This window comes from Lepisma saccharinum, chromosome 2 (genome assembly GCF_977018435.1).
Source record: "Lepisma saccharinum chromosome 2, izLepSacc3.1, whole genome shotgun sequence".
NCBI lineage: Eukaryota > Metazoa > Arthropoda > Insecta > Zygentoma > Lepismatidae > Lepisma > Lepisma saccharinum.
In genome coordinates this window covers 165,324,018-165,468,196 of record NC_139230.1, presented here as the reverse complement: position 1 = coordinate 165,468,196, position 144,179 = coordinate 165,324,018, and the positions used below count along the sequence as shown (strand labels likewise).

The following is a 144,179-nucleotide window of genomic DNA, read 5'->3' as shown; positions in this document are numbered from 1 at the left end:
CGAAATATTACAAAAATCAGGGAGGGGTCCTGTATTGTAAATTCGCTCCTTCATTAATTGTGGAAGCACCGAGCAGAAAGATTTGGTAAGTAAATGTGTATATTTTATCTTCTGTTTTGCATGCTCATGAGGTGTTGTTTTTTTTAGTCGCTTTACTTGGCGTAGGGACATTTGGTCAGTTGTAGGGACATTGCCGAAAAATGGTTAGCAACACTGTCGGCTACCAGACGTAGTGAGTGTACCGTACCCTCATGCACACTTCTGTTTGCGTTTATCAGTACGCGTGTTTTTTATACGGTTTTATTCATTTATTCAGTGCTAGTGCTTTATTGTGTGTTAATTGTTATTCATTCATTAGTTATGCCGCTAAACAAATATAGTCTTGAACAAAGAGTTTTTATGTACGATAATTACGTGAAAACGAATTCTTGCAGAAAAGTGGTCAGGCAATTACGAGAGACAGGATCTCTTGAACCTAAGAAACGTGTTGTATTGCTGTTGAAACATCTCTTATAACACAGGAGGTTAGTGATCATCATTATTATTACTTTTAAATATCATTTTACGCTTTCGGTTTGCTTTATTTGCCGGGATGCTCTCTTCCATTTCTGTCATACTGAGGATAAAATAGCGATGTCTAATCCAAGATTAGATGTCAGAAATAAGGTGCCAGGAATATTTGTATTTGGGAATACACCTTTTCCAGCATCCTTGCGACAAGGTACGTGCTTATTTCAATTGTAATTGTAACTGTAATTGTGAAAAGTGGAAACATTACAAAGCAAGCGGTTTCTGTTACGGGCTTCCTGTAAGTCAATTTGCCGGGAACTGTTGCATGAAGGAGGCGCTCGACGGCCGACGGTCTGACGGTGAACGACTGAAATAACCTCCCTGTAGATGACATTTTTTTAAAAAAACTGCCGATACTGTGCGTAGATGCAGTGAGTACTTCTGCCACCAAAATGGCATGTTTACTGTTTTACCCAGAATTTTTGGTGCTAAGATAATGAGCCCACGAGATTTTACAATCCTAACGTCCTTTAACTTTTCCAAGCAATCATAGCTGAAAGATATAAAACGTTTCGATTATAATTCTGTTAAAGTAGAAGCATTTTTCGTAAGTAACGAAAGCGCTTTGCTCATATTCGAATAGCACCGTTCAGTAAACAAACGATTCATTGATTGAATTTGTCTTTTAAGTACACATTATGCACAGTATGGCTAATCGGGACTAGACCTACAGTTTAAACCCGAAACACTATATTCCTTTGCCTTCATCGGCTATCGAAACCGCGACCCCTTGATTAGAAGGCAACGACGTTACCACTACACCAACGGGGAGGTCCCAGTTAACAAACGAAACACAATACGAGTAGAAGGAAGAGTAACAGTGTAAATAATGCTTTCTTTTCTTCTACAACACACCCGATATTAACAAACTTTCAAACAACATTGCTAATTTTGGTTACCGTCAATACTTTCTTCTACACATGAAGCAAATGAAAATTGATATGTGAGGGCATAGTCTTGCGCACGGGGGGCGCCAATGGTGCCTGACCACCCTCGAATGTGTCCTCAAAAAATAAAATATGTAGAAACAACCATTACAATAATGAAAGTTGTATCTCCCGTACTGCCTCCAAATTTGAATTTTAACAGTTTGGTCTTTCTCGAGTTCTAGCCAGATGGGAGAAGCGATGATTTGCAGCCAAAGCTGGGAACATCTGGAAAGACGGCCTCTCGTTGTCTCATTCTCATTCTACCTTTACTAACCAGATATCGGTGTTGAGAAGCATCGACATGGAGAAAAAGAATACAAAATTGATTTATGTAAGAGAGGTGGTCAGAATTGCAACAGCGTAGAGCTAGAATTTATGTTTGCATTCTTTAATATTTACATCGCTTTTCAGCCACTATTGGCGACGACGAAGATGAATTATGAGTTACACTTACAAAGGTAGACTCATGCAGGCCGGAACTTACTTGATTGGTTTATTTAAATTATGGACACGTCAGCACATTTAACACTCACTCTGGTCCCCCATTCTCCAGTTCTTCACTGCCTTTATTTGAAAATGTTGGTTTTCTTACAATTTCGGAGTGGACTGTAGCCTCTTCAAACATCCCCCCTCGGCCTAAGCCAGTGATTACATACAGTCGAGGCAAATACTAGAACTGGAAATGTTGATATTGGAGTGCCTTCTAACAGTTCACTCATTAGGTCCTTAGTTATGTTGTCATTTATATAGTGTGACCGTACGTCCCGTTTTGACCGAGACAGTCCCGTTTGAGAGGCGTGTCCCGGTCGTCCCTTCGATATTATTTTAGAACACTATTTGTACCCTTTTAGAAAAGTCTAGGGGTTAGCTTGAAAACCAAGTATAAAGTTGAGACATTTCATGCTAAAAAAAAAGTTGTATTGTTTTGCGTGTGTTCCGTTATTTGTAGAGAGTGCATAAGCATGCCCAAGAAGCGTACATGCAGTTTCAATATGAACTTGGGAGAAGACACAAACCACAAACTCAAATGGCAAATCTCGCGTCAGATGTGTGGGGTAAGGTTTTCGTGGAGATTTACAAACGGTTGGTGTAAAATAAAGCCGCTCTCAAGAAGATTGATTGTTCTGATACATACTTCTGGCACTCCCCAACTTCTGCGTAGGGCTAACATCAAAGGTTGATCAGAAGGAAAACTTGGTCTGTCCATCAGAGTGACGTTGCCTTCGGAGAAACAGGAGGCGTGTGACTCACCATCTTCTTCACAGGTAGAAGAACCAATATCGGGCTGCCAAATGTTGAAAAACCGCTGTTGTTGGTTAAATATTGTTTCAGTAAGGACGGACGGTCAGAAGAAAGAATAGATAAATGTGCATATTTGCTTTAATTGTGCTGCAGAATTTACAAAATATTATTAATAGTATCCGTGTACATTCCAATAAACTATGTGTATCACACTTAATAAAACAGTTCGCAGGATGTTTATACTAAATGAGATACTGCATACACTGGCGTACACAGAGGGAGGCTGATGGAGCTACAGACCCTTCCAAACGTTTTAGAAAATCAACATTTTTAAATGAAAGTAGTAGAGAACTCTGTAAAAACAATGTGGTAAATGCACACATCCATTAAAATGCGTCCCGATTGCCAGTTTTGAGAATGGAAACTTCTAAAAATACAAAATATATTGCGAATGCCGCGCCCCCTAGAAATCAGCTATGTGGTATATACCTGCAAAATTCCAGCCCCTACCGAAAAAAACCTTGTGTACGCCAGTGACTACATATATATTTGCGGGAAACCTAGAAAAACGACAACTTGTATTTGTGCAGAAAATTATGCACTTCTTCCCATGTATACAATGTAATCCCCAGTTCACATGGGGGTAATGAAATTTGGAAGTTTGTCTTTGCTTCTTAGACCTATAGATTCTACATGATCAAATAATCAGCGTGCTACTACGCCAGGGATTCCGGATTGGAATCACGGCATGGATATCCTTTATGAACATCTGGTCATCAATTTCATCATATTGTTATTCATCTTCATCTTTCTAATTTGCCAAAAGTGACAGAAATGTGAAGCAAAATATACCGAACCAAACATATTTTCTCCAATTGTTATAGTATCCCACATCAGTAGTTAAGTCTTTTCACCACATAATGAGACAATTTCAGTTTTGTTGTAGCATTCCCATCAAACTAGTTCACCTTCACCATGAATTCACGCACACATTAGTAATCGCTTAAACTAATAAATATTCCTCGTATTGTCAAACACAAATAGTACCTCGATATGAAGTTATACGAGTGTATAAATTTTCCTCAGAAGTCTACACACACTAATACCTTAATATGCATTCACGCCCATATTAGTAATAGCTTGAACATACACAGATATGACAAGCATTCCTCGTATTGTCAAACACAAAGAGTTCCTAGGTATGAAGTTATGCGAGTGTATGAATTTTCCTCGGAAGTTGATACACCACGTGAATACCTCACCATGCATTCACGCCCATAGTAGTAATTCCTTAAACATACACAGATATGACAAACATTCCTCGTATTGTTAAACACAAAAAGTACCTCTGTATGAAGTTATGCGAGTGTATGAATTTTCCTCGGAAGTTCTACACACATGAATACCTCAATATGCATTCACTCCCATATTAGTAATAGCTTGAACATACACAGATATGACAAACATTCCTCGTATTGTTAAACACAAAAAGTACCTCTGTATGAAGTTATGCGAGTGTATGAATTTTCCTCGGAAGTTCTACACACATGAATACCTCAATATGCATTCACGCCCATATTAGTAATAGCTTGAACATACACAGATATGACAAACATTCCTCGTATTGTCAAACACAAAAAGTACCTCTGTATGAAGTTATGCGAGTGTATAAATTCTCCTCGGAAGTTCTACACACATGAATACCTCAATATGCATTCACGACCATATTAGAAATAGCTTGAACATACACAAATATGACGAACATTCCTCGTATTGTCAAACACAAAAAAAGTACCTCGGTATGAAGTTATAGGAGTGTATGAAGGTTCCCACATAAATTTCAAGTCCATTTTCCGTGATATTTCCCCTAGTTTTCAGAAACGTTTTTTTTCAGAATGCCTGATACATTGTTCATTAATATTGTAAATTCATGTTATAAAGCCCTTTACATTTTGCCTTACAACCATAATACCCTCACCTCATCTTACATTACTAACATTAAGAGTGTTGCAGATTAATTAGTATCCTATCAGTATTAGCTGATATAGGTATACCCGTTTGATTGCTTGACTTGGTGTTTTAAGTCCACTTTATGTACAGTAAGGCTAATCGAGACTAGACCTACAGTTTAAAGTGGAATCCGAACCACTATGTGCCTCCACCGGGAATCGAAAACGGGACCACTGCGCCATAGGGGAGGCCCAATATAGGCATATCCGTTTATCACGAAAATTACAGATAATTTTATCAGTGATACACATTTATCAATGACCAGTAATTTAGTGAAAAATTAAAATATTTGTTAATATTTTCATGTGCCGTACCTTTGGAAAAAATTCTAAATACCTGTTTCCTTTTCAAAGACAAAACCCATTGGGGTCACCTGGTTATACACAATAACTAAGAGGTGTATGAACTGCTCATGTTCTTCAAGGAAAGTTTGCAATTTTACATTGGATCACTATAATATTGGTTATCAATATCAGTAAATTTATTTGTTTATCAAAATCAGTAAATTTTATGGTTTACTGATAGTAGCATAAACTTACATCGGATCATCCCTAATTATTACTTTCTCATACGACTCAAGAAACAAATTATAAAGCGACATATATTTGCATTTAATTAAAGACAAAGGTAGAAAAATTTATTGAAATAAAACATCTGTTCTAACTGTATTACAGTTCAAAAAATAAAATGTCAAACAAATCATATAGAAAAACTCTATATGATTTCAGTTTTTGACAAACAGAATTTTACAAATGTTCACGATGTTAAATAATGTGTAATGAGAAACTAAAGTCTATGTCCTCAAAGTAGCTTGTGTAAAGTAAGTTATTGCAGTTGAAATTATTAATGCTTATTAATTGTAATGAATATTACTTATTAGTCGTAGGAAGAATCATATTCTAGTGCCTCTGATGCGCTCAAATGGTATTACATTTATCAATTAGAAGATTTTTCAGGATATTTGCACGAGATTTGTAATTTATTCAAATTGCTTGAAATTCCAGATTCTCCCGAGTTTTTAGGTTTCTGTGTTGGAATCCTAAACATGATACCTTATCATAAAGAAGTCTTCAAACGGGTGGGGAAGGGGGGGGGGGTTCAACGCCCTTCCTCTCCTCTGGAGCCAGTAATACCCAGTTTCTTGTATTGCCATATGTACAAATGGAAATTCCTCGGAAGTCGATACACAGGTGAATACCTCGATGTGCATACACAACGACAATAATTTGAAATTTTCCTCGAAGTTCCATAAACAATTTGAAAATTCAAATTTTACCACGAAATTCCATACACGCAAGAATTACCTCTTAAAGTAGGTGTAACAAACCCCATACACATTCTATACACAATTCAAATTTTTCCTCTGAATGCAGATTTTAGGTTTGTAAAATACCTCGGTTCTAAATTTCTATTTTTGGGGTTTAAGATAAGCCTGACACGCCAAAGTCAGATTTTTTCTAGTAAACCACATCAAAAACTATCATTTAAGACATGTCAGATTGCAATCGGAGAGGTACCTCGGAACGCCTGTGAAAAGTTGATTTTCCTCGGATCTACATCTCACAAACGGGGGTGTGTGTGTGTGTGTGTGTGTGTGTGTGTGTGTGCATGCTCGAATAATTTAAGGTTCCGAGTTCAAGTCCCGGCCTGCACAAGAGTGTTCTTTTCTGAGTACTGCTTCATCAAATCATCATTCATTCTCGTCGCCATTAGCATAAAATGTCAGAATGAGACGTAAGAATAAGACAACTACATAAAGTACAGAAAATCTAACACTTCCTATGAGCATCCAAAAAGCTCGTAAGAAATTACGAAGATGCATAGGGCTGCAAAGGACTAAACTGGCCCAGGATAAATCAGGTATAATTCAAGGAAGTTATAATATTAAGTTTCTGTTCCACATAAACCCAGACCTAAAACTATTCTTTACATTATTCAGTAATCAGTGAAATGAGCAGAAGCATTTTCACTCAAGAAAGTGCATTGCTGAATGTAAGGAAAGCCTTCTCTTCCTCAAGTTCACGATCTATTCAGTAATACCAGAAACCACAATAATCCAGCGACCAGTAGCCTAAATCCGTCGCTTTTACCCACTTTCCAAAACGGGTGTGGTTTTTCTTTGCTTCGCGCAAGAGCTGAATCGTTACAGCTTATGATCAGGAACTAAGCAATGCGGAATTTCCTCTCTTTTAATATTTATAGCCCATTCTCCCACATAATTCTTCGCAATGACTACCTCAGCGCTACCATCCTATTATTCCCTTGTACTTAAAGATGATGGTACTAAGTTCCCGGAGAGGGAGAGAAAAAGTTCCACCCAATGTACGTACAACAAACTTAATGCTAAGTAATAATGTATGCACAAAAAATAGAAAAAATATAGTTGTTGTATTTGTTTTACGTATATTTTATGACACTTTTGGCTAATCATGACGATGAGGATAAACGGTGATCACTGATTCGATGAAATGGATGAAGGGACAATCATTGACAACATTCGGAGGAACACAAGCCTCACAGGCTTGTAACTGTAGGTTGGGATGCCCGAGTCTCGGTTGCCTACACGAATACAGTTTTGCAGGGTGTACTGCGTTTGATTTTATTTCTTATTAGCGTTATTTTTCTGCCACGTATGTCAAATCACGACGACGAATATGAGTATAATATGATGAAATTAATGAATAATGCATTTCTGGTTGCCTAATTTGAATCTTTTAGTGCCCAAATGAATCAAAGTAAGGGGGAAAATGGTAGTCGACCGAACAGCGACACTAACCCTGGACCGTTAGGTTAAAATCCTAACGCTCTACCAGCTGAGATATCCGGGAACATATCCAGCCTACCTGGAAAACTTAGTCACCCACTTTTTACTATCATTTTTGAACTTTATTATTTCGAAATAAAATGATGTAATTATTAGTGATAAGCTTATGTAGTGTCTAGGTATAATTTAACAATATAGGGAATGTATCCAATTTGTTTGAAATTTGGGATACTTACTAACTTGGGCCTCGTAATCACTAATCTGCACTTAAAATTTGGCGCTCACGTATAAATTTGGCGCTTATTTGGGGGCAGGTGAATCCGGCCAATTTCTAACAAGCCTTTAACACGGACTCTATAGAGAAAGCCGGGGAGCCGGAGCGGAGCGGAGGCGGGGCTGCGTTAGCTGTTGGGGGCTGTAGGTCAATTACCTCAGGGGCGGAGCCCGGAATCGGAGGGAAATTTGGAAATCGAGGGTGTAGGAATAAGAACTTAATTTAGATTATTTTGTTATATACACGTGTCAGCACCAAATTTTAACTGCAGATTCGTGATTAGGAGGCCGAAATTAGTGAGTATGCCGAATTTCAAACAAAATGGAGAAATTCCCGGTATTGTAAAATCGCTCCAGTGTCTTGAATAGTGATCGATTTATTTCTGAATCTGAATGTGTGTATAGTAGGACACACGAAAAATTTGACATCGTCGTTCTGTGTAACTCTGAGTAATAGTCATACGCTGTATCATTCCCATTCACTCTAGTTTTACAAAGTGATTATCAGATACTAACGGATTGAAAATGTATTCTAGTTGTAAAATGATATGTGTGAACGTTTAATGAATAGAGACCGGATGCAAATTTATTCCTACAAATATCATAAAAACGACATAATATAAGCTCAATATGGGTATTAGTTGTTGGTGCACACAAGTTTATTTTGCCTATTTTCTAGATATAATGCATTTTCGTTTGCCTAATTTGAATAATTTAGTAGCCAAATGAATCAAAGTAAGGAAGAAAACGGTAACCGCCCGAACAGGGACTCGAACCCTGGACCGTTAGGTTAAAAGCCTAACGCTTTACCAGCTGAGCTATCCGGGCACACTTACTGCCTACATGGAAAAACTAGTCATATATCTCCCATATATATAATAAATTCAAGCGTTCTTTCTCTGAACACTGACAAAAATGGCGGAATGTGCTGGATATTTATGGAGGGCAGTCACTTTAATATCACATGAAATATGTTTTGAGAAGGCAGACTCCGATCTCTTACCGCTGGTGATGTCCTATACACATTGAATCAACGATTAATAAATCTTGTGGCCCAAATATATTCTTTGCAAATGTTTTGGGCAGAATTCAGGGCAGCAAGAGAAATCGTGACCCACTTTTTACTATCATTTTGAACTTTGTTATTTTGAAATAAAATGCTGCAATTATTAGTGATAAGCTTATGTCGTGTCTTGAATAGTGTTCGATTTATTTCTGAATTTGAATGTGTGTATAGTGGGACACACGAGAATTTGAATATCGTTGTTCTGGGTAACTCTGCGTAATAGACATACGCTGTATCATTCCCATTCCCTCTAGTTTTAAAAAGTGATTATCAGATACTAACGGATTGAAAATATATTCTAGTTGTAAAATGAAGATATGTGTGAAAGTTTAATGAATAGAGACCGGATGCTAACGTATTACTACAAATATCATAAAAATGACATAATATAAGTTCAATATGGGTATTAGTTGTTGGTGCACACAAGTTTATTTTGCCTATTTTCTAGATATAATGCATTTATGTTTGTCTAATTAGTAGTGTAAAATACAATACAACCAGCACCACTTACAAGTGTACAAATGATGAGCTCATATAATTAAACAGCCCGATTTGCCCACACTTAAAATTATGCCAAGATGCCCTTATTCCCCAATTCTTCAAGTGTGATATGCTCTTAATTCTAAGAATTTTGAATCCTAGTGTACAAATGATGAGCCCCCTCAGATTGATTTGCCTACACTTACAAAAGGCACTTCTGTGAGATTGTTGTCCATAAATTTGTTAAAAATATGCCCCTCTTGATATTTTTTTTGCCCACACCTAAAACTAAGCTAAGATACATCCACACACACACACACCCACACCCATATTTACTTCTGGTTTAAGTTCAATTGGATACCAGGTTCAATTTGTTTATCTAATATTAAAACAATGTAATTCTTCTAGAATTGTTCTGTGACTCTCTCATTTCTTACATCATAAACATATGATTTTTCACCTATGAGAATAACACTACATATGGTGTCATCGGGGAGTGTATCGTGGAATTCACAGATAATTTTAATGTTTGTCCTGTCATTAACCACAACTTGTTTCCTTTTTGAAGTGTTGATGACAAACATGGGCCTCTGTGCTTTGAATTCATCTGGTGTGTAATACATGTCAGTATTGCCAGTAGTGACCCTTTTGTATGCTGTAAATGCCTCATATAATTTGAGGAAATCATCCTTGGACATGTCTAAATTATAATTTTCTCTAGGAAATACCTCATTTCTGCCATTTTTAAGATATATGTTCTTGATGTTGCAGCTATCAAATTTACTTGAATTTTTTTCCTGATTATTGTGTCTTCCAGTCTGAAACAATACCACCACAAAATCCGGCATGTCATATTGTATACTGGAGAATGAATTTGTAGCATCAAACTCATAATAAGTACCAGCGGCAGGCTTCTGTACACATTGATATGTATAAAATTGTAAAGGAATCTGTGGATTTTTTTTATATCAGCTTTGTATTTAAGAGCATAACTGGCCTCATATTCAACAACAGGGATTCTTAGCTCCATAGTCTGAATAATGCATTTGCCTTCATCAGGTAGGGTATTGGGCAGAGCTTCCCCTGTAGAGTTTATTGCACTGTACCTCATCAAAGCATTATTATCATTGGCAGCTCTTCTAAATGTGATTCTTAAACCACCCTTCCACATAATATCTTTGTAATCTGAGAAGAATCCTGGCAACAGGCGCATGGGGAACAGCACTGTGTGGTTCTTAGATATAATTTTATCACCAGCCTCAAATCCACCTATTTTGTAGTAAGAAGCCTCGGTTTTGGATAATTTTAGTGTGGCCAAAGCTGTGGAGGTAATGCCGGGATAATCCACTCTGTTTATAACAACTCCATGCTTTCTGATCTCAATTTCAGAGAACAGATGCGGCACAAAATTGTCCACCAATCTTATATTTGAATTTGCCGGATAATCTGTTCCATCGAGCTTTACAACATCAAATTTGATGTATAGATCTGCTCTGTGGGGGTGTATAAAGCCATCCCCTACATCAAGATCAACCTCAATTTCGGTGTTGGGTTGATTTAAATTTGCAAATGTCCTCCTGTTTGGGGGGAATGATTGTAGCTCATAACTCTAAATATTTTCCATTTTTTTTGTATGTATTTTTATTTAAATATTAATCTCTATAATTGCAGTTGTTGTGGCTCCAGCAAAATCAACTAATTCTTCTTTTTCATTAGTGACCATCAATTCAATATTATCTATTCTATTATGGCACACAGGAAAATATAATGTTGGGGATGGAGTGTAGATGATTGGCTCCATAAATTCAGAATTAGGTTTGAATGTTGCAATGATGCCAGTTTGTTTGTGAGTGCCTATGCCATTTGATTTGGTGATCATACCCTCGGCCACATTACAGTGAATATTCAGAGTCTCTATGGCTAAGAATTTAGGTATATTAATAGCAGTGTGTTTGATGGCTGGTTAAAGTTTTGTGTTGTTCTCAAAGCCTAACAGCTCTCCTATAGTACCCAGATCCACTGTTTCTGTAGCAGATACAATCTCTACTCTGTGAGTGACAGAATTTTGAGTTAATACTACACCTCTGGGTAATTGAGCATTTAGAGTGGACAGATTATACTGCCCTGGAGTGATGACAATTTTTTGATCCCCTACTGCAATTGTGTTGTTGTGGTGTGTAATATTAGGGATCAAGTACATGCCATAAAATGCTCTGAGAGCTATTGTTTTGGGATATACTATATCATCATGTAATTTGAGTTTCAATATTGAATTTTGGCTGGTGAGATGGAATACCCCCATGATGTTTCAGATACCACAAGGGTTTTTGAAAATTTTCAATTGATGGTTTATTTATTTGAGACATATATCTGAGAACAGATAAACACAAATGTCCACAATTAACATCTTTGAAATTTTGAACACGGGCATTATTGTAATAAAGATTAGCTGAATTTAGATATTTTATTAAATTTTCAGGTGAAACACCTCCAAATGAATCAAACACAAATGCCTCATCTTTTAAATATTTAAGATAACAGATCCAGTGAGTGCCCTGATGTTTGTACTTATCCAAATTAACAATGCCACACTCTTTGTTGAGTGGTTGCTCTGGCAAAGAATCAGACATGTACACACCTCTAAAATTTTTGATGCCCAGTGGCTTGATTAAAGCTTCAATATCTTGCTTTGTAAGCGGCTCTTATTTTTTTTAAACTTATTCATGGCTCTCTTAACACCTTTGCCTTGTTTCTCAATGGCCAGGTTATGGCGCTTCAATTCATCTAATTCTGCCCTATTTTTCTTGGCATCTATTACTGTTTTTGCTATGGCAGCTGATCCCCCAGCCAAGCTCCCAACAGCCACAAGTGCTGCTAAGATGGCCGGGATAGTAAATATGAAACCCCCACACATGTGATTTTTTTCTGGATTGCTGTAATTTTTTTAATTGGGGGGTACTAAGCAACAATTTCATACCATGACCCTTGGCAATACAAGAGCTTTTTTTCTTGCGCTGCTTTTTGGTTAAAAGACTATCAATAGTTTTAAGAGATTTAAGACCTGCATAAGGTATTTGATACATAACACCCTTGGCCTTCATTGTAGGTTTATTATATACATATTCACAGCCCCCACCCCAGTTTTTGTTTGGTGTTCATAGCTATGGTGGTTCCCAATGCTGCTATTCTCTCACTTAAAGAAGCATCTTTGCTTACAAATCTACCAAATGCAGCCTCTTCTAATTTCTTGTCTGCAACATGTCTCTTGTCAAGATCAGAATGTGTGTTGTATGCTATGTCATGGTCTCTACAAGCAGCATCTAGGGGATTAACACCAGGATCCCCTCTGTTTAATCTATGGTCCAATTTTGTGCCTGGACCACAATACTGATAGCCTGGAAGGTGTAGTTCAAATGGCAGCTTGTTTATAATGTCATTAACCAACCCCCGACCCTCAGAAATATTCCAAAATTTAGGTGGTAGAGTATTAATAATTTTTATAAGATATCCAATCCCCTTAGTGCAATTCACTATAAAATTAGACAATTTGGTGCTTATCATGTCCATAATTCCAACCTTTTCATTGTAAAAATTGTGGTTGCCAGCATTTTCCTCCCCAGCTATCTCCAATAACCTATCTACAAGTTTCCTGACATCATCAACCCAGACAAATTCTTTAGGCAGGGTGTTGTATTGTTTGATTCCACTGCCTGTCTTAATTTGTGACCATATGGGCTTGATTAAATTATTGTATTTTGCTCCACTGCTAGACTTGACTCTTTTTTGTGTGGGATCATTGTTCTGGTATAGAGCATCTGATTTTATTAATATTTCTTTGTAGTGCTCATAATCTTGATCTGTATAGCTGCCAGGCCTTTTCCTAGTCATCAGTTCCTACAATCCAGGTGTGCCGGGATATTTAATAAAACCACCTCTTTGTCCAAGATGAGATTCTGAATATACAATTATATCATCTCCCATATATGTTACTCTGAAATTGCCAATTCTATGTATGATGCTACCATCACGCTCTGTGTCAGCATATAAGCCAAAAACCTCATCTTTGTTGTCTTTAGGTGTGCTTAAATATTTTTGAGCAAGAAGACCCAATTCAATAGGATCCAGAGTAGCTTCAATTCTTCGAGGAGCAACAGGACTAGGTGTATGAATACTGAAAAGTGGGGTGATTGGATAATCTAATATGTTCCTAGCAGCTACAGGTACAAGCTCTGTGATCAAATTTTGATTTTGCTCTGTAACAGTTTTGATATTTTTACCTAATTCACTAATAGCATCAATTATCGGCTGTTCTGTTTGTTTGTGTTGTTCATAAATTCCTCGGTTCTGTGATTTCCATCCCTTAAATCTTTTTACAAGATAATCTCTTAATTTAAGATCATCAATGATTGGCCTTTTCATGGTTATTTATATATGTTTCAATGTCTAGAAAATTGTTGATTTTATTTCTGTATTTGCCACTATTGGGTTTTCTTGTCATATCAATTGTGACAAACCCATAACTGTCTTGATTCCAGCACCTACTGCAAAACTTGGAAAAATCATTGTAGCTCAAGTCCCCACCTACATATTCATCATGTATGTGTTTGAGGTTGGTATGATCTTGATGAAACACACATAAAAAATTGCTGTTGTCTCGGATCAGCTGCTTCGGTATTTTTGAAAAAGTCTGTGCCAGGTAGAAGCAATCAATGTTTTTGTGTCGGCCCTGTGTAAAGAAATTTCTAACCTTGTTTTGATTATCCAGTATAATGTCATCAAACACAACAACAGAATTATCGAGACATTCATGGAGTGGCTTAACATCTGGTTCAAAAGTGGCTATATCCAATCCATCATATAGCTTCATCAGCTGCTGATATTTTAATTGTTCCAAGCTCTTAGAGAAAACATACAAGTGCCTGTTTTTCCAGTCTAACCAGTTGGGTGCCAATAAAAAATTATCAACCATTAGTGTAGTTTTACCACAAGCTGATGGCCCAACAATAAGACATCTAATATTTTCAGGCAGCAACTTGCCATTTCTCTTAATCTGCTGTTCAGGTTCTGGCAGCCTTTTTATAACATCCCAGGTGCTCATATTATCACTTTGTCTGCATCGATCCAGCTGTGTTCTGGAAGTCCTAGCCATTTAACAAATAACTTGCTGCCTTTTCTGCGGATGATTTTTTCTATGAGATATGTGTCAGGCTGTTTAGTTTTGCTGAGTTCTTCTTCATAGAATCTGCCTTTGAGAATTTCTCCTCGGTGGTCTTTTATTATATATGTGTTAAGGGTCCCAGGTTTAATTTGAACCACTGTAAATAATTCAGTGCTCCAGTTACTTGTAAAGCCTCTTTTGAATAAGTGCTTATATTTGCTGATTCTTACTTGATCACCCACCCTGTATTTGGCCTTTCTTGTTGTTGGCTGGTATCTAGGATAATAAACAGTCCTGATCAATTTTTGCTCATCAGATGGAGTTACTTCAGAGGGTTTCATGTTGATTGTGGAATGGACCGAGTTGTTATATTTATGTAGAAGTTCTGGAAGAATATTAATCCATTTATAATTACCTTGAAGTGTAAATTGTTTATACATAAGATTTTTTAGGGTTTTGTTGAATCTCTCTACAATTGAGGCTTTGAGATCACTGTAACTCGAGTAATGTTTTATTGACTGGCTTTTAATAAATTGTTGGAACACAGAATTATAAAATTCCTTGCCATTATCTGTTTGCAAATAGCGCGGTGATCTTCCACTCTGATTGATGATTGTCCTGATGGCTTCTGTAACACATTTTCCAGTCTTGGATTTGAGTGACACAGCCCAGGCAAATGTTGAAAATGTGTCTATGACAGTGAGTAGATACTTGTAGCCCTTGTTGATTTTGTCTAAGTTTTTCAGCTGTCCACTTGCCATTTCAATCAAGTCGCTGTGCCATAAATCATCTATGCCTTTTGTGACTACTGGCAGTCTCTTATAATTATGTCTGGCTTGTCTGTGTAATTCATCAACAATAATTTCTCTAAGCCCCGCGACAAGTTAAGTTTGCAGCAACTTTTCGCCCATGTAGACCCAAACGTGGGCGCAGAATATAGTTCAGCTGCAATACTGTCGATTTTCTCAATGTCTGTGATATGAACAGCTCGGCGGTCGAGGCAAGACTCGCACGGGAGATGCTGAGCGCCGTTCTCGAGTGGATTAATGCATTAAACCTGCTGCAAACTTAACCTGTCGCGGGGTATAGACATAATATGAAAACAAGAATATTGCAACTATAGGGTGTTCAGCAGCTGATACTACAGGATTTTCTAAATATAATTTGTCCCCTATTTGTATTTTAAATTCCAGAGATCCATCATCTTCAGCATAGGCTGTTTCTAATGTATTGGGGTCTGTAAAATCCTCTAACTCTACACTGGTGATTTTTGCTTTGTTATCAGCATTTGTTATTGATAAGGTGGGGTAGTGGTGTGCCTGTGGTTGAAGCCAATATTTGATCTTGATTGGTCTCAGTGTGCCCCCAACAAAAAACTGGTAATAAAATTGTGCAGGGGACAGCATATATATTTTGCCACCTGGTGTAAATGGTGAATCATATTCTTTGTTGGGGATGCTGTACAATTCAAGAATTACTGTATGTTTTGGATTCTCAATTATGCCAGTTATTTCTTTTTCTGCTGTAAGCAATCTGCTTGTTACAGATTCAAGGTGCTCATTGATGGTCCTAACAACATCATCATGGCCTGGCTTGATTTTTATGTCCACAACAAGTTTTTTGTATTGTTGCACAATTTCTTGTAGCTGGGTGGCAAAAACAGACAGAGCATTTGCTTGATTGGATTCCATGGTCCCTAGCTGTTGCTTGATATTAGCTACAATTTGTTGCAAATTTTCAATAACTGCCAATTTTGAATTTTGAGCAGTAAGATCATGGACCTGTCTTCTGATATCCTCAAACAGGGCATGCAGTTCATTAATATGTTGATTAGTTGGTAGAGTGGCCACTGTTTGAGTGAGTTGTTTGATCTCTGTCTGGATATTCTTGATATCTTCTGATTTCAATATGCGATTCACTGCCCTCTTTATATTTTTAAGTTCCTGTGATGTAGGCAGATTTGACACAGTATTTTGCAAAGATTCAAGTGCCAATTTCACATTGTTTAATTCAGAAGCATCAGCCACATTTTGCATAGCATTTTGGAGCAGGGCTATATCTGCCTGAGTGGGTGTTGATTGTTGTAAAATTTCAAGCTTTGTTTGGATATCATCAATCAAGTGATGAAAATGAGATAGCTCAGATTCAGTGTTGAGGTTTTCAAGCTTTGTGATCTGTTCCTGGACACTGACAAGTGTGTCTACAATACCGGGCAGGCGGGATTCTTGTACATTTGTCAAATCACTTTGCACTGCTGCTATTGTACCCTCAAGATGGGTTGTGGTACTTTGAATTTTTCCAAAATCTTCATATGTTTCAAGTTGCAGCTTAATATTGGCAACACTCCGAGTTATTACACTCAAAGCATCAGAAGATGGCAAGTTGTTCATAAAATTTTCAAGTGTCTCAATTTTTTCTTTAACCTCGGCTATGGCATTGTTCAGAGGGTCCAGATTAGGTATCTGTAATGATTGAATCTGTTCCTTTAGAGTGGAAATCACTAGATCAAAATCTTCTTGTGATTTTATGCTTTTGACAATTGCTTGGAGCTGTGTCTGGACATTATTTATCTGTTCCTCTAATTGTTGTTTCAATTGCTCAGAGTTGTTAGCCTGGGTCTTAAATTTGACTTGAAGAGCTGCTACAGCTTCTTCTAAACTTTGAAAATTATCTAATGTGGCCAGGTCAGTATATTTCTGAAGCAATAATTTAAGTTCAGAATCAATTTTAAGAAGAGGGTCCATGAATTGTGATTGTAAATTTGTAATTTCTAATTGAAGACTGGCATTGAGTGTGGTTTGTAAAGCTTGTAAATCACTTCTTAATTTCTTGACTCTGACATCAAGCATCAAAATCTCATCACTGTGATCTTCATGTCTTGTATGGCCAAATATATCATTAGGCATTTTTGTTTTAGTGGTTATTTATTATTGAATACCTGATTCTTAATTCTATAAAAAAAGGTATAAGCTTGTCATATGACCCAGGGACTTCAATATATAAGCAGTCACCAGCAGAAACAGTATATACAGTGCCAGAAATCATGTTTGAGTGCTTAATTCTATAAATATTTCTTCCCACTTAAATTTTGACATCACCCTCAGGGGTTGTAATAAATTGCAATTGACCACCTACAGGTAATTGGTAATGATTTAAATTATTGTTAAATATGTACAATGTTTTACCTGTTTCATCATCAACATCTGTAAGTATGCTGTTCAGATGAATAATTAACAAAGCACTTAGTTTAGATATCATATCAGAAGAGGGTTGTGGTGTTGGCAGATCCATAATAGCCTGTTTTTTGAACCCAAATAAGTTCAGAGGCATGTTTATTTATTTCAAATCATGCTCTGTAATTGGGCATTGATTGCCATTTTTCAAATCACAATGCCCCCATGGTAGAGTATGTATGCCACATGACAAAATGCATCTCTTATCATCATGTGGGTCCAGAGCCACTTTTCTTACAATATTTGTATTCAACAAGTGATCCACACTCTGAATTCTATTTTCTGATGTTCTGATTGTGCTACATGATTTGAGGCAATTTTTGTAATCTTCAAATTCAAGCTCTTTGTCCACAGTCACTCTGCCAATGCCCTTGGCTTTTTTGGCAACAACACCACTATATGCTTCAAAACTGTACATCTTGGCCCTTAACCCAGCAAATGCCACAATAACATCACCAAGTGTCTCATCTTTTAACTTGCCAGGCATCTTTTTGTTGTGGGGTTTAATTTTTGAATGTTCAGTGGTATCAAAATATTCAAACAATTCAGGCTGTGACATATCTTTATAAACATCTTCTGTTTGAATATCAAGAACAAAACTATCTGTGTCCATGTACATCAATTTTACACAATCACCATAAAAAGGTTTCAACACATCATAATACAATTTTAACATGTGTAATTTGGCCAATTCCAATATCACAGCCCCCACATAAATAGGCTTATCAAATTTGATCTTTGTTTTTTTCATGTTGAAAAGAGCCATATTTTCATCATAAATTCTTCTGTAATTGAAATTAGGCTTTGCAATCAATTTTTTGCTCCGGCTGGGGTCAGTAATTATTTTAACATCAATATGTTTTCTGACATTTTCAATTGTTTTGCCATACACTGAATTTACCATCAATTTAAACAAGGTCTTATCAAATTGGCTCATTGCAGATGTTCGAAGCTCTGTGTTTGTATCAATATATGGCTTCAACCATCTTGAGTGCCTGAACCTCAAAACTTTTCCAACTTTGGTCACTTGAACACCATGATTCATCAGGAACTGGAGGTTTTTGTAATATATGACATAATTCTGTTTCGGCTCCAGAGTCATCATCAATTTCTTCTGTTTAGAGCCAGGTGAACACTTAACCTCAGGAATTGGGGGCAGATCAGAAAATGTGTTGTGTAAATCATCTGGAATTGTCAGATCAACCTCTAAGAACAGGCCATAGTTACTGTCATCAAAATTCTTAAGATCTTCAATGTTAAAATCTTCAACCCACTCAAGCCCTGCATATGGCAGTTTTTGCATCATGGCATAACCATACAGGCTGTTTGCATCTACATACAGTATATAATTTGATGGCAGTGCTGGATCATAATCAGGAATATATTTGTTATTTGCTCTGGCATATCTCTGAGAACATTGCACCATGCCTCCTCTTATACATTGTTCCATAAACAGATACATATCTTGATCCTGGATCAGATCCAATTGCATTTTAGTGTTTAAAAACATTGCAGACCATGCTAGGCCCGGAGCACTGTAAAAATACATTGGATCCAGCTTATAATTTTGCATGGAAGATTTTCTGAATGCCTGCAATATATCAGCTAAGAGAGTAACATCAAGTTTTAAATATGCCTTGTGATAATCACCAAATGTCTTGCATTTTAAAATGTTCCACATCAATTGGGCATGGTGATAATCATCATCAGTGATTCCAGATGCTCTGATTTTGCTGTAAAACTCTTGTTGTGGTGGCAGAGAACACTCATCAAATTTAGAAAAATCTGTAACATAATCATATGGATATACACCCTTCCGCCTAATTAATTTCAGGTCCTGATTTGGAAACAAAGCACATGTGATTTTGAATTGATCATCAGATAATTGAGTGGCCAGTGTAGCCAGGCTAGCCGATAAAATTCTGTAGGAATCAAGAAATCTTAAGTGAATAGAAACACCATTAACTTTAATTATTTTGTTAATGGCAATATATTTCTCATCATTTTCAGCTAAAATATTTAAATTCTGCTTGTTAAACCCCTCGTACCTGATCAAATGATGAAAATCATAATTGGATGCACCATGGCAAAATATGGGGACAAATTTTGGTCTCTGGATCTGAATATTGCAGCTATTACACAGGGCCATTAAGAATTTACCATCTGTATGAGAATGGTGATGAACCTTGATATTTGCATCTGAAAATTCAGAATCACATACCGGGCATTTTTCTGCATTGTTGAAATCTTCAATCTGTTTCTCTGTTAAAGGCAACATGGGTTTTGATTTTAATAAGACATTAGATGCTATGTCATGGCACTCATTTTCTATTCTATCTGCAAATTCTTTGATGGCATCTGCTCCCATGTATAAATATTCTTTACTAACCACACCACCCTGTACAACCACATAATAAAAGCTGGAAGGTTCATGTAATTGATATGATGTAATTGAAGATTCCTCAGGGTCTGGGCTGCAGAATGCAAGGGGTTTGAGATTTGATTCAAAATCACAGACTATATATGCTGGGTGTTCCAACAAGGCCTCAAACTTTTTTAATTTTGCATTTTCACTTGGCATTGGCATCACCATATGAACAGGTTTATAATTGCCACAGTATTTAAGATGCTCAATTAACTTGTTTTTAGCAATTTCTGCATTCACTTCCCGAACCCCATTTATTATTTTTTGACCATCAAATACAGACAAACATCTTCTGCACAACTTAAATATTTTATGAGTTTTGTCTAGTTGTGTTCTGACTAAAGCTTCAAGACTGTGTATCAGAGTGTAATGATATGTGCCATCCTTTTCAATTAAGAGCAGATCAATCGGAATAGCAGATTCATCATCAAGTGTACTGATTCTGAGAGGATCTATCAAGCAATTGTCACGGCCAGTAGAACAAGTAAATACATTAATAGATAATTGTTTGCCATTGATATGCCTGGCCTTTTTTTCAAATTTATCAATATTCTGAACAGGCATTGGGTATTCTAAACCCTCCATTGCCTCGTCAAAATCATGTTCATGTTCCTTATAATAAGTTATTCTCTGAGGGTTCCTTGAAACTGGATACAAAGCAGCTAAAATACACCACAAAAAGCATTTCTGGTCATTATTTTTTATATTAACCACGGCTGTTTTGTTTTTGATATTGGCAGGTAATGGCAGATATGTAGATCCTTGTAATGGGCTGAATTCAGAAATATTAACATAGAGCTTGTGTGGAGATCCGCATAGGCTCCATCCAGACTCTTTTGCTGCAAATTCAGAGTGTTTAATATTCAATTGATCTATCAAACTGCTTATTATTTTGTCTAAATTTGCATTTGAATATACAGGTACAGTTTCTGTTATGTGGGGCTGTGTAAATTTTGTGCCATTTGGCTTCTAATATTGTGTAAACAATTTGAGGGACAGCTTATAAGAGCCATTTTGTGCATTTAGAATTGCCTGCACATCAGGATTTATACTGTTCAAAAAATTCTTAATGTCACATCTTGGCTCTGATTTAAAACAGTGATCTCTTAATTGGCCGTTAAAACTGCTATGGATGGGTTCATAGCGTGGCTGCTTTGCCGGTCCAGCATTAAGAGGTGTTTCATGCTTCCTTTTCAAACCAGATGTAGATGGTTGAGGGGGCAATGTTGATGACTGTACAGAACAAGAACCCACATGTCTATTGAAATATGCCTTGCTAAATATTTTATTGCATTTAGAACATATTTTAGTGGGAGTTCTGAATTTGCCTGGGTTACAATTCTTTTGGTGTCTGGCCCAATTGGGGCTGGATATATTTTTATTACACTGATTGCAATATTTTTGATTTGGCATTTTTGTTGTTGGTTTATTATATAAGATTTCCTGGGGTTCAATTCAAAATTTTGTACTTAATATATATATATATATATATATATTGTTCAGCTGTGTGCTTTGTTTATTTCTTGTGTATATTTAATATGTTAATATTATTAATTTTTATCCTCGGTTTATTATATAAATTTTTTTGGGTTTTAAACCAAAACTCTATGCTTATTATGACAGGTTGTAAAGCCAATAGCCTACAAGTAGAAAAAGAGAATAAATATTGATCTACACTGACCTTCCGCAAATGCCTGCACAGACATGCATGTCCTAGAAAGGCAATGACCTAGCGCTGAGTGTTATGTATTGATTTTTGTATAACAGGCTGGGACAAATATAAGCCTGACTCTAAATATGAGTGGATTACAACAAACAAGCTGGATGCAACAAATATCAGATTTTTTATACAAAATATAAGCCCTTTTGTTCAATATACCAGAAATATATTTAATATGAATAATAAGAATTAAACCAAACAGGCCTGTAAGTATGAGAAGCACTGTAACAACACATCTGTTCTCCTCAGCCACTCTCACAATACTGGCTGATATGCAATGCAAAATCTCTTTATATACCCTAAGCACGGACCGCATTGAAAACATCTGAAACAATAAGCCAATCAGAATATAACACATCAACACATTATGTCATAACCAACCAATCAGAAAACAACACATGTCTAATAATTTGTTGCAAAACATGATGCAATATAAATAAACCAGAAATAGGCCACAAGTGGACCGGAAGTAGGCAAACCGGAAGTGGACCGGAAGTGGACCGGAAGTGAACCGGAAGTGGACCGGAAGTGAACCGGAAGTAAATATGTGTGTGTGTGTGTGTGGGGGTGTAGGTGGGTGTGGGTGTATCTTAGCTTAGTTTTAGGTGTGGGCAAAAAAAATATCAAGAGGGGCATATTTTTAACAAATTTATGGACAACAATCTCACAGAAGTGCCTTTTGTAAGTGTAGGCAAATCAATCTGAGGGGGCTCATCATTTGTACACTAGGATTCAAAATTCTTAGAATTAAGAGCATATCACACTTGAAGAATTGGGGAATAAGAGCATCTTGGCATAATTTTAAGTGTGGGCAAATCGGGCTGTTTAATTATATGAGCTCATCATTTGTACACTTGTAAGTGGTGCTGGTTGTATTGTATTTTATACTACTCTAATTTGAATCATTTTGTGGCCAAATGAATCAAAGTAAGGAAGAAAACGGTAACCGCCCGAACAGGGACTCGAACCCTGGACCGTTAGGTTAAAAGCCTAACGCTCTACCAGCTGAGCTATCTTTTTTTTTATTTCTATATAATTTACATTATTATAATAATAATCCAATAGCGCAACAGCCCAATATCGAGCCAAGGCTTACCTACCGACTGCTGGCCTCCCTCCCACGCGAGCCACCAAGGGGGCGTGGATATCTGCAGCCATACTAGGGGGACGGGTGGTCAGCCCGACCGACCCTCAGCCGTTGTAGGACTTCGCGACCGGATTACGCTCACTCACTCGGAGCTCCCCAATTTCCTCACTATGGTGGGTTGCCACCAGGGAGGTGGTCTGGCGTTCGGAAAAGTTCGGAACCATTCGTAAACCTCCACGGATGACGTCAGCCACGGGACATGTCAAAGACGAGCACCAGCAACGGTATAGGAATTCAGACTTCTTCCGTGTTTTCGGAAATAAATTTGTTATAAAATCGAATGAATGTTCTAGCGTGTGTGTATAAATAAATGTATATGTATAGAGCAGACTATATCTAGTAAACTGTGTCGCTGAAAGTTAACTATCAATAGAATTACATGTAATGAAAAGCTGGAAAGCCGGCTCGGAGGTGGAGCGGAGAGGTTTGTTCAGAATTTTCTATTTGAGTGGTGTAAATTCGTGTTTATGGGGGTGAAAAGTTATATTTAGAGCCAAAATTACCACAAAGTTGTAAAACATTGTGTGGGGTGTTAGGGCGAAGTTGTTGGATAAATCACTGAGACCGAGATATTACAACTTCATGTTTAAAATCCAAAAGTTACTTTTTTAGCTTTTTCATCCTGCAGTGTTTGCAGTTTCTTTATTTGTTCTTCAGTACATTTTAATTTCTTTCTCAGAGTTTCCAACACACTATCTTGTTGGAGATTGGGTATATTGGGTATATTTCCAGTACTCAAAGTCTCTGAATTATGTGCCCTGCAAATTCTTTTGCGAGGAGACAACCCTTCAAGTGTGTCCACAGCTCGCTTTCGAATCTGACGTTTATTGGCACGTAAGCTCCGATCAATTATGACATTTGGCTATTGAACACTACTACAATTCACCACACAACCACGCAAATTTAAACATGGTACAGCGTTTCTATTAAGCTGTGGTCTACAGGTAATAATACTCAGCAGTTCTGCTTTTAAGTTCCGTTCGTAATCGGCATACAGAAAATGCGATGAGCACACTGTCGCAGTTTTGGTGTTAACAGGATCTAATCTCTTCACTTTGAAACCCACATCTTGCACGTAATCGGATCCTTTAGGAACGAAAAATAGCTTACACCCAGGCACGTATCCAGGAATTCCTTTCGGCGAGCTGGGTGAACACCATTTTTTAAGGGGTATTGTATGTTTAAGGCCAGTGGTGGCAATTTGGTTCTAAAACTGGGGGGTTTGCAAGGGAAGTTTACTTTCTCTTGATAGACAAGGCTTAGCATTAAGAGGACATAGTGTGGAGGCAAGAAAATGGGGAGCAACTATCCCCTAAATCGTCTTCTAGAATACAGTTGGATCGCGAAACAATTAATGCACAGTGAAAACCCATCCGTTCCCAACACATCTAATGTTTCGTCTCCCAATATGGTTAAATGCTTACTTATTTATATCCAGTGATGTGCCCAAGGGAGGGTAGGTGGGGTGATAGCCCCATTTGAACGTCAAAGACAGGAAAAGATGGCTAAATGAGGACTGACCACCAAAAATAGTATATGTAACCATTTTCCCTTCCGAAAATTCTGGGAACGCCACTCGTTATTTTGAAATAAAATGCTGCAATTATTAGTGATAAGCTTATGTCGTGTCTTGAACAGTGTCCGATTTATTTCTGAATTTGAATGTGTGTATAGTGGGACACACGAAAAATTTGAATATCGTCGTTCTGGGTAACTCTGAGTAATAGTCATGCGCTGTATAATTCCCATTCTCTCAAGTTTTACAAAGTGATTATCAGATACTAACGGATTGAAAATGTATTCTAGTTGTAAAATGATGATATGTGTGAACGTTTTATGAATAGAGACCGGATGCAAACTTATTCCTACAAATATCATAAAATAAGTTCAATATGGGTATTAGTTGTTGCAGCACACAAGTTTATTTTGCCTATTTTCTAGATATAATGCATTTTCGTTTGCCTAATTTGAATCATTTAGTGGCCAAACGAATCAAAGTAAGGAAGAAAACGGTAACCGCCCGTTAGGTTAAAAGCCTAACGCTCTACCAGCTGAGCTATCCGGGCACACTTACTGCCTACCTGGAAAACCTAGTCATATATCTCCCATATATGTAATAAATTCAAGCGTTCTTTCTCTGAACACTGACAAAAATGGCGGAAAGTGCTGGATATTTTTTGGAGGGCAGTCACTTTAATATCACATGAAATATATTTTGAGAAGGCAGACTCCGATCTCTTACCCGCTGGTGATGTCCTATACACATTGTATCAACGATTAATACATTTTGTGGCAAAATATATATTCTTCGGAGATGTTTTGGGCAGAATTCAGGGCAGCAAGAGAAATCGTGATCCACTTTTTACTATCATTTTTGAACTTTGTTATTTTGTAACAAAATGCTGCAATTATTAGTGATAAGCTTATGTCGTGTCTTGAACATTGTTCGATTTATTTCTGAATCTGAATGTGTGTATAGTGGGGCGCACGAAAAATTTGAATATCGTCGTTCTGGGTAACTCTGAGTAATATACATACGCTGTATTATTCCCATTCTCTCTAGTTTTACAAAGTGATTATCAGATACTAACGGATTGAAAATATATTCTATGTTGTAAAATGATATGTGTAAACGTTTAATGAATAGAGACCGGATGCAAACTTATTCCTACAAATATCATAAAAATGACATAATATATGTTCAATATGGGTATTAGTTGTTGGTGCACACAAGTTTGTTTTCTAGATATAATGCATTTTCGTTTGCCCAATTTGAATCATTTAGTAGCCAAATGAATCAAAGTAAGGAAGAAAAGGATAACCGCCCGAACAGAGACTCGAACCCTGGACCCTTAGGTTAAAAGCCTTACGCTCTACCAGCTGAGCTATCCGGGCACACTTACTGCATACCTGGAAGACCTAGTCATATATCTACCATATACGAGGCGTATTTTTTAAGTAAGTACAGTTTTGATATGTACAAAAAACAAGTAAAATTTTTGTAACAATTTTACTGTTACATGAAAGACCTCACTTTTATCTACTTTTCCACATAATATTAAGGCACTTATCATATCGAACAACAAGCTTTTGTATTCCGTCGTCATAGAAGTTTGCCGCCTGAGTTGACAGCCACTGAAACACGGCCGTTTTGAGGCTATCGTCGTCATCGTGGCGCTGACCTCCGAGATGCTTCTTCAGTTGCAGAAACATGTGGTAGTCACTGGGTGCTAGATCGGGGCTGTATGGAGGATGATCAAATTGCTCTCAGCCAAATGATGCGATGAGATCTTTACAATAAAAGTCAAGGTGCTACCTTAACGTTTTGCTTTTGATTTTAAATTTTTTGGGGCGTCAGCACTTAGGCTATTTTGCACCCGTCACAGTATACGGGGTCCAGTCCCTTATTTTTACAAAGAACAACTCTAACGTTCCATAAGTAAAATCTTAAAAGCTTAAAATGTTCTGACTTTCGTTAAAAGCTGAGACTGTAAAGGGGCACTCAGCACACACAAGGACAAAAAAGAGGACAACACACACAAAATTATACTGGCCAGAGTACCAGTCGCCAGAGCCTCGTTCGTCTGCAAAACGCAGTCCAGGGTGTACTAACGTGGAAGTGAGGTTGACAGTTGGGTGTACTACGTGGAAAATCACCCCTTACACCCCACTTCTTCGTCGACTTTCTGCACCAAATCGACAGTGATCACAGAGGGTCGCCCACTCCATTCCTCGTCATGAACATTCTTTCGGCCATCTTTGGAAGCTCTTACCTATTTGCGTACCATTCCATCATTCAATGTTTTGTCCGTACACTTCACAAATCTGACGGTGAATTTCAACTGCTTTCACGCCTTTAGCACTAAGAAAACTAATAACAGCGCGTATTTCACAGTTGGCGGGATTCTCGATCGGCGGAGGCACTTTAAATATGCAAAAGCAAATGTATACAGGATCGATTGTTGCCGCAATGGCGTCTGTGGTTTGCCAACAGATGTAGGAACACAGTGCGCACGCACGGGACACCGACCGCAGCGCTGCAGCAGCGGAATTTCAAAACGGTACTTACTTTAGAAATACACCTCGTATGTAATAAATTCAAGCGTTTTTTCTCTGAACTTTGACAAAAATGGCGGAAATTGCTGGATATTTTTTTGAGGGCAGTCACTTTAATATCACATAAAATATGTTTTGAGAAGGCAGACTCCGATCTCTTACCCGCTGGTGATGTCCTATACACATTGTATCAAAGATTAATACATTTTGTGGCAAAATATATATTCTTTGGAGATGTTTTGGGCAGAATTCAGGGCAGCAAGAGAAATCGTGACCCACTTTTTACTATCATTTTTGAACTTTGTTATTTTGAAATAAAATGCTGCAATTATTAGTGATAAGCTTATGTCGTGTCTTGAACACTGTTCGATTTATTTCTGAATTTGAATGTGTGTATAGTGGGACACACGAGAAATTTGTATATTGTCGTTCTGGGTAACTCTGAGTAATAGAAATACGCTGTATCATACCCATTCTCTCTAGTTTTAAAAAGTGATTATCAGATACTAACGGATTGAAAGTGCATTCTAATTCTAATTCTAAATGATGATGTGTGAACGTTCAATGAATAGAGACCGGATGCAAACTTATTCCTACAAATATCATAAAAATGACAAATTATAAGTTCGATATCGGTATTAGTTGTTGGTGCACACAAGTTTATTTTGCCTATTTTCTAGATAAAATGCATTTTCGTTTGCCTAATTTGAATCATTTAGTGGCCAAACGAATCAAAGTAAGGAAGAAAACGGTAACCGCCCGTTAGGTTAAAAGCCTAACACTCTACCAGCTGAGCTATCCGGGCACACTTACTGCCTACCTGGAAAACCTAGTCATATATCTCCCATATATGTAATAAATTCAAGCGTTCTTTCTCTGAACACTGACAAAAATGGCGGAAAGTGCTGGATATTTTTTTGGAGGGCAGTCACTTTAATATCACATGAAATATATTTTTAGAAGGCAGACTCCGATCTCTTTCCCGCTGGTGATGTCCTATACACATTGTACCAACGATTAATACATTTTGTGGCCCAAATATATTCTTTGGAGATGTTTTGGGCAGAATTCAGGGCAGCAAGAGCAGCACTTTTTACTATCATTTTTGAACTTTGTTATTTTGAAATAAAATGCTGCAATTATTAGTGATAAGCTTATGTCGTGTCTTGAACAGTGTTCGATTTATTTCTGAATTTGAATGTGTGTATAGTGGGACACACGAGAAATTTGAATATAGTTGTTCTGGATGCAAACATATTCCTACAAATATCATAAAAATGACATAATATAAGTTCAATATGGGTATTAGTTGTTGGTGCACACAAGATTATTTTGCCTATTTTCTAGATATAATGCATTTTCATTTGCCTAATTTGAATCATTTAGTGGCCAAATGAATCAAAGTAAGGAAGAAAACGGTAACTGCCCGAACAGGGACTCGAACCCTGGACCGTTAGGTTAAAAGCCTAACGCTCTACCAGCTGAGCTATCCGGCCACACTTACTGCCTACCTGGAAAACCTAGTCATATATCTCCCATATACGAGGGGGGTATCCACAAGTTTTAATTATAATAAAGAAGTTATAGAGATATTTACATGAAACATTTTGTGCAGAATCAGTGTCATTGCCATGCATACTTGTGCAAATATCAAATCTTTGTCTAACGTAGTTTTCTTTCCACATGCTGTAGAAGACATCAACCTCCATGATGAACAAAATTGAAGCCCGAAGTGTCATAAAGTTCCACCATTTGAAGGGCAACAACGCACGCCAAATCCACGATGAAATGAAAGCTGTGTATGGGGATGAAAGCCCATCATATGACATGGTTGTGAGGATGAAGAGGAACTTTCAAAGTGGTCGCATGTCCCTGACAGTCGAACCACGAGCGGGTAGACCCTCAATCAAGGATGATCTTGCCGTGGGGAAGAAAGTGGATTCCGTTATCCTCGATGACAGAAGATCGACCATGGAAGGAGTGATAGCGGAGACTGGACTAAGTTACGGAAGTGCGTGGAGGATTATTCATGAGGAACTGCACATGAATAAGGTGTCTGCTCGCTGGGTACCTCGCTTGTTGACACGTCTTCAAAAGCAAACTCGCCACGACTTTTCCCAGCAGAATTTGAGTCTGTTGGAGCGGAATGAAGATGATTTTTTTGCTCGTCTCGTCACTATGGACGAGTAGTGCTGGGTATACCTCTACGATCCGGAGACCAAAGAAATGAGCAAGTAGTGGAAACATCCATCCTCCCCCCTCCCAAGAAGGCGAAGGTACAGAAATCTGCCTGGAAGATGCTGTCCGTTTTTTGGGATAGCCGTGGTATAATCTTAACTGATTACCTTCCGAAGGGCGAGACCCTCAACAGCGATTACTACTGCAACCTTCTGGAGAAACTGCGTGATGCATTGAAACAAAAGCGTCGTGGCATGATCAGCAAAGGCGTCCGTCTCCTGGCTGACAATGCACCCGTCCATACGGCCCAAGCATTTGTTGTCACCGCCCACCGGTTAGGCTATGAACTTTTGTAGCATCCACATTATTCGCCTGATCTTGCACCAAGCGACTTCTTCCTCTTTCCCGAGATGTACAAACCACTTCGTGGTCGGCGATTTGACGACAGAGAGGATGTCATTTTCGAAGTGGAACAGTGGTTTCCGAGCAAAGCGGAGTGCTTCCGCAAAGAGGGCTTGAAACAGGTGAAGAAACGCTGGCAAAAATGTGTGACTCTGCAGTGAGACTACGTGGAGAAGAACTAACTTTGAACACTGCAAGTGACTATTGTATGTTTTTTATTTCATGGTGATAATTAAAACTTTTGGATAACCCCTCGTATGTAATAAATTCAAGCGTTCTTTCTCTGAACACTGACAAAAACGGCGGAAAGTGCTGGATATTTTTTGGAGGGCAGTCACTTTAATATAACATGAAATTTATTTTGAGAAGGCAGACTCCGATCTCTTACCCGCTGGTGATTTCCTATACACATTGTATCAACGGTTAATACATTTTGTGGCAAAATATATATTCTTTGGAGATGTTTTGGGCAGAATTCAGGGCAGCAAGAGAAATCGTGACCCACTTTTTAATATCATTTTTGAACCTTGTTATTTTGAAATAAAATGCTGCAATTATTAGTGATAAGCGTATGTCGTGTCATGAACAGTGTTCGACCGGATGCAAACTTATTCCTACAAATATCATAAAATAAGTTCAATATGGGTATTAGTTGTTGCAGCACACAAGTTTATTTTGCCTATTTTCTAGATATAATGCATTTTCGTTTACCTAATTTGAATCATTTAGTGGCCAAATGAATCAAAGTAAGGAAGAAAACGGTAACCGCCCGAACAGGGACTCGAACCCTGGACCGTTAGGTTAAAAGCCTAACGCTCCACCAGCTGAGCTATCCGGGCACACTTACTGCCTACCTGGAAAACCTAGTCATATATCTCCCATATATGTAATAAATTCAAGCGTTCTTTCTCTGAACACTGACAAAAATGGCGGAAAGTGCTCGATATTTTTTGGAGGGCAGTCACTTTAATATCACATGAAATATGTTTTGTGGCCCAAATATATTCTTTGGAGTTGTTTTGGGCGGAATTCAGGGCAGCAAGAGAAATCGTGACCCACTTTTTACTATCTTTTTTGAACTTTGTTATTTTGAAATAAAATTCTGCAATTATTAGTGATAAGCGTATGTCGTGTCATGAACAGTGTTCGATTTATTTCTGAATTTGAATGTGTGTATAGTGGGACACACGAGAAATTTGAATATAGTCGTTCTGGATGCAAACATATTCCTACAAATATCATAAAAATGACATAATATAAGTTCAATATGGGTATTAGTTGTTGGTGCACACAAGATTATTTTGCCTATTTTCTAGATATCATGCATTTTCGTTTGCCTAATTTGAATCATTTAGTGGCCAAATGAATCAAAGTAAGGAAGAAAACGGTAACCCCCGAACAGGGACTCGAACCCTGGACCGTTAGATTAAAAGCCTAACGCTCTACCAGCTTTTTTTTTTTAAGTTTTATTTCACTATTCTGTTTACATCTATGGATTTTTTTCCCTACATGTATACATACAATTACATTACATCCAGATATTTACCAAAATATTGTGACAATCGGACATTTTGTATATTTGCTTGTTTCCATCTAGATCTTTTAAGATACATTGTATATAGGGTGATATTTGTTTCAAACTTTTTGCTATATATATAGTATACTGTACGTGCTATTAGCCACACAATGGCATTTTGTTTCTTCAGAGGGAAATATTTAAAGTCTGGTAATATACAAATTTTTGCTTGAAAGCATTGTGGCGATAGACGACATATTTTGGCAAGGCACATAATGAGAAAGGCCCAAATTTCTGAAATTCCTTTACATGTAGTGAGGCAATGTTCATTTGTATCCACCTCTCCACATTGTCTACACTCATTTGTTGGTAGTCTTTTTATTTCATTTAGTCGAACATTTGTTGGAACTAGATCATGCACCAGGGTATACCACAAACTTCGTATGTCCGTGTCAAGGAAAGGCTTGTGGAGATTTTGCCATACATTTGACCAAATAACATTAGGAAATTTTTTCTCTATTCGACTCTGCTGCAAAATAAGTTGTCGTTGAAAATGTTCATACAGATATTTTGACATAGTATTCTCCTTCACATCCATGGAAAACTCCACATAACTCCATTCTTGGACAAAGATTCGTACATACATAGGGTTCTTTTTAGTCGAGACAAGTTAGGTGGATTTTGCGGTGGAAACGTATCGGTAAATATACGCAACCACATTGATGTAATCGACCGTTCAATTAAGTACAATTTATAATTTCTAGCTAAAAATAGCGACCTGTCATTTGTGTTTGGCACATGATCGTTAAAGGTAAAAAAAAAAATGTCCGTACCACATGAAGCATCCCACAGCAGTAGTGTAATATACGGTATTATTGGGCCAAAACTTTTCTTGTATAAAATTAGGCTAAAATGCCTATAAAAGTTTATTATTCAAGTGTCCCCCTCTATCAAATTTAAGATTTTTGTCAATATTACTGGGATGAAGAGGGAAGAGATATTTTTGACTGAATAGAAATATTTAAAACTAAGGCAAAATATCTATAAAATCTTATTGCTACTGTGTATAACCTACGATTTTTGAGTTTCTGGGAAAGGATGACCTCTTTTTTAGATTAATTTGGATACAGCTGTATCTGTCAGATTGTTTTTCATAAGATTGTTAAAAATATGATTCTCTCGATACTATTTTAGCTTTACTTAAAACTAATCCAATAAGCTCATAAGAGTTTTTTGATTACACTGTAGTATACTGTAATATAATCTTAAATACTTGTTTAAAAATATTTTTCGTACTATTATGTTAATATGTTGACTTGTAATATTCTGAATTAGGACTAGGCTTAATTGATATATCTAATATTAAGATAATGTAATATGCAAAACTCTTCTAGAATAGCTCTGCTTGGCTTCGCGTGGCTATTCTCAATGAGTCTCGCTGCTTGGCTTCGCGTGGGTGAGTCTCGCTGCATGGCTTCGCGTGGCTATTCTTAATTTGTTGAGTCTCGCTGCTTGGTTTCGCGTTTGATAGATAGATACAGCAATATACAAGATCGAAACATAACACACGCTATTGGGGCACTGCCACCGACGTGCCTGTACTAACACGCAATTGAGGGAGATTAGTGAATCTGCATGCCAGTGTTACTGTCGTTCAATACTTATTCTACTTTTGTGCACGTAAGCCATTGGCATTACAACCAGTCATTTATTAAGTATAGAATTTTGATTTGAACCCCAAGAAATTGTATATAATAAACCTAGGATAAAAAATACATACACACTAAATATATACACTAAGTATACAAAACATATTGCTAAACTTAATTGAAATTTTATATTAAATATAGAGTTTTAATTTAAACCCCAAAAAATCTTATATAATAAATTAATAATAAAAATGCCAAATCAAAAATATTGTAATCAATGCAATAACAATATATCTAGCTCTAATTGGGCTAGGCACCAAAGAAATTGTAATAAACATAAAAATACTTATTATATACAACCATCTACATCTTCATCTGGTCTAAAAAGGAAACTTAAAACATCTAATAATACTAGATCAGCAAAGAAGCCACGCTATGCACCTATTCGTAGCAGTTTTAATGGTCAACTAAGTGATTACCGTTTTATATCAGACCCAAAATATGATATTAAGAATTTTTTGAATAATATCAATTCTGATGTGCAAGATATTCTAAATAAACAAAATAGCTCTTATAAATTATCTTTCAAATTATTTACACAATATAAGAAACCGAATGGAACTAAATTTACACACCCCCACATAACAGAAACTGTAGCTGTTTATTCAAATAGAAATTTAAACAAAATAATAAGTAGTTTGATAGAGCAATTAATTATTAAACATTCTGAATTTGCTGCAAAAGAATCAGGATGGAGTTTATGTGGAAGTCCACACAAGTTATATATTAATATTTCTAAATTTAAACCACTACAAAGTTCGACATATGTGCCATTACCTGCTAATATTAAAAACAAAAGAGCCGTGATTAACATAGAAAATAATGATGAAAAATGTTTTCTGTGGTGTATTTTAGCTGCTTTGTATCCAGTTTTAAATCATCCACAAAGAATAACTTATTATAAAAAATATGAACACGATTTTGATGATGCAACGGAGGGCTTAGAATATCCAATGTATGTTCAGAATATTGATAAATTTGAAAAAAAGGCCAGAGATATTAATGGTAAACCATTATCTATTAATGTATTTATTTGTTCTACTGGTGCTGGGAATTGCTTGATAGAACCTCTGAGAATTAGTGCACTTGATGACGATTTTGCTGTTCCAATTGATTTGCTTTTAATTGAAGGAGATGGCACATACCATTATACTTTAATACGCAATCTTGAAGCTTTAGTAAGAAAACAAATAAATAAATGTAATACAATATTCAAGTTGTGCCGAAGATGTTTAACTGTATTTGATGGTCAAAAAATAATAAATAGTGTTCGTAAAGAGAATGCAGAAATTGCTAAAAGCAAATTAGTTGAACATTTAAAATATTGTGGGAATCATAAACCTGTTCATATGGTAATGCCTATGCCAAGTGAAAATGCCAAATTCAAAAAATTTGAAGCCTTGTTGGAACACCCAGCATATATAGTTTGTGATTTTGAGTCAAACCTGAAACCTCTTGCATTCTGCAGCCCAGATCCTGATGAATCTTCAAGTACATCATACCAGTTACATGATCCTTCTAGTTTTTGTTATATAATTATACAGAATGGTGTTGCTAGTGAACCACACTTATATATGGGACCAAATGCTATCAAAGAATTTGCACATAGAATAGAAAATGAGTGCTATGACATAGCATCTAATATCTTATTAAAATCAAAACCTATGATGCTTTTAACAGAAGAACAAATTCAAAATTTCAATAATACAGAAAAATGCCCGATATGTGATTTTAAATTTTCAAATACAAATATCAAGGTAAAACACCATTCACATACAGATGGTAAATTCTTAATGGCTCTGTGTAATAGTTGTAATATTAAGATCCAGAGACCAAAATTTGTCCCGATATTTTGCCATGGTGCATCCAATTATGATTTTCATCATCTGATTAGGTACGAGGGGTTTGACAAGCAGAATTTAAATATTTTAGCAGAAAATGATGAGAAATATATAGCTATTAGCAAAATAATTAAAGTTAATGGTGTTTCTATTCACTTAAGATTTCTTGATTCATACAGAATTTTGTCGGCTAGCTTAGCTACTCTGGCCAGTCAATTATCTGATGATCAATTTAAAATTACTTGTGCCATGTTTCCAAATCAGGACTTGAAATTAATTAGGCGAAAAGGTGTATACCCATATGACCATGTTACTGATTTTTCTAAATTTGATGAGTGTTCTCTGCCACCACAAAAAGCATTCTATAGTAAACTCAGGGCATCCGAAATCACTGATGAAGATTATCACCATGCTCAGTTGATGTGGACAAATTTAAAATGGCAGACATTTGGTGATTATCACAAGGCATATTTAAAACTTGATGTAACTCTTTTAGCCGATATACTTCAGGCATTTAGAAAATCTTCAATAAAAAATTATAAGCTAGATCCAATTTATTTCTATAGTGCTCCAGGGCTAGCATGGTCTGCAATGTTTTTAAACACTAAAATGGAGTTAAATTTATTCCAAGATCAAGATATGTACTTGTTTATGGAGCAATGTATAAGAGGGGGCATGGTGCTTTGTTCTCAGAGATATGCCAGAGCTAATAATAAATATATTTCTAATTATGATCCAGAATTGCCATCAAATTATATACTTTATGTGGATGCAAATAATTTGTATGGGTATGCTATGATGGGTAAATTGCCATATGCAGGACTTGAGTGGGTTGAAAATTTTAGTATTGGGGATCTTCAGGATTTTGATGACAGTCACTATGGTCTATTCTTAGAGGTTGATCTGATAATTCCTGAAGATTTACACAATAAGTTTTCTGATTTGCCCCCAATTTCTGAATTTAAGTGTTCATCTAATTCTAAACAAAAAAGTTAATGATGACTTTGGAATCAAAACAGGATTATGTAATATATTACAAAAACCTGCAGTTTCTGTTGCGTCATGGTGTTAAAGTAACTAAGGTTGGCAAAGTTTTGAGATTCAGGCACTCAAGATGGTTGAAATCATATATTGATACGAACACCGAGCTTCGAACATCTGCAGTAAGCCAATTTGATAAAACTTTGTTTAAATTAATGGTAAATTCAGTATATGGCAAAACTATAGAAAATGTTAGAAAGCATAGTGATGTTAAATTAGTTACCGACCCCAGCAGGAGCAAAAAATTAGTGGCAAAGCCGAATTTTAATTATAGAAGAATTTATGATGACAATATGGCACTTTTTAACATGAAAAAAAAACAAAAATTAAGTTTGATAAACCTATTTATGTGGGGGCAGTGATATTAGAATTGGCGAAATTACATATGTTAAAACTATATTATGATGTGTTGAAACCTTTTTATGGTAATAGTATAAAATTAATGTACATGGACACAGATAGTTTTATTCTTAATATTCAAACAGAAGATGTTTATAAAGATATATCACATCCTGAATTATTTAAATATTTTGATACTAGTGAATTGCCAGGCCATCTGAATATTCAACCCCACAACAAAAAGGTGCCTGGCAAGTTAAAAGATGAGACACTTGGCGATGTTATTGTAGGATTTGCTGGGTTAAGAGCTAAAATGTATAGTTTTAAAACATGTAGTGGTGCTGTTGCCAAAAAAGCTAAGGCTATTGGTAGAGATACTGTAGATAAAGAGCTTGAATTTAAAGATTATAAAAATTGTCTCATGTCACAGAGGTTAATTAAAACATCAGAAAATAGAATTCAGAGTGTGGATCACTTGTTAACTAGTAATATTGTAAGAAAAGTAGCTCTAGACCCACATGACGATAAGAGATGTATTTTATCAAGTGGCATACATACTCTACCATGGGGATATTATGACTTGAGAAGTGGCAATCAATGCCCAATTACAGAGCATAATTTAAAATAAATAAAACATGCCAATGAATTTATTTGGATTTAAAAAAAAGCTATTATGGACCTGCCGACACCAGCACCCTCTCCTGATATAATATCTAAACTAACTGGTTTCTTAATTATTCATCTCAATAGCATACTTACAGATGTTGATGATAAAACAGGTAAAACATTATACATATTTAACAATAATTTAAATCATTACCAATTACCTGTAGGTGGTCAATTACAATTTATTACAACTCCCGAGGGTGATGTTAAAATTTCAGTAGGGAGAAATATTTATAGAATTAAGCACTCAAACATGATTTCTGGTACTGTATATACCGTCTCTGCCGGTGATTGTTTATATATTGAGGTCCCGGGATATTATGACAAACTTACACCTTTTTTTTATAGAATTAAGAATTAGATATTCAATAATAAATAACCACTAAAATAAAAATGCCTAATGATATATTTGGCCATACAAGACATGAAGATCACAGTGATGAGATTCTGATGCTTGATGTCAGAGTGAAAAAATTAAGAAGTGATTTACAAGTTTTACAAAGCACACTTAATGCCAGTCTTCAACTAGAAATTACAAATTTACAATCACAATGCATGGACCCTCTTCTTAAAATCGATTCAGAACTTAAATTATTGCTTCAAAAATATACTGATTTGGCAACATTGGATAATTTTCAAAGTTTAGAGGAAGCTGTAGCAACTCTTCAAGCTAAATTAAAAACTCAGAATACTAACTCTGAACAATTGAAACAACAACTAGAAGAGCAGATTAGTAGTGTCCAGGCACAGCTCCAAACAATTGTCAAAAGCATAAAATCACAAGAAGATTTTGATCTAGTAATTTCCACTCTAAAAGAACAAATTCAATCACTACAAATACCTAATCTCGACCCCTTGAACAATGCCATAGCCGAGGTTAAAGAAAAAATTGAGACACTTGAGAAATTTATGAACAACTTACCATCTTCTGATGCTCTGAATGCTATAACTCGTAATGTTGCCAACATCAAACTGCAACTTGAAACATATGAAGATTTTGGAAAAATTCAGAGTACCATAACCCACCTTGAAGGTACCATAGCAGCAGTACAAAGTGATCAGACAAATGTACAAGAAACACTAGAATCTCGCTTGCCTGGTATTGTAGACACTCTTGTCAGTGTTCAGCAACAGATCACCAAACTTGAAAACCTCAACAGCGAATCTGAGCTATCTCATTTTCATCACTTGACCGATGATATCCAAACAAAACTTGAAATTTTACAACAATCGACACCTACTCAGGCAGACATAACCCTGCTCCAAGATGCTATGCGTAGTGTGGCTGACGCTAGTGAATTAAACAGTGTGAAATTGGCACTTGAATCTTTGCAGAATACTGTAGCAAATCTGCCCACATCTCAGGAACTTAAAAATATTAAAAGAGCAGTAAATCGCATACTAATATCAGAAGATATCAAGAATATCCAGACAGAGATCAAACAGATTACTCAGACAGTGGCCACTCTACCAACCAATCAACATATTAATGAACTGCATGCTTTATTTGAGGATATTAGAAGACAACTCCAAGATCTTACTGCCCAAAATTATAAATTGGCAGTTGTTGAAAATCTACAGCAAATTGTAGCCAACATCAAGCAACAACTAGGGACCATGGAATCCAACCAAGCAAATACTCTATCTGTTTTTGCCACCCAGCTTCAAGAAATTGTGCAACAATACAAAAAACTTGCTGTAGACATAAGAATAAAACCAGGTCACGATGAAATTGTTAGGACTATCAACGAGCATCTTGAATCTGTAATAAATAGATTGCTTACAGCAGAAAAAGAAATAACTGGCCTAATCGAGAATCCTAAGCATACAGTAATTCTTGAATTAAACAGTATCCCTAACAATGAATATAATTCACCATTTACACCAGGTGGGAAACTGTATAAGCTGTCCCCTGCACAATTTTATTACCAGTTTTTTGTTGGAGGTACACTTAGACCAATCAAAATTAAATATTGGCTACAACCACAAGCACACCACTACCCTACTTTATCAATAACTAATGCTGACAACAAACCAAAGGTCACCAATATAGAGTTAGAGGATTTTACAGATCCCAATACATTAGAAACATCTTATGCTGAAGATGATGGATCTCTGGAATTTAAAATACAAATAGGAGACAAATTATATTTAGAAAATCCTGTAGTATCAGCTGCTGAACACCCTATAGTTGCAATATTCTTGTTTACATACTATGTCTAGACAAACTATTGTTAATGAACTACACAAACCAGCCAGACATAACTATAAGCGACTGCCAGTGGTTACAAAAGGCATAGATGATTTATGGCAGTCTGACTTGGTGGAAATGGCACCACATGGGGGACAGCTGAAAAATTTAGACAAGGTCTAAAAAGGATATAAGTATATACTTACTGTCATAGATACATTTTCAAAATTTGCCTGGGCATTGCCGCTCAAATCTAAGACTGGAAAATGTGTTACAGAAGCTTTTAGGACAATTATTAATCAGAGTGGAAGATTACTCCGCTATCTACAAACAGATAATGGCAAAGAATTCTATAATTTGGTGTTCCAACAATTTATTAAAAACCATTCAATAAAACATTACTCGAGTTACAGTGATCTCAAGGCTTCTATTGTAGAAAGATTCAACAGAACTCTAAAAAATCATATGTATAAACAATTTACCCTTCAAGGTAATTATAAATGACTTACTATCTTACCAAAACTTCTAGATAAATATAATAATTCAGTTCACACTACAATTAACATGAGACCCTCTGAGGTAACTTCATCTGATGAGCAAAAATTGATCAGTACTGTTTACTATCCTAAATACCAACCAACAACAAAAAAACCTAAATACAAAGTTGGTGATCAAGTAAGAATTAGCAAATATAAGCACTTATTTAAAAGAGGTTTTACAAGAAACTGGAGTACTGAATTATTTACAGTGGTTCAAGTTAAACCTGGGGCTCGTAATACATATATAATAAAAGATCACCGAGGAGAAATTCTCAAAGGCAGGTTTTATGAAGAAGAACTTCACAAAACTAAGCAGAGAGACACATATCTTATAGAGAAAGTTATTCGCAAAAAAGGCAACAAAATACTGGTCAAATGGCTAGGTCTCCCAGAACACAGCTGGATCGAGGCAGACAAAGTGATATTATGAACACCTGGGATGTTATAAAAAGACTACCAGATCCTGAACATCAGAATAAGAGAAATGGCCAGCTGTTGCCTGATAATATTAGATGTCTTATTGTTGGGCCATCGGCCTGTGGTAAAACTACACTAATGATTGATAATTTTTTATTGGCACCCAATTGGCTAGATTGGAAAAATAGGCATTTGTATGTCTTCTCTAAGAGTTTAGAACAATTAAAATATCAGCAGCTGATGAAGATATATGATGGACTGGATATAGCCACTTTTGAATCAGATGTTAAAGCACTTCATGAATGTCTCGATAACTCTGTTGTTGTATTTGATGATATTATATTGGAAAACCAAAACAAGGTTAGAAATTTTTTTACACAGGGCCGACACAAAAACATAGATTGCTTCTACCTAGCACAGACTTTTTCTAAAATACCAAAACAGCTGATAAGAGACAACAGCAATTTTATATGTGTGTTTCATCAAGACCATACCAACCTCAAACACATACATGATGAATATGTAGGTGGTGACTTGAGCTACAATAATTTTTCTAAATTTTGCAGTAGGTGCTGGAATCAGGATAGTTATGGGTTTGTCACAATTGATATGACAAGAAAACCTAATAGTGGTAAATATAGAAATAAAATTAACGATTTTCAAGATATTGAAACATATATAAATAACCATGAAAAGGCCAATCATTGATGATCTTAAATTAAGAGACTATCTTGTAAAAAGATTTAAGGGATGGAAAGTCGAGAACCGAGGTATCTATGAACAACACAAATGCACAGAACAACCGATTATTGATGCTATTAGTGAACTAGGTAAAAATATCAAAACTGTTACAGAGCAGAATCAAAATTTGATCACAGAGCTTGTACCTGTAGCTGCTAGGAACATATTAGATTATCCAATCACCCCACTTTCTAGTATTCATACACCTAGTCCTGTTGCTCCTCGAAGAATTGAAGCTACTCAGGATCCTATTGAATTGGGTCTTCTTGCTCAGAAATATTTAAGCACACCTAAAGACAACAAAGTTGAGGTTTTTGGTTTATATGCTGACACAGAGGTTGATGGTAGCATCATACATAGAATTGGCAATTTTAGAGTAACATTTATGGGAGATGATCTCATAGTATATTCAGAATCTCATCTTGGAGGAAGAGGTGGTTTTGTTAAGTATCCTGGCACACCTGGATTATGGGAACTGATGACTCGTAAGAGACCTGGTAACTATACAGATCAAGACTATGAACACTACAAAGAAATATTAATAAAATCAGATGCTCTATACCAGAACAATGATCCCACACAAAATAGAGTCAAGTCTAGCAGTGGAGCAAAATACAACAACTTAATCAAGCCCATATGGTCACAGATCAAGACAGGTAGTGGGATCAAACAGTATAACACATTGCCTAAAGAATTTGTCTGGGTTGACGATGTCAGGAAACTTGTAGATAGGTTGCTAGTGATAGCTGGTGAAGAAAATGCCTTTAACCACAATTTTTACAATGAAAAGGTTGGAATTATGGACATGATAAGCACCAAATTGTCTAATTTTATAGTTAATGACACTAAGGGGATTGGATATCTTATAAAAATTATTAATACTCTACCACCTAAATTTTGGAATATTTCTGAGGGTCGGGGGCTAGTTAATGACATCATAAACAAGTTGCCATTTGAACTACACATACCAGGCTATCAATATTGTGGTCCCGGTACCAAACTAGACCATAGATTAAACAGAGGGGACCCTGGTGTTAATCCCCTAGATGCTGCTTGTAGAGACCATGACATAGCATACAAGACACATACTGATCTTGATAGGCGACATGTGGCAGACAAAAAATTAGAAGAAACTGCTTTTGGTAGATTTGTAAGCAAAGATGCTTCTTTGGGTGAGAGAATAGCAACATTGGGGACTACCATAGCTATGAACACCAAACAAAAACTGGGGAGGGGGTTGTAATATATTAAGTAAATTAGTTACAATTTAATTGAACTAGTTAATCCCAGAATATGTATATAATAAACCAAAAAAATGAAGGCCACAGGTGTTATGTATCAGATACCTTATGCAGGTCTTAAATCTCTTAAAACTATTGATAGTCTTCTAACCAAAAAGCAGCGCAAGAAAAAAAGTTCTTGTCTTGCCAAAGGACATGGTATGAAATTATTACTTAGTACCCCACAATTAAAAAAAATACAGCAATCTAGAAAAAAATCACATAGAGGTGGATTCATATTTAGTATCCCAGCTATTTTAGCAGCATTGGGGGCCGTGGGGAGCTTGGCTGGGGGATCAGCTGCTATAGCAAAAACAGTAATAGATGCCAAGAAAAATAAGGCAGAATTAGATGAACAAAAGCGCCATAATTTGGCTATGGAAAAACAAGGCAAAGTGTTAAGAAAGTTATGAATAAGTTAAAAAAAACAGGAGCCGCTTACCAACCAAGATATTGAAGCTTTAATCAAACCACTCGGCATCAAAAATTTTAGAGGAGTATACATGTCTGATTCTTTACCAGAACAACCACTCAAAAAAGAGTGTGGCATAGTTAATTTGGATAAGTACAAAAATCAGGGCACTCACTGGATCTGTTATCTTAAATATTTAAACAATGAGGCATTTGTGTTTGATTCATTTGGAGGTGTTCCACCTGAGAATTTAGTAAAATATCTAAAATCAACTAATCTTTATTATAATAATACCCGTATTCCAAATTTCAAAGATATTAATTGTGGACATTTGTGTTTATCCGTTCTTAGATATCTGTCTCAAATAAATAAACCATCAATTGAAAATTTTCAAAAAGCTTTGTGGTATCTAAAACATCATGGGAGTATTCCATCTTACCAGCCAAAATTCAATATCGAAGCTCAAACTACATGATGATATAGTATATCCCAAAACAATAGCTCTTAGAGCATTCTATGGCATGTACTTGATACCTAATATTACACACCACAACAATACAATCACAGTTGGTGACCAAAAAATTGTTATTACTCCAGGCCAGTATAATTTGTCTACTTTAAATGCTCAGTTACCTAGAGGTATATTGTTAACTCAAAATTCTGTTACTCACAGAGTAGAAATTGTGTCTGCTACAGAAACAGTAGATCTGGGTACTATAGGAGAGCTATTGGGATTCGAGAACAACACAAAACTTGAACCAGCCATTAAACACACTGCTATTAATATACCTAAATTCCTAGCTATAGAAACTCTAAATATTCACTGTAATGTGGCTGAGGGTATGATCACCAAATCAAATGGCATAGGCACTCACAAACAAACTGGTATTATTGCAACATTTAAACCTAACTCTGAATTTATGGAACCAATCATCTATACTCCATCACCAACATTATATTTTCCTGTGTGCCATAATAGAATAGATTATATTGAATTGATGGTCACTAATGAAAAAGAAGAATTAGTTGATTTTGCTGGAGCCACAACAACTGCTATCATAGAAATTAATATTTAAATAAAAATACATACAAAAAAAATAATAAAATGGAAAATATTGAGAGTTATGAGTTACAATCATTCCCTCCAAACTGGAGGACTTTTGCAAATTTAAATCAACCCAACACAGAGATTGAGGTTGACCTTGATGTAGGAGATGGGTTTATACACCCTCACAGAGCAGACCTATACATTAAATTTGATGTTGTAAAACTCGATGGTACAGATTAACCAGCTAACTCAAATATAAGACTGGTAGACAATTTTGTGCCACATCTGTTCTCTGAAATTGAGATCAGAAAACATGGTGTTGTTATAAACAGAGTAGATTACCCTGGTATTACTTCAACAGCATTGGTCACACTAAAATTATCCAAAACCGAGGCTTCTTACTACAAAATAGGTGGATTTGAGGCTGGTGATAAAATAATATCTAAGAGTCACACAGTATTGTTTCCTATGCGCCTATTGCCAGGTTTCTTCTCAGATTACAAAGAAATTATGTGGAAAGGTGGTTTAAGAATTACATTTAGAAGAGCTGCCAATGATAATAATGCTTTGATGAGGTATAGTTCATTAAACTCTACTGGGACAGCTCTGTCTAATACCCTACCTGATGAAGGCAAATGCCTTATTCAGTCTATGGAGCTAAGAATTCCAGTAGTTGAATATGAAGCTAGTTATGCTCTTAAATACAAAGCAGATATACTAAAAAATCCACAGATACCTTTACAATTTTATACATATCAATGTGTGCAGAAGCCTGCCACTGGTAGGTATTATGAATTTGATGCTACAAACTCATTCTCCAGTATACAATATGACATGCCAGATTTTGTGGTGGTACTGTTTCAGACCGGAAGACACAATAATCAAGAAAAAAATTCAAGTAAATTTGATAACTGCAACATCAAGAACATATATCTTAAAAATGGCAGAAATGAGGTATTCCCTAGAGAAAGTTATAATTTAAACATGTCCAAGGATGATTTCCTCAAATTATATGAGGCATTTTCAGCATACAAAAGGGTTACAATTGGGAATACTGACATGTATTACTCACCAGATGAATTCAAAGCACAGAGACCCATGTTTGTCATCAACACCTCAAAAAGGAAACAAGTTGTGGTTAATGACAGGACAAACATTAAAATTATCTGTGAATTCCATGATACACTTCCTGATGACACCATATGCAGTGTTATTCTTATAGGTGAAAAATCATATGTTTATGATGTAAGAAATGAGAGAGTCACAGAGCAATTTTAGAAGAGTTTTGCATATTACATTGTCTTAGTATTAGATATATCAATTAAGCCTAGTCCTAATTCAGAATATTACAAGTCAACATATTAACATAATAGTACGAAAAATATTTTTAAACAAGTATTTAGATTATATTACAGTATACTACAGTGTAATCAAAAAACTCTTATGAGCTTATTGGATTAGTTTTAAGTAAAGCTAAAATAGTATCGAGAGAATCATATTTTTAACAATCTTATGAAAAACAATCTGACAGATACAGCTGTATCCAAATTAATCTAAAAAAGAGGTCATCCTTTCCCAGAAACTCAAAAATCGTAGGTTATACACAGTAGCAATAAGATTTTATAGATATTTTGCCTTAGTTTTAAATATTTCTATTCAGTCAAAAATATCTCTTCCCTCTTCATCCAAGTAATATTGACAAAAATCTTAAATTTGATAGAGGGGGACACTTGAATAATAAACTTTTATAGGCATTTTAGCCTAATTTTATACAAGAAAAGTTTTGGCCCAATAATACCGTATATTACACTACTCACAGCAGACTTTATTTGTCGGAGATATTGCTGTGTGATTGGCAACACTTGAGCGACATAATTTAAATTACTAAAAATAAAAGTGTGTAGGAACCAAACACGCTGAATTAAATTGAGTTGTCTTCCTCTCATTTGATAGCAGTGTAACCTGATTTCGCTTACAATTTTCGTCCAGTTTAGATCCAGCATTCTGGATTCGTTAGTATGAAAAGTAATGCCCAATATTTTGAGTTCGTTTACATATTTTATCCCTATGTCCGGATTGTCTTGCTTCCAGTTGCCAACAGGTAAAGCCTTTGATTTTGTCATGTTCACTTCCGCTCCACTGGCAGAACAATACAAACACATTGCATTTAGTATATTTTGGAGCTGGTTCGTTGTTGTTACACAAGCTGATAAATCGTCTGCGAATGTAAACAAACACTTGCGTTTCAAGGAAAGCACTCTCTGCCGGTGGGGCTCGGGTCCAAAGTCAAAGCGAAGAGAAGCATACTCAAGGGGCACCCCTGGCGAATGGATCTCGTCACGTGTATTGCAGGAGTCACGAATCCATTGATAAGAAGACGGGAGGTTGCCTTTCTATAGAAACTTTGCAAAACAGATATAAAGGCTTCACTGAAGGGATAGGCTCGAAGTACTTCAAACAAATATTGGTGAATTACAAGATCAAAAGCTTTTGTAAAATCAAAGGATAGTATACAAGCTGCGGTTTGTTGCATTTCATAATAATACATTATATCACGTATACCCGCCACCGTAGAAAATATATTTTGAGTTTTACTGACACATGTTTACCGTGAACTGAGTAATGAAGATAATATAGGTTTCAGTCTATTAGCCAAAACTTTGGCCATAATCTTATAGTCACAGTTTAACAAAGTAATGGGCCTAAAGTCAGTCACTGCACTCGGACGCGTTTTTTTGGCAATCAGTACAATTATACCTTCATTTTGAAGCACGCATTCGTTTCGAAATGCATCTTGTATTATCTTGACCAATTCATGTTTCATAATATCAAAAAAACGTATATAAAATTGGTAGCCTATGCCATCGTTGCCAGGAGTGCGCTTAACGTTGCAAGTACGCAGTGCTTCATACACCTCCTCGACAGTGACGTCACTGTCTAACAAAGTTCTGTCTTCGTCCGTCAAAAAATTATTTACCGAAGTGAGCAATTGTTGTACAGCCAATTGATCTACTTCTTTACCAGTATACAAATTATTATAATACGTGTATTATAATACCTGTGATATACCTTGTTGAGTTCTATGTGTATCTCCGTCGGAATCGACAATATTGTTTATCAAAAGAGCTCGCCTTTGTTTTTGTGTGTGTACATAGTGAAATAAAGAGGTTCGTTCATCTTGCAAGGATGACGCATGAGTAGTTCTTATCTTTATACCCTCCAAGTGATGCCGTTGCAACGTAAGGATTTGTGCTTTGTATTTTTGTATCTGTGGATAATGTTCGGTGACATCAGGTCGCATACATAACTCATGTAAACATTTGTAATAGAAGTTCAACATTAAGTTCCGGTCACGTGCACTCTCTTTCCCTAGCCATTGAAAATAGGATTTAATTCGAGGTTTTACGGATTTTACCCATCACGTATTGTAATCAGTATAGTGTTTTTGTTGCCGGCACCAATACTTCCATTTTTCTTGAAACATATCATTAACATTAGGCTGTTGAAGTAGGGCAAAGTTCATTTTCCAATAGGACGGACCCCAAACTAATTTAGATTCTTGTAGATTAATACTGATTCTGATTGCTATATGATCTGAAAAAGGTACCGGCAAAGCATCTATTGTCGTCACATATTTTATAGTCTGGTATGACCAAGTGTATAGAATCTGTCCAGTCTAGAACCTGCTTTGTTATTGAAATAGGTAAACACTATATCCTTTCGTTTTTCGGTCCAGATGTCCTTCAGCTGTAAATCGCTGATTAAGGTCGTTAATGCTAAACTATTTTGAAACTTGCCTATACAATCACATGATCGCAGCACTTGATTAAAATCACCACCTAGGATGATACACGAATCATTATTTGGAAGTAAGTATACTATCTCAGCCTGGTAAAATTGTTCTCTTTTCCATCTGTTTTGCTGTCCGGAGGGGGCGTAGATATTAACAAAAGTGTAACGTTGACTTTGAAAACTAATTCCCCTCCCATCGACTAATTTCTTTACATTTTTTATTTCTATACCACTTTTTGATTAAAATTGCCGTCCCTCTCCCGCTTGTCCCCAAGTTTACAATAGCCTCGTACCCATACAGGAAGTTAAAATCTACTATACAAACTTCCTGCAAGTATAAAATGTCAATCGAGTGGATTCGGACAAAGTCCGCAAGCAATTTGCATTTCACTGGCGTCAAGATCCCATTGATATTAAGGGTACAAAGACGAGTGCTGTAATTCATGCACAATAAGATATTATAAAAAACTGTATATAAGAATACCACGTAAATGTGCATTTTTGGAGCTCAATTACACTAAAGTAAGTATTAGTCCGTAGTGTTTTCAGAATGATGATAATCGTTCATGTGCATGACACAATTTACACTATTTTTTCTACCTGTTTTTATATCGATATTCATCTTGTAACTCTCTAACATGTAATATATAACATCACACAGTATACACTAGGAAAGTACACAAATTTATGTCGCGCACTACACCCGTAAATCACTCTCATATCAAAACATAAACAAACATTTCTCCTTACACTAACTACCTAATGGAGGTGGGGGAAAGGCGATCTGAACCCACATCTAATTAACATTTCACTTTTGTTGGGTCTTCCTGCTGTGTATGCCATTTCTTTTTCTTACCTTCTGTTACCGCTTTCAGTCGTGAACTGGTGCGTTCTTTTCTATTTCGTTGACCTTTGTCCATAACTTGCTTATCATCTGTGGATTCCTCTTCGGTTTGGGAGTCATCTCCTGATACCATTTCTTGCGATTGTGACGAGGAAAGGGGGGGGGGGAGCAATTTTAGGTTGGTCATGTTGTTCACTCACGTTTCCTTCGGCTAGTTTCAAGGTCGTTGTGGGCGAGGAAGCGCCTGGCAAGGGAAGCTCATCACCTGCCTGGCTCTTTTCACCTTCCGATACATAGCTGTTTGCGGGGAAGGGAGGGGCCATCTTATCGCTAATCGAGGCTTCAGGAGTGACCTGGTAGTTACTCGAAAGTTCCTCGCGTTCAACTTCTGCGACCCATGACGAAGTTTGACCTTCTGTTGTTAACAAATGGGAAGTTTCCTTTGCTGCTCTCTCTGATGAAATTTTGTTCGTCGGAGGATCCAGTGGCGTCTGTGCGGCACCTTTGGGTTCTTTTACATCTGGGTTCTTTGGGGATTCTTTCATTTCTATGTCCAGGGTTGTCTTGGGTATTTGAAAACTTGTAGGCTGGTATGGCAGTGGTTGTTCTGCTGCATCAATATTGATTGGTGAACGGTGGATTTCTTCCGCATATGTTGAGGCTGTCCATCTTCCTGGTTTTCTACGCTTATCACAACAATTTGAGAGATGTTCTGTAGATTCACATATCCTGCACGTAATCTTTTGACCATAGTACGTTACCCAATATCGATCACCTTTGATAGTGATGTACGATGGAATTGGTTTCTAAGCGTCATGCGAATTCGCTTTGTACCGGTACGCGTAGGGTATATATGTTCATCCGTGTACTTTTCATCATCAACATATTTCACATCACCATATGTTGTCAGTGTCTGTTGTAGAACGTCCATTGGAAGTTCCATAGGAACTACATGTACGTTCACAATTACACTATTTTGATCCGCCCATTCCAGTTTTACTTCATGCTCCCCATTGTCATCAGTGTATACTAATGTGCCTCCCGATCTTAATAATATCTGCTCGCCTAACACTCGCGATATTAACTTTATAAACACACACTTACGATATTGATCGATTTCAATACTAAGCACTTGATCTTCTGTTAGTGACAAATTCTGCTGAATCCACCGATGCAGTTGTATCGATGTCGGTTTTTGTCACACATTCGTGAAGACCAATTTCACAGTATTCACTCGCCGTACAGACATGGTTCAGAACACAGAAGGTAGACTTAACCGGAATTTCACTCGCTTACACGTAAATGCTCAACACGGACCGCACATAGAGACGATGCACCACGTGCCAGTGCTGGCAGCGAACTGTGCCAGCTGAGCTATCCGGGCACACTTATTGCCTACCTGGAAAACCTAGTCATATATCTCCCATATATGTAATAAATTCAAGCGTTCTTTCTCTGAACACTGACAAAAATGGCGGAAAGTGCTGGATATTTTTTGGAGGCCAGTCACTTTAATATCACATGAAATATATTTTGAGAAGGCAGACTCCGATCTCTTACCCGCTGGTGTTTTCCTATACACATTGTATCAACGATTAATACATTTTGTGGCAAAATATATATTCTTTGGAGATGTTTTGGGCAGAATTCAGGGCATCAAGAGAAATCGTGACTCACTTTTTACTATCATTTTTTAAATTTGTTATTTTGAAATAAAATGCTGCAATTATTAGTGGTAAGCTTATGTCGTGTCTTGAACAGTGTTCGATTTATTTCTGAATTTGAATGTGTGTATAGTGGGACACACGAGAAATTTGAATATCGTCGTTCTGGGTAACTCTGAGTAATAGACATACGCTGTATCATTCCCATTCTCTCTAGTTTAAAAAGTGATTAACAGATACTAACGGATTGAAATTGTATTCTAGTTGTAAAATGATGATGTGTGAACGTTCAATGAATAGAGACCGGATGCAAACTTATTCCTACAAATATCATAAAATAAGTTCAATATGGGTATTAGTTTTTGGAGCACACAAGTTTATTTTGCCTATTTTCTATATATAATGCATTTTCGTTTGCCTAATTTGAATCATTTAGTGGCCAAATGAATCAAAGTAAGGAAGAAAACAGAAACTGCCCGAACAGGGACCCGAACCCTGGACCGTTAGGTTAAAAGCCTAACGCTATACCTGCTTAGCTATCCGGGCACACTTACTGCCCACCTGGAAAACCTAGTTATATATCTCCCATATATGTAATAAATTCAAGCGTTCTTTCTCTGAACACTGACAAAAATGGCGGAAAGTGCTGGATATTTTTTTGGAGGGCAGTCACTTTAATATCACATGAAATATGTTTTGTGGCACAAATATATTCTTTGGAGTTGGTTTGGGCAGAATTCAGGACAGCAAGAGAAATCGTGACCCACTTTTTACTATCATTTTTGAACTTTGTTATTTTGAAATAAAATGCTGCAATTATTAGTGATAAGCTTATGTCGTGTCTTGAATAGTGTTCGATTTATTTCTGAATTTGAATGTGTGTATAGTGGGACACACGAGAAATTTGAATATCGTCGTTCTGGGTAACTCTGAGTAATAGTCATATGCTGTATTATTCCCATTCTCTCAAGTTTTACAAAGTGATTATCAGATACTAACGGATTGAAAATGTATTCTAGTTGTAAAATGATGATATGTGTGAACGTTTAATGAATAGAGACCGGATGCAAACTTATTCCTACAAATATCATAAAAAAATGGACAATAATATAAGTTCAATATGGTATTAGTTGTTGGTGCACACATATTTTATTTTGCCTATTTTCTAGATATAATGCATTTTCGTTTGCCTAATTTGAATCATTTAGTGGCCAAATGAATCAAAGTAAGGAAGAAAACAGTAACCCCCGAAGAGGGACTCGAACCCTGGACCATTAGATTAAAAGCCTAACGCTCTACCAGATTTTTTTTAAAAGTTTTATTTCACTATTCTGTTTACATCTATGGATTTTTTTTCCTACATTTATACATACAATTACATTACATCCAGATATTTACCAAAATATTGAGACAATCGGACATTTTGTTTATTTGATTCTTTCCATCTAGATCTTTTAAGATACATTGTATATAGGGTGATATTTGTTTCAAACTTTGTGCTATATATATAGTATACTGTACGTGCTATTAGCCACACAATGGCATTTTGTTTCTTCACAGGGAAATATTTCAAGTCTGGTAATATACAAATTTTTGCTTGAAAGCATTGTGGCGATATACGACATATTTTGGCAAGGCACATAATGAGAAAGGCCCAAATTTCTGAATTTCCTTTACATCTAGTGAGGCGATGTTCATTTGTATCCACCTCTCCACATTGTCTACACTCATTTGTTGGTAGTCTTTTTATTTCATTTAGTCGAACATTTGTTGGAACTAGATCATGCACCAGGGTATACCACAAACTTCGTATGTCCGTGTCAAGGAAAGGCTTGTGGAGATTTTGCCATACATTTGACCAAATACATTAGGAAATTTTTTCTCTATTCGACTCTGCTGCAAAATAAGTTGTCGTTGAAAATGTTCATACAAATATTTTGACAGAGTATTCTCCTTCAAATCCATGGGAAACTTCACATAACTCCATTCTTGTACAAAAATTCGTACATACATAGGGTTCTTTGTTAGTCGAGACAAGTTGGGTGGATTTTGCGGTGGAAACGTATCGGTAAATATACTCAACCACATTGATGTAATCGACCGTTCAATTAAGTACAATTTATAATTTCTAGCTAAAAATAGCGACTTACATTTATTTTCAATATTCCATAGTTCTAGACCACCTGTGTTTGGCACATGATCGGGAAAGGTACCCGAAAAAAATGTCCGTACCACATGAACCATCCCACAGCAGACTTTATTTGTCGGAGATATTGCTGTGTGATTGACAACACTTGATCGACATAATTTAATTTACTAAAAATAAAAGTGTGTATCAACCAAACACGCTGAATTAAATTGAGTTGTCTTCCTCTCATTTGATAGCAGTGTAACCTGATTTCGCTTACAATTTTCGTCCAGTTTAGATCCAGCATTCTGGATTCGTTAGTATGAAAAGTGATGCCCAATATTTTGAGTTCGTTTACATATTTTATCCCTATGTCCGGATTGTCTTGCTTCCAGTTGCCAACAGGTAACCTTTGATTTTGTCATGTTCACTTCCGCTCCACTGGCAGAACAATACAAACACATTGCATTTAGTATATTTTGGAGCTGGTTCGTTGTTGTTACACAAGCTGATAAATCGTCTGCGAATGTAAACAAACACTTGCGTTTCAAGGAAAGCACTCTCTGCCGGTGGGGCTCGGGTCCAAAGTCAAAGCGAAGAGAAGCATACTCAAGGGGCACCCCTGGCGAATGGATCTCGTCACGTGTATTGCAGGAGTCACGAATCCATTGATAAGAAGACGGAAGGTTGCCTTTCTATAGAAACTTTGCAAAACAGATATAAAGGCTTCACTGAAGGGATAGGCTCGAAGTACTTCAAACAAATATCGGTGAATTACAAGATCAAAAGCTTTTGTAAAATCAAAGGATAGTATACAAGCTGCGGTTTGTTGCATTTCATAATAATACATTATATCACGTATACCCGCCACCGTAGAAAATATATTTTGAGTTTTACTGACACATGTTTGCCGTGAACTGAGTAATGAAGATAATATAGGTTTCAGTCTATTAGCCAAAACTTTGGCCATAATCTTATAGTCACAGTTTAACAAAGTAATGGGCCTAAAGTCAGTCACTGCACTCGGACGCGTTTTTTTGGCAATCAGTACAATTATACCTTCATTTTGAAGCACGCATTCGTTTCGAAATGCATCTTGTATTATCTTGACCAATTCATGTTTCATAATATCAAAAAAACGTATATAAAATTGGTAGCCTATGCCATCGTTGCCAGGAGTGCGCTTAACGTTGCAAGTACGCAGTGCTTCATACACCTCCTCGACAGTGACGTCACTGTCTAACAAAGTTCTGTCTTCGTCCGTCAAAAAATTATTTACCGAAGTGAGCAATTGTTGTACAGCCAATTGATCTACTTCTTTACCAGTATACAAATTATTATAATACGTGTATTATAATACCTGTGATATACCTTGTTGAGTTCTATGTGTATCTCCGTCGGAATCGACAATATTGTTTATCAAAAGAGCTCGCCTTTGTTTTTGTGTGTGTACATAGTGAAATAAAGAGGTTCGTTCATCTTGCAAGGATGACGCATGAGTAGTTCTTATCTTTATACCCTCCAAGTGATGCCGTTGCAACGTAAGGATTTGTGCTTTGTATTTTTGTATCTGTGGATAATGTTCGGTGACATCAGGTCGCATACATAACTCATGTAAACATTTGTAATAGAAGTTCAACATTAAGTTCCGGTCACGTGCACTCTCTTTCCCTAGCCATTGAAAATAGGATTTAATTCGAGGTTTTACAGATTTTAACCACCACGTATTGTAATCAGTATAGTGTTTTTGTTGCCGGCACCAATACTTCCATTTTTCTTGAAACATATCATTAACATTAGGCTGTTGAAGTAGGGCAGAGTTCATTTTCCAATAGGACGGACCCCAAACTAATTTAGATTCTTGTAGATTAATACTGATTCTGATTGCTATATGATCTGAAAAAGGTACCGGCAAAGCATCTATTGTCGTCACATATTTTATAGTCTGGTATGACCAAGTGTATAGAATCTGTCCAGTCTAGAACCTGCTTTGTTATTGAAATAGGTAAACACTATATCCTTTCGTTTTTCGGTCCAGATGTCCTTCAGCTGTAAATCGCTGATTAAGGTCGTTAATGCTAAACTATTTTGAAACTTGCCTATACAATCACATGATCGCAGCACTTGATTAAAATCACCACCTAGGATGATACACGAATCATTATTTGGAAGTAAGTATACTATCTCAGCCTGGTAAAATTGTTCTCTTTTCCATCTGTTTTGCTGTCCGGAGGGGGCGTAGATATTAACAAAAGTATAACGTTGACTTTGAAAACTAATTCCCCTTCCATCGACTAATTTCTTTACATTTTTTATTTCTATACCACTTTTTGATTAAAATTGCCGTCCCTCTCCCGCTTGTCCCCAAGTTTACAATAGCCTCGTACCCATACAGGAAGTTAAAATCTACTATACAAACTTCCTGCAAGTATAAAATGTCAATCGAGTGGATTCGGACAAAGTCCGCAAGCAATTTGCATTTCACTGGCGTCAAGATCCCATTGATATTAAGGGTACAAAGACGAGTGCTGTAATTCATGCACAATAAGATATTATAAAAAACTGTATATAAGAATACCACGTAAATGTGCATTTTTGGAGCTCAATTACACTAAAGTAAGTATTAGTCCGTAGTGTTTTCAGAATGATGATAATCGTTCATGTGCATGACACAATTTACACTATTTTTTCTACCTGTTATTATATCGATATTCATCTTGTAACTCTCTAACATGTAATATATAACATCACACAGTATACACTAGGAAAGTACACAAATTTATGTCGCGCACTACACCCGTAAATCACTCTCGTATCAAAACATAAACAAACATTTCTCCTTACACTAACTACCTAATGGAGGGGGGGGAAGCGATCTGAACCCACATCTAATTAACATTTCACTTTTGTGCTGTGTATGACGGACTGCTGGCTTATAGACATCCTTGTACATTTCTTTTTCTTACCTTCTGTTACCGCTTTCAGTCGTGAACTGGTGCGTTTTTTTCTATTTCGTTGACCTTTGTCCATAACTTGCTTATCATCTGTGGATTCCTCTTCGGTTGGGGAGTCATCTCTTGATACCATTTCTTGCGATTGTGACGAGGGAAGGGAGGGAGCAATTTTAGGTTGGTCATGTTGTTCACTCACGTTTCCTTCTGCTAGTTTCAAGGTCGTTGTGGGCGAGGAAGCGCCTGGCAGGGAAAGCTCATCACCTGCTTGGCTCTTTTCACCTTCCGATACACAGCTGTTCGCGGGCGGGGAGGGGCCATCTTATCGCTAATCGAGGCTTCAGGAGTGACCTGGTAGTTACTAGAAAGTTCCTCGCATTCAACTTCTGCGACCCATGACGAAGTTTGACCTTCTGTTGTTAACAAATGGGAAGTTTCCTTTGCTGCTCTCTCTGATGAAACTTTGTTCGTCGGAGGATCCAGTGGCGTCTGTGCGGCACCTTCGGGTTCTTTTACATCTGGGTTCTTTGGGGATTCTTTCATTTCTATGTCCAGGGTTGTCTTGGGTACTTGAAAACTTGTAGGCTGGTATGGCAGTGGTTGTTCTGCTGCATCAATATTGATTGGTGAACGGTGGATGGCTTCCGCATATGTTGAGGCTGTCCTTCTTCCTGGTTTTCTACGCTTATCACAACAATTTGAGAGATGTTCTGTAGATTCACATATCCTGCACGTAATCTTTTGACCATAGTACGTTACCCAATATCGATCACCTTTGATAGTGATGTACGATGGAATTGGTTTTTTAAGCGTCATGCGAATTCGCTTTGTACCGGTACGCGTAGGGTATATATGTTCATCCGTGTACTTTTCATCATCAACATATTTCACATCACCATATGTTGTCAGTGTCTGTTGTAGAACGTCCATTGGAAGTTCCATAGGAACTACGTGTACATTCACAATTACACTATTTTGATCTGCCCATTCCAGTTTTACCTCATGCTCCCCATTGTCATCAGTGTATACTAATGTGCCTCCCGATCTTAATAATATCTGCTCGCCTAACACTCGCGATATTAACTTTATAAACACACACTTACGATATTGATCGATTTCAATACTAAGCACTTGATCTTCTGTTAGTGACAAATTCTGCTGAATCCACCGATGCAGTTGTATCGATGTCGGTTTTTGTCGCACATTCGTGAAGACCAATTTCACAGTATTCACTCGCCGTACAGACATGTTTCAGAACACAGAAGGTAGACTTAACCGGAATTTCACTCGCTTACACGTAAATGCTCAACACGGAACGCACGTAGAGACGATGCACCGCGTGCCAGTGCTGGCAGCGAACTCTCCAGCTGAGCTATCCGGGCACAGTTACTGTCTGCCTGGAAAACCTAGTCATACATCTCCATATATGTAATAAATTAAAGCGTTCTTTCTCTGAACACTGACAAAAATGGCGGAAAGTGCTCGATATTTTTTGGAGGGCAGTCACTTTAATATCACATGAGATATGTTTTGAGAAGACAGACTCCGATCTCTTACCCGCTGGTGATGTTCTATACACATTGTAAAAACGATTAATACATTTTGTGGCCCAAATATATTCTTTGGAGATGTTTTGGGCAGAATTCATGGCAGCAAGAGCAGCACTTTTTACTATCATTTTGAACTTTGTTATTTTGAAATAAAATGCTGCAATTATTAGTGATAAGCTTATGTCGTGTCTTGAACACTGTTCGATTTATTTCTGAATTTGAATGTGTGTATAGTGGGACACACGAGAAATTTGAATATAGTCGTTCTGGATGCAAACATATTCCTACAAATATCATAAAAATGACATAATATAAGTTCAATATGGGTATTAGTTGTTGGTGCACATAAGATTATTTTGCCGATTTTCTAGATATAATGCATTTCATTTGCCTAATTTGAATCATTTAATGGCCAAACGAATCAAAGTAAGGAAGAAAACGGTAACCGCCCGAACAGGGACTCGAACCTTGGACCGTTAGGTTAAAAGCCTAACGCTCTACCAGCTGAGCATTCCGGGCACACTTACTGCCTACCTGGAAAACCTAGTCATATATCTCCCATATATGTAATAAATTCAAGCGTTCTTTCTCTGAACACTGACAAAAATGGCGGAAAGTGCTGGATATTTTTTGGAGGGCAGTCACTTTAATATCACATGAAATATATTTTGAGAAGGCAGACTACGATCTCTTACCCGCTGGTGATGTCCTATACACAATTTATCAACGATTAATACATTTTTTGGCCCAAATATATTCTTTGGAGATGTTTTGGGAAGAATTCAGGGCAGCAAGAGAAATCGTGACCCACAATTTTCTATCATTTTTGAACTTTGTTATTTTGAAATAGAATGCTGCAATTAATAATGATAACCTTATGTCGTGTTTTGAACACTGTTCGATTTATTTCTGAATTTGAATGTGTGTATAGTGGGACACACGAGAAATTTGAATATAGTCGTTCTGGATGCAAACATATTCCTACAAATATCATAAAAATGACATAATATAAGTTCAATATGGGTATTATTTATTGGTGCACACAAGATTATTTTGCCCATTTTCTAGATATAATGCATTTTCGTTTGCCTAATTTGAGTAATTTAGTGGCCAAATGAATCGAAGTAAGGAAGAAAACGGTAAACGCCCGAACAGGGACTCGAACCCTGGACCGTTAGGTTAAAAGCTTAACGCTCTACCAGCTGAGGTATCCGGGCACACTTACTGTCTGCCTGGAAAACCTAGTCATATATCTCCCATATATGTAATAAATTAAAAGCGTTCTTTCTCTGAACACTGACAAAAATGGCAGAAAGTGCTGGATATTTTTTGGAGGGCAGTCACTTTAATATCACATGAAATATATTTTGAGAAGGCAGACTCCGATCTCTTACCCGCTGGTGATGTCCTATACACATTGTATCAACGATTAATACATTTTTTGGCCCAAATATATTCTTTGGAGTTGTTTTGGGCAGAATTCATGGCAGAAAGAGCAGCACTTTTTTTATTATTTGAACTTTGTTATTTTGAAACAAAATGCTGCAATTATTAGTGATAAGCTTATGTCGTGTCATATATCTCCCATATATGTAATAAATTCAAGCGTTCTTTCTCTGAACACTGACAAAAATGGCGGAAAGTGCTGGATATTTTTTGGAGGGCAGTCACTTTAGTATCACATGAAATATATTTTGAGAAGGAAGACTCCGATCTCTTACCCGCTGGTGATGTCCTATACACATTGTATCAACGATTAATACATTTTGTGGCAAAATATATATTCTTTGGAGATGTTTTGGGCAGAATTCAGGGCAGCAAGAGAAATCGTGACCCACTTTTTACTATCATTTTTGAACTTTGTTATTTTGAAATAAAATGCTGCAATTATTAGTGATAAGCTTATGTCGTGTCTTGAACAGTGCCCGATTAATTTCTGAATTTGAATGTGTGTATAGTGGGACACACTAGAAATTTGAATATAGTCGTTCTGGATGCAAACATATTCCTACAAATATCATAAAAACGACATAATATATGTTCAGTATAGGTATTAGTTGTTGGTGCACACAAGATTATTTTGCCTATTTTCTAGATATAATGCATTTCATTTGCTTAATTTGAATCATTTAGTGTCCAAACGAATCAAAGTAAGGAAGAAAACGGTAACCGCCCGAACAGGAACTCGAACCTTGGACCGTTAGGTTAAAAGCCTAACGCTCTACCAGCTGAGCATTCCGGGCACACTTACTGCCTACCTGGAAAACCTAGTCATATATCTCCCATATATGTAATAAATTCAAGCGTTCTTTCTCTGAACACTGACAAAAATGGCGGAAAGTGCTGGATATTTTTTGGAGGGCAGTCACTTTAATATCACATGAAATATATTTTGAGAAGACAGACTACGATCTCTTACCCGCTGGTGATGTCCTATACACATTGTATCAACGATTAATACATTTTGTGGCAAAATATATATTCTTTGGAGATGTTTTGGGCAGAATTCAGGGCAGCAAGAGAAATCGTGACCCACTTTTTACTATCATTTTTGAACTTTGTTATTTTGAAATAAAATGCTGCAATTATTAGTGATAAGCTTATGTCGTGTCTTGAACAGTGTTCGATTTATTTCTGAATTTGAATGTGTGTATAGTGGGATACACGAGAAATTTGAATATAGTCGTTCTGGATGCAAACATATTCCTACAAATATCATAAAAATGACATAATATAAGTTCAATATGGGTATTAGTTGTTGGTGCACATCAGATTATTTTGCCCGTTTTCTAGATGTAATGCATTTTCGTTTGCCTAATTTGAATGATTTAGTGGCCAAACGAATCAAAGTAAGGAAGAAAACGATAACCGCCCGAACAGGGACTCGAACCCTGGACCGTTAGGTTAAAAGCCTAACGCTCTACCAGCTGAGCTATCCGGGCACACTTACTGCCTACCTGGAAAACCTAGTCATATATCTCCCATATATGTAATAAATTCAAGCGTTCTTTCTCTGAACACTAACAAAAATGGCGGAAAGTGCTGGATATTTTTTGGAGGGCAGTCACTTTAATATCACATGAAATATATTTTGAGAAGGCAGACTCCGATCTCTTACCCGCTGGTGATGTCCTATACACATTGTATCAACGATTAATACATTTTTTGGCCCAAATATATTCTTTGGAGATGTTTTGGGAAGAATTCAGGGCAGCAAGAGAAATCGTGACCCACAATTTTCTATCATTTTTGAACTTTGTTATTTTGAAATAGAATGCTGCAATTAATAATGATAAGCTTATGTCGTGTTTTGAACACTGTTCGATTTATTTCTGAATTTGAATGTGTGTATAGTGGGACACACGAGAAATTTGAATATAGTAGTTCTGGATGCAAACATATTCCTACAAATATCATAAAAATGACATAATATAAGTTCAATATGGGTATTATTTATTGGTGCACACAAGATTATTTTGCCCATTTTCTAGATATAATGCATTTTCGTTTGCCTAATTTGAGTAATTTAGTGGCCAAATGAATCAAAGTAAGGAAGAAAACGGTAAACGCCCGAACAGGGACTCGAACCCTGGACCGTTAGGTTAAAAGCTTAACGCTCTACCAGCTGAGCTATCCGGGCACACTTCCTGCCTACCTGGAAAACCTAGTCATATATCTCCCATTTATGGAATAAATTCAAGCGTTCTTTCTCTGAACACTGACAAAAATCTAGGAAAGTGCTGCATATTTTTTGGAGGGCAGTCAATTTAATATCACAGTAATTATATTTTGAGAAGGAAGACTCCGATCTCTTACCCGCTGGTGATGTCCTATACACATTGTATCAACGATTAATACATTTTGTGGCAAAATATATATTCTTTGAAGTTGTTTTGGGCAGAATTCATGGCAGAAAGAGCAGCACTTTTTTTATTATTTGAACTTTGTTATTTTGAAACAAAATGCTGCAATTATTAGTGATAAGCTTATGTCGTGTCATATATCTCCCATATATGTAATAAAGTCAAGCGTTCTTTCTCTGAACACTGACAAAAATGGCGGAAAGTGCTGGATATTTTTTGGAGGGCAGTCACTTTAGTATCACATGAAATATATTTTTAGAAGGAAGACTCCGATCTCTTACCCGCTGGTGATGTCCTATACACATTGTATCAACGATTAATACATTTTGTGGCAAAATATATATTCTTCGGAGATATTTTGGGCAGAATTCAGGGCAGCAAGAGAAATCGTGACCCACTTTTTACTATCATTTTTGAACTTTGTTATTTTGAAATAAAATGCTGCAATTATTAGTGATAAGCTTATGTCGTGTCTTGAACAGTGTTCGATTTATTTCTGAATTTGAATGTGTGTATAGTGGGACACACGAGAAATTTGAATATAGTCGTTCTGGATGCAAACATATTCCTACAAATATCATAAAAACGACATAATATATGTTCAGTATAGGTATTAGTTGTTGGTGCACACAAGATTATTTTGCCTATTTTCTAGATATAATGCATTTCATTTGCCTAATTTGAATCATTTAGTGTCCAAACGAATCAAAGTAAGGAAGAAAACGGTAACCGCCCGAACAGGGACTCGAACCCTGGACCGTTAGGTTAAAAGCCTAACGCTCTACCAGCTGAGCATTCCGGGCACACTTACTGCCTACCTGGAAAACCTAGTCATATATCTCCCATGTATGTAATAAATTCAAGCGTTCTTTTTCTGAACACTGACAAAAATGGCGGAAAGTGCTGGATAATTTTTGGAGGGCAGTCACTTTAATATCACACCAAATATATTTTGAGAAGGCAGACTACGATCTCTTACCCGCTGGTGATGTCCTATACACATTGTATCAACGATTAATACATTTTGTGGCAAAATATATATTCTTTGGAGATGTTTTGGGCAGAATTCAGGGCAGCAAGAGAAATCGTGACCCACTTTTTACTATCATTTTTGAACTTTGTTATTTTGAAATAAAATGCTGCAATTATTAGTGATAAGCTTATGTCGTGTCTTGAACACTGTTCGATTTATTTCTGAATTTGAATGTGTGTATAGTGGGACACACGAGAAATTTGAATATAGTCGTTCTGGATGCAAACATATTCCTACAAATATCATAAAAATGACATAATATAAGTTCAATATGGGTATAAGTTGTTGGTGCACATAAGATTATTTTGCCCATTTTCTAGATATAATGCATTTTCGTTTGCCTAATTTGAATCATTTAGTGGCCAAACGAATCAAAGTAAGGAAGAAAACGGTAACCGCCCGAACAGGGACTCGAACCCTGGACCGTTAGGTTAAAAGCCTAACGCTCTACCAGCTCAGCTTTCCGGGCACAGTTACTCCAAACGTGGAAAACCTTGTCATATATCGCCATATATGTAATAAATTCAAGCGTTCTTTCTCTGAACACTGACAAAAATGGCGGAAAGTGCTGGATATTTAATTTAATATCACATGAAATATATTTTGAGAAGGCAGACTCCGATCTCTTACCCGCTGGTGATGTCCTATACACATTGTATCAACGATTAATACATTTTGTGGCCCAAATATATTCTTTGGAGATGTTTTGGGCAGAATTCAGGGCAGCAAGGGAAATCGTGACCCACTATTTTCTATCATTTTTGAACTTTGTTATTTTGAAATAGAATGCTGCAATTAATAATGATAAGCTTATGTCGTGGGCAGAATTCAGAACACTGCCTACCTGGAAAACCTAGTCATATATCTCCCATATATGTAATAAATTCAAGCGTTCTTTCTCTGAACACTGACAAAAATGGCGGAAAGTGCTGGATATTTTTTGGAGGGCAGTCACTTTAATATCACATGAAATATATTTTGAGAAGGCAGACTACGATCTCTTACCCGCTGGTGATGTCCTATACACATTGTATCAACGATTAATACATTTTGTGGCAAAATATATATTCTTTGGAGATGTTTTGGGCAGAATTCAGGGCAGCAAGAGAAATCGTGACCCACTTTTTACTATCATTTTTGAACTTTGTTATTTTGAAGTAAAATGCTGCAATTATTAGTGATAAGCGTATGTCGTGTCTTGAACACTGTTCGATTTATTTCTGAATTTGAATGTGTGTATAGTGGGACACACGAGAAATTTGAATATAGTCGTTCTGGATTCCTACAAATATCATAAAAATGACATAATATAAGTTCAATATGGGTATTATTTATTGGTGCACACAAGATTATTTTGCCCATTTTCTAGATATAATGCATTTTCGTTTGCCTAATTTGAGTAATCTAGTGGCCAAATGAATCAAAGTAAGGAAGAAAACGGTAACCGCCCGAACAGGGACTCGAACCCTGGACCGTTAGGTTAAAAGCCTAACGCTCTACCAGCTGAGGTATCCGGGCACACTTACTGTCTACCTGGAAAACCTAGTCATATATCTCCCATATATGTAATAAATTCAAGCGTTCTTTCTCTGAACACTAACAAAAATGGCGGAAAGTGCTGGATATTTATTTTAATATCACATGAAATATATTTTGAGAAGGCAGACTCCGATCTCTTACCCGCTGGTGATGTCCTATACACATTGTATCAACGATTAATACATTTTGTGGCCCAAATATATTCTTTGGAGATGTTTTGGGCAGAATTCAGGGCAGCAAGAGAAATCGTGACCCACTATTTTCTATCATTTTTGAACTTTGTTATTTTGAAATAGAATGCTGCAATTAATAATGATAAGCTTATGTCGTGGGCAGAATTCAGAACACTGCCTACCTAGAAAACCTAGTCATATATCTCCCATTTATGGAATAAATTCAAGCGTTCTTTCTCTGAACACTGACAAAAATGGAGGAAAGTGCTGCATATTTTTTGGAGGGCAGTCAATTTAATATCACAGTAATTATATTTTGAGAAGGAAGACTCCGATCTCTTACCCGCTGGTGATGTCCTATACACATTGTATCAACGATTAATACATTTTGTGGCAAAATATATATTCTTTAAAGTTGTTTTGGGCAGAATTCATGGCAGAAAGAGCAGCACTTTTTTTTATTATTTGAACTTTGTTATTTTGAAACAAAATGCTGCAATTATTAGTGATAAGCTTATGTCGTGTCATATATCTCCCATATATGTAATAAATTCAAGCGTTCTTTCTCTGAACACTGACAAAAATGGCGGAAAGTGCTGGATATTTTTTGGAGGGCAGTCACTTTAGTATCACATGAAATATATTTTGAGAAGGAAGACTCCGATCTCTTACCCGCTGGTGATGTCCTATACACATTGTATCAACGATTAATACATTTTGTGGCAAAATATATATTCTTCGGAGATATTTTGGGCAGAATTCAGGGCAGCAAGAGAAATCGTGACCCACTTTTTACTATCATTTTTGAACTTTGTTATTTTGAAATAAAATGCTGCAATTATTAGTGATAAGCTTATGTCGTGTCTTGAACAGTGTTCGATTTATTTCTGAATTTGAATGTGTGTATAGTGGGACACACGAGAAATTTGAATATAGTCGTTCTGGATGCAAACATATTCCTACAAATATCATAAAAACGACATAACATATGTTCAGTATAGGTATTAGTTGTTGGTGCACACAAGATTATTTTGCCTATTTTCTAGATATAATGCATTTCATTTGCCTAATTTGAATCATTTAGTGTCCAAACGAATCAAAGTAAGGAAGAAAACGGTAACCGCCCGAACAGGGACTCGAACCCTGGACCGTTAGGTTAAAAGCCAAACGCTCTACCAGCTGAGCATTCCGGGCACACTTACTGCCTACCTGGAAAACCTAGTCATATATCTCCCATGTATGTAATAAATTCAAGCGTTCTTTTTCTGAACACTGACAAAAATGGCGGAAAGTGCTGGATATTTTTTGGAGGGCAGTCACTTTAATATCACACCAAATATATTTTGAGAAGGCAGACTACGATCTCTTACCCGCTGGTGATGTCCTATACACATTGTATCAACGATTAATACATTTTGTGGCAAAATATATATTCTTTGGAGATGTTTTGGGCAGAATTCAGGGCAGCAAGAGAAATCGTGACCCACTTTTTACTATCATTTTTGAACTTTGTTATTTTGAAATAAAATGCTGCAATTATTAGTGATAAGCTTATGTTGTGTCTTGAACACTGTTCGATTTATTTCTGAATTTGTATGTGTATATGTTGGACACACGAGAAATTTGAATATAGTCGTTCTGGATGCAAACATATTCCTACAAATATCATAAAAATGACATAATATAAGTTCAATATGGGTATAAGTTGTTGGTGCACATAAGATTATTTTGCCCATTTTCTAGATATAATGCATTTTCGTTTGCCTAATTTGAATCATTTAGTGGCCAAACGAATCAAAGTAAGGAAGAAAACGGTAACCGCCCGAACAGGGACTCGAACCCTGGACCGTTAGGTTAAAAGCCTAACGCTCTACCAGCTCAGCTTTCCGGGCACAGTTACTCCAAACGTGGAAAACCTTGTCATATATCGCCATATATGTAATAAATTCAAGCGTTCTTTCTCTGAACACTGACAAAAATGGCGGAAAGTGCTGGATATTTAATTTAATATCACATGAAATATATTTTGAGAAGGCAGACTCCGATCTCTTACCCGCTGGTGATGTCCTATACACATTGTATCAACGATTAATACATTTTGTGGCAAAATATATATTCTTTGGAGATGTTTTGGGCAGAATTCAGGGCAGCAAGAGAAATCGTGACCCACTTTTTACTATCATTTTTGAACTTTGTTATTTTGAAATAAAATGCTGCAATTATTAGTGATAAGCGTATGTCGTGTCTTGAACACTGTTCGATTTATTTCTGAATTTGAATGTGTGTATAGTGGGACACACGAGAAATTTGAATATAGTCGTTCTGGATTCCTACAAATATCATAAAAATGACATAATATAAGTTCAATATGGGTATTATTTATTGGTGCACACAAGATTATTTTGCCCATTTTCTAGATATAATGCATTTTCGTTTGCCTAATTTGAGTAATCTAGTGGCCAAATGAATCAAAGTAAGGAAGAAAACGGTAACCGCCCGAACAGGGACTCGAACCCTGGACCGTTAGGTTAAAAGCCTAACGCTCTACCAGCTGAGCTATCCGGGCACACTTACTGTCTACCTGGAAAACCTAGTCATATATCTCCCATATATGTAATAAATTCAAGCGTTCTTTATCTGAACACTAACAAAAATGGCGGAAAGTGCTGGATATTTATTTTAATATCACATGAAATATATTTTGAGAAGGCAGACTCCGATCTCTTACCCGCTGGTGATGTCCTATACACATTGTATCAACGATTAATACATTTTGTGGCCCAAATATATTCTTTGGAGATGTTTTGGGCAGAATTCAGGGCAGCAAGAGAAATCGTGACCCACTATTTTCTATCATTTTTGAACTTTGTTATTTTGAAATAGAATGCTGCAATTAATAATGATAAGCTTATGTCGTGGGCAGAATTCAGAACACTGCCTACCTAGAAAACCTAGTCATATATCTCCCATATATGTAATAAATTCAAGCGTTCTTTCTCTGAACACTGACAAAAATGGCGGAAAGTGCTGGATATTTTTTGGAGGGCAGTCACTTTAATATCACATGAAATATATTTTGAGAAGACAGACTACGATCTCTTACCCGCTGGTGATGTCCTATACACATTGTATCAACGATTAATACATTTTGTGGCAAAATATATATTCTTTGGAGATGTTTTGGGCAGAATTCAGGGCAGCAAGAGAAATCGTGACCCACTTTTTACTATCATTTTTGAACTTTGTTATTTTGAAATAAAATGCTGCAATTATTAGTGATAAGCGTATGTCGTGTCTTGAACACTGTTCGATTTATTTCTGAATTTGAATGTGTGTATAGTGGGACACACGAGAAATTTGAATATAGTAGTTCTGGATGCAAACATATTCCTACAAATATCATAAAAATGACATAATATAAGTTCAATATGGGTATTATTTATTGGTGCACACAAGATTATTTTGCCCATTTTCTAGATATAATGCATTTTCGTTTGCCTAATTTGAGTAATTTAGTGGCCAAATGAATCAAAGTAAGGAAGAAAACGGTAAACGCCCGAACAGGGACTCGAACCCTGGACCGTTAGGTTAAAAGCTTAACGCTCTACCAGCTGAGCTATCCGGGCACACTTCCTGCCTACCTGGAAAACCTAGTCATATATCTCCCATTTATGGAATAAATTCAAGCGTTCTTTCTCTGAACACTGACAAAAATCTAGGAAAGTGCTGCATATTTTTTGGAGGGCAGTCAATTTAATATCACAGTAATTATATTTTGAGAAGGAAGACTCCGATCTCTTACCCGCTGGTGATGTCCTATACACATTGTATCAACGATTAATACATTTTGTGGCAAAATATATATTCTTTGAAGTTGTTTTGGGCAGAATTCATGGCAGAAAGAGCAGCACTTTTTTTATTATTTGAACTTTGTTATTTTGAAACAAAATGCTGCAATTATTAGTGATAAGCTTATGTCGTGTCATATATCTCCCATATATGTAATAAAGTCAAGCGTTCTTTCTCTGAACACTGACAAAAATGGCGGAAAGTGCTGGATATTTTTTGGAGGGCAGTCACTTTAGTATCACATGAAATATATTTTTAGAAGGAAGACTCCGATCTCTTACCCGCTGGTGATGTCCTATACACATTGTATCAACGATTAATACATTTTGTGGCAAAATATATATTCTTCGGAGATATTTTGGGCAGAATTCAGGGCAGCAAGAGAAATCGTGACCCACTTTTTACTATCATTTTTGAACTTTGTTATTTTGAAATAAAATGCTGCAATTATTAGTGATAAGCTTATGTCGTGTCTTGAACAGTGTTCGATTTATTTCTGAATTTGAATGTGTGTATAGTGGGACACACGAGAAATTTGAATATAGTCGTTCTGGATGCAAACATATTCCTACAAATATCATAAAAATGACATAATATAAGTTCAATATGGGTATAAGTTGTTGGTGCACGTAAGATTATTTTGCCCATTTTCTAGATATAATGCATTTTCGTTTGCCTAATTTGAATCATTTAGTGGCCAAACGAATCAAAGTAAGGAAGAAAACGGTAACCGCCCGAACAGGGACTCGAACCCTGGACCGTTAGGTTAAAAGCCTAACGCTCTACCAGCTCAGCTTTCCGGGCACAGTTACTCCAAACGTGGAAAACCTTGTCATATATCGCCATATATGTAATAAATTCAAGCGTTCTTTCTCTGAACACTGACAAAAATGGCGGAAAGTGCTGGATATTTAATTTAATATCACATGAAATATATTTTGAGAAGGCAGACTCCGATCTCTTACCCGCTGGTGATGTCCTATACACATTGTATCAACGATTAATACATTTTGTGGCCCAAATATATTCTTTGGAGATGTTTTGGGCAGAATTCAGGGCAGCAAGAGAAATCGTGACCCACTATTTTCTATCATTTTTGAACTTTGTTATTTTGAAATAGAATGCTGCAATTAATAATGATAAGCTTATGTCCTGGGCAGAATTCAGAACACTGCCTACCTAGAAAACCTAGTCATATATCTCCCATATATGTAATAAATTCAAGCGTTCTTTCTCTGAACACTGACAAAAATGGCGGAAAGTGCTGGATATTTTTTGGAGGGCAGTCACTTTAATATCACATGAAATATATTTTGAGAAGACAGACTACGATCTCTTACCCGCTGGTGATGTCCTATACACATTGTATCAACGATTAATACATTTTGTGGCAAAATATATATTCTTTGGAGATGTTTTGGGCAGAATTCAGGGCAGCAAGAGAAATCGTGACCCACTTTTTACTATCATTTTTGAACTTTGTTATTTTGAAATAAAATGCTGCAATTATTAGTGATAAGCGTATGTCGTGTCTTGAACACTGTTCGATTTATTTCTGAATTTGAATGTGTGTATAGTGGGACACACGAGAAATTTGAATATAGTCGTTCTGGATTCCTACAAATATCATAAAAATGACATAATATAAGTTCAATATGGGTATTATTTATTGGTGCACACAAGATTATTTTGCCCATTTTCTAGATATAATGCATTTTCGTTTGCCTAATTTGAGTAATCTAGTGGCCAAATGAATCAAAGTAAGGAAGAAAACGGTAACCGCCCGAACAGGGACTCGAACCCTTGACCGTTAGGTTAAAAGCCTAACGCTCTACCAGCTGAGCTATCCGGGCACACTTCCTGCCTACCTGGAAAACCTAGTCATTTATCTCCCATTTATGGAATAAATTCAAGCGTTCTTTCTCTGAACACTGACAAAAATGGAGGAAAGTGCTGCATATTTTTTGGAGGGCAGTCAATTTAATATCACAGTAATTATATTTTGAGAAGGAAGACTCCGATCTCTTACCCGCTGGTGATGTCCTATACACATTGTATCAACGATTAATACATTTTTTGGCAAAATATATATTCTTTAAAGTTGTTTTGGGCAGAATTCATGGCAGAAAGAGCAGCACTTTTTTTTATTATTTGAACTTTGTTATTTTGAAACAAAATGCTGCAATTATTAGTGATAAGCTTATGTCGTGTCATATATCTCCCATATATGTAATAAATTCAAGCGTTCTTTCTCTGAACACTGACAAAAATGGCGGAAAGTGCTGGATATTTTTTGGAGGGCAGTCACTTTAGTATCACATGAAATATATTTTGAGAAGGAAGACTCCGATCTCTTACCCGCTGGTGATGTCCTATACACATTGTATCAACGATTAATACATTTTGTGGCAAAATATATATTCTTCGGAGATATTTTGGGCAGAATTCAGGGCAGCAAGAGAAATCGTGACCCACTTTTTACTATCATTTTTGAACTTTGTTATTTTGAAATAAAATGCTGCAATTATTAGTGATAAGCTTATGTCGTGTCTTGAACAGTGTTCGATTTATTTCTGAATTTGAATGTGTGTATAGTGGGACACACGAGAAATTTGAATATAGTCGTTCTGGATGCAAACATATTCCTACAAATATCATAAAAACGACATAATATATGTTCAGTATAGGTATTAGTTGTTGGTGCACACAAGATTATTTTGCCTATTTTCTAGATATAATGCATTTCATTTGCCTAATTTGAATCATTTAGTGTCCAAACGAATCAAAGTAAGGAAGAAAACGGTAACCGCCCGAACAGGGACTCGAACCCTGGACCGTTAGGTTAAAAGCCAAACGCTGTACCAGCTGAGCATTCCGGGCACACTTACTGCCTACCTGGAAAACCTAGTCATATATCTCCCATGTATGTAATAAATTCAAGCGTTCTTTTTCTGAACACTGACAAAAATGGCGGAAAGTGCTGGATATTTTTTGGAGGGCAGTCACTTTAATATCACACCAAATATATTTTGAGAAGGCAGACTACGATCTCTTACCCGCTGGTGATGTCCTATACACATTGTATCAACGATTAATACATTTTGTGGCAAAATATATATTCTTTGGAGATGTTTTGGGCAGAATTCATGGCAGCAAGAGCAGCACTTTTTACTATCATTTTTGAACTTTGTTATTTTGAAATAAAATGCTGCAATTATTAGTGATAAGCTTATGTCGTGTCTTGAACACTGTTCGATTTATTTCTGAATTTGAATGTGTGTATAGTGGGACACACGAGAAATTTGAATATAGTCGTTCTGGATGCAAACATATTCCTACAAATATCATAAAAATGACATAATATAAGTTCAATATGGGTATAAGTTGTTGGTGCACATAAGATTATTTTGCCCATTTTCTAGATATAATGCATTTTCGTTTGCCTAATTTGAGTAATCTAGTGGCCAAATGAATCAAAGTAAGGAAGAAAACGGTAACCGCCCGAACAGGGACTCGAACCCTGGACCGTTAGGTTAAAAGCCTAACGCTCTACCAGCTGAGAAATCCGGGCACACTTACTGTCTACCTGGAAAACCTAGTCATATATCTCCCATATATGTAATAAATTCAAGCGTTCTTTCTCTGAACACTAACAAAAATGGCGGAAAGTGCTGGATATTTTTTGGAGGGCAGTCACTTTAATATCACATGAAATATATTTTGAGAAGGCAGACTCCGATCTCTTACCCTCTGGTGATGTCCTATACACATTGTATCAACGATTAATACATTTTTTGGCCCAAATATATTCTTTGGAGATGTTTTGGGAAGAATTCAGGGCAGCAAGAGAAATCGTGACCCACAATTTTCTATCATTTTTGAACTTTGTTATTTTGAAAAAGAATGCTGCAGTTAATAATGATAACCTTATGTCGTGTTTTGAACACTGTTCGATTTATTTCTGAATTTGAATGTGTGTATAGTGGGACACACGAGAAATTTGAATATAGTAGTTCTGGATGCAAACATATTCCTACAAATATCATAAAAATGACATAATATAAGTTCAATATGGGTATTATTTATTGGTGCACACAAGATTATTTTGCCCATTTTCTAGATATAATGCATTTTCGTTTGCCTAATTTGAGTAAATTAGTGGCCAAATGAATCAAAGTAAGGAAGAAAACGGTAAACGCCCGAACAGGGACTCGAACCCTGGACCGTTAGGTTAAAAGCCTAACGCTCTACCAGCTGAGCTATCCGGGCACACTTCCTGCCTACCTGGAAAACCTAGTCATATATCTCCCATTTATGGAATAAATTCAAGCGTTCTTTCTCTGAACACTGACAAAAATGGAGGAAAGTGCTGCATATTTTTTGGAGGGCAGTCAATTTAATATCACAGTAATTATATTTTGAGAAGGAAGACTCCGATCTCTTACCCGCTGGTGATGTCCTATACACATTGTATCAACGATTAATACATTTTGTGGCAAAATATATATTCTTTGAAGTTGTTTTGGGCAGAATTCATGGCAGAAAGAGCAGCACTTTTTTTATTATTTGAACTTTGTTATTTTGAAACAAAATGCTGCAATTATTAGTGATAAGCTTATGTCGTGTCATATATCTCCCATATATGTAATAAATTCAAGCGTTCTTTCTCTGAACACTGACAAAAATGGCGGAAAGTGCTGGATATTTTTTGGAGGGCAGTCACTTTAGTATCACATGAAATATATTTTGAGAAGGTAGACTCCGATCTCTTACCCGCTGGTGATGTCCTATACACATTGTATCAACGATTAATACATTTTGTGGCAAAATATATATTCTTCGGAGATATTTTGGGCAGAATTCAGGGCAGCAAGAGAAATCGTGACCCACTTTTTACTATCATTTTTGAACTTTGTTATTTTGAAATAAAATGCTGCAATTATTAGTGATAAGCTTATGTCGTGTCTTGAACAGTGTTCGATTTATTTCTGAATTTGAATGTGTGTATAGTGGGACACACGAGAAATTTGAATATAGTCGTTCTGGATGCAAACATATTCCTACAAATATCATAAAAACGACATAATATATGTTCAGTATAGGTATTAGTTGTTGGTGCACACAAGATTATTTTGCCTATTTTCTAGATATAATGCATTTCATTTGCCTAATTTGAATCATTTAGTGTCCAAACGAATCAAAGTAAGGAAGAAAACGGTAACCGCCCGAACAGGGACTCGAACCCTGGACCGTTAGGTTAAAAGCCTAACGCTCTACCAGCTGAGCTATCCGGGCACACTTCCTGCCTACCTGGAAAACCTAGTCATATATCTCCCATTTATGGAATAAATTCAAGCGTTCTTTCTCTGAACACTGACAAAAATGGAGGAAAGTGCTGCGTATTTTTTGGAGGGCAGTCAATTTAATATCACAGTAATTATATTTTGAGAAGGAAGACTCCGATCTCTTACCCGCTGGTGATGTCCTATACACATTGTATCAACGATTAATACATTTTTTGGCAAAATATATATTCTTTAAAGTTGTTTTGGGCAGAATTCATGGCAGAAAGAGCAGCACTTTTTTTTATTATTTGAACTTTGTTATTTTGAAACAAAATGCTGCACTTATTAGTGATAAGCTTATGTCGTGTCATATATCTCCCATATATGTAATAAATTCAAGCGTTCTTTCTCTGAACACTGACAAAAATGGCGGAAAGTGCTGGATATTTTTTGGAGGGCAGTCACTTTAGTATCACATGAAATATATTTTGAGAAGGAAGACTCCGATCTCTTAGCCGCTGGTGATGTCCTATACACATTGTATCAACGATTAATACATTTTGTGGCAAAATATATATTCTTCGGAGATATTTTGGGCAGAATTCAGGGCAGCAAGAGAAATCGTGACCCACTTTTTACTATCATTTTTGAACTTTGTTATTTTGAAATAAAATGCTGCAATTATTAGTGATAAGCTTATGTCGTGTCTTGAACAGTGTTCGATTTATTTCTGAATTTGAATGTGTGTATAGTGGGACACACGAGAAATTTGAATATAGTCGTTCTGGATGCAAACATATTCCTACAAATATCATAAAAACGACATAACATATGTTCAGTATAGGTATTAGTTGTTGGTGCACACAAGATTATTTTGCCTATTTTCTAGATATAATGCATTTCATTTGCCTAATTTGAATCATTTAGTGTCCAAACGAATCAAAGTAAGGAAGAAAACGGTAACCGCCCGAACAGGGACTCGAACCCTGGACCGTTAGGTTAAAAGCCAAACGCTCTACCAGCTGAGCATTCCGGGCACACTTACTGCCTACCTGGAAAACCTAGTCATATATCTCCCATGTATGTAATAAATTCAAGCGTTCTTTTTCTGAACACTGACAAAAATGGCGGAAAGTGCTGGATATTTTTTGGAGGGCAGTCACTTTAATATCACACCAAATATATTTTGAGAAGGCAGACTACGATCTCTTACCCGCTGGTGATGTCCTATACACATTGTATCAACGATTAATACATTTTGTGGCAAAATATATATTCTTTGGAGATGTTTTGGGCAGAATTCAGGGCAGCAAGAGAAATCGTGACCCACTTTTTACTATCATTTTTGAACTTTGTTATTTTGAAATAAAATGCTGCAATTATTAGTGATAAGCTTATGTCGTGTCTTGAACACTGTTCGATTTATTTCTGAATTTGAATGTGTGTATAGTGGGACACACGAGAAATTTGAATATAGTCGTTCTGGATGCAAACATATTCCTACAAATATCATAAAAATGACATAATATAAGTTCAATATGGGTATAAGTTGTTGGTGCACATAAGATTATTTTGCCCATTTTCTAGATATAATGCATTTTCGTTTGCCTAATTTGAATCATTTAGTGGCCAAACGAATCAAAGTAAGGAAGAAAACGGTAACCGCCCGAACAGGGACTCGAACCCTGGACCGTTAGGTTAAAAGCCTAACGCTCTACCAGCTCAGCTTTCCGGGCACAGTTACTCCAAACGTGGAAAACCTTGTCATATATCGCCATATATGTAATAAATTCAAGCGTTCTTTCTCTGCACACTGACAAAAATGGCGGAAAGTGCTGGATATTTAATTTAATATCACATGAAATATATTTTGAGAAGGCAGACTCCGATCTCTTACCCGCTGGTGATGTCCTATACACATTGTATCAACGATTAATACATTTTGTGGCCCAAATATATTCTTTGGAGATGTTTTGGGCAGAATTCAGGGCAGCAAGAGAAATCGTGACCCACTATTTTCTATCATTTTTGAACTTTGTTATTTTGAAATAGAATGCTGCAATTAATAATGATAAGCTTATGTCGTGGGCAGAATTCAGAACACTGCCTACCTGGAAAACCTAGTCATATATCTCCCATATATGTAATAAATTCAAGCGTTCTTTCTCTGAACACTGACAAAAATGGCGGAAAGTGCTGGATATTTTTTGGAGGGCAGTCACTTTAATATCACATGAAATATATTTTGAGAAGGCAGACTACGATCTCTTACCCGCTGGTGATGTCCTATACACATTGTATCAACGATTAATACATTTTGTGGCAAAATATATATTCTTTGGAGATGTTTTGGGCAGAATTCAGGGCAGCAAGAGAAATCGTGACCCACTTTTTACTATCATTTTTGAACTTTGTTATTTTGAAATAAAATGCTGCAATTATTAGTGATAAGCGTATGTCGTGTCTTGAACACTGTTCGATTTATTTCTGAATTTGAATGTGTGTATAGTGGGACACACGAGAAATTTGAATATAGTCGTTCTGGATTCCTACAAATATCATAAAAATGACATAATATAAGTTCAATATGGGTATTATTTATTGGTGCACACAAGATTATTTTGCCCATTTTCTAGATATAATGCATTTTCGTTTGCCTAATTTGAGTAATCTAGTGGCCAAATGAATCAAAGTAAGGAAGAAAACGGTAACCGCCCGAACAGGGACTCGAACCCTTGACCGTTAGGTTAAAAGCCTAACGCTCTACCAGCTGAGCTATCCGGGCACACTTACTGTCTACCTGGAAAACCTAGTCATATATCTCCCATATATGTAATAAATTCAAGCGTTCTTTCTCTGAACACTAACAAAAATGGCGGAAAGTGCTGGATATTTTTTGGAGGGCAGTCACTTTAATATCACATGAAATATATTTTGAGAAGGCAGACTCCGATCTCTTACCCTCTGGTGATGTCCTATACACATTGTATCAACGATTAATACATTTTTTGGCCCAAATATATTCTTTGGAGATGTTTTGGGAAGAATTCAGGGCAGCAAGAGAAATCGTGACCCACAATTTTCTATCATTTTTGAACTTTGTTATTTTGAAAAAGAATGCTGCAGTTAATAATGATAACCTTATGTCGTGTTTTGAACACTGTTCGATTTATTTCTGAATTTGAATGTGTGTATAGTGGGACACACGAGAAATTTGAATATAGTAGTTCTGGATGCAAACATATTCCTACAAATATCATAAAAATGACATAATATAAGTTCAATATGGGTATTATTTATTGGTGCACACAAGATTATTTTGCCCATTTTCTAGATATAATGCATTTTCGTTTGCCTAATTTGAGTAAATTAGTGGCCAAATGAATCAAAGTAAGGAAGAAAACGGTAAACGCCCGAACAGGGACTCGAACCCTGGACCGTTAGGTTAAAAGCCTAACGCTCTACCAGCTGAGCTATCCGGGCACACTTCCTGCCTACCTGGAAAACCTAGTCATATATCTCCCATTTATGGAATAAATTCAAGCGTTCTTTCTCTGAACACTGACAAAAATGGAGGAAAGTGCTGCATATTTTTTGGAGGGCAGTCAATTTAATATCACAGTAATTATATTTTGAGAAGGAAGACTCCGATCTCTTACCCGCTGGTGATGTCCTATACACATTGTATCAACGATTAATACATTTTGTGGCAAAATATATATTCTTTGAAGTTGTTTTGGGCAGAATTCATGGCAGAAAGAGCAGCACTTTTTTTATTATTTGAACTTTGTTATTTTGAAACAAAATGCTGCAATTATTAGTGATAAGCTTATGTCGTGTCATATATCTCCCATATATGTAATAAATTCAAGCGTTCTTTCTCTGAACACTGACAAAAATGGCGGAAAGTGCTGGATATTTTTTGGAGGGCAGTCACTTTAGTATCACATGAAATATATTTTGAGAAGGTAGACTCCGATCTCTTACCCGCTGGTGATGTCCTATACACATTGTATCAACGATTAATACATTTTGTGGCAAAATATATATTCTTCGGAGATATTTTGGGCAGAATTCAGGGCAGCAAGATAAATCGTGACCCACTTTTTACTATCATTTTTGAACTTTGTTATTTTGAAATAAAATGCTGCAATTATTAGTGATAAGCTTATGTCGTGTCTTGAACAGTGTTCGATTTATTTCTGAATTTGAATGTGTGTATAGTGGGACACACGAGAAATTTGAATATAGTCGTTCTGGATGCAAACATATTCCTACAAATATCATAAAAACGACATAATATATGTTCAGTATAGGTATTAGTTGTTGGTGCACACAAGATTATTTTGCCTATTTTCTAGATATAATGCATTTCATTTGCCTAATTTGAATCATTTAGTGTCCAAACGAATCAAAGTAAGGAAGAAAACGGTAACCGCCCGAACAGGGACTCGAACCCTGGACCGTTAGGTTAAAAGCCTAACGCTCTACCAGCTGAGCTATCCGGGCACACTTCCTGCCTACCTGGAAAACCTAGTCATATATCTCCCATTTATGGAATAAATTCAAGCGTTCTTTCTCTGAACACTGACAAAAATGGCGGAAAGTGCTGCATATTTTTTGGAGGGCAGTCAATTTAATATCACAGTAATTATATTTTGAGAAGGAAGACTCCGATCTCTTACCCGCTGGTGATGTCCTATACACATTGTATCAACGATTAATACATTTTTTGGCAAAATATATATTCTTTAAAGTTGTTTTGGGCAGAATTCATGGCAGAAAGAGCAGCGCTTTTTTTTATTATTTGAACTTTGTTATTTTGAAACAAAATGCTGCACTTATTAGTGATAAGCTTATGTCGTGTCATATATCTCCCATATATGTAATAAATTCAAGCGTTCTTTCTCTGAACACTGACAAAAATGGCGGAAAGTGCTGGATATTTTTTGGAGGGCAGTCACTTTAGTATCACATGAAATATATTTTGAGAAGGAAGACTCCGATCTCTTACCCGCTGGTGATGTCCTATACACATTGTATCAACGATTAATACATTTTGTGGCAAAATATATATTCTTCGGAGATATTTTGGGCAGAATTCAGGGCAGCAAGAGAAATCGTGACCCACTTTTTACTATCATTTTTGAACTTTGTTATTTTGAAATAAAATGCTGCAATTATTAGTGATAAGCTTATGTCGTGTCTTGAACAGTGTTCGATTTATTTCTGAATTTGAATGTGTGTATAGTGGGACACACGAGAAATTTGAATATAGTCGTTCTGGATGCAAACATATTCCTACAAATATCATAAAAACGACATAACATATGTTCAGTATAGGTATTAGTTGTTGGTGCACACAAGATTATTTTGCCTATTTTCTAGATATAATGCATTTCATTTGCCTAATTTGAATCATTTAGTGTCCAAACGAATCAAAGTAAGGAAGAAAACGGTAACCGCCCGAACAGGGACTCGAACCCTGGACCGTTAGGTTAAAAGCCAAACGCTCTACCAGCTGAGCATTCCGGGCACACTTACTGCCTACCTGGAAAACCTAGTCATATATCTCCCATGTATGTAATAAATTCAAGCGTTCTTTTTCTGAACACTGACAAAAATGGCGGAAAGTGCTGGATATTTTTTGGAGGGCAGTCACTTTAATATCACACCAAATATATTTTGAGAAGGCAGACTACGATCTCTTACCCGCTGGTGATGTCCTATACACATTGTATCAACGATTAATACATTTTGTGGCAAAATATATATTCTTTGGAGATGTTTTGGGCAGAATTCAGGGCAGCAAGAGAAATCGTGACCCACTTTTTACTATCATTTTTGAACTTTGTTATTTTGAAATAAAATGCTGCAATTATTAGTGATAAGCTTATGTCGTGTCTTGAACACTGTTCGATTTATTTCTGAATTTGAATGTGTGTATAGTGGGACACACGAGAAATTTGAATATAGTCGTTCTGGATGCAAACATATTCCTACAAATATCATAAAAATGACATAATATAAGTTCAATATGGGTATAAGTTGTTGGTGCACATAAGATTATTTTGCCCATTTTCTAGATATAATGCATTTTCGTTTGCCTAATTTGAATGATTTAGTGGCCAAACGAATCAAAGTAAGGAAGAAAACGGTAACCGCCCGAACAGGGACTCGAACCCTGGACCGTTAGGTTAAAAGCCTAACGCTCTACCAGCTCAGCTTTCCGGGCACAGTTACTCCAAACGTGGAAAACCTTGTCATATAACGCCATATATGTAATAAATTCAAGCGTTCTTTCTCTGAACACTGACAAAAATGGCGGAAAGTGCTGGATATTTAATTTAATATCACATGAAATATATTTTGAGAAGGCAGACTCCGATCTCTTACCCGCTGGTGATGTCCTATACACATTGTATCAACGATTAATACATTTTGTGGCCCAAATATATTCTTTGGAGATGTTTTGGGCAGAATTCAGGGCAGCAAGAGAAATCGTGACCCACTATTTTCTATCATTTTTGAACTTTGTTATTTTGAAATAGAATGCTGCAATTAATAATGATAAGCTTATGTCGTGGGCAGAATTCAGAACACTGCCTACCTAGAAAACCTAGTCATATATCTCCCATATATGTAATAAATTCAAGCGTTCTTTCTCTGAACACTGACAAAAATGGCGGAAAGTGCTGGATATTTTTTGGAGGGCAGTCACTTTAATATCACATGAAATATATTTTGAGAAGACAGACTACGATCTCTTACCCGCTGGTGATGTCCTATACACATTGTATCAACGATTAATACATTTTGTGGCAAAATATATATTCTTTGGAGATGTTTTGGGCAGAATTCAGGGCAGCAAGAGAAATCGTGACCCACTTTTTACTATCATTTTTGAACTTTGTTATTTTGAAATAAAATGCTGCAATTATTAGTGATAAGCGTATGTCGTGTCTTGAACACTGTTCGATTTATTTCTGAATTTGAATGTGTGTATAGTGGGACACACGAGAAATTTGAATATAGTCGTTCTGGATTCCTACAAATATCATAAAAATGACATAATATAAGTTCAATATGGGTATTATTTATTGGTGCACACAAGATTATTTTGCCCATTTTCTAGATATAATGCATTTTCGTTTGCCTAATTTGAGTAATCTAGTGGCCAAATGAATCAAAGTAAGGAAGAAAACGGTAACCGCCCGAACAGGGACTCGAACCCTTGACCGTTAGGTTAAAAGCCTAACGCTCTACCAGCTGAGCTATCCGGGCACACTTCCTGCCTACCTGGAAAACCTAGTCATATATCTCCCATATATGTAATAAATTCAAGCGTTCTTTCTCTGAACACTGACAAAAATGGCGGAAAGTGCTGGATATTTAATTTAATATCACATGAAATATATTTTGAGAAGGCAGACTCCGATCTCTTACCCGCTGGTGATGTCCTATACACATTGTATCAACGATTAATACATTTTGTGGCCCAAATATATTCTTTGGAGATGTTTTGGGCAGAATTCAGGGCAGCAAGAGAAATCGTGACCCACTATTTTCTATCATTTTTGAACTTTGTTATTTTGAAATAGAATGCTGCAATTAATAATGATAAGCTTATGTCGTGGGCAGAATTCAGAACACTGCCTACCTAGAAAACCTAGTCATATATCTCCCATATATGTAATAAATTCAAGCGTTCTTTCTCTGAACACTGACAAAAATGGCGGAAAGTGCTGGATATTTTTTGGAGGGCAGTCACTTTAATATCACATGAAATATATTTTGAGAAGACAGACTACGATCTCTTACCCGCTGGTGATGTCCTATACACATTGTATCAACGATTAATACATTTTGTGGCAAAATATATATTCTTTGGAGATGTTTTGGGCAGAATTCAGGGCAGCAAGAGAAATCGTGACCCACTTTTTACTATCATTTTTGAACTTTGTTATTTTGAAATAAAATGCTGCAATTATTAGTGATAAGCGTATGTCGTGTCTTGAACACTGTTCGATTTATTTCTGAATTTGAATGTGTGTATAGTGGGACACACGAGAAATTTGAATATAGTCGTTCTGGATTCCTACAAATATCATAAAAATGACATAATATAAGTTCAATATGTGTATTATTTATTGGTGCACACAAGATTATTTTGCCCATTTTCTAGATATAATGCATTTTCGTTTGCCTAATTTGAGTAATCTAGTGGCCAAATGAATCAAAGTAAGGAAGAAAACGGTAACCGCCCGAACAGGGACTCGAACCCTTGACCGTTAGGTTAAAAGCCTAACGCTCTACCAGCTGAGCTATCCGGGCACACTTCCTGCCTACCTGGAAAACCTAGTCATATATCTCCCATTTATGGAATAAATTCAAGCGTTCTTTCTCTGAACACTGACAAAAATGGAGGAAAGTGCTGCATATTTTTTGGAGGGCAGTCAATTTAATATCACAGTAATTATATTTTGAGAAGGAAGACTCCGATCTCTTACCCGCTGGTGATGTCCTATACACATTGTATCAACGATTAATACATTTTTTGGCAAAATATATATTCTTTAAAGTTGTTTTGGGCAGAATTCATGGCAGAAAGAGCAGCACTTTTTTTTATTATTTGAACTTTGTTATTTTGAAACAAAATGCTGCAATTATTAGTGATAAGCTTATGTCGTGTCATATATCTCCCATATATGTAATAAATTCAAGCGTTCTTTCTCTGAACACTGACAAAAATGGCGGAAAGTGCTGGATATTTTTTGGAGGGCAGTCACTTTAGTATCACATGAAATATATTTTGAGAAGGAAGACTCCGATCTCTTACCCGCTGGTGATGTCCTATACACATTGTATCAACGATTAATACATTTTGTGGCAAAATATATATTCTTCGGAGATATTTTGGGCAGAATTCAGGGCAGCAAGAGAAATCGTGACCCACTTTTTACTATCATTTTTGAACTTTGTTATTTTGAAATAAAATGCTGCAATTATTAGTGATAAGCTTATGTCGTGTCTTGAACAGTGTTCGATTTATTTCTGAATTTGAATGTGTGTATAGTGGGACACACGAGAAATTTGAATATAGTCGTTCTGGATGCAAACATATTCCTACAAATATCATAAAAACGACATAATATATGTTCAGTATAGGTATTAGTTGTTGGTGCACACAAGATTATTTTGCCTATTTTCTAGATATAATGCATTTGATTTGCCTAATTTGAATCATTTAGTGTCCAAACGAATCAAAGTAAGGAAGAAAACGGTAACCGCCCGAACAGGGACTCGAACCCTGGACCGTTAGGTTAAAAGCCAAACGCTGTACCAGCTGAGCATTCCGGGCACACTTACTGCCTACCTGGAAAACCTAGTCATATATCTCCCATGTATGTAATAAATTCAAGCGTTCTTTTTCTGAACACTGACAAAAATGGCGGAAAGTGCTGGATATTTTTTGGAGGGCAGTCACTTTAATATCACACCAAATATATTTTGAGAAGGCAGACTACGATCTCTTACCCGCTGGTGATGTCCTATACACATTGTATCAACGATTAATACATTTTGTGGCAAAATATATATTCTTTGGAGATGTTTTGGGCAGAATTCAGGGCAGCAAGAGAAATCGTGACCCACTTTTTACTATCATTTTTGAACTTTGTTATTTTGAAATAAAATGCTGCAATTATTAGTGATAAGCTTATGTCGTGTCTTGAACACTGTTCGATTTATTTCTGAACTTGAATGTGTGTATAGTGGGACACACGAGAAATTTGAATATAGTCGTTCTGGATGCAAACATATTCCTACAAATATCATAAAAATGACATAATATAAGTTCAATATGGGTATAAGTTGTTGGTGCACATAAGATTATTTTGCCCATTTTCTAGATATAATGCATTTTCGTTTGCCTAATTTGAATCATTTAGTGGCCAAACGAATCAAAGTAAGGAAGAAAACGGTAACCGCCCGAACAGGGACTCGAACCCTGGACCGTTAGGTTAAAAGCCTAACGCTCTACCAGCTCAGCTTTCCGGGCACAGTTACTCCAAACGTGGAAAACCTTGTCATATATCGCCATATATGTAATAAATTCAAGCGTTCTTTCTCTGAACACTGACAAAAATGGCGGAAAGTGCTGGATATTTAATTTAATATCACATGAAATATATTTTGAGAAGGCAGACTCCGATCTCTTACCCGCTGGTGATGTCCTATACACATTGTATCAACGATTAATACATTTTGTGGCCCAAATATATTCTTTGGAGATGTTTTGGGCAGAATTCAGGGCAGCAAGAGAAATCGTGACCCACTATTTTCTATCATTTTTGAACTTTGTTATTTTGAAATAGAATGCTGCAATTAATAATGATAAGCTTATGTCGTGGGCAGAATTCAGAACACTGCCTACCTGGAAAACCTAGTCATATATCTCCCATATATGTAATAAATTCAAGCGTTCTTTCTCTGAACACTGACAAAAATGGCGGAAAGTGCTGGATATTTTTTGGAGGGCAGTCACTTTAATATCACATGAAATATATTTTGAGAAGGCAGACTACGATCTCTTACCCGCTGGTGATGTCCTATACACATTGTATCAACGATTAATACATTTTGTGGCAAAATATATATTCTTTGGAGATGTTTTGGGCAGAATTCAGGGCAGCAAGAGAAATCGTGACCCACTTTTTACTATCATTTTTGAACTTTGTTATTTTGAAATAAAATGCTGCAATTATTAGTGATAAGCGTATGTCGTGTCTTGAACACTGTTCGATTTATTTCTGAATTTGAATGTGTGTATAGTGGGACACACGAGAAATTTGAATATAGTCGTTCTGGATTCCTACAAATATCATAAAAATGACATAATATAAGTTCAATATGGGTATTATTTATTGGTGCACACAAGATTATTTTGCCCATTTTCTAGATATAATGCATTTTCGTTTGCCTAATTTGAGTAATCTAGTGGCCAAATGAATCAAAGTAAGGAAGAAAACGGTAACCGCCCGAACAGGGACTCGAACCCTGGACCGTTAGGTTAAAAGCCTAACGCTCTACCAGCTGAGCTATCCGGGCACACTTACTGTCTACCTGGAAAACCTAGTCATATATCTCCCATATATGTAATAAATTCAAGCGTTCTTTCTCTGAACACTAACAAAAATGGCGGAAAGTGCTGGATATTTTTTGGAGGGCAGTCACTTTAATATCACATGAAATATATTTTGAGAAGGCAGACTCCGATCTCTTACCCTCTGGTGATGTCCTATACAAATTGTATCAACGATTAATACATTTTTTGGCCCAAATATATTCTTTGGAGATGTTTTGGGAAGAATTCAGGGCAGCAAGAGAAATCGTGACCCACAATTTTCTATCATTTTTGAACTTTGTTATTTTGAAATAGAATGCTGCAATTAATAATGATAACCTTATGTCGTGTTTTGAACACTGTTCGATTTATTTCTGAATTTGAATGTGTGTATAGTGGGACACACGAGAAATTTGAATATAGTAGTTCTGGATGCAAACATATTCCTACAAATATCATAAAAATGACATAATATAAGTTCAATATGGGTATTATTTATTGGTGCACACAAGATTATTTTGCCCATTTTCTAGATATAATGCATTTTCGTTTGCCTAATTTGAGTAAATTAGTGGCCAAATGAATCAAAGTAAGGAAGAAAACGGTAACCGCCCGAACAGGGACTCGAACCCTTGACCGTTAGGTTAAAAGCCTAACGCTCTACCAGCTGAGCTATCCGGGCACACTTACTGTCTACCTGGAAAACCTAGTCATATATCTCCCATATATGTAATAAATTCAAGCGTTCTTTCTCTGAACACTGACAAAAATGGCGGAAAGTGCTGGATATTTAATTTAATATCACATGAAATATATTTTGAGAAGGCAGACTCCGATCTCTTACCCGCTGGTGATGTCCTATACACATTGTATCAACGATTAATACATTTTGTGGCCCAAATATATTCTTTGGAGATGTTTTGGGCAGAATTCAGGGCAGCAAGAGAAATCGTGACCCACTATTTTCTATCATTTTTGAACTTTGTTATTTTGAAATAGAATGCTGCAATTAATAATGATAAGCTTATGTCGTGGGCAGAATTCAGAACACTGCCTACCTAGAAAACCTAGTCATATATCTCCCATATATGTAATAAATTCAAGCGTTCTTTCTCTGAACACTGACAAAAATGGCGGAAAGTGCTGGATATTTTTTGGAGGGCAGTCACTTTAGTATCACATGAAATATATTTTGAGAAGGTAGACTCCGATCTCTTACCCGCTGGTGATGTCCTATACACATTGTATCAACGATTAATACATTTTGTGGCAAAATATATATTCTTCGGAGATATTTTGGGCAGAATTCAGGGCAGCAAGAGAAATCGTGACCCACTTTTTACTATCATTTTTGAACTTTGTTATTTTGAAATAAAATGCTGCAATTATTAGTGATAAGCTTATGTCGTGTCTTGAACAGTGTTCGATTTATTTCTGAATTTGAATGTGTGTATAGTGGGACACACGAGAAACTTGAATATAGTCGTTCTGGATGCAAACATATTCCTACAAATATCATAAAAACGACATAATATATGTTCAGTATAGGTATTAGTTGTTGGTGCACACAAGATTATTTTGCCTATTTTCTAGATATAATGCATTTCATTTGCCTAATTTGAATCATTTAGTGTCCAAACGAATCAAAGTAAGGAAGAAAACGGTAACCGCCCGAACAGGGACTCGAACCCTTGACCGTTAGGTTAAAAGCCTAACGCTCTACCAGCTGAGCTATCCGGGCACACTTCCTGCCTACCTGGAAAACCTAGTCATATATCTCCCATTTATGGAATAAATTCAAGCGTTCTTTCTCTGAACACTGACAAAAATGGAGGAAAGTGCTGCATATTTTTTGGAGGGCAGTCAATTTAATATCACAGTAATTATATTTTGAGAAGGAAGACTCCGATCTCTTACCCGCTGGTGATGTCCTATACACATTGTATCAACGATTAATACATTTTTTGGCAAAATATATATTCTTTAAAGTTGTTTTGGGCAGAATTCATGGCAGAAAGAGCAGTACTTTTTTTTATTATTTGAACTTTGTTATTTTGAAACAAAATGCTGCACTTATTAGTGATAAGCTTATGTCGTGTCATATATCTCCCATATATGTAATAAATTCAAGCGTTCTTTCTCTGAACACTGACAAAAATGGCGGAAAGTGCTGGATATTTTTTGGAGGGCAGTCACTTTAGTATCACATGAAATATATTTTGAGAAGGAAGACTCCGATCTCTTACCCGCTGGTGATGTCCTATACACATTGTATCAACGATTAATACATTTTGTGGCAAAATATATATTCTTCGGAGATATTTTGGGCAGAATTCAGGGCAGCAAGAGAAATCGTGACCCACTTTTTACTATCATTTTTGAACTTTGTTATTTTGAAATAAAATGCTGCAATTATTAGTGATAAGCTTATGTCGTGTCTTGAACAGTGTTCGATTTATTTCTGAATTTGAATGTGTGTATAGTGGGACACACGAGAAATTTGAATATAGTCGTTCTGGATGCAAACATATTCCTACAAATATCATAAAAACGACATAACATATGTTCAGTATAGGTATTAGTTGTTGGTGCACACAAGATTATTTTGCCTATTTTCTAGATATAATGCATTTCATTTGCCTAATTTGAATCATTTAGTGTCCAAACGAATCAAAGTAAGGAAGAAAACGGTAACCGCCCGAACAGGGACTCGAACCCTGGACCGTTAGGTTAAAAGCCAAACGCTCTACCAGCTGAGCATTCCGGGCACACTTACTGCCTACCTGGAAAACCTAGTCATATATCTCCCATGTATGTAATAAATTCAAGCGTTCTTTTTCTGAACACTGACAAAAATGGCGGAAAGTGCTGGATATTTTTTGGAGGGCAGTCACTTTAATATCACACCAAATATATTTTGAGAAGGCAGACTACGATCTCTTACCCGCTGGTGATGTCCTATACACATTGTATCAACGATTAATACATTTTGTGGCAAAATATATATTCTTTGGAGATGTTTTGGGCAGAATTCAGGGCAGCAAGAGAAATCGTGACCCACTTTTTACTATCATTTTTGAACTTTGTTATTTTGAAATAAAATGCTGCAATTATTAGTGATAAGCTTATGTCGTGTCTTGAACACTGTTCGATTTATTTCTGAATTTGAATGTGTGTATAGTGGGACACACGAGAAATTTGAATATAGTCGTTCTGGATGCAAACATATTCCTACAAATATCATAAAAATGACATAATATAAGTTCAATATGGGTATAAGTTGTTGGTGCACATAAGATTATTTTGCCCATTTTCTAGATATAATGCATTTTCGTTTGCCTAATTTGAATGATTTAGTGGCCAAACGAATCAAAGTAAGGAAGAAAACGGTAACCGCCCGAACAGGGACTCGAACCCTGGACCGTTAGGTTAAAAGCCTAACGCTCTACCAGCTCAGCTTTCCGGGCACAGTTACTCCAAACGTGGAAAACCTTGTTATATAACGCCATATATGTAATAAATTCAAGCGTTCTTTCTCTGAACACTGACAAAAATGGCGGAAAGTGCTGGATATTTAATTTAATATCACATGAAATATATTTTGAGAAGGCAGACTCCGATCTCTTACCCGCTGGTGATGTCCTATACACATTGTATCAACGATTAATACATTTTGTGGCCCAAATATATTCTTTGGAGATGTTTTGGGCAGAATTCAGGGCAGCAAGAGAAATCGTGACCCACTTTTTACTATCATTTTTGAACTTTGTTATTTTGAAATAAAATGCTGCAATTATTAGTGATAAGCGTATGTCGTGTCTTGAACACTGTTCGATTTATTTCTGAATTTGAATGTGTGTATAGTGGGACACACGAGAAATTTGAATATAGTCGTTCTGGATTCCTACAAATATCATAAAAATGACATAATATAAGTTCAATATGGGTATTATTTATTGGTGCACACAAGATTATTTTGCCCATTTTCTAGATATAATGCATTTTCGTTTGCCTAATTTGAGTAATCTAGTGGCCAAATGAATCAAAGTAAGGAAGAAAACGGTAACCGCCCGAACAGGGACTCGAACCCTTGACCGTTAGGTTAAAAGCCTAACGCTCTACCAGCTGAGCTATCCGGGCACACTTACTGCCTACCTGGAAAACCTAGTCATATATCTCCCATATATGTAATAAATTCAAGCGTTCTTTCTCTGAACACTGACAAAAATGGCGGAAAGTGCTGGATATTTAATTTAATATCACATGAAATATATTTTGAGAAGGCAGACTCCGATCTCTTACCCGCTGGTGATGTCCTATACACATTGTATCAACGATTAATACATTTTGTGGCCCAAATATATTCTTTGGAGATGTTTTGGGCAGAATTCAGGGCAGCAAGAGAAATCGTGACCCACTATTTTCTATCATTTTTGAACTTTGTTATTTTGAAATAGAATGCTGCAATTAATAATGATAAGCTTATGTCGTGGGCAGAATTCAGAACACTGCCTACCTAGAAAACCTAGTCATATATCTCCCATATATGTAATAAATTCAAGCGTTCTTTCTCTGAACACTGACAAAAATGGCGGAAAGTGCTGGATATTTTTTGGAGGGCAGTCACTTTAATATCACATGAAATATATTTTGAGAAGACAGACTACGATCTCTTACCCGCTGGTGATGTCCTATACACATTGTATCAACGATTAATACATTTTGTGGCAAAATATATATTCTTTGGAGATGTTTTGGGCAGAATTCAGGGCAGCAAGAGAAATCGTGACCCACTTTTTACTATCATTTTTGAACTTTGTTATTTTGAAATAAAATGCTGCAATTATTAGTGATAAGCGTATGTCGTGTCTTGAACACTGTTCGATTTATTTCTGAATTTGAATGTGTGTATAGTGGGACACACGAGAAATTTGAATATAGTCGTTCTGGATTCCTACAAATATCATAAAAATGACATAATATAAGTTCAATATGGGTATTATTTATTGGTGCACACAAGATTATTTTGCCCATTTTCTAGATATAATGCATTTTCGTTTGCCTAATTTGAGTAATCTAGTGGCCAAATGAATCAAAGTAAGGAAGAAAACGGTAACCGCCCGAACAGGGACTCGAACCCTTGACCGTTAGGTTAAAAGCCTAACGCTCTACCAGCTGAGCTATCCGGGCACACTTCCTGCCTACCTGGAAAACCTAGTCATATATCTCCCATTTATGGAATAAATTCAAGCGTTCTTTCTCTGAACACTGACAAAAATGGAGGAAAGTGCTGCATATTTTTTGGAGGGCAGTCAATTTAATATCACAGTAATTATATTTTGAGAAGGAAGACTCCGATCTCTTACCCGCTGGTGATGTCCTATACACATTGTATCAACGATTAATACATTTTGTGGCAAAATATATATTCTTTGAAGTAGTTTTGGGCAGAATTCATGGCAGAAAGAGCAGCACTTTTTTTATTATTTGAACTTTGTTATTTTGAAACAAAATGCTGCAATTATTAGTGATAAGCTTATGTCGTGTCATATATCTCCCATATATGTAATAAATTCAAGCGTTCTTTCTCTGAACACTGACAAAAATGGCGGAAAGTGCTGGATATTTTTTGGAGGGCAGTCACTTTAGTATCACATGAAATATATTTTGAGAAGGAAGACTCCGATCTCTTACCCGCTGGTGATGTCCTATACACATTGTATCAACGATTAATACATTTTGTGGCAAAATATATATTCTTCGGAGATATTTTGGGCAGAATTCAGGGCAGCAAGAGAAATCGTGACCCACTTTTTACTATCATTTTTGAACTTTGTTATTTTGAAATAAAATGCTGCAATTATTAGTGATAAGCTTATGTCGTGTCTTGAACAGTGTTCGATTTATTTCTGAATTTGAATGTGTGTATAGTGGGACACACGAGAAATTTGAATATAGTCGTTCTGGATGCAAACATATTCCTACAAATATCATAAAAACGACATAATATATGTTCAGTATAGGTATTAGTTGTTGGTGCACACAAGATTATTTTGCCTATTTTCTAGATATAATGCATTTCATTTGCCTAATTTGAATCATTTAGTGTCCAAACGAATCAAAGTAAGGAAGAAAACGGTAACCGCCCGAACAGGGTCTCGAACCCTGGACCGTTAGGTTAAAAGCCTAACGCTCTACCAGCTGAGCATTCCGGGCACACTTACTGCCTACCTGGAAAACCTAGTCATATATCTCCCATGTATGTAATAAATTCAAGCGTTCTTTTTCTGAACACTGACAAAAATGGCGGAAAGTGCTGGATATTTTTTGGAGGGCAGTCACTTTAATATCACATGAAATATATTTTGAGAAGGCAGACTACGATCTCTTACCCGCTGGTGATGTCCTATACACATTGTATCAACGATTAATACATTTTGTGGCAAAATATATATTCTTTGGAGATGTTTTGGGCAGAATTCAGGGCAGCAAGAGAAATCGTGACCCACTTTTTACTATCATTTTTGAACTTTGTTATTTTGAAATAAAATGCTGCAATTATTAGTGATAAGCGTATGTCGTGTCTTGAACACTGTTCGATTTATTTCTGAATTTGAATGTGTGTATAGTGGGACACACGAGAAATTTGAATATAGTCGTTCTGGATTCCTACAAATATCATAAAAATGACATAATATAAGTTCAATATGGGTATTATTTATTGGTGCACACAAGATTATTTTGCCCATTTTCTAGATATAATGCATTTTCGTTTGCCTAATTTGAGTAATCTAGTGGCCAAATGAATCAAAGTAAGGAAGAAAACGGTAACCGCCCGAACAGGGACTCGAACCCTTGACCGTTAGGTTAAAAGCCTAACGCTCTACCAGCTGAGCTATCCGGGCACACTTACTGTCTACCTGGAAAACCTAGTCATATATCTCCCATATATGTAATAAATTCAAGCGTTCTTTCTCTGAACACTGACAAAAATGGCGGAAAGTGCTGGATATTTAATTTAATATCACATGAAATATATTTTGAGAAGGCAGACTCCGATCTCTTACCCGCTGGTGATGTCCTATACACATTGTATCAACGATTAATACATTTTGTGGCCCAAATATATTCTTTGGAGATGTTTTGGGCAGAATTCAGGGCAGCAAGAGAAATCGTGACCCACTATTTTCTATCATTTTTGAACTTTGTTATTTTGAAATAGAATGCTGCAATTAATAATGATAAGCTTATGTCGTGGGCAGAATTCAGAACACTGCCTACCTAGAAAACCTAGTCATATATCTCCCATATATGTAATAAATTCAAGCGTTCTTTCTCTGAACACTGACAAAAATGGCGGAAAGTGCTGGATATTTTTTGGAGGGCAGTCACTTTAGTATCACATGAAATATATTTTGAGAAGGTAGACTCCGATCTCTTACCCGCTGGTGATGTCCTATACACATTGTATCAACGATTAATACATTTTGTGGCAAAATATATATTCTTCGGAGATATTTTGGGCAGAATTCAGGGCAGCAAGAGAAATCGTGACCCACTTTTTACTATCATTTTTGAACTTTGTTATTTTGAAATAAAATGCTGCAATTATTAGTGATAAGCTTATGTCGTGTCTTGAACAGTGTTCGATTTATTTCTGAATTTGAATGTGTGTATAGTGGGACACACGAGAAACTTGAATATAGTCGTTCTGGATGCAAACATATTCCTACAAATATCATAAAAACGACATAATATATGTTCAGTATAGGTATTAGTTGTTGGTGCACACAAGATTATTTTGCCTATTTTCTAGATATAATGCATTTCATTTGCCTAATTTGAATCATTTAGTGTCCAAACGAATCAAAGTAAGGAAGAAAACGGTAACCGCCCGAACAGGGACTCGAACCCTGGACCGTTAGGTTAAAAGCCTAACGCTCTACCAGCTGAGCTATCCGGGCACACTTCCTGCCTACCTGGAAAACCTAGTCATATATCTCCCATTTATGGAATAAATTCAAGCGTTCTTTCTCTGAACACTGACAAAAATGGAGGAAAGTGCTGCATATTTTTTGGAGGGCAGTCAATTTAATATCACAGTAATTATATTTTGAGAAGGAAGACTCCGATCTCTTACCCGCTGGTGATGTCCTATACACATTGTATCAACGATTAATACATTTTTTGGCAAAATATATATTCTTTAAAGTTGTTTTGGGCAGAATTCATGGCAGAAAGAGCAGCACTTTTTTTTATTATTTGAACTTTGTTATTTTGAAACAAAATGCTGCACTTATTAGTGATAAGCTTATGTCGTGTCATATATCTCCCATATATGTAATAAATTCAAGCGTTCTTTCTCTGAACACTGACAAAAATGGCGGAAAGTGCTGGATATTTTTTGGAGGGCAGTCACTTTAGTATCACATGAAATATATTTTGAGAAGGAAGACTCCGATCTCTTACCCGCTGGTGATGTCCTATACACATTGTATCAACGATTAATACATTTTGTGGCAAAATATATATTCTTCGGAGATATTTTGGGCAGAATTCAGGGCAGCAAGAGAAATCGTGACCCACTTTTTACTATCATTTTTGAACTTTGTTATTTTGAAATAAAATGCTGCAATTATTAGTGATAAGCTTATGTCGTGTCTTGAACAGTGTTCGATTTATTTCTGAATTTGAATGTGTGTATAGTGGGACACACGAGAAATTTGAATATAGTCGTTCTGGATGCAAACATATTCCTACAAATATCATAAAAACGACATAACATATGTTCAGTATAGGTATTAGTTGTTGGTGCACACAAGATTATTTTGCCTATTTTCTAGATATAATGCATTTCATTTGCCTAATTTGAATCATTTAGTGTCCAAACGAATCAAAGTAAGGAAGAAAACGGTAACCGCCCGAACAGGGACTCGAACCCTGGACCGTTAGGTTAAAAGCCAAACGCTCTACCAGCTGAGCATTCCGGGCACACTTACTGCCTACCTGGAAAACCTAGTCATATATCTCCCATGTATGTAATAAATTCAAGCGTTCTTTTTCTGAACACTGACAAAAATGGCGGAAAGTGCTGGATATTTTTTGGAGGGCAGTCACTTTAATATCACACCAAATATATTTTGAGAAGGCAGACTACGATCTCTTACCCGCTGGTGATGTCCTATACACATTGTATCAACGATTAATACATTTTGTGGCAAAATATATATTCTTTGGAGATGTTTTGGGCAGAATTCAGGGCAGCAAGAGAAATCGTGACCCACTTTTTACTATCATTTTTGAACTTTGTTATTTTGAAATAAAATGCTGCAATTATTAGTGATAAGCTTATGTCGTGTCTTGAACACTGTTCGATTTATTTCTGAATTTGAATGTGTGTATAGTGGGACACACGAGAAATTTGAATATAGTCGTTCTGGATGCAAACATATTCCTACAAATATCATAAAAATGACATAATATAAGTTCAATATGGGTATAAGTTGTTGGTGCACATAAGATTATTTTGCCCATTTTCTAGATATAATGCATTTTCGTTTGCCTAATTTGAATGATTTAGTGGCCAAACGAATCAAAGTAAGGAAGAAAACGGTAACCGCCCGAACAGGGACTCGAACCCTGGACCGTTAGGTTAAAAGCCTAACGCTCTACCAGCTCAGCTTTCCGGGCACAGTTACTCCAAACGTGGAAAACCTTGTCATATAACGCCATATATGTAATAAATTCAAGCGTTCTTTCTCTGAACACTGACAAAAATGGCGGAAAGTGCTGGATATTTAATTTAATATCACATGAAATATATTTTGAGAAGGCAGACTCCGATCTCTTACCCGCTGGTGATGTCCTATACACATTGTATCAACGATTAATACATTTTGTGGCCCAAATATATTCTTTGGAGATGTTTTGGGCAGAATTCAGGGCAGCAAGAGAAATCGTGACCCACTATTTTCTATCATTTTTGAACTTTGTTATTTTGAAATAGAATGCTGCAATTAATAATGATAAGCTTATGTCGTGGGCAGAATTCAGAACACTGCCTACCTAGAAAACCTAGTCATATATCTCCCATATATGTAATAAATTCAAGCGTTCTTTCTCTGAACACTGACAAAAATGGCGGAAAGTGCTGGATATTTTTTGGAGGGCAGTCACTTTAATATCACATGAAATATATTTTGAGAAGACAGACTACGATCTCTTACCCGCTGGTGATGTCCTATACACATTGTATCAACGATTAATACATTTTGTGGCAAAATATATATTCTTTGGAGATGTTTTGGGCAGAATTCAGGGCAGCAAGAGAAATCGTGACCCACTTTTTACTATCATTTTTGAACTTTGTTATTTTGAAATAAAATGCTGCAATTATTAGTGATAAGCGTATGTCGTGTCTTGAACACTGTTCGATTTATTTCTGAATTTGAATGTGTGTATAGTGGGACACACGAGAAATTTGAATATAGTCGTTCTGGATTCCTACAAATATCATAAAAATGACATAATATAAGTTCAATATGGGTATTATTTATTGGTGCACACAAGATTATTTTGCCCATTTTCTAGATATAATGCATTTTCGTTTGCCTAATTTGAGTAATCTAGTGGCCAAATGAATCAAAGTAAGGAAGAAAACGGTAACCGCCCGAACAGGGACTCGAACCCTTGACCGTTAGGTTAAAAGCCTAACGCTCTACCAGCTGAGCTATCCGGGCACACTTCCTGCCTACCTGGAAAACCTAGTCATATATCTCCCATTTATGGAATAAATTCAAGCGTTCTTTCTCTGAACACTGACAAAAATGGAGGAAAGTGCTGCATATTTTTTGGAGGGCAGTCAATTTAATATCACAGTAATTATATTTTGAGAAGGAAGACTCCGATCTCTTACCCGCTGGTGATGTCCTATACACATTGTATCAACGATTAATACATTTTTTGGCAAAATATATATTCTTTAAAGTTGTTTTGGGCAGAATTCATGGCAGAAAGAGCAGCACTTTTTTTTATTATTTGAACTTTGTTATTTTGAAACAAAATGCTGCAATTATTAGTGATAAGCTTATGTCGTGTCATATATCTCCCATATATGTAATAAATTCAAGCGTTCTTTCTCTGAACACTGACAAAAATGGCGGAAAGTGCTGGATATTTTTTGGAGGGCAGTGACTTTAGTATCACATGAAATATATTTTGAGAAGGAAGACTCCGATCTCTTACCCGCTGGTGATGTCCTATACACATTGTATCAACGATTAATACATTTTGTGGCAAAATATATATTCTTCGGAGATATTTTGGGCAGAATTCAGGGCAGCAAGAGAAATCGTGACCCACTTTTTACTATCATTTTTGAACTTTGTTATTTTGAAATAAAATGCTGCAATTATTAGTGATAAGCTTATGTCGTGTCTTGAACAGTGTTCGATTTATTTCTGAATTTGAATGTGTGTATAGTGGGACACACGAGAAATTTGAATATAGTCGTTCTGGATGCAAACATATTCCTACAAATATCATAAAAACGACATAATATATGTTCAGTATAGGTATTAGTTGTTGGTGCACACAAGATTATTTTGCCTATTTTCTAGATATAATGCATTTCATTTGCCTAATTTGAATCATTTAGTGTCCAAACGAATCAAAGTAAGGAAGAAAACGGTAACCGCCCGAACAGGGACTCGAACCCTGGACCGTTAGGTTAAAAGCCAAACGCTGTACCAGCTGAGCATTCCGGGCACACTTACTGCCTACCTGGAAAACCTAGTCATATATCTCCCATGTATGTAATAAATTCAAGCGTTCTTTTTCTGAACACTGACAAAAATGGCGGAAAGTGCTGGATATTTTTTGGAGGGCAGTCACTTTAATATCACACCAAATATATTTTGAGAAGGCAGACTACGATCTCTTACCCGCTGGTGATGTCCTATACACATTGTATCAACGATTAATACATTTTGTGGCAAAATATATATTCTTTGGAGATGTTTTGGGCAGAATTCAGGGCAGCAAGAGAAATCGTGACCCACTTTTTACTATCATTTTTGAACTTTGTTATTTTGAAATAAAATGCTGCAATTATTAGTGATAAGCTTATGTCGTGTCTTGAACACTGTTCGATTTATTTCTGAACTTGAATGTGTGTATAGTGGGACACACGAGAAATTTGAATATAGTCGTTCTGGATGCAAACATATTCCTACAAATATCATAAAAATGACATAATATAAGTTCAATATGGGTATAAGTTGTTGGTGCACATAAGATTATTTTGCCCATTTTCTAGATATAATGCATTTACGTTTGCCTAATTTGAATCATTTAGTGGCCAAACGAATCAAAGTAAGGAAGAAAACGGTAACCGCCCGAACAGGGACTCGAACCCTGGACCGTTAGGTTAAAAGCCTAACGCTCTACCAGCTCAGCTTTCCGGGCACAGTTACTCCAAACGTGGAAAACCTTGTCATATATCGCCATATATGTAATAAATTCAAGCGTTCTTTCTCTGAACACTGACAAAAATGGCGGAAAGTGCTGGATATTTAATTTAATATCACATGAAATATATTTTGAGAAGGCAGACTCCGATCTCTTACCCGCTGGTGATGTCCTATACACATTGTATCAACGATTAATACATTTTGTGGCAAAATATATATTCTTTGGAGATGTTTTGGGCAGAATTCAGGGCAGCAAGAGAAATCGTGACCCACTTTTTACTATCATTTTTGAACTTTGTTATTTTGAAATAAAATGCTGCAATTATTAGTGATAAGCGTATGTCGTGTCTTGAACACTGTTCGATTTATTTCTGAATTTGAATGTGTGTATAGTGGGACACACGAGAAATTTGAATATAGTCGTTCTGGATTCCTACAAATATCATAAAAATGACATAATATAAGTTCAATATGGGTATTATTTATTGGTGCACACAAGATTATTTTGCCCATTTTCTAGATATAATGCATTTTCGTTTGCCTAATTTGAGTAATCTAGTGGCCAAATGAATCAAAGTAAGGAAGAAAACGGTAACCGCCCGAACAGGGACTCGAACCCTGGACCGTTAGGTTAAAAGCCTAACGCTCTACCAGCTGAGCTATCCGGGCACACTTACTGTCTACCTGGAAAACCTAGTCATATATCTCCCATATATGTAATAAATTCAAGCGTTCTTTCTCTGAACACTAACAAAAATGGCGGAAAGTGCTGGATATTTTTTGGAGGGCAGTCACTTTAATATCACATGAAATATATTTTGAGAAGGCAGACTCCGATCTCTTACCCTCTGGTGATGTCCTATACAAATTGTATCAACGATTAATACATTTTTTGGCCCAAATATATTCTTTGGAGATGTTTTGGGAAGAATTCAGGGCAGCAAGAGAAATCGTGACCCACAATTTTCTATCATTTTTGAACTTTGTTATTTTGAAATAAAATGCTGCAATTATTAGTGATAAGCTTATGTCGTGTCTTGAACAGTGTTCGATTTATTTCTGAATTTGAATGTGTGTATAGTGGGACACACGAGAAATTTGAATATAGTCGTTCTGGATGCAAACATATTCCTACAAATATCATAAAAACGACATAATATATGTTCAGTATAGGTATTAGTTGTTGGTGCACACAAGATTATTTTGCCTATTTTCTAGATATAATGCATTTCATTTGCCTAATTTGAATCATTTAGTGTCCAAACGAATCAAAGTAAGGAAGAAAACGGTAACCGCCCGAACAGGGTCTCGAACCCTGGACCGTTAGGTTAAAAGCCTAACGCTCTACCAGCTGAGCATTCCGGGCACACTTACTGCCTACCTGGAAAACCTAGTCATATATCTCCCATGTATGTAATAAATTCAAGCGTTCTTTTTCTGAACACTGACAAAAATGGCGGAAAGTGCTGGATATTTTTTGGAGGGCAGTCACTTTAATATCACATGAAATATATTTTGAGAAGGCAGACTACGATCTCTTACCCGCTGGTGATGTCCTATACACATTGTATCAACGATTAATACATTTTGTGGCAAAATATATATTCTTTGAAGTAGTTTTGGGCAGAATTCATGGCAGAAAGAGCAGCACTTTTTTTATTATTTGAACTTTGTTATTTTGAAACAAAATGCTGCAATTATTAGTGATAAGCTTATGTCGTGTCATATTTCTCCCATATATGTAATAAATTCAAGCGTTCTTTCTCTGAACACTGACAAAAATGGCGGAAAGTGCTGGATATTTTTTGGAGGGCAGTCACTTTAGTATCACATGAAATATATTTTGAGAAGGAAGACTCCGATCTCTTACCCGCTGGTGATGTCCTATACACATTGTATCAACGATTAATACATTTTGTGGCAAAATATATATTCTTCGGAGATATTTTGGGCAGAAGTCAGGGCAGCAAGAGAAATCGTGACCCACTTTTTACTATCATTTTTGAACTTTGTTATTTTGAAATAAAATGCTGCAATTATTAGTGATAAGCTTATGTCGTGTCTTGAACAGTGTTCGATTTATTTCTGAATTTGAATGTGTGTATAGTGGGACACACGAGAAATTTGAATATAGTCGTTCTGGATGCAAACATATTCCTACAAATATCATAAAAACGACATAATATATGTTCAGTATAGGTATTAGTTGTTGGTGCACACAAGATTATTTTGCCTATTTTCTAGATATAATGCATTTCATTTGCCTAATTTGAATCATTTAGTGTCCAAACGAATCAAAGTAAGGAAGAAAACGGTAACCGCCCGAACAGGGTCTCGAACCCTGGACCGTTAGGTTAAAAGCCTAACGCTCTACCAGCTGAGCATTCCGGGCACACTTACTGCCTACCTGGAAAACCTAGTCATATATCTCCCATGTATGTAATAAATTCAAGCGTTCTTTTTCTGAACACTGACAAAAATGGCGGAAAGTGCTGGATATTTTTTGGAGGGCAGTCACTTTAATATCACATGAAATATATTTTGAGAAGGCAGACTACGATCTCTTACCCGCTGGTGATGTCCTATACACATTGTATCAACGATTAATACATTTTGTGGCAAAATATATATTCTTTGGAGATGTTTTGGGCAGAATTCAGGGCAGCAAGAGAAATCGTGACCCACTTTTTACTATCATTTTTGAACTTTGTTATTTTGAAATAAAATGCTGCAATTATTAGTGATAAGCTTATGTCGTGTCTTGAACACTGTTCGATTTATTTCTGAATTTGAATGTGTGTATAGTGGGACACACGAGAAATTTGAATATAGTCGTTCTGGATGCAAACATATTCCTACAAATATCATAAAAATGACATAATATAAGTTCAATATGGGTATAAGTTGTTGGTGCACATAAGATTATTTTGCCCATTTTCTAGATATAATGCATTTTCGTTTGCCTAATTTGAATCATTTAGTGGCCAAACGAATGAAAGTAAGGAAGAAAACGGTAACCGCCCGAACAGGGACTCGAACCCTGGACCGTTAGGTTAAAAGCCTAACGCTCTACCAGCTCAGCTTTCCGGGCACAGTTACTCCAAACGTGGAAAACCTTGTCATATATCGCCATATATGTAATAAATTCAAGCGTTCTTTCTCTGAACACTGACAAAAATGGCGGAAAGTGCTGGATATTTAATTTAATATCACATGAAATATATTTTGAGAAGGCAGACTCCGATCTCTTACCCGCTGGTGATGTCCTATACACATTGTATCAACGATTAATACATTTTGTGGCCCAAATATATTCTTTGGAGATGTTTTGGGCAGAATTCAGGGCAGCAAGAGAAATCGTGACCCACTATTTTCTATCATTTTTGAACTTTGTTATTTTGAAATAGAATGCTGCAATTAATAATGATAAGCTTATGTCGTGGGCAGAATTCAGAACACTGCCTACCTAGAAAACCTAGTCATATATCTCCCATATATGTAATAAATTCAAGCGTTCTTTCTCTGAACACTGACAAAAATGGCGGAAAGTGCTGGATATTTTTTGGAGGGCAGTCACTTTAATATCACATGAAATATATTTTGAGAAGACAGACTACGATCTCTTACCCGCTGGTGATGTCCTATACACATTGTATCAACGATTAATACATTTTGTGGCAAAATATATATTCTTTGGAGATGTTTTGGGCAGAATTCAGGGCAGCAAGAGAAATCGTGACCCACTTTTTACTATCATTTTTGAACTTTGTTATTTTGAAATAAAATGCTGCAATTATTAGTGATAAGCGTATGTCGTGTCTTGAACACTGTTCGATTTATTTCTGAATTTGAATGTGTGTATAGTGGGACACACGAGAAATTTGAATATAGTCGTTCTGGATTCCTACAAATATCATAAAAATGACATAATATAAGTTCAATATGGGTATTATTTATTGGTGCACACAAGATTATTTTGCCCATTTTCTAGATATAATGCATTTTCGTTTGCCTAATTTGAGTAATCTAGTGGCCAAATGAATCAAAGTAAGGAAGAAAACGGTAACCGCCCGAACAGGGACTCGAACCCTTGACCGTTAGGTTAAAAGCCTAACGCTCTACCAGCTGAGCTATCCGGGCACACTTCCTGCCTACCTGGAAAACCTAGTCATATATCTCCCATATATGTAATAAATTCAAGCGTTCTTTCTCTGAACACTGACAAAAATGGCGGAAAGTGCTGGATATTTAATTTAATATCACATGAAATATATTTTGAGAAGGCAGACTCCGATCTCTTACCCGCTGGTGATGTCCTATACACATTGTATCAACGATTAATACATTTTGTGGCCCAAATATATTCTTTGGAGATGTTTTGGGCAGAATTCAGGGCAGCAAGAGAAATCGTGACCCACTATTTTCTATCATTTTTGAACTTTGTTATTTTGAAATAGAATGCTGCAATTAATAATGATAAGCTTATGTCGTGGGCAGAATTCAGAACACTGCCTACCTAGAAAACCTAGTCATATATCTCCCATATATGTAATAAATTCAAGCGTTCTTTCTCTGAACACTGACAAAAATGGCGGAAAGTGCTGGATATTTTTTGGAGGGCAGTCACTTTAATATCACATGAAATATATTTTGAGAAGACAGACTACGATCTCTTACCCGCTGGTGATGTCCTATACACATTGTATCAACGATTAATACATTTTGTGGCAAAATATATATTCTTTGGAGATGTTTTGGGCAGAATTCAGGGCAGCAAGAGAAATCGTGACCCACTTTTTACTATCATTTTTGAACTTTGTTATTTTGAAATAAAATGCTGCAATTATTAGTGATAAGCGTATGTCGTGTCTTGAACACTGTTCGATTTATTTCTGAATTTGAATGTGTGTATAGTGGGACACACGAGAAATTTGAATATAGTCGTTCTGGATTCCTACAAATATCATAAAAATGACATAATATAAGTTCAATATGGGTATTATTTATTGGTGCACACAAGATTATTTTGCCCATTTTCTAGATATAATGCATTTTCGTTTGCCTAATTTGAGTAATCTAGTGGCCAAATGAATCAAAGTAAGGAAGAAAACGGTAACCGCCCGAACAGGGACTCGAACCCTTGACCGTTAGGTTAAAAGCCTAACGCTCTACCAGCTGAGCTATCCGGGCACACTTCCTGCCTACCTGGAAAACCTAGTCATATATCTCCCATTTATGGAATAAATTCAAGCGTTCTTTCTCTGAACACTGACAAAAATGGAGGAAAGTGCTGCATATTTTTTGGAGGGCAGTCAATTTAATATCACAGTAATTATATTTTGAGAAGGAAGACTCCGATCTCTTACCCGCTGGTGATGTCCTATACACATTGTATCAACGATTAGTACATTTTTTGGCAAAATATATATTCTTTAAAGTTGTTTTGGGCAGAATTCATGGCAGAAAGAGCAGCACTTTTTTTTATTATTTGAACTTTGTTATTTTGAAACAAAATGCTGCAATTATTAGTGATAAGCTTATGTCGTGTCATATATCTCCCATATATGTAATAAATTCAAGCGTTCTTTCTCTGAACACTGACAAAAATGGCGGAAAGTGCTGGATATTTTTTGGAGGGCAGTCACTTTAGTATCACATGAAATATATTTTGAGAAGGAAGACTCCGATCTCTTACCCGCTGGTGATGTCCTATACACATTGTATCAACGATTAATACATTTTGTGGCAAAATATATATTCTTCGGAGATATTTTGGGCAGAATTCAGGGCAGCAAGAGAAATCGTGACCCACTTTTTACTATCATTTTTGAACTTTGTTATTTTGAAATAAAATGCTGCAATTATTAGTGATAAGCTTATGTCGTGTCTTGAACAGTGTTCGATTTATTTCTGAATTTGAATGTGTGTATAGTGGGACACACGAGAAATTTGAATATAGTCGTTCTGGATGCAAACATATTCCTACAAATATCATAAAAACGACATAATATATGTTCAGTATAGGTATTAGTTGTTGGTGCACACAAGATTATTTTGCCTATTTTCTAGATATAATGCATTTCATTTGCCTAATTTGAATCATTTAGTGTCCAAACGAATCAAAGTAAGGAAGAAAACGGTAACCGCCCGAACAGGGACTCGAACCCTGGACCGTTAGGTTAAAAGCCAAACGCTGTACCAGCTGAGCATTCCGGGCACACTTACTGCCTACCTGGAAAACCTAGTCATATATCTCCCATGTATGTAATAAATTCAAGCGTTCTTTTTCTGAACACTGACAAAAATGGCGGAAAGTGCTGGATATTTTTTGGAGGGCAGTCACTTTAATATCACACCAAATATATTTTGAGAAGGCAGACTACGATCTCTTACCCGCTGGTGATGTCCTATACACATTGTATCAACGATTAATACATTTTGTGGCCCAAATATATTCTTTGGAGATGTTTTGGGCAGAATTCAGGGCAGCAAGAGAAATCGTGACCCACTATTTTCTATCATTTTTGAACTTTGTTATTTTGAAATAGAATGCTGCAATTAATAATGATAAGCTTATGTCGTGGGCAGAATTCAGAACACTGCCTACCTAGAAAACCTAGTCATATATCTCCCATATATGTAATAAATTCAAGCGTTCTTTCTCTGAACACTGACAAAAATGGCGGAAAGTGCTGGATATTTTTTGGAGGGCAGTCACTTTAATATCACATGAAATATATTTTGAGAAGGCAGACTACGATCTCTTACCCGCTGGTGATGTCCTATACACATTGTATCAACGATTAATACATTTTGTGGCAAAATATATATTCTTTGGAGATGTTTTGGGCAGAATTCAGGGCAGCAAGAGAAATCGTGACCCACTTTTTACTATCATTTTTGAACTTTGTTATTTTGAAATAAAATGCTGCAATTATTAGTGATAAGCGTATGTCGTGTCTTGAACACTGTTCGATTTATTTCTGAATTTGAATGTGTGTATAGTGGGACACACGAGAAATTTGAATATAGTCGTTCTGGATTCCTACAAATATCATAAAAATGACATAATATAAGTTCAATATGGGTATTATTTATTGGTGCACACAAGATTATTTTGCCCATTTTCTAGATATAATGCATTTTCGTTTGCCTAATTTGAGTAATCTAGTGGCCAAATGAATCAAAGTAAGGAAGAAAACGGTAACCGCCCGAACAGGGACTCGAACCCTTGACCGTTAGGTTAAAAGCCTAACGCTCTACCAGCTGAGCTATCCGGGCACACTTCCTGCCTACCTGGAAAACCTAGTCATATATCTCCCATATATGTAATAAATTCAAGCGTTCTTTCTCTGAACACTGACAAAAATGGCGGAAAGTGCTGGATATTTAATTTAATATCACATGAAATATATTTTGAGAAGGCAGACTCCGATCTCTTACCCGCTGGTGATGTCCTATACACATTGTATCAACGATTAATACATTTTGTGGCCCAAATATATTCTTTGGAGATGTTTTGGGCAGAATTCAGGGCAGCAAGAGAAATCGTGACCCACTATTTTCTATCATTTTTGAACTTTGTTATTTTGAAATAGAATGCTGCAATTAATAATGATAAGCTTATGTCGTGGGCAGAATTCAGAACACTGCCTACCTAGAAAACCTAGTCATATATCTCCCATATATGTAATAAATTCAAGCGTTCTTTCTCTGAACACTGACAAAAATGGCGGAAAGTGCTGGATATTTTTTGGAGGGCAGTCACTTTAATATCACATGAAATATATTTTGAGAAGACAGACTACGATCTCTTACCCGCTGGTGATGTCCTATACACATTGTATCAACGATTAATACATTTTGTGGCAAAATATATATTCTTTGGAGATGTTTTGGGCAGAATTCAGGGCAGCAAGAGAAATCGTGACCCACTTTTTACTATCATTTTTGAACTTTGTTATTTTGAAATAAAATGCTGCAATTATTAGTGATAAGCTTATGTCGTGTCTTGAACACTGTTCGATTTATTTCTGAACTTGAATGTGTGTATAGTGGGACACACGAGAAATTTGAATATAGTCGTTCTGGATGCAAACATATTCCTACAAATATCATAAAAATGACATAATATAAGTTCAATATGGGTATAAGTTGTTGGTGCACATAAGATTATTTTGCCCATTTTCTAGATATAATGCATTTTCGTTTGCCTAATTTGAATCATTTAGTGGCCAAACGAATCAAAGTAAGGAAGAAAACGGTAACCGCCCGAACAGGGACTCGAACCCTGGACCGTTAGGTTAAAAGCCTAACGCTCTACCAGCTCAGCTTTCCGGGCACAGTTACTCCAAACGTGGAAAACCTTGTCATATATCGCCATATATGTAATAAATTCAAGCGTTCTTTCTCTGAACACTGACAAAAATGGCGGAAAGTGCTGGATATTTAATTTAATATCACATGAAATATATTTTGAGAAGGCAGACTCCGATCTCTTACCCGCTGGTGATGTCCTATACACATTGTATCAACGATTAATACATTTTGTGGCCCAAATATATTCTTTGGAGATGTTTTGGGCAGAATTCAGGGCAGCAAGAGAAATCGTGACCCACTATTATCTATCATTTTTGAACTTTGTTATTTTGAAATAGAATGCTGCAATTAATAATGATAAGCTTATGTCGTGGGCAGAATTCAGAACACTGCCTACCTGGAAAACCTAGTCATATATCTCCCATATATGTAATAAATTCAAGCGTTTTTTCTCTGAACACTGACAAAAATGGCGGAAAGTGCTGGATATTTTTTGGAGGGCAGTCACTTTAATATCACATGAAATATATTTTGAGAAGGCAGACTACGATCTCTTACCCGCTGGTGATGTCCTATACACATTGTATCAACGATTAATACATTTTGTGGCAAAATATATATTCTTTGGAGATGTTTTGGGCAGAATTCAGGGCAGCAAGAGAAATCGTGACCCACTTTTTACTATCATTTTTGAACTTTGTTATTTTGAAATAAAATGCTGCAATTATTAGTGATAAGCGTATGTCGTGTCTTGAACACTGTTCGATTTATTTCTGAATTTGAATGTGTGTATAGTGGGACACACGAGAAATTTGAATATAGTCGTTCTGGATTCCTACAAATATCATAAAAATGACATAATATAAGTTCAATATGGGTATTATTTATTGGTGCACACAAGATTATTTTGCCCATTTTCTAGATATAATGCATTTTCGTTTGCCTAATTTGAGTAATCTAGTGGCCAAATGAATCAAAGTAAGGAAGAAAACGGTAACCGCCCGAACAGGGACTCGAACCCTGGACCGTTAGGTTAAAAGCCTAACGCTCTACCAGCTGAGCTATCCGGGCACACTTACTGTCTACCTGGAAAACCTAGTCATATATCTCCCATATATGTAATAAATTCAAGCGTTCTTTCTCTGAACACTAACAAAAATGGCGGAAAGTGCTGGATATTTTTTGGAGGGCAGTCACTTTAATATCACATGAAATATATTTTGAGAAGGCAGACTCCGATCTCTTACCCTCTGGTGATGTCCTATACAAATTGTATCAACGATTAATACATTTTTTGGCCCAAATATATTCTTTGGAGATGTTTTGGGAAGAATTCAGAGCAGCAAGAGAAATCGTGACCCACAATTTTCTATCATTTTTGAACTTTGTTATTTTGAAATAGAATGCTGCAATTAATAATGATAACCTTATGTCGTGTTTTGAACACTGTTCGATTTATTTCTGAATTTGAATGTGTGTATAGTGGGACACACGAGAAATTTGAATATAGTAGTTCTGGATGCAAACATATTCCTACAAATATCATAAAAATGACATAATATAAGTTCAATATGGGTATTATTTATTGGTGCACACAAGATTATTTTGCCCATTTTCTAGATATAATGCATTTTCGTTTGCCTAATTTGAGTAAATTAGTGGCCAAATGAATCAAAGTAAGGAAGAAAACGGTAAACGCCCGAACAGGGACTCGAACCCTGGACCGTTAGGTTAAAAGCCTAACGCTCTACCAGCTGAGCTATCCGGGCACACTTCCTGCTTACCTGGAAAACCTAGTCATATATCTCCCATTTATGGAATAAATTCAAGCGTTCTTTCTCTGAACACTGACAAAAATGGAGGAAAGTGCTGCATATTTTTTGGAGGGCAGTCAATTTAATATCACAGTAATTATATTTTGAGAAGGAAGACTCCGATCTCTTACCCGCTGGTGATGTCCTATACACATTGTATCAACGATTAATACATTTTGTGGCAAAATATATATTCTTTGAAGTAGTTTTGGGCAGAATTCATGGCAGAAAGAGCAGCACTTTTTTTATTATTTGAACTTTGTTATTTTGAAACAAAATGCTGCAATTATTAGTGATAAGCTTATGTCGTGTCATATTTCTCCCATATATGTAATAAATTCAAGCGTTCTTTCTCTGAACACTGACAAAAATGGCGGAAAGTGCTGGATATTTTTTGGAGGGCAGTCACTTTAGTATCACATGAAATATATTTTGAGAAGGAAGACTCCGATCTCTTACCCGCTGGTGATGTCCTATACACATTGTATCAACGATTAATACATTTTGTGGCAAAATATATATTCTTCGGAGATATTTTGGGCAGAATTCAGGGCAGCAAGAGAAATCGTGACCCACTTTTTACTATCATTTTTGAACTTTGTTATTTTGAAATAAAATGCTGCAATTATTAGTGATAAGCTTATGTCGTGTCTTGAACAGTGTTCGATTTATTTCTGAATTTGAATGTGTGTATAGTGGGACACACGAGAAATTTGAATATAGTCGTTCTGGATGCAAACATATTCCTACAAATATCATAAAAACGACATAATATATGTTCAGTATAGGTATTAGTTGTTGGTGCACACAAGATTATTTTGCCTATTTTCTAGATATAATGCATTTCATTTGCCTAATTTGAATCATTTAGTGTCCAAACGAATCAAAGTAAGGAAGAAAACGGTAACCGCCCGAACAGGGTCTCGAACCCTGGACCGTTAGGTTAAAAGCCTAACGCTCTACCAGCTGAGCATTCCGGGCACACTTACTGCCTACCTGGAAAACCTAGTCATATATCTCCCATGTATGTAATAAATTCAAGCGTTCTTTTTCTGAACACTGACAAAAATGGCGGAAAGTGCTGGATATTTTTTGGAGGGCAGTCACTTTAATATCACATGAAATATATTTTGAGAAGGCAGACTACGATCTCTTACCCGCTGGTGATGTCCTATACACATTGTATCAACGATTAATACATTTTGTGGCAAAATATATATTCTTTGGAGATGTTTTGGGCAGAATTCAGGGCAGCAAGAGAAATCGTGACCCACTTTTTACTATCATTTTTGAACTTTGTTATTTTGAAATAAAATGCTGCAATTATTAGTGATAAGCTTATGTCGTGTCTTGAACACTGTTCGATTTATTTCTGAATTTGAATGTGTGTATAGTGGGACACACGAGAAATTTGAATATAGTCGTTCTGGATGCAAACATATTCCTACAAATATCATAAAAATGACATAATATAAGTTCAATATGGGTATAAGTTGTTGGTGCACATAAGATTATTTTGCCCATTTTCTAGATATAATGCATTTTCGTTTGCCTAATTTGAATCATTTAGTGGCCAAACGAATCAAAGTAAGGAAGAAAACGGTAACCGCCCGAACAGGGACTCGAACCCTGGACCGTTAGGTTAAAAGCCTAACGCTCTACCAGCTCAGCTTTCCGGGCACAGTTACTCCAAACGTGGAAAACCTTGTCATATATCGCCATATATGTAATAAATTCAAGCGTTCTTTCTCTGAACACTGACAAAAATGGCGGAAAGTGCTGGATATTTAATTTAATATCACATGAAATATATTTTGAGAAGGCAGACTCCGATCTCTTACCCGCTGGTGATGTCCTATACACATTGTATCAACGATTAATACATTTTGTGGCCCAAATATATTCTTTGGAGATGTTTTGGGCAGAATTCAGGGCAGCAAGAGAAATCGTGACCCACTATTTTCTATCATTTTTGAACTTTGTTATTTTGAAATAGAATGCTGCAATTAATAATGATAAGCTTATGTCGTGGGCAGAATTCAGAACACTGCCTACCTAGAAAACCTAGTCATATATCTCCCATATATGTAATAAATTCAAGCGTTCTTTCTCTGAACACTGACAAAAATGGCGGAAAGTGCTGGATATTTTTTGGAGGGCAGTCACTTTAATATCACATGAAATATATTTTGAGAAGACAGACTACGATCTCTTACCCGCTGGTGATGTCCTATACACATTGTATCAACGATTAATACATTTTGTGGCAAAATATATATTCTTTGGAGATGTTTTGGGCAGAATTCAGGGCAGCAAGAGAAATCGTGACCCACTTTTTACTATCATTTTTGAACTTTGTTATTTTGAAATAAAATGCTGCAATTATTAGTGATAAGCGTATGTCGTGTCTTGAACACTGTTCGATTTATTTCTGAATTTGAATGTGTGTATAGTGGGACACACGAGAAATTTGAATATAGTCGTTCTGGATTCCTACAAATATCATAAAAATGACATAATATAAGTTCAATATGGGTATTATTTATTGGTGCACACAAGATTATTTTGCCCATTTTCTAGATATAATGCATTTTCGTTTGCCTAATTTGAGTAATCTAGTGGCCAAATGAATCAAAGTAAGGAAGAAAACGGTAACCGCCCGAACAGGGACTCGAACCCTTGACCGTTAGGTTAAAAGCCTAACGCTCTACCAGCTGAGCTACCCGGGCACACTTCCTGCCTACCTGGAAAACCTAGTCATATATCTCCCATATATGTAATAAATTCAAGCGTTCTTTCTCTGAACACTGACAAAAATGGCGGAAAGTGCTGGATATTTAATTTAATATCACATGAAATATATTTTGAGAAGGCAGACTCCGATCTCTTACCCGCTGGTGATGTCCTATACACATTGTATCAACGATTAATACATTTTGTGGCCCAAATATATTCTTTGGAGATGTTTTGGGCAGAATTCAGGGCAGCAAGAGAAATCGTGACCCACTATTTTCTATCATTTTTGAACTTTGTTATTTTGAAATAGAATGCTGCAATTAATAATGATAAGCTTATGTCGTGGGCAGAATTCAGAACACTGCCTACCTAGAAAACCTAGTCATATATCTCCCATATATGTAATAAATTCAAGCGTTCTTTCTCTGAACACTGACAAAAATGGCGGAAAGTGCTGGATATTTTTTGGAGGGCAGTCACTTTAATATCACATGAAATATATTTTGAGAAGACAGACTACGATCTCTTACCCGCTGGTGATGTCCTATACACATTGTATCAACGATTAATACATTTTGTGGCAAAATATATATTCTTTGGAGATGTTTTGGGCAGAATTCAGGGCAGCAAGAGAAATCGTGACCCACTTTTTACTATCATTTTTGAACTTTGTTATTTTGAAATAAAATGCTGCAATTATTAGTGATAAGCGTATGTCGTGTCTTGAACACTGTTCGATTTATTTCTGAATTTGAATGTGTGTATAGTGGGACACACGAGAAATTTGAATATAGTCGTTCTGGATTCCTACAAATATCATAAAAATGACATAATATAAGTTCAATATGGGTATTATTTATTGGTGCACACAAGATTATTTTGCCCATTTTCTAGATATAATGCATTTTCGTTTGCCTAATTTGAGTAATCTAGTGGCCAAATGAATCAAAGTAAGGAAGAAAACGGTAACCGCCCGAACAGGGACTCGAACCCTTGACCGTTAGGTTAAAAGCCTAACGCTCTACCAGCTGAGCTACCCGGGCACACTTCCTGCCTACCTGGAAAACCTAGTCATATATCTCCCATTTATGGAATAAATTCAAGCGTTCTTTCTCTGAACACTGACAAAAATGGAGGAAAGTGCTGCATATTTTTTGGAGGGCAGTCAATTTAATATCACAGTAATTATATTTTGAGAAGGAAGACTCCGATCTCTTACCCGCTGGTGATGTCCTATACACATTGTATCAACGATTAATACATTTTTTGGCAAAATATATATTCTTTAAAGTTGTTTTGGGCAGAATTCATGGCAGAAAGAGCAGCACTTTTTTTTATTATTTGAACTTTGTTATTTTGAAACAAAATGCTGCAATTATTAGTGATAAGCTTATGTCGTGTCATATATCTCCCATATATGTAATAAATTCAAGCGTTCTTTCTCTGAACACTGACAAAAATGGCGGAAAGTGCTGGATATTTTTTGGAGGGCAGTCACTTTAGTATCACATGAAATATATTTTGAGAAGGAAGACTCCGATCTCTTACCCGCTGGTGATGTCCTATACACATTGTATCAACGATTAATACATTTTGTGGCAAAATATATATTCTTCGGAGATATTTTGGGCAGAATTCAGGGCAGCAAGAGAAATCGTGACCCACTTTTTACTATCATTTTTGAACTTTGTTATTTTGAAATAAAATGCTGCAATTGTTAGTGATAAGCTTATGTCGTGTCTTGAACAGTGTTCGATTTATTTCTGAATTTGAATGTGTGTATAGTGGGACACACGAGAAATTTGAATATAGTCGTTCTGGATGCAAACATATTCCTACAAATATCATAAAAACGACATAATATATGTTCAGTATAGGTATTAGTTGTTGGTGCACACAAGATTATTTTGCCTATTTTCTAGATATAATGCATTTCATTTGCCTAATTTGAATCATTTAGTGTCCAAACGAATCAAAGTAAGGAAGAAAACGGTAACCGCCCGAACAGGGACTCGAACCCTGGACCGTTAGGTTAAAAGCCAAACGCTGTACCAGCTGAGCATTCCGGGCACACTTACTGCCTACCTGGAAAACCTAGTCATATATCTCCCATGTATGTAATAAATTCAAGCGTTCTTTTTCTGAACACTGACAAAAATGGCGGAAAGTGCTGGATATTTTTTGGAGGGCAGTCACTTTAATATCACACCAAATATATTTTGAGAAGGCAGACTACGATCTCTTACCCGCTGGTGATGTCCTATACACATTGTATCAACGATTAATACATTTTGTGGCAAAATATATATTCTTTGGAGATGTTTTGGGCAGAATTCAGGGCAGCAAGAGAAATCGTGACCCACTTTTTACTATCATTTTTGAACTTTGTTATTTTGAAATAAAATGCTGCAATTATTAGTGATAAGCTTATGTCGTGTCTTGAACACTGTTCGATTTATTTCTGAACTTGAATGTGTGTATAGTGGGACACACGAGAAATTTGAATATAGTCGTTCTGGATGCAAACATATTCCTACAAATATCATAAAAATGACATAATATAAGTTCAATATGGGTATAAGTTGTTGGTGCACATAAGATTATTTTGCCCATTTTCTAGATATAATGCATTTTCGTTTGCCTAATTTGAATCATTTAGTGGCCAAACGAATCAAAGTAAGGAAGAAAACGGTAACCGCCCGAACAGGGACTCGAACCCTGGACCGTTAGGTTAAAAGCCTAACGCTCTACCAGCTCAGCTTTCCGGGCACAGTTACTCCAAACGTGGAAAACCTTGTCATATATCGCCATATATGTAATAAATTCAAGCGTTCTTTCTCTGAACACTGACAAAAATGGCGGAAAGTGCTGGATATTTAATTTAATATCACATGAAATATATTTTGAGAAGGCAGACTCCGATCTCTTACCCGCTGGTGATGTCCTATACACATTGTATCAACGATTAATACATTTTGTGGCCCAAATATATTCTTTGGAGATGTTTTGGGCAGAATTCAGGGCAGCAAGAGAAATCGTGACCCACTATTTTCTATCATTTTTGAACTTTGTTATTTTGAAATAGAATGCTGCAATTAATAATGATAAGCTTATGTCGTGGGCAGAATTCAGAACACTGCCTACCTGGAAAACCTAGTCATATATCTCCCATATATGTAATAAATTCAAGCGTTCTTTCTCTGAACACTGACAAAAATGGCGGAAAGTGCTGGATATTTTTTGGAGGGCAGTCACTTTAATATCACATGAAATATATTTTGAGAAGGCAGACTACGATCTCTTACCCGCTGGTGATGTCCTATACACATTGTATCAACGATTAATACATTTTGTGGCAAAATATATATTCTTTGGAGATGTTTTGGGCAGAATTCAGGGCAGCAAGAGAAATCGTGACCCACTTTTTACTATCATTTTTGAACTTTGTTATTTTGAAATAAAATGCCGCAATTATTAGTGATAAGCGTATGTCGTGTCTTGAACACTGTTCGATTTATTTCTGAATTTGAATGTGTGTATAGTGGGACACACGAGAAATTTGAATATAGTCGTTCTGGATTCCTACAAATATCATAAAAATGACATAATATAAGTTCAATATGGGTATTATTTATTGGTGCACACAAGATTATTTTGCCCATTTTCTAGATATAATGCATTTTCGTTTGCCTAATTTGAGTAATCTAGTGGCCAAATGAATCAAAGTAAGGAAGAAAACGGTAACCGCCCGAACAGGGACTCGAACCCTTGACCGTTAGGTTAAAAGCCTAACGCTCTACCAGCTGAGCTATCCGGGCACACTTCCTGCCTACCTGGAAAACCTAGTCATATATCTCCCATATATGTAATAAATTCAAGCGTTCTTTCTCTGAACACTGACAAAAATGGCGGAAAGTGCTGGATATTTAATTTAATATCACATGAAATATATTTTGAGAAGGCAGACTCCGATCTCTTACCCGCTGGTGATGTCCTATACACATTGTATCAACGATTAATACATTTTGTGGCCCAAATATATTCTTTGGAGATGTTTTGGGCAGAATTCAGGGCAGCAAGAGAAATCGTGACCCACTATTTTCTATCATTTTTGAACTTTGTTATTTTGAAATAGAATGCTGCAATTAATAATGATAAGCTTATGTCGTGGGCAGAATTCAGAACACTGCCTACCTAGAAAACCTAGTCATATATCTCCCATATATGTAATAAATTCAAGCGTTCTTTCTCTGAACACTGACAAAAATGGCGGAAAGTGCTGGATATTTTTTGGAGGGCAGTCACTTTAATATCACATGAAATATATTTTGAGAAGACAGACTACGATCTCTTACCCGCTGGTGATGTCCTATACACATTGTATCAACGATTAATACATTTTGTGGCAAAATATATATTCTTTGGAGATGTTTTGGGCAGAATTCAGGGCAGCATGAGAAATCGTGACCCACTTTTTACTATCATTTTTGAACTTTGTTATTTTGAAATAAAATGCTGCAATTATTAGTGATAAGCGTATGTCGTGTCTTGAACACTGTTCGATTTATTTCTGAATTTGAATGTGTGTATAGTGGGACACACGAGAAATTTGAATATAGTCGTTCTGGATTCCTACAAATATCATAAAAATGACATAATATAAGTTCAATATGGGTATTATTTATTGGTGCACACAAGATTATTTTGCCCATTTTCTAGATATAATGCATTTTCGTTTGCCTAATTTGAGTAATCTAGTGGCCAAATGAATCAAAGTAAGGAAGAAAACGGTAACCGCCCGAACAGGGACTCGAACCCTTGACCGTTAGGTTAAAAGCCTAACGCTCTACCAGCTGAGCTATCCGGGCACACTTCCTGCCTACCTGGAAAACCTAGTCATATATCTCCCATTTATGGAATAAATTCAAGCGTTCTTTCTCTGAACACTGACAAAAATGGAGGAAAGTGCTGCATATTTTTTGGAGAGCAGTCAATTTAATATCACAGTAATTATATTTTGAGAAGGAAGACTCCGATCTCTTACCCGCTGGTGATGTCCTATACACATTGTATCAACGATTAATACATTTTTTGGCAAAATATATATTCTTTAAAGTTGTTTTGGGCAGAATTCATGGCAGAAAGAGCAGCACTTTTTTTTATTATTTGAACTTTGTTATTTTGAAACAAAATGCTGCAATTATTAGTGATAAGCTTATGTCGTGTCATATATCTCCCATATATGTAATAAATTCAAGCGTTCTTTCTCTGAACACTGACAAAAATGGCGGAAAGTGCTGGATATTTTTTGGAGGGCAGTCACTTTAGTATCACATGAAATATATTTTGAGAAGGAAGACTCCGATCTCTTACCCGCTGGTGATGTCCTATACACATTGTATCAACGATTAATACATTTTGTGGCAAAATATATATTCTTCGGAGATATTTTGGGCAGAATTCAGGGCAGCAAGAGAAATCGTGACCCACTTTTTACTATCATTTTTGAACTTTGTTATTTTGAAATAAAATGCTGCAATTATTAGTGATAAGCTTATGTCGTGTCTTGAACAGTGTTCGATTTATTTCTGAATTTGAATGTGTGTATAGTGGGACACACGAGAAATTTGAATATAGTCGTTCTGGATGCAAACATATTCCTACAAATATCATAAAAACGACATAATATATGTTCAGTATAGGTATTAGTTGTTGGTGCACACAAGATTATTTTGCCTATTTTCTAGATATAATGCATTTCATTTGCCTAATTTGAATCATTTAGTGTCCAAACGAATCAAAGTAAGGAAGAAAACGGTAACCGCCCGAACAGGGACTCGAACCCTGGACCGTTAGGTTAAAAGCCAAACGCTGTACCAGCTGAGCATTCCGGGCACACTTACTGCCTACCTGGAAAACCTAGTCATATATCTCCCATGTATGTAATAAATTCAAGCGTTCTTTTTCTGAACACTGACAAAAATGGCGGAAAGTGCTGGATATTTTTTGGAGGGCAGTCACTTTAATATCACACCAAATATATTTTGAGAAGGCAGACTACGATCTCTTACCCGCTGGTGATGTCCTATACACATTGTATCAACGATTAATACATTTTGTGGCAAAATATATATTCTTTGGAGATGTTTTGGGCAGAATTCAGGGCAGCAAGAGAAATCGTGACCCACTTTTTACTATCATTTTTGAACTTTGTTATTTTGAAATAAAATGCTGCAATTATTAGTGATAAGCTTATGTCGTGTCTTGAACACTGTTCGATTTATTTCTGAACTTGAATGTGTGTATAGTGGGACACACGAGAAATTTGAATATAGTCGTTCTGGATGCAAACATATTCCTACAAATATCATAAAAATGACATAATATAAGTTCAATATGGGTATAAGTTGTTGGTGCACATAAGATTATTTTGCCCATTTTCTAGATATAATGCATTTACGTTTGCCTAATTTGAATCATTTAGTGGCCAAACGAATCAAAGTAAGGGAGAAAACGGTAACCGCCCGAACAGGGACTCGAACCCTGGACCGTTAGGTTAAAAGCCTAACGCTCTACCAGCTCAGCTTTCCGGGCACAGTTACTCCAAACGTGGAAACCTTGTCATATATCGCCATATATGTAATAAATTCAGCGTTCTTTCTCTGAACACTGACAAAAATGGCGGAAAGTGCTGGATATTTAATTTAATATCACATGAAATATATTTTGAGAAGGCAGACTCCGATCTCTTACCCGCTGGTGATGTCCTATACACATTGTATCAACGATTAATACATTTTGTGGCCCAAATATATTCTTTGGAGATGTTTTGGGCAGAATTCAGGGCAGCAAGAGAAATCGTGACCCACTATTTTCTATCATTTTTGAACTTTGTTATTTTGAAATAGAATGCTGCAATTAATAATGATAAGCTTATGTCGTGGGCAGAATTCAGAACATTGCCTACCTGGAAAACCTAGTCATATATCTCCCATATATGTACTAAATTCAAGCGTTCTTTCTCTGAACACTGACAAAAATGGCGGAAAGTGCTGGATATTTTTTGGAGGGCAGTCACTTTAATATCACATGAAATATATTTTGAGAAGGCAGACTTCGATCTCTTACCCGCTGGTGATGTCCTATACACATTGTATCAACGATTAATACATTTTGTGGCAAAATATATATTCTTTGGAGATGTTTTGGGCAGAATTCAGGGCAGCAAGAGAAATCGTGACCCACTTTTTACTATCATTTTTGAACTTTGTTATTTTGAAATAAAATGCTGCAATTATTAGTGATAAGCGTATGTCGTGTCTTGAACACTGTTCGATTTATTTCTGAATTTGAATGTGTGTATAGTGGGACACACGAGAAATTTGAATATAGTCGTTCTGGATTCCTACAAATATCATAAAAATGACATAATATAAGTTCAATATGGGTATTATTTATTGGTGCACACAAGATTATTTTGCCCATTTTCTAGATATAATGCATTTTCGTTTGCCTAATTTGAGTAATCTAGTGGCCAAATGAATCAAAGTAAGGAAGAAAACGGTAACCGCCCGAACAGGGACTCGAACCCTGGACCGTTAGGTTAAAAGCCTAACGCTCTACCAGCTGAGCTATCCGGGCACACTTACTGTCTACCTGGAAAACCTAGTCATATATCTCCCATATATGTAATAAATTCAAGCGTTCTTTCTCTGAACACTAACAAAAATGGCGGAAAGTGCTGGATATTTTTTGGAGGGCAGTCACTTTAATATCACATGAAATATATTTTGAGAAGGCAGACTCCGATCTCTTACCCTCTGGTGATGTCCTATACAAATTGTATCAACGATTAATACATTTTTTGGCCCAAATATATTCTTTGGAGATGTTTTGGGAAGAATTCAGGGCAGCAAGAGAAATCGTGACCCACAATTTTCTATCATTTTTGAACTTTGTTATTTTGAAATAGAATGCTGCAATTAATAATGATAACCTTATGTCGTGTTTTGAACACTGTTCGATTTATTTCTGAATTTGAATGTGTGTATAGTGGGACACACGAGAAATTTGAATATAGTAGTTCTGGATGCAAACATATTCCTACAAATATCATAAAAATGACATAATATAAGTTCAATATGGGTATTATTTATTGGTGCACACAAGATTATTTTGCCCATTTTCTAGATATAATGCATTTTCGTTTGCCTAATTTGAGTAAATTAGTGGCCAAATGAATCAAAGTAAGGAAGAAAACGGTAAACGCCCGAACAGGGACTCGAACCCTGGACCGTTAGGTTAAAAGCCTAACGCTCTACCAGCTGAGCTATCCGGGCACACTTCCTGCCTACCTGGAAAACCTAGTCATATATCTCCCATTTATGGAATAAATTCAAGCGTTCTTTCTCTGAACACTGACAAAAATGGAGGAAAGTGCTGCATATTTTTTGGAGGGCAGTCAATTTAATATCACAGTAATTATATTTTGAGAAGGAAGACTCCGATCTCTTACCCGCTGGTGATGTCCTATACACATTGTATCAACGATTAATACATTTTGTGGCAAAATATATATTCTTTGAAGTAGTTTTGGGCAGAATTCATGGCAGAAAGAGCAGCACTTTTTTTATTATTTGAACTTTGTTATTTTGAAACAAAATGCGGCAATTATTAGTGATAAGCTTATGTCGTGTCATATTTCTCCCATATATGTAATAAATTCAAGCGTTCTTTCTCTGAACACTGACAAAAATGGCGGAAAGTGCTGGATATTTTTTGGAGGGCAGTCACTTTTGTATCACATGAAATATATTTTGAGAAGGAAGACTCCGATCTCTTACCCGCTGGTGATGTCCTATACACATTGTATCAACGATTAATACATTTTGTGGCAAAATATATATTCTTCGGAGATATTTTGGGCAGAATTCAGGGCAGCAAGAGAAATCGTGACCCACTTTTTACTATCATTTTTGAACTTTGTTATTTTGAAATAAAATGCTGCAATTATTAGTGATAAGCTTATGTCGTGTCTTGAACAGTGTTCGATTTATTTCTGAATTTGAATGTGTGTATAGTGGGACACACGAGAAATTTGAATATAGTCGTTCTGGATGCAAACATATTCCTACAAATATCATAAAAACGACATAATATATGTTCAGTATAGGTATTAGTTGTTGGTGCACACAAGATTATTTTGCCTATTTTCTAGATATAATGCATTTCATTTGCCTAATTTGAATCATTTAGTGTCCAAACGAATCAAAGTAAGGAAGAAAACGGTAACCGCCCGAACAGGGTCTCGAACCCTGGACCGTTAGGTTAAAAGCCTAACGCTCTACCAGCTGAGCATTCCGGGCACACTTACTGCCTACCTGGAAAACCTAGTCATATATCTCCCATGTATGTAATAAATTCAAGCGTTCTTTTTCTGAACACTGACAAAAATGGCGGAAAGTGCTGGATATTTTTTGGAGGGCAGTCACTTTAATATCACATGAAATATATTTTGAGAAGGCAGACTACGATCTCTTACCCGCTGGTGATGTCCTATACACATTGTATCAACGATTAATACATTTTGTGGCAAAATATATATTCTTTGGAGATGTTTTGGGCAGAATTCAGGGCAGCAAGAGAAATCGTGACCCACTTTTTACTATCATTTTTGAACTTTGTTATTTTGAAATAAAATGCTGCAATTATTAGTGATAAGCTTATGTCGTGTCTTGAACACTGTTCGATTTATTTCTGAATTTGAATGTGTGTATAGTGGGACACACGAGAAATTTGAATATAGTCGTTCTGGATGCAAACATATTCCTACAAATATCATAAAAATGACATAATATAAGTTCAATATGGGTATAAGTTGTTGGTGCACATAAGATTATTTTGCCCATTTTCTAGATATAATGCATTTTCGTTTGCCTAATTTGAATCATTTAGTGGCCAAACGAATCAAAGTAAGGAAGAAAACGGTAACCGCCCGAACAGGGACTCGAACCCTGGACCGTTAGGTTAAAAGCCTAACGCTCTACCAGCTCAGCTTTCCGGGCACAGTTACTCCAAACGTGGAAAACCTTGTCATATATCGCCATATATGTAATAAATTCAAGCGTTCTTTCTCTGAACACTGACAAAAATGGCGGAAAGTGCTGGATATTTAATTTAATATCACATGAAATATATTTTGAGAAGGCAGACTCCGATCTCTTACCCGCTGGTGATGTCCTATACACATTGTATCAACGATTAATACATTTTGTGGCCCAAATATATTCTTTGGAGATGTTTTGGGCAGAATTCAGGGCAGCAAGAGAAATCGTGACCCACTATTTTCTATCATTTTTGAACTTTGTTATTTTGAAATAGAATGCTGCAATTAATAATGATAAGCTTATGTCGTGGGCAGAATTCAGAACACTGCCTACCTAGAAAACCTAGTCATATATCTCCCATATATGTAATAAATTCAAGCGTTCTTTCTCTGAACACTGACAAAAATGGCGGAAAGTGCTGGATATTTTTTGGAGGGCAGTCACTTTAATATCACATGAAATATATTTTGAGAAGACAGACTACGATCTCTTACCCGCTGGTGATGTCCTATACACATTGTATCAACGATTAATACATTTTGTGGCAAAATATATATTCTTTGGAGATGTTTTGGGCAGAATTCAGGGCAGCAAGAGAAATCGTGACCCACTTTTTACTATCATTTTTGAACTTTGTTATTTTGAAATAAAATGCTGCAATTATTAGTGATAAGCGTATGTCGTGTCTTGAACACTGTTCGATTTATTTCTGAATTTGAATGTGTGTATAGTGGGACACACGAGAAATTTGAATATAGTCGTTCTGGATTCCTACAAATATCATAAAAATGACATAATATAAGTTCAATATGGGTATTATTTATTGGTGCACACAAGATTATTTTGCCCATTTTCTAGATATAATGCATTTTCGTTTGCCTAATTTGAGTAATCTAGTGGCCAAATGAATCAAAGTAAGGAAGAAAACGGTAACCGCCCGAACAGGGACTCGAACCCTTGACCGTTAGGTTAAAAGCCTAACGCTCTACCAGCTGAGCTATCCGGGCACACTTACTGTCTACCTGGAAAACCTAGTCATATATCTCCCATATATGTAATAAATTCAAGCGTTCTTTCTCTGAACACTGACAAAAATGGCGGAAAGTGCTGGATATTTAATTTAATATCACATGAAATATATTTTGAGAAGGCAGACTCCGATCTCTTACCCGCTGGTGATGTCCTATACACATTGTATCAACGATTAATACATTTTGTGGCCCAAATATATTCTTTGGAGATGTTTTGGGCAGAATTCAGGGCAGCAAGAGAAATCGTGACCCACTATTTTCTATCATTTTTGAACTTTGTTATTTTGAAATAGAATGCTGCAATTAATAATGATAAGCTTATGTCGTGGGCAGAATTCAGAACACTGCCTACCTAGAAAACCTAGTCATATATCTCCCATATATGTAATAAATTCAAGCGTTCTTTCTCTGAACACTGACAAAAATGGCGGAAAGTGCTGGATATTTTTTGGAGGGCAGTCACTTTAGTATCACATGAAATATATTTTGAGAAGGAAGACTCCGATCTCTTACCCGCTGGTGATGTCCTATACACATTGTATCAACGATTAATACATTTTGTGGCAAAATATATATTCTTCGGAGATATTTTGGGCAGAATTCAGGGCAGCAAGAGAAATCGTGACCCACTTTTTACTATCATTTTTGAACTTTGTTATTTTGAAATAAAATGCTGCAATTATTAGTGATAAGCTTATGTCGTGTCTTGAACAGTGTTCGATTTATTTCTGAATTTGAATGTGTGTATAGTGGGACACACGAGAAATTTGAATATAGTCGTTCTGGATGCAAACATATTCCTACAAATATCATAAAAACGACATAACATATGTTCAGTATAGGTATTAGTTGTTGGTGCACACAAGATTATTTTGCCTATTTTCTAGATATAATGCATTTCATTTGCCTAATTTGAATCATTTAGTGTCCAAACGAATCAAAGTAAGGAAGAAAACGGTAACCGCCCGAACAGGGACTCGAACCCTGGACCGTTAGGTTAAAAGCCAAACGCTCTACCAGCTGAGCATTCCGGGCACACTTACTGCCTACCTGGAAAACCTAGTCATATATCTCCCATGTATGTAATAAATTCAAGCGTTCTTTTTCTGAACACTGACAAAAATGGCGGAAAGTGCTGGATATTTTTTGGAGGGCAGTCACTTTAATATCACACCAAATATATTTTGAGAAGGCAGACTACGATCTCTTACCCGCTGGTGATGTCCTATACACATTGTATCAACGATTAATACATTTTGTGGCAAAATATATATTCTTTGGAGATGTTTTGGGCAGAATTCAGGGCAGCAAGAGAAATCGTGACCCACTTTTTACTATCATTTTTGAACTTTGTTATTTTGAAATAAAATGCTGCAATTATTAGTGATAAGCTTATGTCGTGTCTTGAACACTGTTCGATTTATTTCTGAATTTGAATGTGTGTATAGTGGGACACACGAGAAATTTGAATATAGTCGTTCTGGATGCAAACATATTCCTACAAATATCATAAAAATGACATAATATAAGTTCAATATGGGTATAAGTTGTTGGTGCACATAAGATTATTTTGCCCATTTTCTAGATATAATGCATTTTCGTTTGCCTAATTTGAATGATTTAGTGGCCAAACGAATCAAAGTAAGGAAGAAAACGGTAACCGCCCGAACAGGGACTCGAACCCTGGACCGTTAGGTTAAAAGCCTAACGCTCTACCAGCTCAGCTTTCCGGGCACAGTTACTCCAAACGTGGAAAACCTTGTCATATAACGCCATATATGTAATAAATTCAAGCGTTCTTTCTCTGAACACTGACAAAAATGGCGGAAAGTGCTGGATATTTAATTTAATATCACATGAAATATATTTTGAGAAGGCAGACTCCGATCTCTTACCCGCTGGTGATGTCCTATACACATTGTATCAACGATTAATACATTTTGTGGCCCAAATATATTCTTTGGAGATGTTTTGGGCAGAATTCAGGGCAGCAAGAGAAATCGTGACCCACTATTTTCTATCATTTTTGAACTTTGTTATTTTGAAATAGAATGCTGCAATTAATAATGATAAGCTTATGTCGTGGGCAGAATTCAGAACACTGCCTACCTAGAAAACCTAGTCATATATCTCCCATATATGTAATAAATTCAAGCGTTCTTTCTCTGAACACTGACAAAAATGGCGGAAAGTGCTGGATATTTTTTGGAGGGCACTCACTTTAATATCACATGAAATATATTTTGAGAAGACAGACTACGATCTCTTACCCGCTGGTGATGTCCTATACACATTGTATCAACGATTAATACATTTTGTGGCAAAATATATATTCTTTGGAGATGTTTTGGGCAGAATTCAGGGCAGCAAGAGAAATCGTGACCCACTTTTTACTATCATTTTTGAACTTTGTTATTTTGAAATAAAATGCTGCAATTATTAGTGATAAGCGTATGTCGTGTCTTGAACACTGTTCGATTTATTTCTGAATTTGAATGTGTGTATAGTGGGACACACGAGAAATTTGAATATAGTCGTTCTGGATTCCTACAAATATCATAAAAATGACATAATATAAGTTCAATATGGGTATTATTTATTGGTGCACACAAGATTATTTTGCCCATTTTCTAGATATAATGCATTTTCGTTTGCCTAATTTGAGTAATCTAGTGGCCAAATGAATCAAAGTAAGGAAGAAAACGGTAACCGCCCGAACAGGGACTCGAATCCTTGACCGTTAGGTTAAAAGCCTAACGCTCTACCAGCTGAGCTATCCGGGCACACTTACTGTCTACCTGGAAAACCTAGTCATATATCTCCCATATATGTAATAAATTCAAGCGTTCTTTCTCTGAACACTGACAAAAATGGCGGAAAGTGCTGGATATTTAATTTAATATCACATGAAATATATTTTGAGAAGGCAGACTCCGATCTCTTACCCGCTGGTGATGTCCTATACACATTGTATCAACGATTAATACATTTTGTGGCCCAAATATATTCTTTGGAGATGTTTTGGGCAGAATTCAGGGCAGCAAGAGAAATCGTGACCCACTATTTTCTATCATTTTTGAACTTTGTTATTTTGAAATAGAATGCTGCAATTAATAATGATAAGCTTATGTCGTGGGCAGAATTCAGAACACTGCCTACCTAGAAAACCTAGTCATATATCTCCCATATATGTAATAAATTCAAGCGTTCTTTCTCTGAACACTGACAAAAATGGCGGAAAGTGCTGGATATTTTTTGGAGGGCAGTCACTTTAGTATCACATGAAATATATTTTGAGAAGGTAGACTCCGATCTCTTACCCGCTGGTGATGTCCTATACACATTGTATCAACGATTAATACATTTTGTGGCAAAATATATATTCTTCGGAGATATTTTGGGCAGAATTCAGGGCAGCAAGAGAAATCGTGACCCACTTTTTACTATCATTTTTGAACTTTGTTATTTTGAAATAAAATGCTGCAATTATTAGTGATAAGCTTATGTCGTGTCTTGAACAGTGTTCGATTTATTTCTGAATTTGAATGTGTGTATAGTGGGACACACGAGAAATTTGAATATAGTCGTTCTGGATGCAAACATATTCCTACAAATATCATAAAAACGACATAATATATGTTCAGTATAGGTATTAGTTGTTGGTGCACACAAGATTATTTTGCCTATTTTCTAGATATAATGCATTTCATTTGCCTAATTTGAATCATTTAGTGTCCAAACGAATCAAAGTAAGGAAGAAAACGGTAACCGCCCGAACAGGGACTCGAACCCTGGACCGTTAGGTTAAAAGCCTAACGCTCTACCAGCTGAGCTATCCGGGCACACTTCCTGCCTACCTGGAAAACCTAGTCATATATCTCCCATTTATGGAATAAATTCAAGCGTTCTTTCTCTGAACACTGACAAAAAAGGAGGAAAGTGCTGCATATTTTTTGGAGGGCAGTCAATTTAATATCACAGTAATTATATTTTGAGAAGGAAGACTCCGATCTCTTACCCGCTGGTGATGTCCTATACACATTGTATCAACGATTAATACATTTTTTGGCAAAATATATATTCTTTAAAGTTGTTTTGGGCAGAATTCATGGCAGAAAGAGCAGCACTTTTTTTTATTATTTGAACTTTGTTATTTTGAAACAAAATGCTGCACTTATTAGTGATAAGCTTATGTCGTGTCATATATCTCCCATATATGTAATAAATTCAAGCGTTCTTTCTCTGAACACTGACAAAAATGGCGGAAAGTGCTGGATATTTTTTGGAGGGCAGTCACTTTAGTATCACATGAAATATATTTTGAGAAGGAAGACTCCGATCTCTTACCCGCTGGTGATGTCCTATACACATTGTATCAACGATTAATACATTTTGTGGCAAAATATATATTCTTCGGAGATATTTTGGGCAGAATTCAGGGCAGCAAGAGAAATCGTGACCCACTTTTTACTATCATTTTTGAACTTTGTTATTTTGAAATAAAATGCTGCAATTATTAGTGATAAGCTTATGTCGTGTCTTGAACAGTGTTCGATTTATTTCTGAATTTGAATGTGTGTATAGTGGGACACACGAGAAATTTGAATATAGTCGTTCTGGATGCAAACATATTCCTACAAATATCATAAAAACGACATAACATATGTTCAGTATAGGTATTAGTTGTTGGTGCACACAAGATTATTTTGCCTATTTTCTAGATATAATGCATTTCATTTGCCTAATTTGAATCATTTAGTGTCCAAACGAATCAAAGTAAGGAAGAAAACGGTAACCGCCCGAACAGGGACTCGAACCCTGGACCGTTACGTTAAAAGCCAAACGCTCTACCAGCTGAGCATTCCGGGCACACTTACTGCCTACCTGGAAAACCTAGTCATATATCTCCCATGTATGTAATAAATTCAAGCGTTCTTTTTCTGAACACTGACAAAAATGGCGGAAAGTGCTGGATATTTTTTGGAGGGCAGTCACTTTAATATCACACCAAATATATTTTGAGAAGGCAGACTACGATCTCTTACCCGCTGGTGATGTCCTATACACATTGTATCAACGATTAATACATTTTGTGGCAAAATATATATTCTTTGGAGATGTTTTGGGCAGAATTCAGGGCAGCAAGAGAAATCGTGACCCACTTTTTACTATCATTTTTGAACTTTGTTATTTTGAAATAAAATGCTGCAATTATTAGTGATAAGCTTATGTCGTGTCTTGAACACTGTTCGATTTATTTCTGAATTTGAATGTGTGTATAGTGGGACACACGAGAAATTTGAATATAGTCGTTCTGGATGCAAACATATTCCTACAAATATCATAAAAATGACATAATATAAGTTCAATATGGGTATAAGTTGTTGGTGCACATAAGATTATTTTGCCCATTTTCTAGATATAATGCATTTTCGTTTGCCTAATTTGAATGATTTAGTGGCCAAACGAATCAAAGTAAGGAAGAAAACGGTAACCGCCCGAACAGGGACTCGAACCCTGGACCGTTAGGTTAAAAGCCTAACGCTCTACCAGCTCAGCTTTCCGGGCACAGTTACTCCAAACGTGGAAAACCTTGTCATATAACGCCATATATGTAATAAATTCAAGCGTTCTTTCTCTGAACACTGACAAAAATGGCGGAAAGTGCTGGATATTTAATTTAATATCACATGAAATATATTTTGAGAAGGCAGACTCCGATCTCTTACCCGCTGGTGATGTCCTATACACATTGTATCAACGATTAATACATTTTGTGGCCCAAATATATTCTTTGGAGATGTTTTGGGCAGAATTCAGGGCAGCAAGAGAAATCGTGACCAACTATTTTCTATCATTTTTGAACTTTGTTATTTTGAAATAGAATGCTGCAATTAATAATGATAAGCTTATGTCGTGGGCAGAATTCAGAACACTGCCTACCTAGAAAACCTAGTCATATATCTCCCATATATGTAATAAATTCAAGCGTTCTTTCTCTGAACACTGACAAAAATGGCGGAAAGTGCTGGATATTTTTTGGAGGGCAGTCACTTTAATATCACATGAAATATATTTTGAGAAGACAGACTACGATCTCTTACCCGCTGGTGATGTCCTATACACATTGTATCAACGATTAATACATTTTGTGGCAAAATATATATTCTTTGGAGATGTTTTGGGCAGAATTCAGGGCAGCAAGAGAAATCGTGACCCACTTTTTACTATCATTTTTGAACTTTGTTATTTTGAAATAAAATGCTGCAATTATTAGTGATAAGCGTATGTCGTGTCTTGAACACTGTTCGATTTATTTCTGAATTTGAATGTGTGTATAGTGGGACACACGAGAAATTTGAATATAGTCGTTCTGGATTCCTACAAATATCATAAAAATGACATAATATAAGTTCAATATGGGTATTATTTATTGGTGCACACAAGATTATTTTGCCCATTTTCTAGATATAATGCATTTTCGTTTGCCTAATTTGAGTAATCTAGTGGCCAAATGAATCAAAGTAAGGAAGAAAACGGTAACCGCCCGAACAGGGACTCGAACCCTTGACCGTTAGGTTAAAAGCCTAACGCTCTACCAGCTGAGCTATCCGGGCACACTTCCTGCCTACCTGGAAAACCTAGTCATATATCTCCCATATATGTAATAAATTCAAGCGTTCTTTCTCTGAACACTGACAAAAATGGCGGAAAGTGCTGGATATTTAATTTAATATCACATGAAATATATTTTGAGAAGGCAGACTCCGATCTCTTACCCGCTGGTGATGTCCTATACACATTGTATCAACGATTAATACATTTTGTGGCCCAAATATATTCTTTGGAGATGTTTTGGGCAGAATTCAGGGCAGCAAGACAAATCGTGACCCACTATTTTCTATCATTTTTGAACTTTGTTATTTTGAAATAGAATGCTGCAATTAATAATGATAAGCTTATGTCGTGGGCAGAATTCAGAACACTGCCTACCTAGAAAACCTAGTCATATATCTCCCATATATGTAATAAATTCAAGCGTTCTTTCTCTGAACACTGACAAAAATGGCGGAAAGTGCTGGATATTTTTTGGAGGGCAGTCACTTTAATATCACATGAAATATATTTTGAGAAGACAGACTACGATCTCTTACCCGCTGGTGATGTCCTATACACATTGTATCAACGATTAATACATTTTGTGGCAAAATATATATTCTTTGGAGATGTTTTGGGCAGAATTCAGGGCAGCAAGAGAAATCGTGACCCACTTTTTACTATCATTTTTGAACTTTGTTATTTTGAAATAAAATGCTGCAATTATTAGTGATAAGCGTATGTCGTGTCTTGAACACTGTTCGATTTATTTCTGAATTTGAATGTGTGTATAGTGGGACACACGAGAAATTTGAATATAGTCGTTCTGGATTCCTACAAATATCATAAAAATGACATAATATAAGTTCAATATGGGTATTATTTATTGGTGCACACAAGATTATTTTGCCCATTTTCTAGATATAATGCATTTTCGTTTGCCTAATTTGAGTAATCTAGTGGCCAAATGAATCAAAGTAAGGAAGAAAACGGTAACCGCCCGAACAGGGACTCGAACCCTTGACCGTTAGGTTAAAAGCCTAACGCTCTACCAGCTGAGCTATCCGGGCACACTTCCTGCCTACCTGGAAAACCTAGTCATATATCTCCCATTTATGGAATAAATTCAAGCGTTCTTTCTCTGAACACTGACAAAAATGGAGGAAAGTGCTGCATATTTTTTGGAGGGCAGTCAATTTAATATCACAGTAATTATATTTTGAGAAGGAAGACTCCGATCTCTTACCCGCTGGTGATGTCCTATACACATTGTATCAACGATTAATACATTTTTTGGCAAAATATATATTCTTTAAAGTTGTTTTGGGCAGAATTCATGGCAGAAAGAGCAGCACTATTTTTTATTATTTGAACTTTGTTATTTTGAAACAAAATGCTGCAATTATTAGTGATAAGCTTATGTCGTGTCATATATCTCCCATATATGTAATAAATTCAAGCGTTCTTTCTCTGAACACTGACAAAAATGGCGGAAAGTGCTGGATATTTTTTGGAGGGCAGTCACTTTAGTATCACATGAAATATATTTTGAGAAGGAAGACTCCGATCTCTTACCCGCTGGTGATGTCCTATACACATTGTATCAACGATTAATACATTTTGTGGCAAAATATATATTCTTTGGAGATGTTTTGGGCAGAATTCAGGGCAGCAAGAGAAATCGTGACCCACTTTTTACTATCATTTTTGAACTTTGTTATTTTGAAATAAAATGCTGCAATTATTAGTGATAAGCTTATGTCGTGTCTTGAACACTGTTCGATTTATTTCTGAATTTGAATGTGTGTATAGTGGGACACACGAGAAATTTGAATATAGTCGTTCTGGATGCAAACATATTCCTACAAATATCATAAAAACGACATAATATATGTTCAGTATAGGTATTAGTTGTTGGTGCACACAAGATTATTTTGCCTATTTTCTAGATATAATGCATTTCATTTGCCTAATTTGAATCATTTAGTGTCCAAACGAATCAAAGTAAGGAAGAAAACGGTAACCGCCCGAACAGGGACTCGAACCCTGGACCGTTACGTTAAAAGCCAAACGCTCTACCAGCTGAGCATTCCGGGCACACTTACTGCCTACCTGGAAAACCTAGTCATATATCTCCCATGTATGTAATAAATTCAAGCGTTCTTTTTCTGAACACTGACAAAAATGGCGGAAAGTGCTGGATATTTTTTGGAGGGCAGTCACTTTAATATCACACCAAATATATTTTGAGAAGGCAGACTACGATCTCTTACCCGCTGGTGATGTCCTATACACATTGTATCAACGATTAATACATTTTGTGGCAAAATATATATTCTTTGGAGATGTTTTGGGCAGAATTCAGGGCAGCAAGAGAAATCGTGACCCACTTTTTACTATCATTTTTGAACTTTGTTATTTTGAAATAAAATGCTGCAATTATTAGTGATAAGCTTATGTCGTGTCTTGAACACTGTTCGATTTATTTCTGAACTTGAATGTGTGTATAGTGGGACACACGAGAAATTTGAATATAGTCGTTCTGGATGCAAACATATTCCTACAAATATCATAAAAATGACATAATATAAGTTCAATATGGGTATAAGTTGTTGGTGCACATAAGATTATTTTGCCCATTTTCTAGATATAATGCATTTTCGTTTGCCTAATTTGAATCATTTAGTGGCCAAACGAATCAAAGTAAGGAAGAAAACGGTAACCGCCCGAACAGGGACTCGAACCCTGGACCGTTAGGTTAAAAGCCTAACGCTCTACCAGCTCAGCTTTCCGGGCACAGTTACTCCAAACGTGGAAAACCTTGTCATATATCGCCATATATGTAATAAATTCAAGCGTTCTTTCTCTGAACACTGACAAAAATGGCGGAAAGTGCTGGATATTTAATTTAATATCACATGAAATATATTTTGAGAAGGCAGACTCCGATCTCTTACCCGCTGGTGATGTCCTATACACATTGTATCAACGATTAATACATTTTGTGGCCCAAATATATTCTTTGGAGATGTTTTGGGCAGAATTCAGGGCAGCAAGGGAAATCGTGACCCACTATTTTCTATCATTTTTGAACTTTGTTATTTTGAAATAGAATGCTGCAATTAATAATGATAAGCTTATGTCGTGGGCAGAATTCAGAACACTGCCTACCTGGAAAACCTAGTCATATATCTCCCATATATGTAATAAATTCAAGCGTTCTTTCTCTGAACACTGACAAAAATGGCGGAAAGTGCTGGATATTTTTTGGAGGGCAGTCACTTTAATATCACATGAAATATATTTTGAGAAGGCAGACTACGATCTCTTACCCGCTGGTGATGTCCTATACACATTGTATCAACGATTAATACATTTTGTGGCAAAATATATATTCTTTGGAGATGTTTTGGGCAGAATTCAGGGCAGCAAGAGAAATCGTGACCCACTTTTTACTATCATTTTTGAACTTTGTTATTTTGAAATAAAATGCTGCAATTATTAGTGATAAGCGTATGTCGTGTCTTGAACACTGTTCGATTTATTTCTGAATTTGAATGTGTGTATAGTGGGACACACGAGAAATTTGAATATAGTCGTTCTGGATTCCTACAAATATCATAAAAATGACATAATATAAGTTCAATATGGGTATTATTTATTGGTGCACACAAGATTATTTTGCCCATTTTCTAGATATAATGCATTTTCGTTTGCCTAATTTGAGTAATCTAGTGGCCAAATGAATCAAAGTAAGGAAGAAAACGGTAACCGCCCGAACAGGGACTCGAACCCTTGACCGTTAGGTTAAAAGCCTAACGCTCTACCAGCTGAGCTATCCGGGCACACTTACTGTCTACCTGGAAAACCTAGTCATATATCTCCCATATATGTAATAAATTCAAGCGTTCTTTCTCTGAACACTAACAAAAATGGCGGAAAGTGCTGGATATTTTTTGGAGGGCAGTCACTTTAATATCACATGAAATATATTTTGAGAAGGCAGACTCCGATCTCTTACCCTCTGGTGATGTCCTATACAAATTGTATCAACGATTAATACATTTTTTGGCCCAAATATATTCTTTGGAGATGTTTTGGGAAGAATTCAGGGCAGCAAGAGAAATCGTGACCCACAATTTTCTATCATTTTTGAACTTTGTTATTTTGAAATAGAATGCTGCAATTAATAATGATAACCTTATGTCGTGTTTTGAACACTGTTCGATTTATTTCTGAATTTGAATGTGTGTATAGTGGGACACACGAGAAATTTGAATATAGTAGTTCTGGATGCAAACATATTCCTACAAATATCATAAAAATGACATAATATAAGTTCAATATGGGTATTATTTATTGGTGCACACAAGATTATTTTGCCCATTTTCTAGATATAATGCATTTTCGTTTGCCTAATTTGAGTAAATTAGTGGCCAAATGAATCAAAGTAAGGAAGAAAACGGTAAACGCCCGAACAGGGACTCGAACCCTGGACTGTTAGGTTAAAAGCCTAACGCTCTACCAGCTGAGCTATCCGGGCACACTTCCTGCCTACCTGGAAAACCTAGTCATATATCTCCCATTTATGGAATAAATTCAAGCGTTCTTTCTCTGAACACTGACAAAAATGGAGGAAAGTGCTGCATATTTTTTGGAGGGCAGTCAATTTAATATCACAGTAATTATATTTTGAGAAGGAAGACTCCGATCTCTTACCCGCTGGTGATGTCCTATACACATTGTATCAACGATTAATACATTTTGTGGCAAAATATATATTCTTTGAAGTAGTTTTGGGCAGAATTCATGGCAGAAAGAGCAGCACTTTTTTTATTATTTGAACTTTGTTATTTTGAAACAAAATGCTGCAATTATTAGTGATAAGCTTATGTCGTGTCATATATCTCCCATATATGTAATAAATTCAAGCGTTCTTTCTCTGAACACTGACAAAAATGGCGGAAAGTGCTGGATATTTTTTGGAGGGCAGTCACTTTAGTATCACATGAAATATATTTTGAGAAGGAAGACTCCGATCTCTTACCCGCTGGTGATGTCCTATACACATTGTATCAACGATTAATACATTTTGTGGCAAAATATATATTCTTCGGAGATATTTTGGGCAGAATTCAGGGCAGCAAGAGAAATCGTGACCCACTTTTTACTATCATTTTTGAACTTTGTTATTTTGAAATAAAATGCTGCAATTATTAGTGATAAGCTTATGTCGTGTCTTGAACAGTGTTCGATTTATTTCTGAATTTGAATGTGTGTATAGTGGGACACACGAGAAATTTGAATATAGTCGTTCTGGATGCAAACATATTCCTACAAATATCATAAAAACGACATAATATATGTTCAGTATAGGTATTAGTTGTTGGTGCACACAAGATTATTTTGCCTATTTTCTAGATATAATGCATTTCATTTGCCTAATTTGAATCATTTAGTGTCCAAACGAATCAAAGTAAGGAAGAAAACGGTAACCGCCCGAACAGGGTCTCGAACCCTGGACCGTTAGGTTAAAAGCCTAACGCTCTACCAGCTGAGCATTCCGGGCACACTTACTGCCTACCTGGAAAACCTAGTCATATATCTCCCATGTATGTAATAAATTCAAGCGTTCTTTTTCTGAACACTGACAAAAATGGCGGAAAGTGCTGGATATTTTTTGGAGGGCAGTCACTTTAATATCACATGAAATATATTTTGAGAAGGCAGACTACGATCTCTTACCCGCTGGTGATGTCCTATACACATTGTATCAACGATTAATACATTTTGTGGCAAAATATATATTCTTTGGAGATGTTTTGGGCAGAATTCAGGGCAGCAAGAGAAATCGTGACCCACTTTTTACTATCATTTTTGAACTTTGTTATTTTGAAATAAAATGCTGCAATTATTAGTGATAAGCTTATGTCGTGTCTTGAACACTGTTCGATTTATTTCTGAATTTGAATGTGTGTATAGTGGGACACACGAGAAATTTGAATATAGTCGTTCTGGATGCAAACATATTCCTACAAATATCATAAAAATGACATAATATAAGTTCAATATGGGTATAAGTTGTTGGTGCACATAAGATTATTTTGCCCATTTTCTAGATATAATGCATTTTCGTTTGCCTAATTTGAATCATTTAGTGGCCAAACGAATCAAAGTAAGGAAGAAAACGGTAACCGCCCGAACAGGGACTCGAACCCTGGACCGTTAGGTTAAAAGCCTAACGCTCTACCAGCTCAGCTTTCCGGGCACAGTTACTCCAAACGTGGAAAACCTTGTCATATATCGCCATATATGTAATAAATTCAAGCGTTCTTTCTCTGAACACTGACAAAAATGGCGGAAAGTGCTGGATATTTAATTTAATATCACATGAAATATATTTTGAGAAGGCAGACTCCGATCTCTTACCCGCTGGTGATGTCCTATACACATTGTATCAACGATTAATACATTTTGTGGCCCAAATATATTCTTTGGAGATGTTTTGGGCAGAATTCAGGGCAGCAAGAGAAATCGTGACCCACTATTTTCTATCATTTTTGAACTTTGTTATTTTGAAATAGAATGCTGCAATTAATAATGATAAGCTTATGTCGTGGGCAGAATTCAGAACACTGCCTACCTAGAAAACCTAGTCATATATCTCCCATATATGTAATAAATTCAAGCGTTCTTTCTCTAAACACTGACAAAAATGGCGGAAAGTGCTGGATATTTTTTGGAGGGCAGTCACTTTAATATCACATGAAATATATTTTGAGAAGACAGACTACGATCTCTTACCCGCTGGTTTTGTCCTATACACATTGTATCAACGATTAATACATTTTGTGGCAAAATATATATTCTTTGGAGATGTTTTGGGCAGAATTCAGGGCAGCAAGAGAAATCGTGACCCACTTTTTACTATCATTTTTGAACTTTGTTATTTTGAAATAAAATGCTGCAATTATTAGTGATAAGCGTATGTCGTGTCTTGAACACTGTTCGATTTATTTCTGAATTTGAATGTGTGTATAGTGGGACACACGAGAAATTTGAATATAGTCGTTCTGGATTCCTACAAATATCATAAAAATGACATAATATAAGTTCAATATGGGTATTATTTATTGGTGCACACAAGATTATTTTGCCCATTTTCTAGATATAATGCATTTTCGTTTGCCTAATTTGAGTAATCTAGTGGCCAAATGAATCAAAGTAAGGAAGAAAACGGTAACCGCCCGAACAGGGACTCGAACCCTTGACCGTTAGGTTAAAAGCCTAACGCTCTACCAGCTGAGCTATCCGGGCACACTTACTGTCTACCTGGAAAACCTAGTCATATATCTCCCATATATGTAATAAATTCAAGCGTTCTTTCTCTGAACACTGACAAAAATGGCGGAAAGTGCTGGATATTTAATTTAATATCACATGAAATATATTTTGAGAAGGCAGACTCCGATCTCTTACCCGCTGGTGATGTCCTATACACATTGTATCAACGATTAATACATTTTGTGGCCCAAATATATTCTTTGGAGATGTTTTGGGCAGAATTCAGGGCAGCAAGAGAAATCGTGACCCACTATTTTCTATCATTTTTGAACTTTGTTATTTTGAAATAGAATGCTGCAATTAATAATGATAAGCTTATGTCGTGGGCAGAATTCAGAACACTGCCTACCTAGAAAACCTAGTCATATATCTCCCATATATGTAATAAATTCAAGCGTTCTTTCTCTGAACACTGACAAAAATGGCGGAAAGTGCTGGATATTTTTTGGAGGGCAGTCACTTTAATATCACATGAAATATATTTTGAGAAGACAGACTACGATCTCTTACCCGCTGGTGATGTCCTATACACATTGTATCAACGATTAATACATTTTGTGGCAAAATATATATTCTTTGGAGATGTTTTGGGCAGAATTCAGGGCAGCAAGAGAAATCGTGACCCACTTTTTACTATCATTTTTGAACTTTGTTATTTTGAAATAAAATGCTGCAATTATTAGTGATAAGCGTATGTCGTGTCTTGAACACTGTTCGATTTATTTCTGAATTTGAATGTGTGTATAGTGGGACACACGAGAAATTTGAATATAGTCGTTCTGGATTCCTACAAATATCATAAAAATGACATAATATAAGTTCAATATGGGTATTATTTATTGGTGCACACAAGATTATTTTGCCCATTTTCTAGATATAATGCATTTTCGTTTGCCTAATTTGAGTAATCTAGTGGCCAAATGAATCAAAGTAAGGAAGAAAACGGTAACCGCCCGAACAGGGACTCGAACCCTTGACCGTTAGGTTAAAAGCCTAACGCTCTACCAGCTGAGCTATCCGGGCACACTTACTGTCTACCTGGAAAACCTAGTCATATATCTCCCATATATGTAATAAATTCAAGCGTTCTTTCTCTGAACACTAACAAAAATGGCGGAAAGTGCTGGATATTTTTTGGAGGGCAGTCACTTTAATATCACATGAAATATATTTTGAGAAGGCAGACTCCGATCTCTTACCCTCTGGTGATGTCCTATACAAATTGTATCAACGATTAATACATTTTTTGGCCCAAATATATTCTTTGGAGATGTTTTGGGAAGAATTCAGGGCAGCAAGAGAAATCGTGACCCACAATTTTCTATCATTTTTGAACTTTGTTATTTTGAAATAGAATGCTGCAATTAATAATGATAACCTTATGTCGTGTTTTGAACACTGTTCGATTTATTTCTGAATTTGAATGTGTGTATAGTGGGACACACGAGAAATTTGAATATAGTAGTTCTGGATGCAAACATATTCCTACAAATATCATAAAAATGACATAATATAAGTTCAATATGGGTATTATTTATTGGTGCACACAAGATTATTTTGCCCATTTTCTAGATATAATGCATTTTCGTTTGCCTAATTTGAGTAAATTAGTGGCCAAATGAATCAAAGTAAGGAAGAAAACGGTAAACGCCCGAACAGGGACTCGAACCCTGGACTGTTAGGTTAAAAGCCTAACGCTCTACCAGCTGAGCTATCCGGGCACACTTCCTGCCTACCTGGAAAACCTAGTCATATATCTCCCATTTATGGAATAAATTCAAGCGTTCTTTCTCTGAACACTGACAAAAATGGAGGAAAGTGCTGCATATTTTTTGGAGGGCAGTCAATTTAATATCACAGTAATTATATTTTGAGAAGGAAGACTCCGATCTCTTACCCGCTGGTGATGTCCTATACACATTGTATCAACGATTAATACATTTTGTGGCAAAATATATATTCTTTGAAGTAGTTTTGGGCAGAATTCATGGCAGAAAGAGCAGCACTTTTTTTATTATTTGAACTTTGTTATTTTGAAACAAAATGCTGCAATTATTAGTGATAAGCTTATGTCGTGTCATATATCTCCCATATATGTAATAAATTCAAGCGTTCTTTCTCTGAACACTGACAAAAATGGCGGAAAGTGCTGGATATTTTTTGGAGGGCAGTCACTTTAGTATCACATGAAATATATTTTGAGAAGGAAGACTCCGATCTCTTACCCGCTGGTGATGTCCTATACACATTGTATCAACGATTAATACATTTTGTGGCAAAATATATATTCTTCGGAGATATTTTGGGCAGAATTCAGGGCAGCAAGAGAAATCGTGACCCACTTTTTACTATCATTTTTGAACTTTGTTATTTTGAAATAAAATGCTGCAATTATTAGTGATAAGCTTATGTCGTGTCTTGAACAGTGTTCGATTTATTTCTGAATTTGAATGTGTGTATAGTGGGACACACGAGAAATTTGAATATAGTCGTTCTGGATGCAAACATATTCCTACAAATATCATAAAAACGACATAATATATGTTCAGTATAGGTATTAGTTGTTGGTGCACACAAGATTATTTTGCCTATTTTCTAGATATAATGCATTTCATTTGCCTAATTTGAATCATTTAGTGTCCAAACGAATCAAAGTAAGGAAGAAAACGGTAACCGCCCGAACAGGGTCTCGAACCCTGGACCGTTAGGTTAAAAGCCTAACGCTCTACCAGCTGAGCATTCCGGGCACACTTACTGCCTACCTGGAAAACCTAGTCATATATCTCCCATGTATGTAATAAATTCAAGCGTTCTTTTTCTGAACACTGACAAAAATGGCGGAAAGTGCTGGATATTTTTTGGAGGGCAGTCACTTTAATATCACATGAAATATATTTTGAGAAGGCAGACTACGATCTCTTACCCGCTGGTGATGTCCTATACACATTGTATCAACGATTAATACATTTTGTGGCAAAATATATATTCTTTGGAGATGTTTTGGGCAGAATTCAGGGCAGCAAGAGAAATCGTGACCCACTTTTTACTATCATTTTTGAACTTTGTTATTTTGAAATAAAATGCTGCAATTATTAGTGATAAGCTTATGTCGTGTCTTGAACACTGTTCGATTTATTTCTGAATTTGAATGTGTGTATAGTGGGACACACGAGAAATTTGAATATAGTCGTTCTGGATGCAAACATATTCCTACAAATATCATAAAAATGACATAATATAAGTTCAATATGGGTATAAGTTGTTGGTGCACATAAGATTATTTTGCCCATTTTCTAGATATAATGCATTTTCGTTTGCCTAATTTGAATCATTTAGTGGCCAAACGAATCAAAGTAAGGAAGAAAACGGTAACCGCCCGAACAGGGACTCGAACCCTGGACCGTTAGGTTAAAAGCCTAACGCTCTACCAGCTCAGCTTTCCGGGCACAGTTACTCCAAACGTGGAAAACCTTGTCATATATCGCCATATATGTAATAAATTCAAGCGTTCTTTCTCTGAACACTGACAAAAATGGCGGAAAGTGCTGGATATTTAATTTAATATCACATGAAATATATTTTGAGAAGGCAGACTCCGATCTCTTACCCGCTGGTGATGTCCTATACACATTGTATCAACGATTAATACATTTTGTGGCCCAAATATATTCTTTGGAGATGTTTTGGGCAGAATTCAGGGCAGCAAGAGAAATCGTGACCCACTATTTTCTATCATTTTTGAACTTTGTTATTTTGAAATAGAATGCTGCAATTAATAATGATAAGCTTATGTCGTGGGCAGAATTCAGAACACTGCCTACCTAGAAAACCTAGTCATATATCTCCCATATATGTAATAAATTCAAGCGTTCTTTCTCTGAACACTGACAAAAATGGCGGAAAGTGCTGGATATTTTTTGGAGGGCAGTCACTTTAATATCACATGAAATATATTTTGAGAAGACAGACTACGATCTCTTACCCGCTGGTTTTGTCCTATACACATTGTATCAACGATTAATACATTTTGTGGCAAAATATATATTCTTTGGAGATGTTTTGGGCAGAATTCAGGGCAGCAAGAGAAATCGTGACCCACTTTTTACTATCATTTTTGAACTTTGTTATTTTGAAATAAAATGCTGCAATTATTAGTGATAAGCGTATGTCGTGTCTTGAACACTGTTCGATTTATTTCTGAATTTGAATGTGTGTATAGTGGGACACACGAGAAATTTGAATATAGTCGTTCTGGATTCCTACAAATATCATAAAAATGACATAATATAAGTTCAATATGGGTATTATTTATTGGTGCACACAAGATTATTTTGCCCATTTTCTAGATATAATGCATTTTCGTTTGCCTAATTTGAGTAATCTAGTGGCCAAATGAATCAAAGTAAGGAAGAAAACGGTAACCGCCCGAACAGGGACTCGAACCCTTGACCGTTAGGTTAAAAGCCTAACGCTCTACCAGCTGAGCTATCCGGGCACACTTACTGTCTACCTGGAAAACCTAGTCATATATCTCCCATATATGTAATAAATTCAAGCGTTCTTTCTCTGAACACTGACAAAAATGGCGGAAAGTGCTGGATATTTAATTTAATATCACATGAAATATATTTTGAGAAGGCAGACTCCGATCTCTTACCCGCTGGTGATGTCCTATACACATTGTATCAACGATTAATACATTTTGTGGCCCAAATATATTCTTTGGAGATGTTTTGGGCAGAATTCAGGGCAGCAAGAGAAATCGTGACCCACTATTTTCTATCATTTTTGAACTTTGTTATTTTGAAATAGAATGCTGCAATTAATAATGATAAGCTTATGTCGTGGGCAGAATTCAGAACACTGCCTACCTAGAAAACCTAGTCATATATCTCCCATATATGTAATAAATTCAAGCGTTCTTTCTCTGAACACTGACAAAAATGGCGGAAAGTGCTGGATATTTTTTGGAGGGCAGTCACTTTAATATCACATGAAATATATTTTGAGAAGACAGACTACGATCTCTTACCCGCTGGTGATGTCCTATACACATTGTATCAACGATTAATACATTTTGTGGCAAAATATATATTCTTTGGAGATGTTTTGGGCAGAATTCAGGGCAGCAAGAGAAATCGTGACCCACTTTTTACTATCATTTTTGAACTTTGTTATTTTGAAATAAAATGCTGCAATTATTAGTGATAAGCGTATGTCGTGTCTTGAACACTGTTCGATTTATTTCTGAATTTGAATGTGTGTATAGTGGGACACACGAGAAATTTGAATATAGTCGTTCTGGATTCCTACAAATATCATAAAAATGACATAATATAAGTTCAATATGGGTATTATTTATTGGTGCACACAAGATTATTTTGCCCATTTTCTAGATATAATGCATTTTCGTTTGCCTAATTTGAGTAATCTAGTGGCCAAATGAATCAAAGTAAGGAAGAAAACGGTAACCGCCCGAACAGGGACTCGAACCCTTGACCGTTAGGTTAAAAGCCTAACGCTCTACCAGCTGAGCTATCCGGGCACACTTCCTGCCTACCTGGAAAACCTAGTCATATATCTCCCATTTATGGAATAAATTCAAGCGTTCTTTCTCTGAACACTGACAAAAATGGAGGAAAGTGCTGCATATTTTTTGGAGGGCAGTCAATTTAATATCACAGTAATTATATTTTGAGAAGGAAGACTCCGATCTCTTACCCGCTGGTGATGTCCTATACACATTGTATCAACGATTAATACATTTTGTGGCAAAATATATATTCTTTAAAGTTGTTTTGGGCAGAATTCATGGCAGAAAGAGCAGCACTTTTTTTTATTATTTGAAATTTGTTATTTTGAAACAAAATGCTGCAATTATTAGTGATAAGCTTATGTCGTGTCATATATCTCCCATATATGTAATAAATTCAAGCGTTCTTTCTCTGAACACTGACAAAAATGGCGGAAAGTGCTGGATATTTTTTGGAGGGCAGTCACTTTAGTATCACATGAAATATATTTTGAGAAGGAAGACTCCGATCTCTTACCCGCTGGTGATGTCCTATACACATTGTATCAACGATTAATACATTTTGTGGCAAAATATATATTCTTCGGAGATATTTTGGGCAGAATTCAGGGCAGCAAGAGAAATCGTGACCCACTTTTTACTATCATTTTTGAACTTTGTTATTTTGAAATAAAATGCTGCAATTATTAGTGATAAGCTTATGTCGTGTCTTGAACAGTGTTCGATTTATTTCTGAATTTGAATGTGTGTATAGTGGGACACACGAGAAATTTGAATATAGTCGTTCTGGATGCAAACATATTCCTACAAATATCATAAAAACGACATAATATATGTTCAGTATAGGTATTAGTTGTTGGTGCACACAAGATTATTTTGCCTATTTTCTAGATATAATGCATTTCATTTGCCTAATTTGAATCATTTAGTGTCCAAACGAATCAAAGTAAGGAAGAAAACGGTAACCGCCCGAACAGGGACTCGAACCCTGGACCGTTAGGTTAAAAGCCAAACGCTGTACCAGCTGAGCATTCCGGGCACACTTACTGCCTACCTGGAAAACCTAGTCATATATCTCCCATGTATGTAATAAATTCAAGCGTTCTTTTTCTGAACACTGACAAAAATGGCGGAAAGTGCTGGATATTTTTTGGAGGGCAGTCACTTTAATATCACACCAAATATATTTTGAGAAGGCAGACTACGATCTCTTACCCGCTGGTGATGTCCTATACACATTGTATCAACGATTAATACATTTTGTGGCAAAATATATATTCTTTGGAGATGTTTTGGGCAGAATTCAGGGCAGCAAGAGAAATCGTGACCCACTTTTTACTATCATTTTTGAACTTTGTTATTTTGAAATAAAATGCTGCAATTATTAGTGATAAGCTTATGTCGTGTCTTGAACACTGTTCGATTTATTTCTGAATTTGAATGTGTGTATAGTGGGACACACGAGAAATTTGAATATAGTCGTTCTGGATGCAAACATATTCCTACAAATATCATAAAAATGACATAATATAAGTTCAATATGGGTATAAGTTGTTGGTGCACATAAGATTATTTTGCCCATTTTCTAGATATAATGCATTTTCGTTTGCCTAATTTGAATCATTTAGTGGCCAAACGAATCAAAGTAAGGAAGAAAACGGTAACCGCCCGAACAGGGACTCGAACCCTGGACCGTTAGGTTAAAAGCCTAACGCTCTACCAGCTCAGCTTTCCGGGCACAGTTACTCCAAACGTGGAAAACCTTGTCATATATCGCCATATATGTAATAAATTCAAGCGTTCTTTCTCTGAACACTGACAAAAATGGCGGAAAGTGCTGGATATTTAATTTAATATCACATGAAATATATTTTGAGAAGGCAGACTCCGATCTCTTACCCGCTGGTGATGTCCTATACACATTGTATCAACGATTAATACATTTTGTGGCCCAAATATATTCTTTGGAGATGTTTTGGGCAGAATTCAGGGCAGCAAGAGAAATCGTGACCCACTATTTTCTATCATTTTTGAACTTTGTTATTTTGAAATAGAATGCTGCAATTAATAATGATAAGCTTATGTCGTGGGCAGAATTCAGAACACTGCCTACCTGGAAAACCTAGTCATATATCTCCCATATATGTAATAAATTCAAGCGTTCTTTCTCTGAACACTGACAAAAATGGCGGAAAGTGCTGGATATTTTTTGGAGGGCAGTCACTTTAATATCACATGAAATATATTTTGAGAAGGCAGACTACGATCTCTTACCCGCTGGTGATGTCCTATACACATTGTATCAACGATTAATACATTTTGTGGCAAAATATATATTCTTTGGAGATGTTTTGGGCAGAATTCAGGGCAGCAAGAGAAATCGTGACCCACTTTTTACTATCATTTTTGAACTTTGTTATTTTGAAATAAAATGCTGCAATTATTAGTGATAAGCGTATGTCGTGTCTTGAACACTGTTCGATTTATTTCTGAATTTGAATGTGTGTATAGTGGGACACACGAGAAATTTGAATATAGTCGTTCTGGATTCCTACAAATATCATAAAAATGACATAATATAAGTTCAATATGGGTATTATTTATTGGTGCACACAAGATTATTTTGCCCTTTTTCTAGATATAATGCATTTTCGTTTGCCTAATTTGAGTAATCTAGTGGCCAAATGAATCAAAGTAAGGAAGAAAACGGTAACCGCCCGAACAGGGACTCGAACCCTGGACCGTTAGGTTAAAAGCCTAACGCTCTACCAGCTGAGCTATCCGGGCACACTTACTGTCTACCTGGAAAACCTAGTCATATATCTCCCATATATGTAATAAATTCAAGCGTTCTTTCTCTGAACACTAACAAAAATGGCGGAAAGTGCTGGATATTTTTTGGAGGGCAGTCACTTTAATATCACATGAAATATATTTTGAGAAGGCAGACTCCGATCTCTTACCCTCTGGTGATGTCCTATACACATTGTATCAACGATTAATACATTTTTTGGCCCAAATATATTCTTTGGAGATGTTTTGGGAAGAATTCAGGGCAGCAAGAGAAATCGTGACCCACAATTTTCTATCATTTTTGAACTTTGTTATTTTGAAATAGAATGCTGCAATTAATAACGATAACCTTATGTCGTGTTTTGAACACTGTTCGATTTATTTCTGAATTTGAATGTGTGTATAGTGGGACACACGAGAAATTTGAATATAGTAGTTCTGGATGCAAACATATTCCTACAAATATCATAAAAATGACATAATATAAGTTCAATATGGGTATTATTTATTGGTGCACACAAGATTATTTTGCCCATTTTCTAGATATAATGCATTTTCGTTTGCCTAATTTGAGTAAATTAGTGGCCAAATGAATCAAAGTAAGGAAGAAAACGGTAAACGCCCGAACAGGGACTCGAACCCTGGACCGTTAAGTTAAAAGCCTAACGCTTTACCAGCTGAGCTATCCGGGCACACTTCCTGCCTACCTGGAAAACCTAGTCATATATCTCCCATTTATGGAATAAATTCAAGCGTTCTTTCTCTGAACACTGACAAAAATGGAGGAAAGTGCTGCATATTTTTTGGAGGGCAGTCAATTTAATATCACAGTAATTATATTTTGAGAAGGAAGACTCCGATCTCTTACCCGCTGGTGATGTCCTATACACATTGTATCAACGATTAATACATTTTGTGGCAAAATATATATTCTTTGAAGTTGTTTTGGGCAGAATTCATGGCAGAAAGAGCAGCACTTTTTTTATTATTTGAACTTTGTTATTTTGAAACAAAATGCTGCAATTATTAGTGATAAGCTTATGTCGTGTCATATATCTCCCATATATGTAATAAATTCAAGCGTTCTTTCTCTGAACACTGACAAAAATGGCGGAAAGTGCTGGATATTTTTTGGAGGGCAGTCACTTTAGTATCACATGAAATATATTTTGAGAAGGAAGACTCCGATCTCTTACCCGCTGGTGATGTCCTATACACATTGTATCAACGATTAATACATTTTGTGGCAAAATATATATTCTTCGGAGATATTTTGGGCAGAATTCAGGGCAGCAAGAGAAATCGTGACCCACTTTTTACTATCATTTTTGAACTTTGTTATTTTGAAATAAAATGCTGCAATTATTAGTGATAAGCTTATGTCGTGTCTTGAACAGTGTTCGATTTATTTCTGAATTTGAATGTGTGTATAGTGGGACACACGAGAAATTTGAATATAGTCGTTCTGGATGCAAACATATTCCTACAAATATCATAAAAACGACATAATATATGTTCAGTATAGGTATTAGTTGTTGGTGCACACAAGATTATTTTGCCTATTTTCTAGATATAATGCATTTCATTTGCCTAATTTGAATCATTTAGTGTCCAAACGAATCAAAGTAAGGAAGAAAACGGTAACCGCACGAACAGGGACTCGAACCCTGGACCGTTAGGTTAAAAGCCTAACGCTCTACCAGCTGAGCATTCCGGGCACACTTCCTGCCTACCTGGAAAACCTAGTCATATATCTCCCATGTATGTAATAAATTCAAGCGTTCTTTTTCTGAACACTGACAAAAATGGCGGAAAGTGCTGGATATTTTTTGGAGGGCAGTCACTTTAATATCACACCAAATATATTTTGAGAAGGCAGACTACGATCTCTTACCCGCTGGTGATGTCCTATACACATTGTATCAACGATTAATACATTTTGTGGCAAAATATATATTCTTTGGAGATGTTTTGGGCAGAATTCAGGGCAGCAAGAGAAATCGTGACCCACTTTTTACTATCATTTTTGAACTTTGTTATTTTGAAATAAAATGCTGCAATTATTAGTGATAAGCTTATGTCGTGTCTTGAACACTGTTCGATTTATTTCTGAATTTGAATGTGTGTATAGTGGGACACACGAGAAATTTGAATATAGTCGTTCTGGATGCAAACATATTCCTACAAATATCATAAAAATGACATAATATAAGTTCAATATGGGTATAAGTTGTTGGTGCACATAAG

The 144,179-nt window shown here is 36.2% G+C and overlaps 1 protein-coding gene and 44 non-coding genes across 45 annotated transcripts; 1 reads left to right on the top strand and 44 right to left on the bottom strand.

Annotated features, from left to right (window-relative positions):
* Positions 1 to 8,543: 8,543 nt before the first annotated feature.
* TRNAK-UUU (transfer RNA lysine (anticodon UUU)) lies at positions 8,544 to 8,616 on the bottom strand. The gene has a single exon. It is a non-coding gene; the product is annotated as a tRNA-Lys (tRNA).
* A 19,880-nt stretch (positions 8,617 to 28,496) lies between these two features.
* TRNAK-UUU (transfer RNA lysine (anticodon UUU)) lies at positions 28,497 to 28,569 on the bottom strand. Its single transcript has one exon. It is a non-coding gene; the product is annotated as a tRNA-Lys (tRNA).
* A 214-nt stretch (positions 28,570 to 28,783) lies between these two features.
* On the top strand, positions 28,784 to 29,263 carry LOC145983745 (protein GVQW3-like). Its single transcript, XM_083116794.1, has one exon. The coding sequence runs from the start codon at positions 28,784 to 28,786 to the stop codon at positions 29,261 to 29,263; it is 480 nt and encodes a 159-aa protein (XP_082972920.1).
* A 29,928-nt stretch (positions 29,264 to 59,191) lies between these two features.
* TRNAK-UUU (transfer RNA lysine (anticodon UUU)) lies at positions 59,192 to 59,264 on the bottom strand. The gene has a single exon. It is a non-coding gene; the product is annotated as a tRNA-Lys (tRNA).
* A 625-nt stretch (positions 59,265 to 59,889) lies between these two features.
* TRNAK-UUU (transfer RNA lysine (anticodon UUU)) lies at positions 59,890 to 59,962 on the bottom strand. The gene has a single exon. It is a non-coding gene; the product is annotated as a tRNA-Lys (tRNA).
* A 5,461-nt stretch (positions 59,963 to 65,423) lies between these two features.
* Positions 65,424 to 65,496, bottom strand: TRNAK-UUU (transfer RNA lysine (anticodon UUU)). Its single transcript has one exon. It is a non-coding gene; the product is annotated as a tRNA-Lys (tRNA).
* A 987-nt stretch (positions 65,497 to 66,483) lies between these two features.
* TRNAK-UUU (transfer RNA lysine (anticodon UUU)) lies at positions 66,484 to 66,556 on the bottom strand. Its single transcript has one exon. It is a non-coding gene; the product is annotated as a tRNA-Lys (tRNA).
* A 2,003-nt stretch (positions 66,557 to 68,559) lies between these two features.
* TRNAK-UUU (transfer RNA lysine (anticodon UUU)) lies at positions 68,560 to 68,632 on the bottom strand. The gene has a single exon. It is a non-coding gene; the product is annotated as a tRNA-Lys (tRNA).
* Positions 68,633 to 70,975: 2,343 nt separating this feature from the next.
* Positions 70,976 to 71,048, bottom strand: TRNAK-UUU (transfer RNA lysine (anticodon UUU)). Its single transcript has one exon. It is a non-coding gene; the product is annotated as a tRNA-Lys (tRNA).
* Positions 71,049 to 72,001: 953 nt separating this feature from the next.
* On the bottom strand, positions 72,002 to 72,074 carry TRNAK-UUU (transfer RNA lysine (anticodon UUU)). Its single transcript has one exon. It is a non-coding gene; the product is annotated as a tRNA-Lys (tRNA).
* Positions 72,075 to 74,776: 2,702 nt separating this feature from the next.
* On the bottom strand, positions 74,777 to 74,849 carry TRNAK-UUU (transfer RNA lysine (anticodon UUU)). Its single transcript has one exon. It is a non-coding gene; the product is annotated as a tRNA-Lys (tRNA).
* A 625-nt stretch (positions 74,850 to 75,474) lies between these two features.
* TRNAK-UUU (transfer RNA lysine (anticodon UUU)) lies at positions 75,475 to 75,547 on the bottom strand. The gene has a single exon. It is a non-coding gene; the product is annotated as a tRNA-Lys (tRNA).
* Positions 75,548 to 76,500: 953 nt separating this feature from the next.
* On the bottom strand, positions 76,501 to 76,573 carry TRNAK-UUU (transfer RNA lysine (anticodon UUU)). Its single transcript has one exon. It is a non-coding gene; the product is annotated as a tRNA-Lys (tRNA).
* A 2,702-nt stretch (positions 76,574 to 79,275) lies between these two features.
* Positions 79,276 to 79,348, bottom strand: TRNAK-UUU (transfer RNA lysine (anticodon UUU)). The gene has a single exon. It is a non-coding gene; the product is annotated as a tRNA-Lys (tRNA).
* Positions 79,349 to 80,325: 977 nt separating this feature from the next.
* On the bottom strand, positions 80,326 to 80,398 carry TRNAK-UUU (transfer RNA lysine (anticodon UUU)). The gene has a single exon. It is a non-coding gene; the product is annotated as a tRNA-Lys (tRNA).
* Positions 80,399 to 83,100: 2,702 nt separating this feature from the next.
* On the bottom strand, positions 83,101 to 83,173 carry TRNAK-UUU (transfer RNA lysine (anticodon UUU)). Its single transcript has one exon. It is a non-coding gene; the product is annotated as a tRNA-Lys (tRNA).
* A 625-nt stretch (positions 83,174 to 83,798) lies between these two features.
* On the bottom strand, positions 83,799 to 83,871 carry TRNAK-UUU (transfer RNA lysine (anticodon UUU)). The gene has a single exon. It is a non-coding gene; the product is annotated as a tRNA-Lys (tRNA).
* Positions 83,872 to 84,857: 986 nt separating this feature from the next.
* Positions 84,858 to 84,930, bottom strand: TRNAK-UUU (transfer RNA lysine (anticodon UUU)). Its single transcript has one exon. It is a non-coding gene; the product is annotated as a tRNA-Lys (tRNA).
* Positions 84,931 to 87,256: 2,326 nt separating this feature from the next.
* On the bottom strand, positions 87,257 to 87,329 carry TRNAK-UUU (transfer RNA lysine (anticodon UUU)). The gene has a single exon. It is a non-coding gene; the product is annotated as a tRNA-Lys (tRNA).
* A 977-nt stretch (positions 87,330 to 88,306) lies between these two features.
* TRNAK-UUU (transfer RNA lysine (anticodon UUU)) lies at positions 88,307 to 88,379 on the bottom strand. Its single transcript has one exon. It is a non-coding gene; the product is annotated as a tRNA-Lys (tRNA).
* Positions 88,380 to 90,021: 1,642 nt separating this feature from the next.
* TRNAK-UUU (transfer RNA lysine (anticodon UUU)) lies at positions 90,022 to 90,094 on the bottom strand. Its single transcript has one exon. It is a non-coding gene; the product is annotated as a tRNA-Lys (tRNA).
* Positions 90,095 to 91,080: 986 nt separating this feature from the next.
* Positions 91,081 to 91,153, bottom strand: TRNAK-UUU (transfer RNA lysine (anticodon UUU)). The gene has a single exon. It is a non-coding gene; the product is annotated as a tRNA-Lys (tRNA).
* A 2,702-nt stretch (positions 91,154 to 93,855) lies between these two features.
* Positions 93,856 to 93,928, bottom strand: TRNAK-UUU (transfer RNA lysine (anticodon UUU)). The gene has a single exon. It is a non-coding gene; the product is annotated as a tRNA-Lys (tRNA).
* A 2,327-nt stretch (positions 93,929 to 96,255) lies between these two features.
* On the bottom strand, positions 96,256 to 96,328 carry TRNAK-UUU (transfer RNA lysine (anticodon UUU)). Its single transcript has one exon. It is a non-coding gene; the product is annotated as a tRNA-Lys (tRNA).
* Positions 96,329 to 99,726: 3,398 nt separating this feature from the next.
* Positions 99,727 to 99,799, bottom strand: TRNAK-UUU (transfer RNA lysine (anticodon UUU)). Its single transcript has one exon. It is a non-coding gene; the product is annotated as a tRNA-Lys (tRNA).
* Positions 99,800 to 100,776: 977 nt separating this feature from the next.
* TRNAK-UUU (transfer RNA lysine (anticodon UUU)) lies at positions 100,777 to 100,849 on the bottom strand. The gene has a single exon. It is a non-coding gene; the product is annotated as a tRNA-Lys (tRNA).
* A 2,018-nt stretch (positions 100,850 to 102,867) lies between these two features.
* TRNAK-UUU (transfer RNA lysine (anticodon UUU)) lies at positions 102,868 to 102,940 on the bottom strand. The gene has a single exon. It is a non-coding gene; the product is annotated as a tRNA-Lys (tRNA).
* A 2,036-nt stretch (positions 102,941 to 104,976) lies between these two features.
* On the bottom strand, positions 104,977 to 105,049 carry TRNAK-UUU (transfer RNA lysine (anticodon UUU)). Its single transcript has one exon. It is a non-coding gene; the product is annotated as a tRNA-Lys (tRNA).
* A 625-nt stretch (positions 105,050 to 105,674) lies between these two features.
* Positions 105,675 to 105,747, bottom strand: TRNAK-UUU (transfer RNA lysine (anticodon UUU)). The gene has a single exon. It is a non-coding gene; the product is annotated as a tRNA-Lys (tRNA).
* Positions 105,748 to 112,273: 6,526 nt separating this feature from the next.
* Positions 112,274 to 112,346, bottom strand: TRNAK-UUU (transfer RNA lysine (anticodon UUU)). The gene has a single exon. It is a non-coding gene; the product is annotated as a tRNA-Lys (tRNA).
* A 977-nt stretch (positions 112,347 to 113,323) lies between these two features.
* On the bottom strand, positions 113,324 to 113,396 carry TRNAK-UUU (transfer RNA lysine (anticodon UUU)). Its single transcript has one exon. It is a non-coding gene; the product is annotated as a tRNA-Lys (tRNA).
* A 2,700-nt stretch (positions 113,397 to 116,096) lies between these two features.
* TRNAK-UUU (transfer RNA lysine (anticodon UUU)) lies at positions 116,097 to 116,169 on the bottom strand. Its single transcript has one exon. It is a non-coding gene; the product is annotated as a tRNA-Lys (tRNA).
* A 625-nt stretch (positions 116,170 to 116,794) lies between these two features.
* On the bottom strand, positions 116,795 to 116,867 carry TRNAK-UUU (transfer RNA lysine (anticodon UUU)). Its single transcript has one exon. It is a non-coding gene; the product is annotated as a tRNA-Lys (tRNA).
* Positions 116,868 to 119,568: 2,701 nt separating this feature from the next.
* TRNAK-UUU (transfer RNA lysine (anticodon UUU)) lies at positions 119,569 to 119,641 on the bottom strand. The gene has a single exon. It is a non-coding gene; the product is annotated as a tRNA-Lys (tRNA).
* Positions 119,642 to 123,434: 3,793 nt separating this feature from the next.
* On the bottom strand, positions 123,435 to 123,507 carry TRNAK-UUU (transfer RNA lysine (anticodon UUU)). The gene has a single exon. It is a non-coding gene; the product is annotated as a tRNA-Lys (tRNA).
* Positions 123,508 to 126,209: 2,702 nt separating this feature from the next.
* On the bottom strand, positions 126,210 to 126,282 carry TRNAK-UUU (transfer RNA lysine (anticodon UUU)). Its single transcript has one exon. It is a non-coding gene; the product is annotated as a tRNA-Lys (tRNA).
* A 977-nt stretch (positions 126,283 to 127,259) lies between these two features.
* Positions 127,260 to 127,332, bottom strand: TRNAK-UUU (transfer RNA lysine (anticodon UUU)). Its single transcript has one exon. It is a non-coding gene; the product is annotated as a tRNA-Lys (tRNA).
* Positions 127,333 to 130,034: 2,702 nt separating this feature from the next.
* Positions 130,035 to 130,107, bottom strand: TRNAK-UUU (transfer RNA lysine (anticodon UUU)). Its single transcript has one exon. It is a non-coding gene; the product is annotated as a tRNA-Lys (tRNA).
* A 625-nt stretch (positions 130,108 to 130,732) lies between these two features.
* Positions 130,733 to 130,805, bottom strand: TRNAK-UUU (transfer RNA lysine (anticodon UUU)). The gene has a single exon. It is a non-coding gene; the product is annotated as a tRNA-Lys (tRNA).
* Positions 130,806 to 133,506: 2,701 nt separating this feature from the next.
* TRNAK-UUU (transfer RNA lysine (anticodon UUU)) lies at positions 133,507 to 133,579 on the bottom strand. Its single transcript has one exon. It is a non-coding gene; the product is annotated as a tRNA-Lys (tRNA).
* Positions 133,580 to 134,556: 977 nt separating this feature from the next.
* On the bottom strand, positions 134,557 to 134,629 carry TRNAK-UUU (transfer RNA lysine (anticodon UUU)). Its single transcript has one exon. It is a non-coding gene; the product is annotated as a tRNA-Lys (tRNA).
* A 625-nt stretch (positions 134,630 to 135,254) lies between these two features.
* Positions 135,255 to 135,327, bottom strand: TRNAK-UUU (transfer RNA lysine (anticodon UUU)). The gene has a single exon. It is a non-coding gene; the product is annotated as a tRNA-Lys (tRNA).
* Positions 135,328 to 138,028: 2,701 nt separating this feature from the next.
* On the bottom strand, positions 138,029 to 138,101 carry TRNAK-UUU (transfer RNA lysine (anticodon UUU)). The gene has a single exon. It is a non-coding gene; the product is annotated as a tRNA-Lys (tRNA).
* A 977-nt stretch (positions 138,102 to 139,078) lies between these two features.
* On the bottom strand, positions 139,079 to 139,151 carry TRNAK-UUU (transfer RNA lysine (anticodon UUU)). Its single transcript has one exon. It is a non-coding gene; the product is annotated as a tRNA-Lys (tRNA).
* Positions 139,152 to 141,853: 2,702 nt separating this feature from the next.
* TRNAK-UUU (transfer RNA lysine (anticodon UUU)) lies at positions 141,854 to 141,926 on the bottom strand. The gene has a single exon. It is a non-coding gene; the product is annotated as a tRNA-Lys (tRNA).
* Positions 141,927 to 144,179: the final 2,253 nt, after the last annotated feature.

Bases quoted from the DNA above. Each gene is read 5' to 3' on its own strand.
- LOC145983745 (XM_083116794.1), top strand. From the start codon at position 28,784: ATGAACAAAATTGAAGCCCGAAGTGTCATAAAGTTCCACCATTTGAAG.